The sequence below is a fragment of the Ylistrum balloti genome, unplaced genomic scaffold (genome assembly GCF_031769215.1).
Source record: "Ylistrum balloti isolate Yb309-2 unplaced genomic scaffold, AGI_CSIRO_Ybal_v1 Utg369752, whole genome shotgun sequence".
Lineage (NCBI taxonomy): Eukaryota > Metazoa > Mollusca > Bivalvia > Pectinida > Pectinidae > Ylistrum > Ylistrum balloti.
Genome location: NW_026781955.1, coordinates 190614 through 334792, shown reverse-complemented (window position 1 = coordinate 334792; position 144179 = coordinate 190614). Strand labels below are relative to the sequence as shown.

General features: G+C 34.4%; 10 protein-coding genes across 10 annotated transcripts; 7 read left to right on the top strand and 3 right to left on the bottom strand.

Moving 5' to 3' along the window:
- Positions 1-1945: 1945 nt before the first annotated feature.
- On the bottom strand, positions 1946-16274 carry LOC132543302 (cubilin-like). The gene is made up of 8 exons (XM_060206791.1): positions 16199-16274; positions 13861-13963; positions 8380-8492; positions 7913-8074; positions 7442-7532; positions 6623-6741; positions 4382-4600; positions 1946-2274 (listed from the first exon to the last, which is right to left on the bottom strand). The coding sequence occupies exons 1-8, from the start codon at positions 16272-16274 to the stop codon at positions 1946-1948; spliced, it is 1212 nt and encodes a 403-aa protein (XP_060062774.1).
- Positions 16275-26055: 9781 nt separating this feature from the next.
- Positions 26056-27363, top strand: LOC132543301 (acetylcholine receptor subunit alpha-like). Its single transcript, XM_060206789.1, has one exon. It carries the CDS (start codon positions 26056-26058, stop codon positions 27361-27363), a length of 1308 nt encoding a protein of 435 aa, XP_060062772.1.
- A 5545-nt stretch (positions 27364-32908) lies between these two features.
- On the top strand, positions 32909-34201 carry LOC132543300 (acetylcholine receptor subunit beta-type unc-29-like). The gene has a single exon (XM_060206788.1). It carries the CDS (start codon positions 32909-32911, stop codon positions 34199-34201), a length of 1293 nt encoding a protein of 430 aa, XP_060062771.1.
- A 5452-nt stretch (positions 34202-39653) lies between these two features.
- Positions 39654-40856, top strand: LOC132543299 (acetylcholine receptor subunit alpha-like). The gene has a single exon (XM_060206787.1). It carries the CDS (start codon positions 39654-39656, stop codon positions 40854-40856), a length of 1203 nt encoding a protein of 400 aa, XP_060062770.1.
- Positions 40857-44958: 4102 nt separating this feature from the next.
- On the top strand, positions 44959-46239 carry LOC132543297 (neuronal acetylcholine receptor subunit beta-4-like). Its single transcript, XM_060206786.1, has one exon. It carries the CDS (start codon positions 44959-44961, stop codon positions 46237-46239), a length of 1281 nt encoding a protein of 426 aa, XP_060062769.1.
- Positions 46240-51051: 4812 nt separating this feature from the next.
- Positions 51052-81413, bottom strand: LOC132543286 (tetratricopeptide repeat protein 37-like). Its single transcript, XM_060206769.1, has 40 exons — positions 81387-81413; positions 80928-81048; positions 80131-80366; positions 79720-79792; positions 78696-78821; positions 77984-78082; positions 77584-77695; positions 77204-77338; positions 76102-76203; positions 75239-75381; positions 74925-75002; positions 74703-74788; positions 74409-74541; positions 73601-73780; positions 71076-71128; positions 70660-70767; positions 70179-70263; positions 69550-69581; positions 69015-69115; positions 68083-68185; positions 67454-67645; positions 66377-66591; positions 65623-65684; positions 65012-65068; positions 64817-64885; positions 64380-64454; positions 63459-63600; positions 62491-62656; positions 61950-62077; positions 61623-61746; positions 61025-61199; positions 60729-60905; positions 58020-58128; positions 57503-57631; positions 56597-56694; positions 55749-55957; positions 55408-55468; positions 54155-54288; positions 53014-53149; positions 51052-51559 (listed from the first exon to the last, which is right to left on the bottom strand). The coding sequence occupies exons 2-40, from the start codon at positions 81015-81017 to the stop codon at positions 51482-51484; spliced, it is 4611 nt and encodes a 1536-aa protein (XP_060062752.1). The 5' UTR covers positions 81018-81048; positions 81387-81413; the 3' UTR covers positions 51052-51481.
- Positions 81414-95702: 14289 nt separating this feature from the next.
- LOC132543296 (advillin-like) lies at positions 95703-124195 on the top strand. Its single transcript, XM_060206785.1, has 28 exons — positions 95703-95802; positions 110590-110948; positions 112637-112714; positions 113121-113177; positions 113812-113889; positions 114075-114127; positions 114438-114537; positions 114705-114815; positions 115103-115169; positions 115501-115654; positions 116071-116149; positions 116324-116425; positions 116853-117009; positions 117440-117537; positions 117855-117995; positions 118118-118204; positions 119194-119259; positions 119492-119578; positions 119816-119899; positions 120016-120077; positions 120194-120293; positions 120891-120983; positions 121287-121331; positions 121879-121944; positions 122255-122380; positions 122926-122997; positions 123273-123368; positions 124025-124195. The coding sequence occupies exons 1-28, from the start codon at positions 95703-95705 to the stop codon at positions 124193-124195; spliced, it is 2889 nt and encodes a 962-aa protein (XP_060062768.1).
- Positions 124196-125789: 1594 nt separating this feature from the next.
- LOC132543295 (uncharacterized) lies at positions 125790-130467 on the top strand. The gene is made up of 4 exons (XM_060206784.1): positions 125790-125802; positions 127687-127816; positions 129236-129411; positions 130268-130467. The coding sequence occupies exons 1-4, from the start codon at positions 125790-125792 to the stop codon at positions 130465-130467; spliced, it is 519 nt and encodes a 172-aa protein (XP_060062767.1).
- Positions 130468-132296: 1829 nt separating this feature from the next.
- Positions 132297-134863, bottom strand: LOC132543294 (uncharacterized). The gene is made up of 4 exons (XM_060206783.1): positions 134527-134863; positions 133922-133957; positions 133267-133362; positions 132297-132304 (listed from the first exon to the last, which is right to left on the bottom strand). The coding sequence occupies exons 1-4, from the start codon at positions 134861-134863 to the stop codon at positions 132297-132299; spliced, it is 477 nt and encodes a 158-aa protein (XP_060062766.1).
- Positions 134864-137884: 3021 nt separating this feature from the next.
- Positions 137885-139438, top strand: LOC132543293 (uncharacterized). The gene is made up of 3 exons (XM_060206782.1): positions 137885-138227; positions 139085-139120; positions 139299-139438. The coding sequence occupies exons 1-3, from the start codon at positions 137885-137887 to the stop codon at positions 139436-139438; spliced, it is 519 nt and encodes a 172-aa protein (XP_060062765.1).
- The last annotated feature ends 4741 nt before the right edge of the window (positions 139439-144179 follow it).

Here is a 144179-nt window from a genome sequence, read left to right as displayed (position 1 = left end):
TGGTTACCATCAACCCCATGAACTTAATCTCAAAACTACATGGTTACCATCAACCCCATGAACTTAATCTCAAAACTACATGGTTACCATCAACCCCATGAACTTAATCTCAAAACTACATGGTTACCATCAACCCCATGAACTTAATCTCAAAACTACATGGTTACCATCAACCCCATGAACTTAATCTCAAAACTACATGGTTACCATCAACCCCATGAACTTAATCTCAAAACTACATGGTTACCATCAACCCCATGAACTTAATCTCAAAACTACATGGTTACCATCAACCCCATGAACTTAATCTCAAAACTACATGGTTACCATCAACCCCATGAACTTAATCTCAAAACTACATGGTTACCATCAACCCCACGAACTTAATCTCAAAACTACATGGTTACCATCAACCCCATGAATTTAATCTCAAAACTACATGTTTACCATCAACTTGGTGAACTTAATCCACAAACTACATGTTTACCATCAACCCCATGAACTTAATCCCAAAACTACATGTTACCATCAACCCCATGAACTTAATCCCAAAACTACATGTTTACCATCAACTTGGTGAATTTAGTCCACAAACTACATGGTTACCATCAACCCCACGAACTTAGTCTCAAAACTACATGGTTACCATCAACCCTACGAACTTAATCCCAGACTACATGGTTACCATCAACCCCACGAACTTAATCTCAAAACTACATGGTTACCATCAACCCCATGAACTTAATCTCAAAACTACATGGTTACCATCAACCCCACGAACTTAATCCCAAACTACATGGTTACCATCAACCCCATGAACTTAATCTCAAAACTACATGGTTACCATCAACCCCATGAACTTAATCTCAAAACTACATGGTTACCATCAACCCCATGAACTTAATTCCGAACTACATGGTTACCATCAAGCCCATGAACTTAATCTCAAAACTACATGTTTACCATCAACTTGGTGAATTTAGTCCACAAACTACATGTTTACCATCAGCTTGGTGAACTTAGTCCACAAACTACATGTTACCATCAACCCCATGAACTTAATCCCAAAACTACATGTTTACCATCAACTTGGTGAATTTAGTCCACAAACTACATGTTACCATCAACCCCATGAACTTAATCTCAAAACTATATGTTTACCATCAACTCGGTGAATATAGTCTTCTACTTGCGTGTCACTTGTCTTTTCGTTTTCGACAATTGATATAAGGTGATTCCAATCTCAAATACACACTTTTAGACATTAGTAATAAAGAACAAAATCACAGTATAATAACAGACATATACCTTTTCTCTGGTATCTTACAAACAACAAACTTAATTTTTTTATGTTAGAAATTTATTGGTCAGCTTACAATAATATCAACGAAATAAGCAGTATGTGCATACATCAACTTGATAAACAATAACAAACGATGAGAGTAAAGGGATTAGGTTGATAATGTAATGAACGATTGTCTTTATCATTGTCAAAACGCAATGAGAATTCGAACACGATTGGTGTTCGATGGCTTATACAACATACTACGTTCATGATACAGTTAGGAAACACTCAATATTGCAATTACCCCGATCAGATAAAAATTATCTACTCTCTTTTTTTATATTTTAATTCATACCCGAGCTCCAGATTTGGTCATTTGCAAATCTCTTGGATTCTGGTGACAACGATCATATATTTAAAAAAATCAATTGTAAAAATGATGTAAGGGCATTTAGAACCCTTGATGTTATCCAATCCGGAGAAATCTTTTGGAAACACAGTAATTCTGAATAAGAATCCATTACATTAGATTCAAGAGCTGAAATGAACTCTTCCCGCAAACGACGGATTCTTTTGTTCCAGTTTGTCGTTAGTGTCTACTTTTCTTTGATGGCAGAAAACGTCGTCAAATTCGATGAGGCAATATTCTAGAGATGGACGTTAGTGGTGCATGAATCCATTATGCATGCTAGACTTTCGTCTCTGAATGTCCAACATGAGTGAACCGACCCCTGGACTGATGGGAGTTGAACACAGAAAACTCTTCTGTCGACTCGTGCTGTCTCCAGAAGAGGAAGATGACCCGCATATGGAATTGTTTCTGGTCGACGGTGTCGATCTTATCGAAAGAGGTTCCACGTGTTTCACACTTGGCGAAACTCCCTTTTGTGACGAGCAAAAATGGCGGATTAAGGTGACAACTCCGACGAAAAGAAAGGCTCCCCCTGCCCCTGATCCGAGGCCGATGTAAAGACCAAGGTAAAAGTCACCTAAAATAAGAGCAAATTGTATAGTTTGTGATTATGACACGATTTGTATGCCCCGGATCGAAAGATAGGGAACATGATGTTTTGTGATGGCTGTCTGTATTAACTTAAACCTTGTCCATAACTATTGCACCGTAAGAAGTAGGGCTTCCATATTTGGTAGTATGTTTTTTCAATGTGACATTGACCGTGACCTTTGACCTACATTTGAAAGTAAAACAAAAATCATTACAACAATGAAGACATAAGTGCTTACAAAAAAATTAGCACTTGCCTTACACATGTCCCACTTCAGAAATTTGTTGCAATCGGGGGCATAGTGTTTCATAAACACATCTTGTTCTTTCTGAATTTTAAAACACAGCAGAACAAAATCTGTAAATCCTTATAATTCAAGTCGAATGTGAGAAATGAAAAAAAAAAAAAAATGATTGTATGAACCAGGGACGTATATGACAGATATACGTCCCTGTATGAACCAATAAAATAATTAAAGCGAGCCATGATATCTGAAAATATTCAATGATCCCCATAACAAATGCAATGTGTTCCCGAGAGTAGATTTGTTCTTTAATGAGATTCGTCAAATTTCGGATAAGTGACTTCTCCATCTAGTTTTTTTAATCTCTTACAACCAATTTTGATTTTATTTAGTCGCCTCCTTGGTTACAACAATTTCGGTCCTTAGCATCAATGGAAAGTCTGAGAACGACATAATGACCGTAGGATGCAGTATAATTCATTATTTGACTACAATACATTTACGATGTATTTAAAATTTTGACTTTCATATGTAATTTACTTGTGTGTCTTTTTTTTTCAATCTTAGAAGTTCATTTATCAATCAGATATATTTAAACCGTTGGTGTTATTCATTCATTATTGCCACTCGATAATCAGTCCGCATGCACGTAACGATCTGGGATAAATGATTTACATTGTGTACCATAAAGGCCATGGCTTACACACCCCAGTGTTCACACTATTTAGGGATAATTCTCACGATAATCCGTCACATTAGCAATCAAAGTACCGACTTTTGACAGACCTCCAACTTAGGCAGATCCTATTAACCCCGGAGTGTTATCACGCGTACAGGACGATGAGTTGAAAACACTTGATTTGTTGGTGGTATTTAAGTATAGGATTAAATCTTCCTCTGTTACGTCATGTAACGCCGTGACCAGTACTTAGATATACAAGCAACGACTAGTATATACAACACTCAGTTAACCTTTCTCCACAAATGAAGTCATCAGATTAAAAAGATTTACAATGTGTAATGTATTGTTACGAGGTGTATTCCATTAGGAACCATAACATGTACTGTAAATATAATTTTCGTGTGTCAGTAATTTTCGGGGTATTCGCTGAAACATTCAATTCGTGAAGAATAACAGTCGCGAACATGTCTGGTAGCTTTGAAACAATAAGTTCAGGACTCAGAATAGATTAAAACGCAAAAAATTGTCTGATAGACATGGAAACGATAAGTTCAAGAATTAGAATAGAATAAATCGTGAAATAAATTAGCCGCGAACTTGTCTGATAAACGGACAAACCGTTCTGGTCCCGTTTCTACTCCTCTTGCCAAAGTGGAGCTTATCTTTTTCACGATCGACTGAAAGTTAATTAGGTTATATTTCATAGGTACTGTACTGTGAAAGCTCATTGGGAACATTGTCAATTGACCAAATTAAGATTTCACGGACAATGTTGTTAACCTTTTCAGTTATTCGTGAGAACATTTTTCTGTGGATGAGATTCAAATTCTTTTATTTGAAAATTTAATTACGTGTTTCTATTTTAGTTGAATTATAAAAAAAAAAAACAGATAAATTTGGTTGATTGCATATACTCCTTAATAGCTGTAAAGTCAATTGGGATGCATTTTATACAATTTGAATTTAACAGCATTTTTTAAGTAACATAGATTTTAATCAGTGACTTTGAGTGTTTACAATGTGATTCTATTTGTCTTTCTCTGCATTAAAAAAAAATTATGAAAAATATTTGAGTTCACGAAAGAAAAATGAGATTTGTAGTTTTAAGAAAGTCATCGGAGATATTATTATCTTCACTTTTTAGGGAGATATTAAGCAAAATATACCTTCAGATGACGTGGATGCGACGACAGCAGATGATGACGTGGTGTCGATGACGGGTGCTATTTCACTGAACTTGATGACAAAACCGTGGAAGCTGAGAGAGGCGTCCGCGGCGAACTTGACGAGGAAGCTTGTTCCATTGCTGGTGTAAGAGGCTGTCACTCCATTAGGATGGGGTGTACACAGTGATACGATCTTTGTTTTTTCACATACATATGTACCTGAAACGATGAATTGAGTACATTTTGATACCAGTAGGTAGATATTATAATCAGTTTCCAACTCTTATCAAGAAATTTTAGACTGTAAAAAAAGGACACACAGGTAAATTAATTTTTAAACCGTATCATACAGTAGTTTCGTACTTCTAGAACTGTTTGCGGAATATATGGAAGCGAATTACGGAAATTCTGGAGGGAAATTAAGAAAATCGAAATCAGGAAACAGATATTAAATAATACGTGAGATTAAACACTTGTCCCGTAATATACATTTGATGTTGTGATAGTGAATACATGTTGTATTGAATCATACGATTTGTTTTTATGTGAGTTTTGTATACAAGACACACAAGTGAAACACACCATTCAATACAAATGCTAGAGTTCGATACAATTTAACTGCATCGTACAGCTGTTTCGTCCTTCTAGGACTCGTCAAGGATATTAAAAGCCTAAATTTTGAAGCATAGAAGGCGCCAGAATATATTATTTAAAATTTACAATATAATACGATATAAAAATGTAATATACAATATAATATGATATTGTGATGTTTTAAATATTACTGTTTACATACAGACTAACATAGTAAATATTTATATCAGCTGTCGATCTATTATTGGATGTAAGTCTATATTCAGCTGGCGGCCATGTTTATTTTACTCGCCCCTTTTTTACTGGTTTATACATAATAAGCTAGCAGTTTTTGTATCATATTTTGTTGAACCGTAAATTTATAAAGGTTTTAAAGGAATAGTAAATGAGATTTAGTGATTAATACATATATATATTTGTACTAATTTTGTAATGTATTATTTTTGACCGGGTCCTAGTTCTCAGCTCCAGGCCACATTTAGTATTTTGTAATTATTCTGCCATTTGAATCTCGCAGTTGATCCTATGTTAAGTTAATTAACAGCTTTATTCTAAGTATATAGTAAGATACTTAACTTTTTGCAATTGTATTCATCTGAACACATATAAAACACAAACGTCACATTTTAACACTGTTTAGATAATAATTCATATTTCAGCAATAATGCACCACTTTTTATGTTTACTATGATCGGCCTATGTCTATAAAAGTAAATTTGATTTACCTTAAAATTGACAAAAGGTCTAGTTGCAAGTCTTTTCAGTAGAATGCTTCAAATATGTTTCAATACACATTGGCTCGATTGAGTAACTTGGCGAATATTTTTGGCTACATGCAACAGTAATGAAAATCTTCACTCCTATTTGTCATGTGATTGGTAAATATATTTGATTATTCATCCATTGTTCTTTTATAATCAAGTTATACTCTATATCAGTATAATTCTTCTTGTTCACAAAAGCACCAATTTATCATATAAGACTTTAATTAATTAATTAAATTTAATTAAGATCTTTACTTTGAAAAAAAATAACACTATTGGGCATTCTTGCACTAAATGTACCAGTACTGTATGCAGTGCCTTACTGTATCTCACAACGCGAAATTCATGGCGAGTTAGTCGTCAAAGATGGTTTATAATCGGGTTCACATCCGATCAATTACTCTATATTATCTTCATATTTTAACATTTGTCCACCGATTACAACAGTACGATATTGCAACTATATAGCATTGTTAAAATGCTTTTGCCTACAGAGTTACAGTGAAGGTTCCCCAGGGTGTAATTTACAATTACATCTATATAGACTATAATTGGAGTAAGAGAACCATTTACTGTGAAATTATCTATTTTTGTGGTGGTTTAATTTTCAGTTGTCTCGTGAATTCTTTCAATTAACAAATTTATATGACCACGAACTGTTAATTTTAGTATGAAAATGAAGTGTCCGTGAGATAACTTTTTTTAAAAAAAAAAAAAAGCCAGTAGCCCCAGGAAAATATATGATTTAACAGTCCTTTATATATTATTTGACCCTGAAAATATCACGACAATGGTTAACGTCAAGTTTGATCTGTGAGAATGGACTACTGTACAAATTTTTGGCACAGACAATGAAGGAAAATAATTTAATGAAGTTACCCACCAGAATACAATTCCAGCGAATCAAATGCACAGTTGGTGGATGTTTCAATGTCACTAAATATTATGTCCAGGGATACCGTTCCTTCTGGGGCTGTTAACACCCAACGGCAGTTAGAATTCCTAAAACGAAAATATACATGAAATCCTGTGCATTCAATGGTAGTTACTAACAGATGGCAATTACAGTTACAAGCAGATGATAATTACAGTAACTAGTAGATGGCAATTACAGTTACTAGCCAATGGCAGTTACAGTTACTAGCTGGTTGCAATTACAGTTACTAGCCTATGGCAATTACAGTTACTAGCGGATGATAATTACAGTTACTAGCCTATGGCAATTACAGTTACTAGCATATGACAGTTACAGTTACTAACATATTATAATTACAGTTACTAACAGATGATAATTACAGTTACTAACATATGGCAATTATAGTTACTAATAGATGACAATTATAGTTACTGGAATTAAATATACGGGTGACAAGTTATGAACAAAAAACCCGTTTGGGAAACGTCTGAATTTTTTATTTTATTCCGTAAGGATATAATTTACATCATGCTTTTATTTGGAAATATCATTTTCTTGGAAGATATTAATGTAGAATCCGAGATTAAATAACAGACTTGGTACTAAAAAATCTCAAAAATACCTAACCATCCACATTGTTTCAAATTTACGCAATTGATAAAATAAGTATTATACTGACGTGTTCCCTTTAAGAAACAGAGCTGTTCTCAGCGAATAAAGATAACTTTTGAACCATTTTGAAGTGAAATGCAATATTGAATAAGGTGTATTTCATTTAACACTTACACAGTGTATTCCCCTGGAAAGTTTGGAGAGGTAATGTATTGAGGGGTTGAGGTAGCTGTGAGACTCTGTTCACCCGAACATCCACTTCCGGCTGAAAATACAAATGACAGACACACGAATTAAGTTTTTAAAAACTTATGTTGTTGCATTTAGAAGAAGGATATTTGCATATCAAATATTCGACTTAAAGTTATACAGTTATATCGATTCAGAAGTGTATAAAGTCAGTGATGAAAATGAAGAGACACATCAGCTCTGTGAAGTTTATCCAAAAGGTCAAGTGCAAAAGGTCAAAGGCTATACATATTCCTGAAAGTGCTTAACACTATCATGATACTAGGTTATATGTTTTCACTACAGAAAATTATCTTACAAAATGTTCCACTAGGCTACTAGCTATAAGGTATATCTACGTCATTAATCAGCTTACATCATTATAAAGTATATGTATTTACAACAAATATTACTTACACAAGTCTGCAGATTTCATAAAAGCCAGATTGAATCCTGCCCCTTGGTTGGATGAATCTGATGTAAAATCCACTCTGACGTAACGCTGTGATGACGTATACACCCCTGACTGACTTGTACCACATAAGGCTGATGCCAGTGCCGTGGATGACGTCATGTTACCTACAAAACATTTAAAACTTTTATGAAAAAATGTTGTATTTCATGTCGTGAATAAGCCAAGGAGAGCCCTTGTTATGAAGATATGATATAATGAAATATAAAGAAGAGAAGATATATACAAACAGAAGATAGAAATGCATAAACGATTAGCACACACAAGGAATATTGAAATCACTTGAATAGAAATCTTTAAAAAATCGATCATTTATTCACTTATAACTTTTTCTTGATTTTGGTTTCTTTGACACGCAAACCAGCTATTTCATACCAAACAATATATACAAAATAATTTAAGATCTACTTGCCATCATATATATCTATAAAATCCCCTGGACACGTGACGTCATAGTTCTCGATGTAGAAGAAGACAGTCCAGCTTGACGACCCACCATCGAGGATCCAGGAACACGAGAGGTCACTGAAGAGGAACGTTATTGTTAGAATATCTCGGAACACTTTTTAGACGTCTTGTATTATGTGTGAACTCGATTTGTATCTGATACCACATAAATAAAACTATAAACTGACAAAAAGTGTTAAACTTAGGGTAACACCATCAGATTATCATGTTTCAGTAACATTCGAAGTCATTATCCTATTGCACAATATTAACTTTTGTTGTGTGATAAACGGTGCTGAAGTGTCATGTATTTTCGACATTCCCCTAGTAAATCAACCTGTTGTTCATATTTCAGACATGCCTTTATTTTTTCGATTTGAAAACAATAAAAGATATTTTGTTGTGTCAGCACAATTTAAAATCAAACTCAAATTCGACGAACCTAGGGACAGTATGAAAAGAAGAAATATTTACACTGAAGAGATACAAGGAGAATAAGACCATGTGTTCCGTCGACGACACCAGCCATATAAATCAATACAATTAAGTAATGTCATGTCTCAGACATATGAACAAAAGACAGAATTATACGGAGACCCTTGAACAAGTATAAGGTGAATAAGAACAGGTGTTCCGGAATAGTAAGCGACTTTACCTGTCATGCAAATCTTGGCCAATCAAATTAAGTAATGCCACGTTCTCAAATGAGGTATACATCAACATATCAACTAGGCACACTAACGAGTACTAACCGTATCCAACTTCATACCGCACAAGGACTTTAAATAAAACCAAAATTAAACGTTTGTTGGAACAATTGTCCCTTTTGAATTCAATTAAGACATATTTTATCAAAATGCTTTTGCGCATGCTTGTCTTAACATCTAATGCATATTTAGACTCCAATACCATTTTAAGGACGCAAGAAAAACACACCTAGGTAAGCACTTAAGTAAAGTCTATTACTGTCCTCGATATGGTATAAACGACAAGCAACAAAACAAGAATTTTAAAGTCTCAGTATTGAAGATAATAAATCTACCATAATAAATGCTGATTTTAAATATCTGTTATATTCTGTAATCATTTTTCAGTGAATGTGTATAAAACCCAAGAGCTATTAAATCTGTAATCTCTCTTCGTATCAGTAGATTCCAATGCAATAACGCCCGAAGGCAACTCAAGTATAAATGTATCTATAATTATCCTAGTGTGATTTTAAAAAAAATTAATTTGATATGTAACATGAACTTCCATTTTGTTTACTATTTATAGAAAGGATAATTTTTTTAATCTTCGATATGTGATACACGTATTTCCATTACTTTAATCTGAAAACACAACGGCCTTCCAGAAATGGAAAATTCACAATAGGGAAATTACAATTCTCATGGTTTTCATATAGCTTGGTGGAAAACCAGATATGTTGATTTTGTCTCAGAGAAATTATGAAGAAAGCGGCTGATGAAAAAGAGTTTGTCGTGTCCGTGATTTCCAATTCTGTTGGTGTATATGATGGGCGTGCTCAATAATTCTCTTGTTGTTTAAAATACGCAACTACGGAGAGACATATACATTTCTTAGATCTACTATATATACTAGTTCTCATGGAAAACATGATGTTATTTATATCTACATGTATATAAAGAAAGTTATAGATGAAGCGCAGAAAACTTTACCCATCCCAAAATCTTCTCATATTTGTACCTGTTTATCTGAGTTTCCATCCCACCGCCCCCGATCGATTTTAAGTTTGAGTTAATTTTGTTACAATGTCAAGATTCCGAAGTTTGTATTAAATATCTCCATTTGAAGGGTATACATTTCATATAAATCGCATCTCGATCTACTTATGATGCATCATATAGGTTCGTGTGTATAACTGCAATGTTAACAGACAACAAAGAAAACGCGAAAGAAGGTTTTGGTGTGTTGCTGTGATTTTCTAGAAAAAAAAACTGTTTAGCTTGGAAAAATGAAAGTATTTAATCGTTTCAACATATGAATGACAATTGTAATGTGTTCTGAAATGAATTCCACCGTGGAACACTTTGAATATTTGCAGATGACAGGTATGTTTGCATATTAAGCCCACGCCGAAAAAAATCCCTCTCTATCATATATGTATTTCAAATAACAAAACCAATAAAACGCTTCAATATAAAGGCACAATTCAAAAATTGTAAAATGAAATATTTTCGTAAGGTAAGTAGCATAGAATGTTTAGATATTAAACAAAATTTCCAAAATAGAAACATGGCATTGATCTTGAAACAAATACGAATGTGTCAAAATAATATTGTTTCAATATCAAATATTATAATGCATTGCAAGAAAAGCCGATCGAAAACTTTGAAATCCTACATGTATCACCATAATACACATTACTAGATAGATAATTGACCAATTTCCGAAACACGTGCTATTGAACTTTTGACCATCAAGTGAGCACTACAGATATTTCATTGTTTGATAAGTAATATAGGAATTTTGTGTTCCATGTCATATCTTAAACTCCAATGAAAATAAACGACTGCTTTAAAATCTCGTCTCTAAACGTTTCAAGGTCAATATAAATATTGTAATTCACACTGTGAATGGGCATGTCAAGTACCTCTCTTTAACATTAATAATATTGATAGTATGGTCATGTCTGATTAAGTGGTCAATATTTATTTTAAACACTTGATCGATGTAAATAGATACAAATAAACTCGAATTGTTAAGCAACGCTTGTCATGTGTCTTAATCCCTAAGATCACCATGTTACAACACATAACAATGTCTGAGGTTGCAATAGAGCTATCCATGGCCCGAAATCTTACTTTATTGTACAAATGATAGCTGAAAACATGTACTGTATTCCACTGCGATTGACATAATGTATTTATATATCTGCCAAACAACAATTTAGGATGTCCGCTATAAGGGTATTCAGCGTCCATCGACCGAAGGGATTATCGAGACACCTCAATTCACACCATCGCTCTCGATTTTACTGTATAACTTTGTATTTGTTTTTTATGATGTATGTATGCGATGTAATAGAGGTAATATTTGTGATTTTGATAAAGGAGGCAGATTTCCTCGAAAATTTGGCAGTTCACTTGTCCATACTGTCGTTATTACTTCTTGATTGTGTGTTTCATATCCCTTAAGTAATGGATTATGTAAAGCAAAGTCTGCCTGGTCATTCCGTTCTTATTTACCTTTGTTCTCATTTGAGACCGTGATTTTACAATTTTGAATTGACTAAAAATTTACATGGCGGATGCCATTGATAAAGTAGAATTGTGTAAATATTTCTTTTGTTCCTACACTTCAGAATTTATCCTTACGGAACACCTGGTTTTATTATCATCATATCTAGCGCACTCTATATTACGTATAATTTATGTTATATATTTACTATGTAAAGTCAAGTATTTCATCTATGTAATAAATTAAATATTCCTGCGTTAATTACATGACATAACAACTACAATATCGTATCTCAGACCATTGCAATCTCTACTGTACGCCATGATATAGCTTTAAAGGATGATCTTGTGATTTGCTTTTAAATAGGAGTATGTTGGAAAATTAGAATGATACAATTTTGAAAGAAAAAGTCACGAAAAACATCAAGAAAATACCATCATGGCAACATAATGATAATTCAAATTCAAATTCCATTAAACTAGGAACGAAAACAAAAAAGATTTTCATGGAGACTCCTGAAAGTACAATGAGAATAAGACCAGGTGTTCTGGAAGTGTAAGCGCCTTTTGCTTTATCGACGACTCCCACAGTAAGGCATGTTTCCTGTGATGGCATTGTTCAGATTTAAGATTCACCAACAACAAAACAATGGTCTATACAGGGTAAAAAATAAGGATACTAGACTTTAAAATTTTGCACCTGTGCTAGTTAAGTTACAATGTATTAAGGATATCTGAACTCGCCAAATACATGATGTACAATTGAATAATAATTACCAAATAATGCACGTGTTTTATTGACTGCGTTAAAGATACATACGTATTAACAATTCAAAAATGTTTATGTCATCCATGTTACAAATAAGACGTGCGTGAATTGTAAAACGAATTGTATTAAATTCATTAAATATGTTATATGTTAAAATTCTTGGTATTACCTCGTGTAATAATTGAACCAATTTTGCATGTAAAACTGTTGAATATCATAAGAATAATAACTTTATAATTACGTGAGTCTTCACTTTAATCATAATAACTATTGGACAAATACTTTAACTTTATTACACGTTATAAGAACTTGAGTTTTAAAAGAAATATGTATGTGTCAGCTGTTATGCACTATACCCGTATTAACGAAAATTGCAACATAGATAAATGGTTTAAATTAAATCCGCGTTAATGAAGTAACATGTTATACCCTATTTAATATGTATGTAAACTATATACGTAAACGTCGAGACGCAGTATATTTTAAATTGATTCTCGGTACTGGAATACTGAACCACTGTAATTAATAAACGGAATGGAAATAGATTAAATAGAAGGTTTTTGCTTCTTTTTTTTTCTCTTTGTGTCGAATTTTAAAGTTCCTGTGTGATTAGGATCGACATTATAACAACTCTCACTCCCTTGTTCAGTTAACAGGTTACTTTCTCTCGTGATTTAATCGTTTGTTTCGAAATAGATTTTTGCTATGATTTGATTTTTTTATTTGAGTTTATAAGAAAGTGATTTTGTCAGACAGGAAATTCCTGCTAACTGAATGGCCATGATCTTCCGCCTGACTAGCAATAGATCGGTGTTGATACGTTGATAAAGTGTTAGAGCGTCCCTACTTCCGGAGCTGTCAATACAACTGTCACGCATCGGCGGCCACACACCAGAACGAAAGTGAGATGAATGAAGTTCGTGTTTTAATATATATATCCCCGGATGTAAATCATGAAGTATCGACAGCCTAGAGATTGGAGATAAGAAAACTGTTTTGTGTAGTCTACAATTACAATAAACTACATACATTATTATCCGGGTTCGTTTTCCATGTACATTTTTTTCATTTGATGTTCTAAAGAATAATGCTGACCTTTTATCTGTTTTTACCAACAAATTACATTATGTCAGGTTTAACCACGGATCGCGATGATTCAGTCGGTAAAACTATTTTAACGTCATGTTACGATCAGAGGTTTCTGCGGAATTACTCTGGATAGCAGTGGCTTTCCACCTGTCTTTCAATGAAATTACCACCAAATTCTTCAAGAAGAAACGAGCTGGCTGCTCATGGTGCGACAAACGCACCAAACAAACGAAGTCTAACAAGCATTATGATATTAACACCTATCCAAAACAACAATAGGTACACACATGCAGTGATTCATTTTGCAGCCCATTGTCAAATAATTGTTAGACGTGAAAAGAAGTCACGAGAAGTACATTTGGCTAAGAACAATAATAACTATCTTTACCTTTGATAAGTACCAGCGCCATTGTTGTAGCCTGGTGTCGTCAAGTACTGAAAGTCATTTGTACCAGTCAGGGTTAAAGTACTTCCACTGCATTGGCAGGCAGCTAGAATAAAGGTTAAACGTTAAAGTAATATAATGTTTACCAACAAGACACAATAAATCATATAGAAATAAATCAAATAGGTAGATGATCTTTTAAGAAATTTTTTGACTAAGTATGCAAGTGAATTCTTGTCCAATTCAATAACTGTAAGTTATGGAAAGCCTCCTTTGAGATAAATAAGTTAGATCTATCTTTAATTGCAACTAGTTAAAGATCACCTTCTTAAACCGTATGATAGCAATATTTGCTGTTTTTCATCATTGCCTTAGTTTGCGGATCTGGTATCAGTATCCGAACTCTGTAAAAATGAAACAGTGTACGATGGGCAATATAGAGGATGTCGTTGATGTAGGAGAGAGTGCTTAATCATTCAAGTAGTTCTGATTGTTTTTAAGGATCTCCATGTTTACCTACTGACCTGCTTTCCTCTATTTTGAGTTCCAATTAGTGTTATTTCAATACTCCCGTCTTCCTTTGTTCGATCTGACTTGAGGCCAATTATTTAATGGATTGTTTGCTTACATTAACAAAGTATAAGGATGTATTGTTTACCTGTGTAATACTTCTGTAACTAGATTAACCAGAATTCATATGATTAATTACCACACTCGGTTTCTTGTAGAAAAGGGCAATAGGAATCAAGTTAAATGTTATGTTGACGGAGTTCAAAGACACACAAATTCATTTAATCAACATAAAGTTCAAAATTTTGACAAATAAATGCAAGGCAATATGACTCGTTTAATACGACCAATTCAAGCACATTGTGGAACTCTTTTGCATTATTTAAGAAAAAAATATATTCAGGTAAGCCATATATTGGTCTTTGTTATAAAATATCCAGATCATTATTTTGTTATCTTCCGATTTATAAGGAAAACCATGAACAATAAATAAATAACTAAATAAATAAAATAAAATAAAATAATAAAAAAAATAATATAAAATTAGCGGCCTGTTTTTTTAGAGTATTTTAAAACATTCGATATTAAAAATCATTTTAAGCATAATTGTATCTCCCTTTCTGGGTTTTGGCATTCCCAAATAATTTTGGTTTACCTCAGTCGTTACCTAGGTCTCCACAATTGAGTACATTAGTAATATTGATGAGTCTCAGGACAGAGAAGCTGCATGATAAAGTTTAATTCGTTGTTAGGCTATAATGTATAGAATTTTGTATCAAAACTATTTTCACTATGATATACATATTACAAGGGAAAATTCTTAAAATAATAAAACCAGAATATGGTATTTCGTAGAACTATATTTCTGGATATAATTGGAAAATATGATATCATATTTATCTTCAAATAGCTTATGTTATTTACGGAAACTATACTGACCTATCTAAGAATGTACTACTTCAGAGAAATTAAGTCTGGAAATAGTTTATCAGTAAATTTCATTGCTAAAAAGATTTCCGCAGAAAGATGTTAATGTTCACGATTGTGGTAAGCATTCCACCAACCTGTATGAAAAACCTGATGATTTCAATTTCCCCACTGTGAATTTCCCATTTCTGAATTGCAGCATCCCTGCATCCCGAACCTTCGGTGCATAGGCAACTGCTCTTTTTTTCAAGAGTCTTCGTAGAAACATTTCTGTTCGTATTTTGCCATATTTTCATTGAATTTGATAAAATTTATTCCAACTCTTTTTTTCTCATTTTGTGTTGGTGCTCTTTCTTATTTTTATTGACACTATTGTTTATTTCATATACCGGACAATTGCGTCTTTGTGCTAAAATCATGGTAAATTTCATCTGAACTCTTTCGAAGAATTGTTTGACCTTTCCGATAAATGTCATACAAAATGCAAGTACATATTCGATATTAAAACATAATACATATCTTATTTAATCTTAATTTATCATTTTTATTATCATTTATTGAATTTAGATGAAATGCAGCTTTCAACACAAATTTACTATCGGATACAATAGAGCCAAATGACTAAAGTTGCATGAAACAGATATTTCGCCACTCTAGGATTCGCAAGTGATGCTAAGGGCCTAATATGCTCAAGGACCCAACGGAGGAAGATATTGATCGAAAATCAATACAAAAAATCACGTAAGGAGGAGCAAATTTCAAAGAACGACAAATACAAGCATGTATATATATTCTGAATCATTACTGTTCAAAGTAACCAAAACATGGCTTGGATTTCGCCTATATTGAAACAGGCCCAGGTATCGAGATGAACAACTATATGGGTAACTAAAGTGACTCTCACCTGGTGCGATGTATCCTAGGAGCAAGATGAGGTACACCTTAAGGGTGCACGTGCACAAGCCCCGGGGGTCAGGCATCAGCGACACACAGTAGGCGATCTGTAACAAGTAAAGCGATATTTATGCTGTTAAAAATCAGGAATTTATACTAGATATAGCATAACAATCCAGGTGGAAAAAAAGAAAGATTAAATCACCCCTGCCAATAAAAACATTATATGAAATATTTGTACTCTTGTCTCTGAAAATTAATGACATATCAATTATAGTTTATATGAACTGCAAATGTATTAACGTTTCATCAACTATCCAAAACATTTCACTGTATAAAATTAGAACTAGTTAACGCACCAGTATTGATATTAACAAGTAAAGTGAATGACCAAGAAACAATATTCGCATGTTTATGTGTTATTTTTCACTAAATCATAAGCATGCAACATGATGTACACTTAGCTAATTTTGAATATTGTCCAGAAAAAGAACATACTTGTAACGTGCTTATCTTCATTCCCCTACAAGTATGACAAAAGTTGTAACATTTGATCGTTGGTGAAATGAGAGTGAGGTATCGCATATATATCGCTATATATCTACACAACAAAATGGTTATACATTTTATACACAAAATACTCCCAAAGGACGAATTGTTGTTAATCTTTGATATGCTCTATATCTATTTATGTTGTACAACTATAGAAAGAGTAGAATTCCAAAAGCAAGGTACACCTGAATGACAAATTTTGTGAATTTACATACAGCATATATTTATACAATATAATAGTACAACATGTACAGCATGTTATATATTTATACATCATAATAGTACAACATGTTATATAAAAAGTAAACTTGGGGGACAAATTTACATACTGTACAGTATTTATTCATACAAAATAGTAGTACAACATTTTATTTATAAAGTTCATCCGAAGGACTAATTAATATATAAATATCTTTTTTTTACATATACGCTGTAAATTTATTTTTTACGCGAAGAAAGCTATTTTATGTCAATGTTCTTCCAAAAGAAAAAAAATCTTGAATAACAATCCGAGTCGAGACTATACATGGCGTATTTATTAAGTATCATATAATTCACAGATACACTAGGCGATGAACTCTTTTTAAATACAAAGGTTATCACTATACCACTACGATATATATATATAGTACATATGTAAAAATGTGTGATATTTTATATGTAAATTTAATTTTAAAAAATTATAACAGCTAAATACTTACCTCAAGTGAATAAGAACCAAATTAAAAACCTGCAGCTTCATTGCTCAAATAGTCTAACGATGTAAAATAATATTCACAAGAAATCACCATAACATTGTCAAACAAAACACAAAATATAAATGAATGTCTCAAAAGCCCAGCTGGTCACCTCGAAATCTTTCACATTTCAATAGTACCCGTGAGATCTTTAATCGATCATCTTAGGCCGAAAGGTAAATGCATATATAAATAGTAAGGTGTTTGTAGGGACGTTTTATCGGTATTTAGTTAAACAGGTTTTAATCCCCCAGCGATATGAGCCGTCTGTTTGAGGTGGGTGGTAATGGGTATACTCTACACTGACAACAGGTCTTTAACTCTAGTATCATTCTGATTCATCGAGTAACCAAAAGACTGGTGTTAACATAGGTATTCGGTCCATTCGTACTTAAAGTATCGTTTCTATATTGAATGACTGAATGGATTTTTAAAAAAAATCATCATGTATTTTTTATAAAACTTATTTGTAGGATGTAAACATAATCAGAAAAAAAGCAAACAGTCTCCGAATTCCATACATACCATAGTTTAAACTGAATATTAAATTCTTCTCAACGTTTCTCAACGACCAACGCCTCATTGATAAAAAACTGAAAAACCAATTTCTGTCTGCACTTCTATCTTTTATACAAAACTTTCGAAAAAAATCATTATATATCCGTTTTTGGTTTGAAATTGTACCTGATAATTGTTGTTGTTAATTTATAAGTGCGTTGTTCTAGGGGTCAAGGGTTTTCGTAACCTCGGATTATCGACGGATTAAGCTAAAACCTCACTAACTCAATCTGATATAGACAGTAAATGTAGCACGCAAGGACAATTACATACGTACCAGAGAAGATCCTATCGAATGCAGACAACAATCATGTTGTCAGTCAATTTTTATCGCTAACGCACCACTTTTTTACAGCCGGAACCACACAAAGTCGATTTTAAAGCATTGGTAGCTTCACCTGTCAGTACCACTAGGGTTAATATATAGCTTGTTGCCCAAATATAAATTAATAAGAAGAAAAAAGTTTGATACAAAGACATTGGAATCATTTCAATTTTATATTGAGATATAGGTAATGATTTGCATTTTATTTTTTGAATGCTTGTTACTCCACTAAAAATTAACCTGTATTCATAATTACAGGTAATTATTTTTAAAGTTTTGTTCTATTTTGAGAAGAATTTGTAATTGATACCCATCAGAATGTCGTCATTGACTGTACAAACGCCTGAACCAGGATGAGGTAGTCGGTATTCTTCTGTCCTGTTGTTTATATCTGTATAAATGACAGATTTATGACCGGATACGACGTAAATAGGTGATCATTTGACACATCATTATAAGTTTATAAAGATGATCCATTCAATAGTGTACCAGTAAAAAATGACAAAGAACATAATAAAATCGAACTTTAAAAATAATAACCTTTAAAAACGGGGTTTGTTCTATAGGTTCCGGTAACTATTCAATATACCTTGCTGATCATTTTATAACTTAACGACCCCGTCCCTGGAGCACTGAACACAATGTAGGTCATATTTACTTTGAAAATATCATACAAAAACGTATATTAACTTTTATCTTATTCTATTTCAGATCAGTATGGTATTTGTTTTTCTGTCTAACCGTTTTTATGAACAAAACTGGCAGATAGTTATCGCTAAAACCTTACAAGCTTCAGTTCCCACTTCCATAACTGATCCTCAGTGCAAATGTACCGTGAAAAAAACATTGATATACCTAGAAAAAATCTGACCACAACTCCGATAAAAATATTGAACATGGAGGATCAACCAGACATAGAGACGATAATCTAACATTTTGGATAACATGACTGGTTCCGGATGTGTCAGAATTTTTCCCCTGCATGTCGCACAAGCTCGGATGTCTTTTGTCAATTTTCAATTTATTTATTTCTCTTTAACCATACAGTACAGAGAAAACATATTTACAAAGCAACAAAGTTAAATAAAGTTGTTCAGCCAGATAGAAAGTATGAATACATACATTGTATACTATGTACATGCAACATAAGTTATGATATAATAAGTTTGTATACATGTTATTACTTAATGATTAATATATCGTATATATTATTTTATCTGTTAAAATATCCAAATATCCTTCAAATCCAAAATTTTCTTTAAAAATTCTGTAGTAACTAGATTTTGAAGAAGTAAATACATCATTTTCCCATTGCTGCGTGAACTGATTGTGAAGTGTTTGTTTTACATAAGATTTTAACCATGAGGTATCTAGATCTTGAATATATTGAACATTCCAAACATAGCTAATACCACAGTCATTTAATACTTGTTGGATATAACTTATATAGGAGATATTATTATTATTATATTAATTATGACATAAAAGTTTATACATTACAACATTAAGTTTGTTTTCTTTTAAATTAATCAATTGAGACCAATAAGTCAACATTCTCGTTTTAACTGTGAGCTTTTTCAATAACTTGTAGAATTTGTAAAACCCCAAATCTCACATCCATACAATAATATAGGTTTAACAATTTTATCATACAAATCATAAATACATTGAATAGAGAGGTTATACAACCTTCCCTTTTTTAAAACATCATACATTGCAATAGTTACTTTTTTAACGTTGTAATTTTTAGCTTCATTAAAGGAACAGGTACGAGAAAAAACAATGCCCAAGTATGTGAAGCTTTTGACAATTTCTATCCCTTTAAAATGAAATATGTTATTTAAACGACCTTTACTGAATATCATATATTTTGTTTTCCCATTATTGACTTTCAATTTCCAGTTTTTACAGTATTCATTAAAAATATTTAGCTGCATTTAAAGGTCTTCTGGCATGTCAGAAAATAGTATTGTATCATCAGCATATAATAAAATAAATAATTTAATATACATATGGAAATCATCTTCAAGCTGATTATTAAGGCACTGTAAACCAATGACATTGTTACTAACCATAAATTCCTCCAGGTCATTCAGATATAAACTAAATAAAAAGGGAGATAAGTTTTCCCCTTGCCTCAAGCGAAAAATGTAGAATTCTGATAGATTTAATACTTTGATACATATTGTAAATTATTGTATATATTTTACCATTTATATGATTAAGCAACATTTTATTCCATAAACCATTTCTCCAAACTTTGTCAAAGGCCTTTTCGAAGTCAATGAAAATACAGTGAAGTTTCTTTTTCATCATATTAGTAAGAGTTATTAAAGAATACAACACAAAGATATTATCTATAGTTGAATACTTCTTACGAAATCCAGCTTGGTTTTCACATATTAAGTTAACTTCGTCAGAATACTTTAAAAGTCTTTCATTTAAAATGCTGGTAAAAAGCTTGCCAAAGCAACTAACAATAGTGATTGGCCTGTAATTTTTGGGGTCTGAAGGAGACCCCTTATTTTTAAAAATAGGTACGATAGAGCCTCGAAGCCAGCTTTCAGGGATTTTTCCTGTGCTAAAAATAACATTGAACAACATAACATAGAGATCGATCATTTTAGAGGACGAGTATTTAATATATTCATTACTGATAAGATCATTAGAGCAAGCCTTATTATTTTTCAGTAGCCTAATAGCACGTTCCACCTCCTTTCTGGTTACTATTTAATACAATATTTACAGGACCCATATCAATATCATTAAAAATTTGGGTTATCATCGGCTCAGGATACAAATACATTGTTCAGTTAAATGAGATATCAACAACAAAACACTAATGTATTAACAAGTCAAATAGATAAGGAAAAGTGACAGAAAGTAGAATAAAGCACTATACAACAAAAGTGTATACTGTATAAGACTAGTGGTTACTGGCATTTACAACGTGGCTTTTTGTATAATCTTCGAGATTACAGGTGGTTGTCGCTGGGTATGAAATGGTTCCCGATTTACACATATATACAATGTCTTATAAAGTTATCAGATATGTCGTAATTACGAAATTTCTACAAATATAGGGGCTTGTGCACCTCCAAATATAGACTTTGACAATTCTTTCGGATTATTTTTCTGTATTTTCCACATAAGGCGATCCCTTAGCATCACTGACGAGTCGGAGAAGGACGAAACAAGAGTATGATGATGATTAATTCATAGTTTTGCTTTACTTAATCTAATTCTATCTAAATTTGTTTTAAAATGAGCCATTCACTTCTGTGTCGGTTGTACAATCTTTTAGCTAATTAATTTTCTTTAAAAAAGTAATTCATTTGTTTTTGGAAACTTTTAAAAAAACTTATTTTGTTTATTTATTCAAAAATTTTCTTTTACAGATTTTTTTGTTGGCTCAGATGGAAACACTCAGGAGTGAGGTTTTCGGATAAGAGACAGAAAAAAAACCAGTTGGGCGGGAAATGAACGGATATTCTTCCATTTTCTTTTCAGAGAATCAAACCCCGGCTGCATTACATATGTATTTCAATATGTTGTTTTCAAATAATGCATTCATGGTATACAATAATGTGTATGTATTATAACTGTTCACACACTGCGCAAAGTAAGTGAAAGAAAACCGACATTGAGCAGCATTTCATGCCAAATATGGCGATTTGACAGCATACAATTGTAAATTAGACCGTGTAACGCCAGGGTAAATAGGGACAAGTGGACTTAACGATAATTGGAATCAGTGGGTTAGTGGACGCTTTCTGTGGCCGTATTAAAGTATTTTACCTAAACACAGTATTTTGCAAGAAGTATCGCTAATGAAGCTAAAAAAAACTAATAGACAGGTAGATTGATTCATAAAATATTTTCTTTTACTATAAGCTATCGTAAACAAGTCGCTGTATTTGTACATTGTGCTTTCTTATTTATCAGAAATATATTGAACATATATATATATATATGTAAGTTTAAACCCTCTTCGCCAATTAGTAATATCAGTAGAAGTTTTTAAATTTCAAAGAACGTAAAACATATATCGATCCTACATGAGTCTCCTTTCCATATGTGATTTATGAAGTTTTCCTTTTTTGTGTCCATAAATTATATATCAAATATATTTATTTAGGCAAAAATGTAGAAAACTGACATTTTCAGGTAGGACTTAAGTCATATCTAAATACGTCACCGTAGGTAATATAACATAATTGCAATATGTATACACATGCTTGTAGGTATTATATAGGTAATATAACACAGGTATATAACAATGCAATCATGTCGTGCATAACTACAGACATGTACTAAAGATAGTTCCAAAAGTAAAAAAAATATCTAATTAGTGCAAATTTTGCATATTTATATATTATAAAAATTGATTGTTACAACGTCTGCGAGAAGAAAAATAGCTACAAAGGGGTTATTTGTAAATCATTACACGACTAGAATATTAAATGACCTTCCTGATGTACACAATTAAAAGCAATATGTCACTTTAACAAATTATATAACTACAAAATGTTTACATAATGATGTATAGCTGTCAGGGATCCTAACCATCATATCCTGATACAATAATGATGTATTATATCTGTCAGGAGTCCTAACCATCATATCTCGATACGATAATGGTGTATTATATCTGTCAGGAGTCCTAACCATCATATCTCGATACAATAATGATGTATTATAGCTGTCAGGAGTCCTAACCATCATATCTCGATACGATAATGATGTATTATAGCTGTCAGGAGTCCTAACCATCATATCTCGATACGATAATTGTGTATTATAGCTTCGAGGTATCCTTACCATCATATCTCGATACAGTAATGATGTATTATATCTGTCAGGAGTCCTAACCATCATATTTCGATACGATTATGTTGTATTATAGCTGTCAGGAGTCCTAACCATCATATCTCGATACGATAATGGTGTATTATAGCTGTCAGGAGTCCTAACCATCATAACTCGATACGCTGTCAGGAGTCCTAACCATCATAACTCGATACGATAATGGTGTATTATAGCTGTCAGGAGTCCTAACCATCATATCTCGATACGATAATGGTGTATTATAGCTGTCAGGAGTCCTAACCATCATATCTCGATACGATAATGGTGTATTATAGCTGTCAGGTATCCTTACCATCATATCTCGATACAATAATGTTGTACTATAGTTGTCAGGTATCCTTACCATCATATCTCGATTCAATAATGTTGTACTATAGTTGTCAGGAATCCTTACCATCATATCTCGATACAATAATGTTGTACTATAGTTGTCAGGAATCCTTACCATCATATCTCGATACAATAATGGTGTACTATAGTTGTCAGGTATCCTTACCATCATATCTCGATACAATAATGGTGTACTATAGTTGTCAGGAATCCTTACCATCATATCTCGATACAATAATGGTGTACTATAGTTGTCAGGTATCCTTACCATCATATCTCGATACAATAATGGTGTACTATAGCTGTCAGGAATCCTTACCATCATATCTCGATACAATAATGGTGTACTATAGTTGTCAGGTATCCTTACCATCATATCTCGATACAATAATGGTGTACTATAGCTGTCAGGAATCCTAACCAGTATTAATTGATACACTTATGAAACAGAATATTTGGCAGTGATCCTTTCAATCATATTTCGATTAGTAACGATATAGTATATTTGTCAGGAAATCAGAATTCACAACAGAGCTTAATAAAAACTTAATGATTATTTTTCTTAAACATTCATATTGTCGAACACAATTACTCAAAATAAATTGCTTTTTTGTTGGTGTTTTAAATCAAACGTGTCGAAAGTTCAAGTGCTGATATTGCTAAAAACAAAAAAATAATGAGATGAGATGAAACAAAAACACAGAGTTTGATTATTCAAACAGTAAGGTATACACATAAACAAAATGGTTGAATTAAAGAAAAATATATACAAATGTTTCCTTGTCTTACCTCTATTGCAACGCTAGGTGCATATGAAAAAGCTACACCATGGCTTTAGTACTGGTCGGTTTTTACCAGCTGGTCGATAGTGGCTAATTAATTAAGTTGTCTTCCATATAATAGAGCTGACCAATTTCCATCCAAATCAGAACGAAAATATTCCTAAAATGAATAGCACCGATTTGCCAGAACACTCCTAAAATGTTGTTTTCATAGCACAGAGGTAGAAGAGCTGCAATAGTGTTGATTTCAGCTGAATGTACTTGTTAATGGCGGGGCTCTATTCAACATAGATTTTACCTTAATCCTCTGAAAGAGGCTTTATTTTCTTGAATGGCAGGTTAATATCCCATTGTTGGAATGTATTCTTGTGTATTCACCTTGGTATCTGATTACACGAATTTCGATTTAATGGATAAAAGGTGATAATTAAAATGTTTGCCAAAGAATTCGTGATGATGCATAACATAAGTTCTTGTTTTATTATCAATTCAACAATATTTAATACAGAGGGTCCCAGGTCACTGACAGATCGCTCCTGTATTGAATATTCTAACGTCATTTATTAATTCATCAATTGAAATCTTTTGAAAATGTACTCAAAAAACAATCTATTTCTGATTATCTTGAATTTGATAAATACACGATCTCAGTAATGAGTAATATGCATCTTAATCACTTCCGGTGAAACAACAGGCTCCTGAATATGAGATATATTTTCATATTTGTTGGTAATATATAATTCGGTACAGGTTGGAAATACTATATACCTAAATATCACCTCTGCTACTTTAATCGTCTGGAACTGCTGCTGCTCCTAGAAGTCACAGCGACATCAATACGTAACTGAATTTCACGTTATATTTGTGTTAATGTTAATTGTTATTACAAGATTTAATGCGAGTTTGTCCTAAGATAATAAATGAATGGTTTTCTAGAGGACACTTTTTTTCGGTACGACTATCATCTAAGATTCTAAATTCTAAAACAGCTAATAATTATTATACTACTAGCGTATTTTATAATAAGTAAGAAAAAATAATTATTTATGTTTAATTAAAAAAAATAAATATATACAACGTATACCTCCAACAGTTTAGCCCTCTCGAATACAATACAATGTTCATAAAGATATATTTTCGGGATAAATCAACACAAATTTTCATATTGACAGAGAAAATAGAAAAATAAAAAGAGGTAGAAGCAAGAAAAGCAATGAAAAATAACATACTTCTGATATGAGGGTCAGGACTTTGAGTCCTAGCATGAGAGCAATCATGTTGATATGAAGCCCTCACTTCAGTTCTGCTGTGAAAAGTCCGTTTGTGACGTAAAATCGTGATGAAGCAAATGTTTTATTTGTTTTGAAAATTGTGCATGAAATGGAATGACGCTCCCTAGGCAGTCATTAATAGATGTTGTCGTCTTGATATTTATATATTGGATGCGCTGTCTCATCGAATGCAAATAGATATATTTTAGCAAGTAAAAATAATCATAGACAGTCTCTTGGGCCTGCGATTTGATATCAATGTCATTTATACAGAAAAGATACAAAAGGACATCATGTGTCCACCTGACAATGATTGTACTGTCACCGATATTGACACAGAAACGTAACATGAAAAGATGCAGACAATGATTTGAAAAATAGATTAAAACAAACCATTTTAAAATACGAACCGATTTCATACTGCCATTGTCTTCACTGTCACGATGGCACCGAGGCGGATAGTACTTGCTCTACTCACACTGATTTCTTTGGTTCAAATAGTTATTACTCAGACAGGAATTGACCTCAAGAATTTATACGATGAGTTAATGAACAAGCGCAAATACCAGAAAGTCACCCCACCTTATGAAAGCCTAAAAGAGGCCATCACTGTACGTGTTGCTTTCCATCTACACGGTATTAACAGTCTGGATGACGTGGAGGGGAAATTAGCAACGACAGCACATCTGACACTAGAGTGGCAAGACGCATTTTTAACCTGGAACAGGAAAGATTTTAGTAACATTTCCTATATTTACATGCCTCAGAACGAAGTATGGAAGCCAGACGTCTCATTGAACAATGGTTTCACCAAACTGAAGGAACTAGGCGACGACGTGATCCAAGTGACGGTAATGAACACTGGAAAAGTGATATGGAATCCAATGGAAGTGTTCGAGACCAAATGTGATATAAACATTACTAAATTCCCATTTGACACTCAAGTCTGCAAGTTGATATTTCGGTTATGGACATTGCAACCACAAGACGTGAAATTCAAGTTAAACGAACCGGTAACACTGCATCTTGACACTTACGAAGAAAATAGTGTGTGGGACCTCCACTCCGCAAATATTGTTCTAGAAAATGGCAACTTCATTGTCTTATTGTCACTAAATAGAAGGCCCGAATATTATTTGCTTACCCTTATCTGTCCTATTATCTTGCTGTCTCTTCTAGACATTTTTACATTCGTCATTCCTGTCGATAGTGGAGAGAAAATGGGGTACAGCATGACCGCGTATTTAGCCTTTGCCGTTTTCCTTACCATTATCCGTTCGTCTTTACCTATCAACTCCCGCACTACGTCCTACTTGGCTGTTTTTGTCGTAAGTTTACTGGTCAAAGGAACTGCCATTGTTGTTGTAACTGCTGTTCAAGTTCGACTGCATCATCGTCGAAATGACAAGGACCTTCCCAGGTGCTTGAGACATTTTATCAGGTTTAGTAGGTGGATACGTGCATGTTTTACGACACGTGTAAAACCACAAACGGATAACGTAAACAATCAGGAATCAAACATTGACGTCCACAACTCCCAACACCTTCCAGCATCGAAGAAAGAATCATCAAAACTACCCTTAGATGAGCGAAGTGAGGATGAAGAGGAAGAGAAAAACGATATGTATACATGGGCCAACGCTTGTGCTGCTCTAGATGGTTTCTTTTTCTGTTTCTTCTTTGTTGCAGCTTTTTTTATGACTATCATATTTTTTTGCGGTATTTCTTTGAACACTGCATCATTGTATTAACGAAACGACTGATCACGTGACTGAAAACAAGGACCGTTGTAAACTGATTAGCAGATCTGTATTATCTCAGACACTTGAAAGTTGTGATGTTTAAGAGTCGCTTTATTTTAAATGTCTACAGTTTGCGTAAACAATTTGATAACTGCATGGGCTATATTGAACTTGCCCTGTCAATAACAGCGATACAAAATAATTGTGTGATACGAGGAGTAATTCTTGTTGAGGAAATAAAACTGTTTCATTCATTACATTTCAATAGTAAGGATTATCTCCCTTAGATTGTCCTTGAATATCACAAATTAACAAAAACCAGAAAACCCAGGATTAACTGCATTATAGAACTGTTTCGTCCTTCGAGGACTTGTCTGTGATGACATGGGACTAAACTGAGAAACCTGGTTGTCGAGTGAAGAAAAACAAGATGTAAAAATCTCGATAGCACAAGCCGCATAAATCAATAGATTTCATATGATTTGTATATCTGATAAGCAAGGACCCGTCAGTGCCGCTAAACGCAGGTACCTAACGTTTACTAATTTATAAATTCGAAATTCCAATATTAGCAATAAACATATATTTCATTTTAAGTCTGAGAGAAACTAGACGCACTCAGAATCCATCGCAGTGGGGGAAGCTTGGAAATTTAAGAAATTCATGTGACGTTGTAGTAATGAAAGAGAACTAAGCCTCCTACACTAAACTAATTATTATTTCTTCTATGTATATAAATTACTATATAGATTGAAAACTATGTAGGTAATGATATACGATTTTTTGCTTCCAAATGAAACTTCTTGCTGTCATTAATAGGAGACTGGCATAAATATTGTTTGTTATCAAATGTTGTGTCCCATCTCACCGAAGTTTAGTGTAAATATTCACATATTGCTGTAGCATCAAAGTGAGGGATAGAGACACTGTTTTAGCTTGTTTTCCAAACCTAATTTCATATTATACATCTGTATTAGAACTTGTTGAGTGAAAAAAGTTGAAATAAAGAAATTGCTTAAACTGAGTTGCTCCTCTATAAGATGGCAAAGCGATCGGATATAGAAATCTAACTTCGGTATTGAGTGTTTTCCCCGTTTGGCAAGTTAAGCATGAACATACAAATATCAGTTGAGAAACAATCTTTCTTTAGAAAGTAACTAAATCTGCGGTAAGATATTCATAATTTTGATATGAACATTATTCCTGTCGTAACAAAATCACATTATATAATTTCTTGCTGATGAACATAATCCGTAGTTAAAACGTTTTCTTATACATGCATTCGTTTTAGTGTTACCTAGCAGTTTGTGACCCTTTGTGATGACGCGATGACCTGTAGACTCTAGTTTTATATTTACAATGGAAATGACGGTTTCATACATCATGCTATATTTTGATCTTCACTATTCGTTTTGCCGAAAAGTGTCGAAAGGTCTTGTCTTGTTGTCAGATGAAAGTACTCTTGAACATGAATCAATGGAATCAAGTTTCAGAAAATTGATGTAAGTGTTAATGAATTATGTTCTACTGCAGTGAACGCTCTATTTAAAAACACTTGTGGGCTGGGAAGTCTTCATAGCGAGATGGTCTGAATAGTGAGAATGCCTAAGCATGCAGACTTTGCTTACGGTTTATTTTGTCAATATTTTCAGTCACTGAATAAGGTTGTTTGTTTTATAACAATAAACCGGTGGTTATCATATCTAGAAGCTGCGCGATACGGGCGGTAATTTCGATTTCAATCTTAATAAATATTCATGATTAGATTGTGATATTTCTGTCTTTTTTTCTTTTTTTTTTTCCTTTTTTGGGTGTTGGGGTGGTTATGTACCAATTTCATTGAAAAATGAGAGACGTAAGAAAATAGAAAAAAACATTAGGGGTTTCAAGAGATGATTGCTGTGTTTATTGCCTCAGGATTTACCAAGGTAATTATGAAGTAGTGTGTTCGTGTAGCAGTGTATGGCTATATGGTACCCAACTTAATGTGGGAGCTCATTGCAATTCAATGAGAGTAACCAGGGTAAACAATTTGATAAAGGACACAAATATGTCAGCAAAGTAAAACAAAAGCCACCGGATAAGGAATCGAACCACACATAGGTCCGAAGTATAGCTTACGTTGAGAGATGCAGATTGACGAAGAAGATTGGTAAACCGTTTTATAATCGTTAGTATGATTTCAGAGGGAAAATGCTGATAAAATTATGACAATGATTTTTTTGTGTACGATGGTAATGCTGGCGTGTTTGCTATGATGATTTGACATTAGTAATTTAAATTTGCTTACGTTTACGTTACATGGTCGGTGTCGTCAACAAAGCCATTTCTGGTACATTTGGGTTTATCTTCAAGGTATTTTCGCAATTGCATCTACTTAAGTAATTCATTTTTTAATGTTTCTTTCATTCCTTCTATGTTGAGTTAGACGTACAGTTGATATTCTCGTTTTGGTATTAAGAATCTTTATTTTCAAAGTTTCATAAACTCATATGTTGTAAGGTTACTTTCCAAAACACTCATGTTTACACACTGTACATTATCAGAAACGTTTGTAAGTATCTGTATAGTAAAACACAATAACACGTCACACAGAATTTGTCGTATATTTTGAACAATTAATTCATTAGCAGAGTATATTTTCTTTTCATAACATGTTTGTACCACCTCTTAGTTTCCATTTCTTCTGGTGCAACACCGTTATTGAAAACTAAATGTCCTAGATCCAAGACATACTTTGGTGACATTTTGATTTTGTCACATTTTTATCAGAGTCGGTATGAGTAAAACATTTGTATTGCATTTATATTAAAACCACATTCAAAGCTGAGGTGACAACAAGAAAAATCAGAACACCCACGTTAATATGTAACTATATGAAATGTTTTATAACAGAAAATGGCGACAGCGTTTATCTCTTGGGTAAACGATTTGATCTCGAGCACTGAGATAAACAAATAATAATTTTCTGATAACGATGCGTATAGTGCCATGGTCTGTTGTCTGTTTGATTTGTCGCTGTTGCAAACTGATTACTTTGCACTGAAACGGATATTTAATTGGGCTGTGCCCTCATTTGTCAAGTTTCCATCTACTCTCTTTCAGTTGAAAAAACCTTATCAGCAAAAATTAACATTAACTGAATTTTAAAATTATAATTATACATAAAGACAAAAACATTAATAGAAAATTTTATGAAAACATGCATGTTTTCAATTAAATGGAATCTAATTAATCATTGTGAGCACATTACGTGACCTGGAACTGTTGCCAAGGGAGGGTACGTCGGCGTCAAATATTTCTACCATTCAAACACATATATATATATTTCTTACATTGTAAATTCATGGACACAGGGAAGATAGAATGGTGCATTCTTGGGGTGGACTTGGAGGGAGGGACTTCAGTTCTGTATTTCCAGAGCGAAGTCCCTTGCATAGAAGATATCGCTGTTTTAAGAAAAAGAAAACATGAAAGAAAATGTTAGAGACGATAAACAATTTTTGAAAAACCTAACATGGAAGATTTGGTATCTTATGAACCAAACAACGAGTAGGATCTCAAATCATAATAGGCAGAATCAAAGCAGCATCATGATCTGATGCTTAACCGAAACAAACAGAAGGATCAGGAACACAAAAGGTGTTGGTCAATGTTAACAACACATAATGAAGGTGATGACGCCTTGTCTCACCGAACGGTAAATTGGAAATACAACCATACCCGTATCTGTGTTCAAACATCTAATGTGTCATAAAGCAGTGAATTCTTTTATATTTATATTTTATATCATTTGTGTTCCTTTGTTTTGAATACATATATGTATTTTTATTATTATATATATATGTAATAATTACACATTAATTAAATGGTATCTCTCAAAACAGGTTTTTCAATTTGCTAAACATGACAAAAAACTGAAATGATTATCACCGAAAATATATCTACTGTTTCTCTATACAGCAAGTGTAGCTCTCTCAACTGATTATTCTAAGATTTACTACTACTAGCCTCGATTCATCGACACATATTACCTTTAATTTTGCATGATGTAACTGAGTCATCAATGAATCAATTACCCGTCCTAAGCATAAGTCGATCAGGGATTCCAAAAGCAACATTTCCTCAAATGCTCAGCAGGCGGACAGTATTTATGTTGTTCGTAGCTGTATATTGGACAAAGGTTAGTCTTGTCCAAAAAGGCTGGTTAGTACCCAGTTATCGTACTAGAATGTCATTTTACTCCATTTTAACAAACACATGGTACTAACGATGTATTTTTACTATTTCTGTGAAAGAATATGTCCAAACACACTTACACGTTTCGTACATAAACTGGATTTGAGCAGCTGCCAGCTTCAGACAATTAAACTTTTTTTCTCTCCTGCTTGGTAAATACTCTTACTTTAACAATCATTTAATATGTTTTATCAGAATTTTTTTTCAGCAGGTAATTTGAATTTTAGGTTTTGATATGTCAGTGTCATGGATATATCCAATGTTTATGTCGATCATCTGCCTAACAGTCAATTAAAATATTCGTTATATCACCAATAATTTTAGAAGTGTCATTAAAAGCTTTAAGTGAAGGATGGCCTCTGTGTAATAAGGCATTTACTTTTTCGCTTTTTTTCTAAATGACTATCATCAAGATTAAAAATCAAAACAGATACCTGTTCACAATTGATTAAGTACTTATAAAGACATCCAGTTTTCCATGAAAAATCATTTCGTACCTTTTTCATATTTAACGTAATCCTAATTACCGTTTGTCTTAATCGTTAATATTACGGTTAAAACACATTTGTAGCACCTAAACAAGAAAAACTAGAGCAACAAGTTTTAATTATAAGGTTTTGGGTTCCAGTACCTGAACATGCGTTAACAATTTGTTATTTTCTATTAAAAAACCAGTCATCGTTGAAATTAAAATAGGACTTCAGGCTCTGTTTAAATATGCCGAACTCATAAAATGAGGTGCCAACAATTTTCATCGGTTTTTAAAAATAATTCACATAATGGAATGACATTCCCAGTATAGCCATTAAGAGGTATAGTCATCACAATATTTATTTGTTAGACATGATTTCTGATAAATATCAACAAACAAAAAAACATTAATAATATTCGGTATCACCTTCTCTGATTATGTTACAATATTGATCTAACATTATATCAGTCAAGGGAGATTGAAGTGTTTAATCAATTCTGGTACATTTCTGTTATTATTTGAGGTTATTGTCATGTTGGTCATCAAAGCAAGCATTGAGTTTATTATTATGTTTTGCTACAGATTGATTATTTGTACATTTTTTTATATCTATTTAGAGAGCTCTGTCGTACTATGAATAATCAGAACGCTTCAGTAGGGATTTCATAGAGAAAGTAGACCTGTCAATTCGGTGATGGCTGTGTGTTCACATGACAATACATCAATAAAGCATTGGAGAGTGTCAAGATGAACAGAGAAAAATGTTTGAATAACACACTGAAACAAAACAGTTTAGAACAAGTTACTATTGTCTTCACAGACCTGTTTTAAACAGTCAGCATCATGCAGATGGCATGGAGGCAGACATTAACTGTTATATTTACACTGATTTCTGTGGTTCAAATAGGTCTTACCCAGACAGGAATGGACCTCAAGAATTTGTACGACGAGTTACTGAACAAACGTAACTACCAGAAAGTCGTCCCACCTTTTGAAAGTCTAAAACAGCCAATCAATGTACGCGTTACTGTCGATTTATACGGTATTAACAGTCTCAATGAGGTGCAAGGGAAATTAGCAACGACAGCACATCTGACCCTAGAGTGGCATGACGCGTTTTTGACCTGGAACAAGAAAGATTTCAATAACATTTCCTATATTTACATGCCTCAGAACGAAGTATGGAAGCCAGACGTCTCATTGAACAATGGGTTCAACAAACTGAGGGAACTAGGCGACGAAGTGATCCAAGTGACGATAATGCACACTGGAAACATAGTGTGGAGGCCGTTTGAAGTGTTTGAGACCAATTGTGATATAGACATTACAAAATTCCCATTTGACACTCAAGTATGCAAGTTGGTATTTCGGCTATGGGCATCACAACCACTCGACGTGAAATTCGAGTTATCTGAACCCGCGCTGAAAATGGATACTTATAAAGAAAGCAGTGTTTGGGACCTCGACTCAGCCGAGGTTATGCTACAAAATGGCAACGTCGTTGTTTTACTGACACTGGATCGAAGACCCCAGTATTATATTCTTTCTCTCCTCTGTCCCATTATCTTGCTGTCTCTTCTGGACATCTTCACATTCGTTATTCCTGCCAATAGTGGAGAAAAATTGGGATACAGCATGACCGCATATGTAGCATTCGCTGTTTTTTTTACCATTATAAATTCGTCCTTACCTATCAACTCTCGCACTACTTCCTACATGGCTGTTTTTGTTATCAGCTTGCTGATAAAAGGTACTACCATCGTTATGGTAACTGCTATCCAAGTGCGAGTTCATCAACGCACAAGTAAAACAGACCTTCCTCAATACTTGCGACGTGTTATCGAGATCAGTCGGTGGATGCGTTCTTGTTCTTCGACACGTGTAAAACCAAACACGGATAATACAAAGAAGGAGAAATTGAAGGTTGACGTCCAAGACTCTCAACACCTAACTATAGCGCAGAAACATTCTGAACCATCCAAACTACCACTTGACGGACGAAGTGACGTCAAAGAGGACGAAAATGATATTTATACCTGGGCAAATGCTTGTGATGCTCTGGATGGTTTCTTTTTCTGTTTCTTTTTTGTTGTTGCTGTTATTTTGTCGATCGTATTTTTCGCGGCACTTCCTTGAACAGTGTTTCATTATATCCATGACATAATGGATAATGTGATTTATGATCACTGACATTGATAGTAAGAACGTGATAAGCCTATAATTTGTGTCAATCCAGATACCTAAAATGTTGATGTTTTAAACTTATATGAGTAAAACTGTCTACAAATTGAGTATAACATACTGATTACAGTATGGATTGTAAGAAATATTTTGCTCTATTCATAAATAAGATCGATGACCAAAGTCTTCTATGATATGCTGATCCTTTTTTGGAGTCTTGAAGCAGAGGGAAAATGTCATTCCATATAAGAGTGCGTTCTTTTAACATTTTAACTTTAAAAGTAATCTCCCTTTGGTTGTACAAAAGACATAAAAGTAAACAGCATATTTCAATTCAAATTTAGAATCTGATATAGTAGTCCCAAATAATTAATTGATCTGCATTACAATGTTTTTACGTCCCTCTATGACTACGCAATGTTTAATATACCTGAATATTAAATATACACGTACTATTACAACGTGGCAGGTAACAACAAACATCAGACCCTTAAAATGAAAACCACCTACAGTTTTTATTGTTATACAAAAGATACACTTTTCAATACAAAGTTAGATACAGTAGAATCAAACAATGAACCAAACTGCATCATACCACTGTTTCATCCTTCTGAAACCAGTTAATGCTGTGAAGTTCCTTAATTTGGAAATCTATGAGGCAACACAAGAAAATTCGATTTGATTGAAAGAAATGTCAAATCTACAAAAAGAGGTGAACTAGTATTTTCATACATCTGAAAATCTTGAAAGGACGTCAGCAAATCAGTATTAAAGAACTATTCGAATGAATTAAAACGTGACATGCAGGTTCCAGGGAATGTCTGGTATTGAATGTACACCAGCTGTGTCAATTATTTGCAATCTCTAATACATATTTGTTGATTTTTTTTCATCCCATGCTCTGTCCATCTTATGAATATTTCGTGAAAATGTTTATATGCTTCAAGTGGAGGCGAGGAAGTATCCGGTTTATTTTCTAACCTAGTTTTTATATTCTATATCGCTTTAGAACTTGTAATGTGAAATCAAATTATTGAAAGACTACGTAGCAAATGAATGTAAGAATATTCTCTGACACTCTATCTTTCATTAAAAAATACATGAATGATATAGATGTTTTGTATCGTAACAGGCGCAATTAAACATCACATATTTTATAATATTGCCAATGAATATAGCACGATTTTTCAAAACTTGAAATACGCGTCCTTTCGCAAAGTTGGCATGTAGTAATTTGTCTTTATTTGTGATGACGCACTGTTTTTTCTGGTTCGTGACGGTTTCATTCCTTGTCTGATTCTCCCTTCAATCTTTGTTCTCTGCTATTTATTTTACCAAATATTGGTAAGGAACTCCAGACAATTCGAGGAAAGTACTATGATATGGAATTTGATAGAATCAATGAAATAATGTATTCAAGAAAATCCTATATGTGGTCTTGGTAAGAATTATATTCTGTAACAGTGAAACCTCTCTTTAATATCACCTTGGGTTTCAGACAAATCGAATCTTAATAGCAGGATGCCAGACTTGGTATACGTCTAGTTTTTTTTATAACAATTGAATAATGGTTTTGTAATGAAGTGGTCTATAAGTGAAGTTTCGCAGTAAATAAAAAAATCATTAACAGAATACTTATTGATTTCGCATTCATGATAGGTAATTAATTGCGTCCCTTCATGACCGAACATACGTTTTCACTAGAAACTGAAAGAGCTCCTCAGAAATCCTTTAAATTACTTACATGTCTATACGTAATGTTGTCTTTGAATAACAAAAAACATTTTGATCATGTAGCTCGGGAATATCTATCAGAAAAGAAATTAGTATGCTGATATTTCACAAGTGGAAATCGGAGACGTAGAATTCGAGATGTTTGGCACTGTTCAATTTCCACTCACAAAAGGCTGGATCATAGCAACGTCAGGATCTCTCTTGTGCTATATGAAATGTCCTTGTATTACAAACGTATCATTGACTGTGCTATAACTCTTCTGACTCATCTAGCAATGAGGGCTGTAAGATGTCATTTCTTAGACGTCGTTTATGCGTCTATCTCTGAAAACTTACGGAGTTCATTTCACTTGGTCGAGTACCTGATTTGCCAACTGATCAATGACACTGTCTGTCTTATGTTGATCGTTGCTAAACCTTGGCTTCATTATCGTTCGAATAACATCGAAAGAAAGAATATTCAATCACAAAGCGGAAAATCGCCTTGAAATAAGAAAATATTGTCCTATTTCGGCAAATTTGAAAACCTAATTTATCTTAAGTTATAATTCTAAATAATCATAAAATACGACACGATACATGTTGCCTTTTGAATGATAGAAGGAGGCTAAAATATTGCGATTCTAAAAATCTAAATTACGATAAAAGGCACCAGTATTGATTCACACAACAAATCTTTGTGGAACGGAGAAAACGATAACCCTGAACCACTGGGATATGAAATTACACATATTATTTTAACAGGAGGTAACTGAGCTAACAATAAATAATTGACCCATCTTGAGCATTGACTTTATCAAGGATTGCAAAAGCAGCATTTCAACAATGAAGGAACGGTTGTTTTGTTAACATTCGTATCCATGGCAAAGATCAGTCTTAAGCAAATGGGATTGGACTACAAAACGTTATATAACTACATATTTAACAAGCGTTCATATCAGAAGACCATTCTCTCCAGCGTTAACAAAGACAGGGCGTTATCTAATGTGACCCCTCTTTCATGTTCATGGTTATACAACGTTTGATTCCAGTCCTTGCACATGCGTTAACAATTGATATTTTCTATAAAACCAAAACACAGTAGTTTCCTAGTATTTCTGTCTACTATGTTCATCGTTGATATGATGTTGAGGCAAAAGGCATCAAGCCAAGAAGATAAAAAGTCAGCAAACTTTCTATTTTAGGGTCTTGGGGTACAGGCCATTCACGACCTTAAACATTTCGATATCTTATTCAAAACCAAAAGACACAGTGGTGTAAGATTGAGATAAGTCTTCACTTTATATTCAAGGTTATTTTTCTATTTGATTACGAAAGGCTCGGAAACTGGTCAACCAACAATTTTCATTACTTTTGAAATTTTGCACAAGAGATGTTGCATAAAGGGTGAAAAAGGGCCTGTAATATTTGTGAAAATATTTTTTATCTAAATTAGCCAACTGCATTAAAGCAAAAATTATAACAACAGTTAAACACATGTTGAACCATTATTCTGACTGCAGTGCCACCTACACCGATACTAGAAAAAAAGGAACCCTGTGGGCCTTTTCTCTGACTTAGGTCATAAGAAAATTTCTTTCAAATCACAATCCAGTTACGCTGATAAACAGCATATGTAATGGCCTTTAAAATGATATACGATAATCGGCTAATGTGGTATGATTTTAAAACAAATTGCATATCAAAAGCAATCATGCCCCCCATCTGCCAAGAGTTTTGGACTGCTTTTCGTCTACCCTCTAATTTTGACTGAATACCAAAGCACTGAGAGTACATGGTAGAATCATACAACAAAAAATAACTTATTAAGTGTAGGATTAATCGCTCTCCAGTTTTTACATGATTTTTTGTATTAGACCTAGATGTGCATATTTGTAACCAATCAAACAACCAAATGACAGATAAGCAGTCATATTTAATTCTGACAATTGAAGTCTCCTGCTTTTTCCAAATAATTGTTAATATATCTTTCTCAAATAAGGTGTTGCATGATAGGGTACTTTAATGAAAACAAATTATTTAAAGCAGCTCTACACTAAATACAACGAATTCCATTATCTCACGCACCGTTAACTTGTCATATGGCAACATATTGACCATTTTCAGCAGCATACATAGTTACCTTTAGATGTTCTACGTAATAATTGGTTTTCAATGTAGACGTTATATGTAAAAACACACTTGAACAGGAAAACCAGTTTCAAAAAATGACATCTTTTATTTTTTAATTGATATTTATTTTGAAGTAAGTAGGATGCCATATGAGTTTGTTGTCGTATGTACCCGTATTATTAACAGGATTTCCCATTTAAAATATAAAATTGTAAATCTTAACGAAGCAACGCAGCTTTATTTTTCATCTAACAAGACATATACATTAAAAAAAACTCGATACAGACATATTATTTTGATTGGACTAGACCAAGGAGAGCGCCTTGAGGAAACCTGTGCTGTCAGATATATCCCTATTACACGATGGGTTATTAATCTTACCATTCTAGATTAAAACAGTTAAGATTTTTTTCTATTTCAAAACCGAGTTGACATCAAACTATTTTATGTAATATCAGCTGTTTGCTTAAAATTGTTTTGGCAAACGTTAATTGCTTATGTGGGCCCGTGTTCTCTTCATCAGATCCCAAAAAGAAGTTTCCGTTGGTAGAATGAAGTTGTGGCTAAATACAGGAAATGATTTAGCAAAACGTGTACGAAACGAGTCTGAACTGTCTAAGAGGTCGAAGGACTAAGATTGAAGAATCTTCCCTTGAATTCCCTGTGTTAGCTTTCGAATATTTAGTGCAGTACGGTTATAAGAATGTCAGGAAATCTCTTGCAGGTGGCACTGCAATCGCATATGTCATCTTTTTCAAGAAAAATAAATGTTTCACTGTGTACTTTAGATTCATTATTTAATTTAAACTGAAAACCAAAAAATGGAAAATCGATCGTGTGTCGCCATGCCACAAATCCTTTAAATGGCGTTCCCTTGGTAAAAACATTTAGAGATATTGTCATAATTGTTATTTCCATGTTACGATTTCTCATCAACATCAACAAACATATAAAACAATAGCGACAGTCCCCTGGGACAATTGTTCTACATCAATGATAATATTTCCATGTAAATTCCAAAGAGCAGTACAATTTATCTGATAGCCTAACGTCACAAACGTCATGTACGTTATATACGTCACATTATTCCAGTCATGGGACATTGCAGTCCTTACTTTATTCTAGTGCACTTTCTATAATTGTTCATAGTTGTTATCATACTGATCATCAAATCGAAACTAGAGTTCAATAAATAAATAAATTGGTTTTTAATTGAAATAGAATGACTCTTGTACACTATGTTTATTACTTCAGTGCATTGTTGTATAGGTCTTCAAGTGTAACGAATAATGCAGGTTTATGAAAACAAAGTGTGTGGTGTTCACCTGACCTTGCTTTGTAATGTAATCGATACATGTAACAGCATCGGGGCGTGTGAACATAAAAATTTATGGCAAAGCATTGATGCAAAACACACTAATTTAAAAAAACAAATCTAGCTGTTATTGTCTTCACAGACCTGTTTCATACAGTCAATATCATCACGATGGCAAGGAGGAGGACAATACTTGCTCTACTTACACTGATATCTGTGGTTCAAATAGTTCTTACCCATACAAGAATGGATCTCAAGAATTTATACGATGAGTTGTTTGACAAACGTAATTACAAGAAAGTCGTCCCACCTTTCGAGAGTTCAAAAGAGCCCACCAAAATACATATTGCTTTCTTTCTGCATGGCATCAACAACCTGGACGAGGTGGAGGGAAAACTAACAACCACTGCTTATTTGAGGCTAGAATGGGAAGACGGGTTTTTGAGTTGGAACAAAAGGGATTTCAATAATATTTCCTATGTTTACATGCCTCAGAACGAAGTGTGGAAGCCAGACGTCTCATTAAACAATGGATTCACTAAACTGAAAGAACTCGGCGACGACGTGATTCTGGTGATGATATTGCACAATGGAAAAATTTTGTGGAGACCGTTTGAAGTTTTCGAGACCAAATGTGATATAAACATTACTAAATTCCCATTTGACACACAAATCTGCAGGATAGTATTTCGGATGTGGACATCACAACCAATGGACGCGAGATTCGCGTTAACAGAACCTGCACTGAATCTAACCTTTTACAAGGAAAACGGTGAGTGGGACATCAGCTCATCCAAAGCGTTGCTAGAAAATGACAACTTCATTGTCTTATTGTCACTAGAACGAAGGCCCGAATATTATTTGCTTACCCTTATCTGTCCTATTATCTTGCTGTCTCTTCTGGACATTTTCACATTCGTCATTCCTGTCGATAGTGGAGAGAAAATGGGGTACAGCATGACCGCGTATTTAGCCTTTGCCGTTTTCCTTACCATTGTAAATTCGTCTTTACCTATCAACTCCCGCACTACGTCCTACTTGGCTGTTTTTGTAATAAGCTTGCTGATTAAAGGAACTGTGATTGTTATGGTAACTGCCGCTCAAGTTCGATTGCATCATCGACCAAAGGAAAAGAGTTTGCCTTGGAGCATGCGATTTGCTATCAGAATCAGTAGGAAGATATGTGCATATTCTTCGAAACGGGTGAAACCAAAGGAGGGACATGCAAAAAAGAAATCTAACAATGACGTCCTTTCTTCCCCAAACCTCCCAGCAGTGCAAAAAAACTCATCCAAGCTACCATTAGAGGAGCTAAGTGTCGAGGAGGGGGACGAAAACGATATGTATACATGGGCCAACGCGTGTGCTGCTCTGGATGGTTTCTTTTTCTGTTTCTTCTGTGTCGTTGACATTATTTTGGCTATTGTATTTTTCGCTGCACTTCAATGATCAATTCATCAATATACGAAATTACTGACAAAATGGCTTAAAAAATCAAAAGAGTGCTTATAGCGTAGTGATAAGCTGGTGTTCTCTTTAAACTCAGACATCTGGACATCTGAAAGTAGTGACATTAGAAGTTTAAATCGAGCTTAAAACTTCATTTTGAATGTTTATAGTGTGAGTATAGCATTTGAAAACAGTATTGATTGCGTTGAATATTTTGTGTTTTTTTCTCTAAAATCTACAGATGGATACTGTAAAAGATCTTTGACATAGTGGGTAATTGAAGACCCTTACCCTGAGTCATACGACAAAGGGATAGTTTCAAGTAAACATTATATAAAATATCAAACCGTTTCGTTATTACATACCAATAGTGAAAACTATCTTAGATATTTTTGTCACACATAAGAAGAATAATCAATATCAGAAATCAAATGGCAACTATTAGAATGCAATGCGTCTTGTTGATAATGTTAAGACGACGGTTATGCAGTATTCAGTATTTTTTATTTCATTTTCATTTGATTACAGTTTTAATTTTTGATCATTTGTACACTATCAGACAATAAACCTAAAAACTGAATTAAACAGTCGTATACGGATGTTTTGTCCTTCTCGGGTTCGTCAGGATTCCGAAAAGCCGATTAGAATTTCCACTGCCCATGGAAAGGTACAATGTCTATGTATTCCTCAATTAAGTTTTATTTTTCTATCAATATGAAGAATGAGTTTTATGACTAATTCTATATAGTAAAGTATGTACGTTTTTTACTGTATATCTAATTGTTAAAATTGTCGTCTATTTCTATAAGATTTCCATTTCAATAGACTTATATATACTTATATATAGATGTAACTATCCCATTATTGAAATGATCATCAACTGTACCCAAACCATTTAGTGTTTTCCACAGGATACATAGCTTTACATTTCAACCTGGCACAGAATTTACTTGGCTCTACAATACATCTTCCGACAACGTATCTGACCCACTTTGGCTTTCTAACAAAGCTTTAATCAGATATCTCAAAAAGGATGTTAATATATTTTCAAACTTCCTTGGTTTTAACTTGTTTCAATATATTCCATAAAGCTTTGGAAAGGTGGAAAACAGATGCACCGATCTGGTATACAATATTTTTTTCATAATTGTAACATGCCCAATTAATGTTAGTTATCCAGTATTGTAAGAGTTCACGACTCTACTATAGGTTACTTCCAAAATGATATGATCCATTTTTGAAGTTTGCATTTTATCATGTTATCTTCAAATCATAGCACAATCTTTCATTTGTAATTTTTGTATTTCCCATGCAGTACAGAGTAAACTATTGTGAAACTTTACCATTAGTCCAGACACTAGGTTAAAACCTTCCAATAAATAAACTGCAGTGAGTGACTAGTTTATTTCATCAAAGTCTATTTTGAGATTGCATAGTCAATTGGATCGAATTACAGGCTGCCTACATAAATTATCTCCATCAAAAGTCAAAGTAGGACTAACAATGAAGGGTTAATGGATAATCAATTAAATTATTAATAGATAATCAGTTATATGACATGATTTCAGATAATTCTGACTAAGATTTAACAATGTTTAAAGGAAGTAACTCGTGATGATAACAGCTCATACACATTCACACACACACATGAATGTACATGTACAGGTACATTCATTATATACATACACGTAGAACAGCATTAGCACTTCTGTTACCCTCTGATTCAATAACAGAGACAACACAGTTTCACTATACATTCTATCTTTATTCAATATCTGTTAGATACTGCAGGAGGGGAATTAAGAAAATCAGAATTAACAGTGTTAGTTGTGAGACTCATTTGAGAGAAAACTGTAGAATTAATTATTGGTTGTGCATAATGGCGTATCAAAAGGCCTAGGTGATCTGAGAAAAATAGGTTATCATTTTAGTTATTGACAACGAGATTAATAACATTTTGTTAGTATTTTGGTGAAAGTCCATGCATAAGTTTGTACATTTATGAATGTTGCTATCAAGTATAAGATATTAAGCACTGTCAATATATTGACCAATTTGACAATTTTGTTATTAGATTTCAATGATAAGAATAAAAGTTTCGCTCCAATTGTAAAGATGTATGGTAGCAATGGGTCACCTTGACGACAACCTCGACCTAATTGATAAGACACCACTGCTAAGTAAACCTCTTTTGGATTTAAAACAAAACTTCAACAATTAAAAAGATGTTAAAACTTTACTAATGAAACTCCGCTCCTTTGAGTCAAATGTCAATTCATTCGAGGATAAACAATATTTTTTTTCTAATAATGTCATAATGTCCTCCAGAGGCGCCCAGTGTTAGTATTAGAAGATTGTAATAAAGACACACGAGTGAATAGCACACTTTAGTAACTTTATAACATTAACGTTAAACAATAGAGTTAACATGATACAACTGTTTTGTCCTTCTAGAACTAGTCAGTGATGCTAAGGAACCAGCCTTTTATAAAACCTGATTGTGTTCTATTTCGAATATTCGGCAGCATATTTATAATTCTGTTACTTAAACTAAAGTGGATATCTTGTAGTGGACATTTAATAAAGAAATAGGTTGCCAGTTTTGCCTTCTCCTTTGGAATACAAGAAATAATTCTTTTGAATTACAGACAAAGGACACGTGGTAGAAAAACATCCATGTCCTTTAGGAAATGTAGAATTCAGTACTGAAACAATCAGATACCAGACTTATCCTAGTATTTACGGATTTCAGTTCTTTCACTTGTTCAGTTTTAGCTTCCCTTAAAACTATTCTTGTAAGTATTATTCAGTTAAACATTATGTTGAAAAAAAATCTACTTTTCGAATTGTGTAAAGGTCTCTTGAATTCTTAAAAAATGCGCATGCTTTAATCATTCCCCCTTAGTCGTCAGAGGAATTTAAACTTATCACAGAAATTCCATGCTTATCACGTGGGATATTTTTGTGACACATACCATGTGATATGACCTAGCAGAGCTATGATTGGTTGAAGGTTGTTTCAGTTGTAACATCATTGCTTCATGGTTTTGTGACATCATTAAAGCCCGCAATACAGCGGGGGATTATCGCAAATTTAGATTTTTTTATCATTCTCATAAAAAACCGCTTTCACGAACGCTTCCAAAAGTATCTAGACAATGTGATAAACCAAATCGTACAAAATATATACCAAGACAAATGGTTATTAAGCTTGTGGTGTCCAATAATTGTTTTTATTTAAATATTTAATTTGTGATAGAGAGAGTCGAACAATACACCACGGGTCTCCACACGATGTTGCTTAGATCAACGTGCTATCGACTGAAATATGGTCCCTCGATTTGTCGGAGATTTTCATATTTACCCAGTTGATGTATTCATTGAAGCAAAGACGCCAACTCTTCCGGAACAATTGATTTGATTGTATTTGTGGTATTTTTATGTAAATATTTTTTCTCTGTATTTAGACTACGTTTCATCACTCTGGGTCGAAATTCCGATTTTATCAGACCGATGTACCCTGCTTGTTTATACAATAATCCATCATGAGAAATAAACCTGCCAATCATCTGATATCAGTTGGTTTCATAACTGATGATCAAATGTAATTTCTGATACAAAAGGTTTCAGTGAAACAGACAATCAACTGGTGATGGTCTCCTGGGTACACGATTTCATCTAAACGCACTGAGGTTCACAATAGTACATCTGTGTAATTTCAAAAGTTCTTATCACTTACGATCACTACGCAATCAAACAATTAATGAAACCGATCATATGCAAAATACAAACTCTGTCTCAACAGATATACTTCAATTTGCAAAACGAATATTAAGTCAATAGCTAAAACTCTGATCAGTGAATGTTCGTATGCATTGCTTCATTGTAGTAAAAGTGTACCTCTCTGAACAGATGATTGTAAGAAACAACGAAAATGAATTAGTTTAAAATTTATTCAGATATAAAAGGCATCAGCCTTAGTTTACATGACAACAAGAATCCTGAATAACTGGGATATCAAATTCCAACATAGGGTATTAACACATGACAGGAGGTAACAGAGTCACCACTGTACCATTGACTCGTCTTGAGCATTTCAACCATGATCAGCAAACGGACAGTGATTGTTCAGTTGGTACTTGTATCCTTGGCAGAGGTCAGTCTTGCCCAAATTGGATCGGACTACAAAAAGTTACATAACGAGATATTTAACAAGCGTTCCTACCAGAAGTCCATTCTACCCCGCGTTAACAAAAACAGGCCGCTACCTATATTTTTTTCATTCTCTCTTCATGGACTCATTAGTCTAGAAGAGATTGAGGAAAAACTAACAACTATCGCACACCTGACGTTGGAATGGAATAACACGTTTATGTCGTGGGAGGAGGCTGACTTTAGTAACATCTCTTACTTTTACATGCCCCAGAACGATGTGTGGAAACCGGACATCTCTCTTCAAAATGGCTTTACAAAATTAAAAGAACTTGGCGATGACGTCATTTTGGTGAAAATACGGTCTTCCGGTGTAACAAAATGGAAACCGTTCGAAGTACTCGAAACCATGTGCGAGATTGATATAACAAAATTCCCATTTGATACACAAGTTTGCAAACTGGTATTCAGAATGTGGACAACAGAATCACAAGACTTGAAATTCGTATTAAGGGACCCCGCCATAAATCTGTTGTCTTACGAAGCCAATGGTGTGTGGGAACTCCGCTCCGCCACAATAGAACTCGTATTAGGACACGCGATCATCCTCTTAACACTGGACCGACGCCCCCAACATTACATGCTTACCCTAATATGTCCAATCATCTTACTTTCTGTCTTGAGTATATTTACTTTCATCATTCCTGTTAATAGTGGAGAGAAAATGGGATACAGTATGACAGTTTATCTGGCGTTTGCCGTTTTGCTGACCATATTCAGTTCTTCTTTACCCGTCAACTCTCGCACCACATCCTATTTGGCCGTGTATCTCATTATCCTAGTCATCAAGGGGACTTCAATCGTCATACTGACCGCTGTCCAGGTCCGAATTCATGATCGGCCCCAAAACATGGACGTGTCTCCGCGCATCCAACGATTCATCAGAATCACTAAGAGAGTAAGTTTCTGTTGTGGAAGCAATGCGGCAAAAAACAGGGTTAAAGATACACAGAAAATAACCCCCATGAGCAGGAAGTCGGATAACAATGCTCAATTACCACCAGTCTACATAGCGAAGGAGAAGTTTACGGAAAGTTGTGAATATGAAGCCAAGGTTGATGAAATATTTACCTGGGTCGACTTTTCTTCGGCTCTGGACAGATTCTGTTTCTGCTTCTTCTCTACAGTCGCTGTAGTTTTGGCAATGTGGTTTTTTATCTCTATTACATAAACGATTACAAAATAAATCCGCGATCTATTAAGTCATTTAGTGTTGTAAAGAGGCTGTGCATCAGAATACTTCATATAGATACACTTTTGAACAGTTGTTCCAATATTTAGAGATATCTAGACACTTGTATTCTGTGAGATACAAACGAAGAACGGTAACAAGAATATTACGGTAGTTTACAAGCGTAAATATTTGTTAAAAACGATATTATCTTTTAACAGAGACTAAGGATGTTTTAATGATAGTTAATTTATCAACTGCCCTGTTATCACGTTGTGTTTTTCTTCCTTTAGTGCTCTTCCACTTCCGGCAGTCCGGGAGACGGTTGATAGCTCATCCATTCCGCTCCTTATTGGATGTTACTTCCAAGCATTGTTAGAAAGTTTTTAAATAATACCTGACAAGCAAGAGAAGACGTTTATGAAAAATTTCGTGAATTGATAGCATTTCTATTCTGGACGATAACAAATTAAGGTTAAAACTTTTTTCCAACTTTATTTTTATATAAAAATATCAAAACAGAAAACCAATGAACTGACTGAAACACAATGGATCCGTCGTTGAGCAATACTTGTGCGGAAGTTTGCAAGGTTTATAGATGATATGACCGTAACGAATTTCAAAATCGACACATATTCTCAATAACAATTTAATTTTACATCTCTCATTATTAATTTCGTGCTTGTCATTCAACCGTGAAACTATCTAACGTTGTGTTCTTTGGATCTCTTGATTGATAACAAAATGAATTAAATAAATTCCTGTGATATTGATTGATAAAAAAGATATTACTTTTTTTCTGTATACCCGACAGGATCGACGCAACATTGGCAAAGCTACATGCATGCAGACCACACGGTTGCTTTTACTGATGAATTATTTTATACTAAATGTGACAAGTAAAAGTTAAAAATAAGCTATTTGAACAGATTTGTATCCAATAATTATTGATAATCTTTATAGTAAATAACAGACTGGTTCTTAAAAAAAATAAAATGGATTTCTGATATTCTCTCTTGAAAGACTTTTAGGTAGCTTTATACGAATCTTTCTCTTCCTTAAAAATCAGCAGAACAAACATAGTCTTCTTCTCTTCAGAAATAGCTATATATAGCTACATTATAACGATTGTATATTTATCACGGAGATTATATTTCGCGTTTGTCCAGGTCGTATAATTTCACGGGGAGTAAATTCGCATTTTTCAAGGACCTGTATATTTATGACGGGAATATTTCGCGTTTGTCCAGGTCGTGTATAATTTCATGGGGAGTAAATTTATGACGGGGATAATATTTCGCGTTTGTCCAGGTCGTGTATAATTTCACGGGGAGTAAATTCGCGTTTTTCAAGGTCCTGTATATTTATAACGGGAATAATATTTCGCGTTTGTCCAGGTCGTGTATAATTTCACGAGGATTATATTTCGAACAAGGTCACTCTTCCACTCACACCAAGCAGGAAATAAAGAGGTTGTGCTCTGCGGACATGGAGAATGGAAATAGAAGTCATCACGCTTATACAGCTTAGTAAAAACTGTTCCTGCTGATTTCATTTTAGGAAAAGATCAAGTTAAGCGGCTTATGTAGAAGAGTCTATCGTGTCCTTGATCTCAAATTCAGGTGAGTTTATAAGTTGGAAATAGTAATTATTAAATATCTTATTTATCACAGACAAGACATCATCAAAATATCTGAAAATGAAATAAAGGGATTCCTCAGGGTCTTTGTGACCTGTTTTGACATGAACTTCGAGCAAGTCAGCCAAACGAGGAGTACAGCTTGTTCCCACATGTAAATAGTCTGTTGGAAGATCTTTCTTCTTTCGTATATTTTCTTTGATTTGTACACATTTTCCACAAAAAATCCTTCATATTTCACACCTTTATATCTGTATACCCGTTCATCTTTCTTTGAAAAGAATGCTCTCATATCAAGAACACAAATGCATTCCTCGGTTTGGAAAGGAGTGTGGTAGTGTACAGAGTGGACAAATCAAACGTTCTTAATGACAATTTACACCCGTTTTCTTCAATATTGAGACTGAATAAAAATTATGTTGATATTTAGAAAATGTAATTATTGAGACTTACAGACAACTATTCAATATTTCCTAACTTATTAACTTTAGCTATTGTATATATGTATTTAAAATCTATTTGTTGTAATATTCTGTTATCGTGTGTATTAATTATTACTTTTTAAATAAAAGAAATTAGAAAAATATAGAAGATTTCAAAACATGCACATTGTACAATTCTTTGATTAGTCTCAGACTAAATGTCCCAAACATTGTATACACATATATTTTCAGAAGATGCTTTTCTACCCATGGAAAAAAACGAGTTTCGTTGTATGAAAAGTTTCTGATTTAAAAGAGTCTACCGCGTTCTCAATTTCCAATATCGGATGACATAAACGATGGAAAATGGTCAATAAATTACATCATCAACTTAACACAAAATTGAATGACTTTGTACTCTTGGTTTTATTAACCTTTTACTTAAATTATATCAGGTTAAGACGATAAAGAAATTGACACTGTTGATTTCCAGAGGTATGCAAATAACTTGAGAATTGTTAAAAATATCTGATAATGTCTCTATTTGTTCAGTTGTATATTTCCACGGCCATTTATAACATAGATAATCCTTTGTAATAAAAACATTTTATACCGTTCATGTCGAACTCGCGGAAACGCAAATATATTAGACTAATTAAACAGCGTCTACCCTGAATTAAAACAATCCAAAATTTAACAGCGATTTAAAACTTTCTGAGGTAAACTTTATATATGAAATTATTTAATCGTGGACATTTATTTTATATGTAAAACCTAGCCTACTTTTAGTTGCTTATATAAGCATGAATGACTGTTGAAAAGAAGTTGTTAACGTAACATTTTATTCAGGCAATGACTATTCTTTGTTAGAAATTTTATTGTAGAATATTTGATGATCAAATGTTGAGATAACCAAACAAGCATGGGTAAATATTTGACGCTCGCACTTTCAAAAGTTCCTTTCCCAAATATGAAATTTATGTTAGTTATCAGTTTACGGCAGATAGCTTTTGTTTTTTACATCTATGCACGATATCCATCTTCTTTCATTTCTCATATTGTTTGATTCACGACTTTTGTGAAAAAAAGGAACGAGGTAGGTAGTCTGAAGTGCAAAAAACCAAACGCATCTATGGAAGACAGATTTTTAGAAGCAAATTATCAAGATTGATGGTAAAAACAGGCTATTGGTATTGGGAACCAGCTGTGTCCCTATCTTGGCCTACATACTTTGGTTTTCATAAGAGGCTGAATTTATCTAAGAGCTTATCAAAGCAGGTCGCAAAGACCTTGCCAATTCGTTTAATCTCACTTTAACTTTTAGATATATTTATGATGTCTTTTCTTTATACATCATTTATATCCACCAGTAAAAACGACAAGTTAATAGCAACATTATCATAATCCTACCTCAAATTCAATAAAACGTGGGCAAAATATGAACAAAAGAAAGATTTAAACAGAAACTCCTGAAAAAGTACAAGAATAAGGTCTGGTGTTCCAGAAGAGTAAGCGTATTCTGCTTAATCGACTATTCCCACCATGTTTACTTGGATATCAGAAATGACAGACACTTCCAACCAACAAGGACAGCTTTCCACCAAGCTGCATTAGAGAGGTAATTTCAATTATACATGTTGTTTTCATGTCGCATTGGTTCGATTTTTAAGGGCTTGTTTCCAATATCACGATTTTTGAGTAAGCTGTTCACAGCTGACTTTAACTCACGACACAGCACTTTAAAGTATTCAAAATCTCATTAGGAAGTTTCCTAATGCAATAAGAAGATGTATGTAAGCATATATAATGTGGTTCCTCAGATTTGGATGGGACATTTCTTACTTTGATTTACTGGGATCAATGAAGATTTACAGTGTACATGGAGGTTGTTGTTTGTTGTTGATAAAGCAGTAGACGCTCACCCATCTGGAACACCTGGTCGTATTCTTGTATTTTTTTTTCTCTGTGAACATCTTTCTAGTGTTCATATTTTGCTCTAGTTTAATCAAATTTGAGTTAGAATAAAAGATTTTGTCAACATGTTGGTATTTCTTTCTTGTAATTTAAGCTCTTCTCGGTTCTTCAAAATGTACAGTACATCAATTCCACTCCTGGAATATTCAGTATCGTAAACAGGTTGTAACCTTGATTTCGTAATAATAAGAATGGAAGAAGGAAACTTTCACAAAGGTTTGGTTGAAAAACCAAAAGTCAAGCCAGCAACAAAACATTGTTTATAGATTCTTTTCCAGTTGGTTAATCTGATATAAACAAGGGAAAACCCATATCCTCAGATATAACAGTGATTTTATGAATTTTGGTAAATTAACTGTTAATTACAACATATAAAATCGCTTCTTTTCACAGTTATATTGTTAAATGTAATTTCCAAGTAAATTCAGAAAGTAATTCTGTCAAATTAATGCACATGCTTTAATACAGTTGTTTTCTGTCCCTGCCGAATACAGTAAAATATATGTGTAAGGTGTATTCTGACAATGGCAGTGCTAGTTGCAGGATAAAGTTATTTTCTTTAGATTGTGCTCCAGCAATAATGAATAAGTGAGGCTGGCTTCATTACTAAGTAATAAAGGTCATTGTAAATTACATTTATAGAACACAAAATTGACGCACACACTAATTTTCTAAAAATAATTAAAGTTTCAGAAAAAAAAAATATGGAAATGGAGAAAATTGGCAATTTTCCAAATTTTATGGGTGGAGGGTAAAAATAAAATGTTACCATTCTTAAATATGCAAATTTTAATGTGTCCATGACAACATCATTATAACAATAGAAACAGCAACATTGACATTACCTATCAATAAACACAAACACAGACATCATTACTCATCTGGGATTAAACACTTATCATATAAAGAATCTGTAACAGGAGGTTTTTAGCACTGCTCAATAACTGCACTGTGCAATCATATCTTAAGTAACAATGTCCTTGTAAATTGTCATAAAATTTTATCAATGAAAAAATACCATTAAACTTTACTCAACCGATAAGTATTCCAAGTATTCATGCATTACTGTAGTTTGTATAACAACTGCAACAACTATCAGAAGGTCTATTATATATACAATCTGTACTCTAACAATGTACTCTTTGTTTTTTAGGATTATCAGAAAAATCATCCAGCATTATTAACACATTCGGTCCATAGAGACTCGTCACTTGCTGCTAGAGAGAAAACGGTAGAAATTGAGAGCAGCAACATCTCCTTCCACTTCTGCTTCTGTCAAAAGTTTCTACAAAAAAACAAATAAAACAATGCAGTATGCATAAAGAATCATGTATTTTAAGTACTGTTGTCCACTTATTAAATATACTGATGTTAATAACTGTTTGTTCACCATTTATCAGACATGAGGTAAAATGAGATTCTTTTCAAATAAATACTAATTAATATAATTTTTCTTCTACGAAAATTTCATGTCCAAACACATTTTATAGGAGAAATTTTATTGAGCAATTTCTGAGTTGTGTCAAAAACATGTCTTGCCTTTCAAGCAAATATGTAAATCTGCTGGTAGCTGCTTTAGTAGTAGGATGGGTTTGGCAAAAAAATTACTATTAATGTTATCAATTTTATTTGACATTGCGTTACTGTTAATGATGTTGGTAACTTTGGTAGGTACAGTACAGACAAGTGTATATACTAAACATAGCAAGTATTACACATATAATGATAGTATGGTTCTTCATCAGAACTGGTTAAAAATATTGAAAAACAAGACTAAGAGCTAGCAGAATGTCAAATATTCATTACAATTTGTACATATTTGAGGAACAGGTGTTGTGACTTGTCCACCATCACCAAGTGTATATATCTATTTATATGTAATAAGATTACTGGTTAAAATGTCATTAAATACATACAGAATGTAAAAAAGTACTAATCAATCATTTTTATCAAAAATATTGGTCTGATAATGTAGATGCATCTTAAAGAAAAACAATATTTGTTATATATTTGTGGTGGACTTTTTTAATTAAATGATTGTGTAGCAAACAAGGACTTTTTAATTACATTGCTTACCAACAACATAATGTAAATCGTGTAGCAGTTACATAAAGCATTGTGTATCTACATTGCAAAGCAAGTAAAATTCCTAAAAAGAATATAATATTTCGGCTGGAGTTAGACAGGGCTTTAAGTTGGGTCATTTCCTGTATAAATAAGATCTCAGTGGCCTAGCAATAGTGTACTGCACTTTAGTTTTAGGTGATACAGGCAAACACCATCTTTTATTAAGATATCTTTAAATGGGTAGAAATTCATTGCCTCCACAAGAAATTATTGGAAGAGCCAGAGGAAGACCAGAAGAAGTTGTATTAAAACACCATGTCTCCTCCCTTTTGAAGAGGAGACATAATAACAGACACTTAGGATTTAAAGTCCAGTATTCTAATAATCAAAATTCTTTATTTCAATGCATTTCTGACATGTAAGGTAAAATATGATCATAATCTATTCTAAATATCGCTCCAGACTTCCCATTATAAATTTACCAATTAAAAATATTTTAATTAAGTAACTACAGTTCTCTCTATTTGTTAATACAATTTACATACATTTGTCAAGGTTATCTGACTGATATCAGGGTATAGCAACATATGACTGCAGATGGAATTCAATTGTTGTTATTTACTGCTTTTTCAAGGGCTTACTTCAATATACACATCAATATACTGTACCTACCTTGAGTGCTTCTGACTCTTTGCTAGGGTTGTATATGAGTTTGATGAGAAGACATCTTGCTATGGAGACTTCATCACCTTTATCTATTTGTAGATGTCTTCCCTCGCTTACTTTCACTACACAGTGCTTGGTAAGCCTAAAATCACAAAGTCTTCTTACTTAGGGATGATTTTTAAACATTCAAAATGCAACACAAAAATATATTGGTATTAAACACTCTGGTGGTAGAACATCAGTCAGTGTCATGTTGGGAGTCTTTACATTTTTGTCATGAAGTCAGAGTTTTCATACTACCGTAATGTATCTTTAAAAAATCATGTAGTGCAAAGGTCTATCTATAAAACTCTTTTATTTCAATATCAGACAAGAACCAGAGAGTTGGGTCATACACCATTTACTATACTTAGACTGTTCAATCTATTGTCTTTACATATGCCGACAAAGACCGACCAATCACTGCCATGTTTTAAAGTAATATGCATGTACAGATGTTAAACACTAACCAATCACTGCTCTGTTTTAGAATAATGATAATGCATGAAGAGGTTAAACATCAACCAATCACTGCTCTGTTTTAGAATAATGATAATGCATGAAGAGGTTAAACATCAACCAATCATTGCTCTGTTTTAGAATAATGATAATGCATGAAGAGGTTAAACATCAACCAATCATTGCTCTGTTTTAGAATAATGATAATGCATGAAGAGGTTAAACATCAACCAATCACTGCTCTGTTTTAGAATAATGATAATGCATGAAGAGGTTAAACATCAACCAATCATTGCTCTGTTTTAGAATAATGATAATGCATGAAGAGGTTAAACATCAACCAATCATTGCTCTGTTTCAGAATAATGATAATGCATCAAGAGGTTAAACATCAACCAATCATTGCTCTGTTTTAGAATAATGATAATGCATTTAGAGGTTAAACATCAACCAAAGTAGACCATTTTATTGAACTATCGCTGTCTAGACAAAGCTTCTGGTTTCACTTAATATGTTCACTAGAAGCTACCAAAGTGAGTTGGCTTTTACTACAGCAGAACAAAAGTAACCATTAAATGGTGTCAACTGTCCAAACCAGCCCTTTATGTGGAGCCTGGACAGCTGTGTAGTCATGGAAACATTTATGTACCTGGGATTGATTGTCAAATTGGCTGCTGCAAGGATCAACATTACTGGGAGACAGTGGGAGTCTAACATTTGTACTTCTGTCACGGCCTTCTTCAATGTCTCCTCAAAATCTTTGTTATCCTGTAGACCAGTCCTCTATTTGAAGATAAAAGTTGTGATATCAGTTGTGGACAAAGTTACAGAGAACCATAACACAGAAACATCCTCATTCTTATGATGACAAAATCAAGGACAAGACATTGTGATTGTGAATGAAGTTTTGACAATAATACACCAAAATTTCCTCAAAACAACTAATTTACATCTTACACACACTTGTGACAATGATTGTCTGATAATCTCCTCTAATTGTGAGAATATAGACACCTATATACACACTGTCTTCCCTTGATAAAACAAATTAGTGTTTCTGAAATGGATTATGGTATTTTCATTATCTTCCACCATAAGACAATAAAATAAAGATGTATCCAGGAGAGGATGTGGGTCATGAGGAGGGTATAATGGAGAGAGGGTATAATGGGGAGGGTATAATTGGGAGGGTATAATGGAGAGAGGGTATAATGAGGAGAGAGGGTATAATGGGGAGGGTATAATGGGGAGGGTATAATGGGGAGGGTATAATGGGGAGGGTATAATGGAGAGAGGGTATAATGAGGAGAGGGTATAATGGGGAGGGTATAATGGGGAAGGTATAATGGGGAGGGTATAATGGAGAGGGTATAATGGGGAGGGTATAATGGAGAGGGTATAATGGGGAGGGAATAATTGAGAGGGTATAATGAGGAGAGGGTATAATGAGGAGAGGGTATAATGGGGAGGGTATATTGGGGAGGGTATAATGGAGAAGGTATAATGGAGAGAGGGTATAATGAGGAGAGGGTATAATGGGGAGGGTATAATGGAGAGGGTATAATGGAGAGGGTATAATGGGGAGGGTATAATGGAGAGGGTATAATGGAGAGGGTATAATGGGGAGGGTATAATGGGGAGGGTATAATGGGGAGGGTATAATGGAGAGGGTATAATGGAGAGAGGGTATAATGAGGAGAGGGTATAATGGGGAGGGTATAATGGAGAGGGTATGAAGGTGTACAGTGTGAGACAATACCATCTGTAAGTATGTAAGAGAGAGCAGTGTATACATATTAAGGACATTAAATCATGTATATCAGCCTTTCTCCAGAATAGTGATAAATTTATTGTAGGCACTCTTAATCACTTACTGATGGTTACAATAATAGACATAGTTACCTTTGCCTGCTTGTACATGTAATATACATGTAGTACTTTACACACAAAGTCAATTCTCCTTCTGAAAATAGGAAGTCAGAAATGTCTGTGAAATATATAATAAACAAAGAAACAAAAACAACTTTACATATGGTCAGAAAATTCAAAATCTTAATTATTCTTTATCACAACAGAGACAATACCAGTAAATAAAAAATCAAGTGTCACGGTTTAGTGTTAAGATCAGCTTGTCACTTTAATGTGTGCTCCTAGTGGTGTTTTCCGTTGACACTACTCCATGTGTATGTTTCTGTCAATTAAAGTGACAGATATATATTATCTACACCATTGTCTTTCCTCACCCGCTGTCCTTCTGATCCTCCTCGCCCAAGATATCATTCAGGTTTACTGTGACTCCTTCCTGTTCACACGTCTCCAACAAAGCCTCAAGAAGAAAGGTGTTATCTCGTGACTGCAGCAGATGTTCTGACATGGCCCCTATGTCTCCATTTATTACCGTTTCCATGATCAAAGCAAAATCCACCAGATCCTGATCTTCACAATTCTTTAACTGAATATCAATTGATTTCCTGTTACACCATAATTCACCAATAACTTTTTTAATTTCTTAAAAATTGTGACTCAGAGTTCAATTCTTCATCTCCTTCATATTACATAAAATTTTGTATGTAAAATTTCAGCGGACTACTTTTCCTACATAATGTACATACAATACACATACTTTATGTACCAATCAGATTTGATGGGAAGTATCTCAGTTTTCATACTTTTACAAAAACTTCAGTTTCCAAAAAAAAAAAAAAAAAACATTTAGAAAATACTGTATCACACAAATGCTCCTCCTTTTGTGCATATAAGCAGTGTTGCATTTAAAGAAGATTTCAAACTAGCTTAATACGGTAAGGTATAGAAGGAGATGTTATGATAAAACGGGGGAAATATTAACCAAATTTGTTGAAATTTTCTCAAAATATGACATTGATTCTGAATGAGACAGGACAGACATAGGTAACACTGTTCGGCTCCCCCTTACTTTATAATGTTGTGCACAAAATGACTGTCGATAATAAGTGTGATTGTGTATTCATTGGCCATTAATTTACATAAGCAGTGCTTGCCTTACACAACATAAACCAGATCCAGATATGAAATACACATATACATATCATATAGATATCACAGAACTCACCTGGCAAAGTAAGTCTGCTGCTTCATCAACTCTTCCAGACCCAACAAGGGAAACAACTTTCTGTCTTTTACACCAACAAGTCAATGAGCTTGGAGCTTCTGATGAAAACAAAAAAAAAATTCCAAGTGCTATTTTAAGAAACATTTTTTTTTCAATCTTTAAAGACGTATTTTGATATCATGATTTTTTATCAATAATACCTTTCCATAAGTAAAGGTAATCTTTGTTTTGAAATCTAATCTTCAAGCTTGTAAGTATCAGGTTTTTTAACATACAACACAGTTTAATGTTCAATCAAGTAAAAAAAGACTTTGTGCATTATCTAAATATGTAGAAATATAAAATCCTAACAGCAAATACATTTAGTTCAGCTATCACTTTCAAGCCGAGTTGCAACTGTTTTTAATGTTTTGGGTACAACAATATGACATAACAAAGTGAGGAACATAAAGGGAGATAACAACGTTAATAATGGTAAAGAGACATAAATTATTTTGAGTTAACTGGTATTTTGAAAAGTTTAGAAAAAAAAAAAAAATAAAAAAACTTCCTCTTTGCATAAACTTATCATATGCTAGAAAATGTTATTGATAGTTAAATGTAATTATAATGTTGATTATATATATATCATTCAGTCAATAATACATAAAACTAGAAAATGTCTATAAGACATAATTGTTCCCAATTCTATAAAGAAGCCAAGAATATGATTATAAGGGGTAAACCTTGATGTTATTATTCTGTAGGGTAAATATGAACCGAATTTTGCTGGAGGTTTTCAAGATATAACATTAACTCGGAACATGGGATGCAGCAGGGAATGATGGACTGATATAGGTAACACTATAAATCCCCTCCATAAAAACAGTGGTACATAAATCAAGTTTCATGTTAGAACTTTTATACCTGTGAATGTTGACGAGATCCAGTTGAGGTAAAGGAGGGTAAGTTTACTGAGTTTGTCAACCTTGTCATCGTGGAACACAGAGTGACTATGGAGAGCTGCTGTCAAGTTACACCAGTTCTCCATCTGGGCTGTAATGAGAAATCCATATTGTTGTAATAATTTTCAATTACTTATTTAACCAATTTTTAAAGGTCAGATATATGAATTTAAGCAAGATCCTATTAACTGGTAGAAAGATCTCACATTTTATCATCTATTAATAACGGTGACACTGATCATAACCTTTAATGTTACTTTATCCTATACTAGTTAGTCAAAATTTCCATCAGAATGTGAAAGCTGGGTGACAAAAACTACTTCAAAATGTTCTTAATTATAATCAAATGCAACCTATTTGAACAAGTATCAATTTCTATTGCCAGTCATATAAAACTTCAAACCAAATTGGCCTCTACTTGAGCCAACTCAAACTGGTAGTAATAGGAATAAGATATACCCCTGTTTTTACAACTGTACCTGGATTCAGATGTACTGCTCTCTGGGCACTGGACAATATCCCATTTCTTTTGGTCCGACTGTGCTGTCCACCAGCTAACTGACCACTGGTCACCAGCTTCATTATATCCTGAAAACAGAATAAAAAATCTGTTCAAAATTTAAAACTTAACAAAATTTGGCAAAAAAATATAGGGTATGATTAAAAAGAAACATTACAACAACATGGCAAATTACATCATGTCAGGAACATAGAGTGATCAAATTTACAAAGAAGTTGTGTTATTTAGATGGTAATTATCATCACTTACATAACCATATAATCATATCCTAAACAACAGCAAAATTACAGTGGACTAAATTAAATTGAAGTTGAGTGAAGGGTGAGGTCTTGACTTACACGTAAAGAGTTAAGAGAATGGTGACTTTGTCTTATAGGTAAAGTTGAGTTAAGGGAGTGGTGACCTTTACATACAGGAATGGTTGAGTTAAGATTGAGTTAACGGAGTGGTGACCTTAACATACAGGAATTGTTGAGTTAAGGATGTGGTGACATTAATGTACAGTAATTGTTGAGTTAAGGGAGTGGTGACCTTAACAGACAAGAATTGTTGAGTTAAGGGAGTGGTATCCTTAACGTACAGGAATTGTTGAGTTAAGGGAAGGGTGACCTTAATGTATAAGAATTGTTGAGTTAAGGGAAGGGTGACCTTAATGTATAGGAATTGTTGAGTTTAGGGAAGGGTGACCTTAATGTATAGGAATTGTTGAGTTAAGGGAAGGGTGACCTTAATGTATAAGAATTGTTGAGTTAAGGGAAGGGTGACCTTAATGTATAGGAATTGTTGAGTTAAGGGAAGGGTGACCTTAATGTATAAGAATTGTTGAGTTAAGGGAAGTGTGACCTTAATGTATAGAAATTGTTGAGTTTAGGGAAGGGTGACCTTAATGTATAAGAATTGTTGAGTTAAGGGAAGTGTGACCTTAATGTATAGAAATTGTTGAGTTTAGGGAAGGGTGACCTTAATGTATAGGAATTGTTGAGTTAAGGGAAGGGTGACCTTAATGTATAAGAATTGTTGAGTTAAGGGAAGGGTGACCTTAATGTATAGAAATTGTTGAGTTAAGGGAAGGGTGACCTTAATGTATAAAAATTGTTGAGTTAAGGGAAGGGTGACCTTAATGTATAAGAATTGTTGAGTTAAGGGAAGGGTGACCTTAATGTATAGAAATTGTTGAAGGGAAGTGTGACCTGTACCTTAATGTATAGAAATTGTTGAATTGTTGTAGTTGTTGAGTTTAGGGAAGGGTGACCTTAATGTATAAGAATTGTTGAGTTAAGGGAAGTGTGACCTTAATGTATAGAAATTGTTGAGTTTAGTGACCTTAATGTATAGGAATTGTTGAGTTAAGGGAAGGGTGACCTTAATGTATAAGAATTGTTGAGTTAAGGGAAGGGTGACCTTAATGTATAGAAATTGTTGAGTTTAGGGAAGGTTGACCTTAATGTATAAGAATTGTTGAGTTAAGGGAAGTGTGACCTTAATGTATAGAAATTGTTGAGTTTAGGGAAGTGTGACCTTAATGTATAGAAATTGTTGAGTTTAGGGAAGGGTGACCTTAATGTATAAGAATTGTTGAGTTAAGGGAAGTGTGACCTTAATGTATAGAAATTGTTGAGTTTAGGGAAGGGAAGGGTGACCTTAATGTATAAGAATTGTTGAGTTAAGGGAAGTGTGACCTTAATGTATAGAAATTGTTGAGTTTAGGGAAGGGTGACCTTAATGTATAGGAATTGTTGAGTTAAGGGAAGGGTGACCTTAATGTATAAGAATTGTTGAGTTAAGGGAAGGGTGACCTTAATGTATAGAAATTGTTGAGTTTAGGGAAGGGTGACCTTAATGTATAAGAATTGTTGAGTTAAGGGAAGTGTGACCTTAATGTATAGAAATTGTTGAGTTTAGGGATTGTTGAGTTGAAGGGAAGTGTGACCTTAATGTATAGAAATTGTTGAGTATAGGGAAGGGTGAAATTGTTGAGTTAAGGGAAGGGTGACCTTAATGTATAGAAATTGTTGAGTTTAGGGAAGGGTGACCTTAATGTATAAGAATTGTTGAGTTAAGGGAAGTGTGACCTTAATGTATAGAAATTGTTGAGTTTAGGGAAGGGTGACCTTAATGTATAGGAATTGTTGAGTTAAGGGAAGGGTGACCTTAATGTATAAGAATTGTTGAGTTAAGGGAAGGGTGACCTTAATGTATAGAAATTGTTGAGTTTAGGGAAGGGTGACCTTAATGTATAAGAATTGTTGAGTTAAGGGAAGTGTGACCTTAATGTATAGAAATTGTTGAGTTTAGGGAAGGGTGACCTTAATGTATAGGAATTGTTGAGTTAAGGGAAGGGTGACCTTAATGTATAAGAATTGTTGAGTTAAGGGAAGGGTGACCTTAATGTATAAGAATTGTTGAGTTAAGGGAAGGGTGACCTTAATGTATAGAAATTGTTGAGTTTAGGGAAGGGTGACCTTAATGTATAAGAATTGTTGAGTTAAGGGAAGTGTGACCTTAATGTATAGAAATTGTTGAGTTAAGGGAAGGGTGACCTTAATGTATAAGAATGGTTGAGTTAAGGGAAGGGTTACCTTAATGTATAGGAATTGTTGAGTTAAGGGACTGGTGATCTTTATGTACAGGGATTGTTGAGTTAAGGGGTGTGGTGACATTGACTTACAGGTGATGTTGGATCTAATGAGTTGACTATCTGTACACAGTTGGTAGCAGCAGACACTGCTGTGGTGTTCCGACAATGAGTGATAAGGACAGACCCAAGAAGGCGCCACAGATCCACTTGGTCAGGATACTTATGAACACACTGCTGGACAAAGTTTTTAGCTGCTTGTGGATTACCCTACAGATAAATAATTACATCATGTAAATCAAATTGTGATGATACCAAACTAAAATATTTGTTCCAGTCTGATTTACACACATTTTATCATATTACTAGTCAAACACTAACAGTTTTACCTCAATAACAGCATTAGCTGTAGACATCAGGTGAGCAATGTCAGACTGACTAGTTGATCCTGTTCCTGCCAAAAGTTCCTGAAGGACTGCCAAGGTCAAGGTTATGTCTGTCTGTAAAATCCCCAGGGCGCACAGAGCCAGAAGGCCCATTCTGGAGGGTGGAGTCATCTGGGAACTGTGAAATCATACAGTAGATGAATTTCTACATTATCATCCATATTCATGAAGTTGTAATGTCAGACATATAACAAAATTGCATAACAAAAACATCCAAAGGCAGAGTGACTGAACAGCAGCCTTACACATCCACTCCTCCTCTGATGAAAATGAAGTTGATCATGCAGTCCATATCATATAAAAATATAGAAAATATAGGTCACTGTGACCTTCATACCAAGGCATAAACAATTTGTCGACATCATCAATGTTGTTGGATGAAACAGTAACAGAATAAATATAAAATGGAATCAAAAAGATAAATACAGAATAGACAGAATAGACAGAATAGGTAACACTAATATTCTCTCCCAAATTTTGAGAGATATCAAAACAATTATCTCCGCTGAATCCTTTTTCCTCAATAAGAACATTGACAAACCTTTGGAAGAGGATTGACTTTGTTGTTTCAAGGTCTCCAGCTGTGTAGTGGACCATTCCCATAGCAACAGACACCTGTGATTGTTCTTCCTCTGTTTCAGCAAGGGTGTGGGCAGTGGAGTACACTTCAGGCCAAAAAGAAGTTTCATCACTTAATACATGCATGCAACTTATCTCTATCTTTCAATATAATATATTTTGAGGGTCATAAGGATTCAAATAATATCACTTTTTTCAATGTGACAAATTAACTTTGAATGTAAAAAGAAAGTAAATGATAAAATATTTCCCATCAGAATTAAAGTCAGGTTTCTAATAAAACATCTACCTAGGATACTGTCTGCATACCGCCCAGCCTTGTGCAATGCTAAACCTTTGTTACACAAGTCCTCCAAGGTTACAAGGTCATCCACAAGGTCATACTGTGCTACAGCTTCCTGATACTGTTGATTTTTGCTGAAAATACAAAGTTATGTGTTGGCGTTTACGACTTATTACAGAATAACTTATTACAAAATAAATAGTCTTGTGGATTTTCTGAGTTCTATTTATCTAATGAAATTAAGCGACAACAATATAATGAAAAAACTAGAAAATGTCTGTAAGACATGAATGCCCCCGCCCCCCCCATGTGAAATAATAGTGAAAGGTCCGAATGAAGTTGTTAGGTGGTATATACTGATTTGGGAGGGGACGGACGGACATGGGCAACGCTATATGCCCCCGGCCATAAATGGCGGGGGCATAAAAAGAAATAGGAAGTTAAACCCCCCAAAATATATTATTTTACAGTAATCAACAAAGACACTTTTGTCATGCATTCACTTTTATTCTGATGCTTTCTGATCTCTAAGACTACAGACACCCACCAGAGAATGCGAGCATAGTTGGTCCTGATTTCCTGTCTGTGGGATGTGCTGTCATCACACAGCTCTAGAGCAGAACAAAGAGAATGAGCAGCTAACTTGTATAATCCTTGATGCTCCAATAGCAAGCCATACATGTTGTATGCAGTAGGGTTGGTTTTCTCAACATCTAAATATCACAAGAAAAAAATAATAATATCTGAATATAAAATGTACTGTCTACAGACTTTAATTTAAACAGACTTCGTTAGATTGCGCAGACTTCTGAGGTGCCATGATCTTTACATCAAACAAATTTTATTGCCATTATTTAATTCCTCTCAGTTTACCATCGAATATATATTTTGTTACTATAGAATTATCACTTGTGACTTCCAGCAAGTTTTCAAACAACTTTCAAAGTATTTTTTTTGTATCTAAGATAGGTGTAAATACAAACATATATATATAACAAATGTTGTTATTCATTTGCCTCTGCTTGGGATCGAACCCAGGACCCATGGGTTCTAGCTAGTCTGACACTGAACCAACTGAGCTACAGTTGAGAAAAGTCCTTTCTAGCTGTGTGGTATATTGTAGCTAGTATTTACCAGAGTTACACACTCTCATTCCAGGAAAGAAATTGTCCTCAAGTTTCCAGGGATTACAAGAGAAGATGCTTGTGAAAGTAACACCACATATTATTCCTGAGTTTCTACATGTGCACAAATGTAACAGAGGTCATTATCTATTTCAATCTCTGCTAGGATTCAAACCCAGGTCCAGTGGCTTCTATTAGATGTTTAACTGATCGAGCTACAGAGAAGTTCTCCCTAGTCGAACGGTATATTGTGACTAGTATTTACCAGGGTTACATATGGATTTATTCTTTCCCAGATAAGAATTTAAGAATATCTCAAACAGGTCTAAATAGTCTATTTCTACTTTCACATTCCAACAGTATTTTGGAATCATTATAAATATTTCAGTACCTAGATATTTGGCCAAAGCATCTGAGGCTGCAGGTATGGCGGCCATTTGCTTGATGGAGTAGCGGAACAGTTCTGTATTATGTTTACTCTTGTCCTTGAGCATGGTACATACCCAGCTGGCATACCCTGTGGCTCCCTCTACCTGATAACAAAATTACATAAAGGGAAATGAGCATTATGTATTTATATGCTACAAAATGCGTAAACATTTAGGTCAGTTTTGCTAAAGCAGTTGAAAGGGTTGGACGAGCTGAACCTGAAAGAACATGATAGGTACTGACAGACTGAGGCACAAGATATTTGAGAGGGCCAGTCTTGCCTGTATGAAAGTAACGGTCACAAACACCTTAGAAACATTATGATATTCAGTACAGGTTAAAATGGAACATATTTTATTGTTGAATCATTGTTTGATATTTGACAGATAATGATACATTTTTAGCTCTGCCCATAACATTTCTGGTACATGTGTATTTGTTTAGGGTGGAATTTATTCGTGTCATCTCGACCGTTTCAACCTAAAAATGCAAAAGTGGCTTTACAGATCAAATTATCTTCAATCTACTTTATGAAACAAGTGTTAGTTTGTAATATATAAGTTATATATAAGTTTTATTGCTCTTGTATTGAGTGATGTTTTTGGTGACAAGCTTGATAAAAACACTGCCCACTTTACCAGTCAGTTATGACTAGTAAACTGTGAGTACACTAATGTAAGGTGTAGCCAGAGGACTATCAACAGAAATATGAATCAGGATACACATCAACAACATGTGTATGTGTAAAATTTGAAGCGATGATATCTCACTAATTGTATATTAATGGAACCTGTATCTATTGTGTAAAAATAAAGTAAATCTTATCACCTACATCAAGAGAAACAAAAATTTATTTTCAATCTCTGGTCAAGTAAGATCTTACGTGATTGGCCAGTTCATTGGTGTGTCTGAACAAGTCCATTGCATCTTCATGTCCAACTGTCTCTGCAATCAGGGCCTAAAAATTGATTTGGAGAAATTTCATCTCAATATCAAATAAAATTTCCATAAAATAATTTAGAATTTGAATCCTTAGACCCCTGTTTCACGAATCTTCCTTAACATAGGGAACTCTTGATTACCATAGAAAAGCATGATGTAAGTTAAGTAAAAACTGAAATTTTTGGAAATTTTCCTATGTAATGCTTTCCTTAGTGAAATTTGAAGTTAATGAAAATCATAAAAATGTGGCCCTGCTCAAATGTCAAAAAATAGGTACAAATAAATGTGATTGCTAATGGCTTATTAGCCCTGTGTTATAATTCTGCAAAACTATTCACTATCTCGGTAAGAACCGAAGGGTAGTTTATAAGTACTTACCTGGCCAATCCAGCAGGCAACATAGGATGGCTCTAGACTCTGGGCAGTCTTGAAGGCATCATGAGCAAGCTGTGGTAAAAACCATTACACAGTAAATAACACTACATATGTACCAATGAAAAAAACAAAACATACAACAATTACCCACAGAAATTATCTGTTTAGGAAAGATGGAGGGACTATCAAAGATCTTACCTCTATGTTGCTATTCTTAAAATAAAGAGTCGCCAGGTTAGACCAAGCAACGACATTCTGAAAATAGATATAAGGTCTTAATACAAAAATGTTCATCAAAGATTATGATTATGTTTATGTAACAATATTATTATTTGAGGTAAAATATAATCCCCAAGGGCTTCAATTTCACTATTGTGAAACTTCATCATCTTTTCATCACAGAGTATATCAGGTTTATAAACAATAGCTGTTTAGGTTTTGTAGATAAATAGTGAGTTTTCTGGAACAGACTATTGTTAGGATTTTAGTGGTACTAAATCTCTGTTTAGGTTTTGTAGATCAATAGTGAGTTTTCTGAAACAGACCATTGGTTAGGATTTCAGTGGTACTAAATCTCATGATGAATGCATCAGCTTAAACCTGAGCTAGACAATATCACAACCATACTACAATGTGTCCATCAGGTATTTTGGATATCCCTATCTTACAATCCGACACATGAAAGAGTCTGTGATTTATAAATTATGACAATAAACTACTTGAGAAAATAAACAACAGTTTGGTAGAAATATCATTCAACTATGAGTGCCTAAATCATAAAAACGTGTAAAGATTTCAATTTATCTTACATTTGGTTCAGTCTGTATTGACTTGATAAAACAGTGCTGGGCCTTATCTGGGGTGTAAAATCCTGCAATCAAACATACATATATATTAGGCAACCTACAAACAATGACTTGAGAAATTTTTTAATGTGTTAGCAGGTCTCCCCTGATACAATGCTTATTTACAGCTCATAATAAAAAAAATAACATCCCTGTTTACATCAATACATCTGTTATGTTGATGACTGAAACAGTTTTGGATATATATGTCGAGAAATGAAATTATTTCATCTCTGAACATATCTGGAATTCACCATCTTTCTCTTACTGAGAGTATACCAGTTCTTTTACTTGTGTATCTAATACCTTCATACCAAATAAGGCCTACATGCAATTTATATGTATGCAGAAGTGTACATTTTCAGATTTTGAGTACCTTCTATTGACAAGTACTTGTGAAACTTCACAAACCAAATTTTGATAATTACACATAATTTTCAATAGTTCTTTTTCTTTTGAAGCCAGACTAGTTGAACCATACACACATTTAAACAAAATCTAAAAGTTTATGTTATAGTTAATTTGTACATTTACAGTAATTTGAGACCCCCAGTGCTTGAATCTGTTTGTGTTCATTTCAACAAAAATCTTTAACAGTACAGAATAAAATAATAAAGATATTTTGTATTTTGTCAAATTTACCACTTACAAGCCGACTATAGCAAAATTTTTTCACCTGCTAAGAAGTAACACCACAGTACCACATCAACAAAATTACCATTTGAACAGAATACCCTTCCAAGAGCATTCCAGTGTAAATGATTTTTAGGATCAATTGTCAATGCTTTCTTCAGAGCATTTACAGATTTTGTGGACAGAGTGGCAATCACATCCGACTGTGTTGACTGCTGTGATTGGTAGAAAAAATTGAGTCCAAGGTCATGCCATAATGAGGCACATTCTGGAAGGACCTTCAACGCTCTGCCATAGCACCTGGAAAGAAAGAAATGGTTACGTTTTTTTTGTTTTTCATTCTAGTGACGGAACAACAGACAAACAACATAAGAAATCGATACAATAAAGATTTCAATTTTAAAGAATTTTTTTCCTGTAACTACCACATATCAAAATTTGATTAGTTTTTACTATTCTGAACAATAAAGCATACCTTGCCTGTTTGCCAGAACAAGGGTCTTGTCCAATCCTTTACTACATACAGTCCCTTTACAACTTCTACTTCACCTTCAACCCCAGGTCTGTGTTGGCTGTGATCTACCTCATCTACCTAGCCCCTATCTATAGGGCCTATGTTCGTTCTGATCTACCTAACCCCTATCCCCAGGGTCTGCTGGCTCTGATCTACCTAGCCCCCATCCCCAGGGGATGTGTTGGCTCTGATCTACCTAGCCCCCATCCCCAGGGACTGATGGCTGTGATCTACCTAGCCTCCATCCCCAGGGGATGTGTTGGCTCTGATCTACCTAGCCCCCATCCCCAGGGGATGTGTTGGCTCTGATCTACCTAGCCCCCATCCCCAGGGGATGTGTTGGCTGTGATCTACCTTGCCTCCAGCCTTCGGGTCTGTGTTAATTGGCTCAGTATTACAAATCTATATCTGACCTCTCTACTGGCCCCAAGGTCTGTGTCTGCTCTATATCACGTACACCATACAGTACCTTTATTTCACCTACCTAATCCTGCAGCTGTAGGCTTTGTGCCAGCCCTATGAAATTTACTTCACGACCTAGCTGCCTCATTCTGTGGGGGGTGTTATTCTTTTACTATACCTATGTGACTTACCTATCTGAAGTTTTTTTCTCAGTCCTGTGTGCCAACAGTACTCCAATCTACCTACCTAGCCCCCAACTCCAGGGTCTGAGTGAGGCCTATCTTAGATGTTCCTGAGGTACACGTCTCTCCTGCCCTTGCCACCAGTTTATTATCCACAGTGAAGCTGAAGTTTTTGGGTGCCAGGCCATGGATCAGTGTACAGGCATCTCCCATTAACTTCCACAGACAGGACATGTCAGACCGATGACCTGCTGCTCTGTTTAAAAGTTACAGATATCATACTATAGAACAAATAAAATCATAAAGCATTTTCTATCACACATAATCAACAGACAGAATTAAACAAAAGAAAAATTCTTTTGCCTTTATATTTGGCACTCTTTTTCATTAAATAGCGTTAGGTAAAATTTTTGCACATTTTTTGTTGGTACAAAAATAATGTACCAAGATACTAGATTTGATGCCTAACAAGATCCTCTCCTTCCACTCACCAAAATATATATGTAATGCTTCATGTATCTTCATTTATTGTAAAAGAGCATAATACAGTATTGTCAATCAATTCTGTTAACATCTTCTGTACAATGTCCGCATTCCATTTACACAATAGTTACATTTAAATAGCACATGGGTTTGATTTTTTTTTTGCTTTGTCCCAAATGTTTATCATTCCTTGTTCCTCTGGTTCCTTACCTGGTCAGGAATAGTAGCGCATCCTCACAATTTTCTCGGGCACGACCATAGAAACTTTGAGAAAGGTGATTTCTAGCCAGTAATAAGTATGTCTCCCCAACACCTGTGTACCAGGTAAACATTACAAAATTGTTATTGAAAAAAGATTTCATGAAAAAAAATGAGGAAATTACATAAACTTCTAAACGTCTACCTTTTCATAATTTCTTCAATTCAAACTGTTGAAACAGAACCTTTACTATGCAATTAAGTTGTAATTTTGAGTATGTCAATTAAGTTGTAATTTTGAGTATGTCAATTAAGTTGTAATTTTGAGTATGTCAATTAAGTTGTAATTTTGAGTATGTCAATTAAGTTGTAATTTTGAGTATGTCAATTAAGGTGTAATTTTGTGGATGTCAGTAAAAGAAATGTTGGTGTGAGATGTAAACAAGAAAGAGCTTAATCAAGTGTAAAATATTTATTCTGGAACTGGCCCCTGGGATCCTTCACATGTTTATGATTCAAAGTAAGGAGGTAGTCTGATTGCAAGGCAATGATACAGTAACTGTAAGTGTACTTAATTCTATGCTATCAAATGTAAGCACATTGTCAAGTTTTGGTAAAGCAAGAAATTCATTTATCACAGGACAATGATATAATGATTAATGTACTTAATTTAGTGCAGTCCAATTCTTGCCCATTATTGATTCTGGGAAAACTAGCGCAATGAGGAATTTGCACGTCAACAATTATAATATACAACATACAGACACTGCAATTACTGTAATTCTACTTAAGTGCAACATGTGCACCATAAAACCACTAAAATGACAGTTAATATATATGTTTACAGTACATAACATCTGTGGTATTTCTACTGTTACTGCAATGAATATCTGTAGGCTTATAACAAACAGGGACTTAATACAGTGTAACTAAATGATAATCACCTTTTAAAGCAGGTACATAGTTGGGCGAACGTTCTAGGATAACCTTGTACTCCACAATGGCCTCCGTATATATACATAGAGTCTGTTTGATAGCTGCAATCCTGGGGAAAAGACGAAAACTTAAAACTGTACTACAGATTGACAACAGCACAGAATTTAAACTGTTACTGATTATGACAAGTAACAGTTCAAGATTGCAAATACTTTTCAATAATCAAAATCAAAATTTATTTTCTTTGGCCATTTCTTATTCTAAGAAATAAATAATCTTTGTCCTAGTTTTTCATCGCAAATGATTTTTTTCTCAAGGTAGCAACACTCAAAGGTTGTAATGCTTACTTATAACTTGATCCTCAAAGGACCAAATTAAAGTCCAGTTCTCAATGATAAATAACCCTGAGGAATTTATCCATAACAATAATGTAGATCTTGTTGATATGGTTTACAGAAATATATAAATACTAACTGGCCCTAAATAACATAGATTGTTGATAGTCCAAAAAACACAACACAGAATACACTCATTAGTACTTACTGATATAGACAATACAAGGAACTAGGATCCAGCTGAAATAAAAAGGAAATGAAAGATACCTCTTACTCATATATCAATAAACATGAAGTAACAAAGATTTTGGTGAATCAAATTTAGAGTCAGAGCTAGCCCTGCTTCTGAATTGACTCTTTGACCCCAGTGCATATATCTAACATTAGAAAATATAAAAGTGTTTCCATGCTTCTTTTCATAATATTTTTGTTGTTTTTAAAACTGATTTTATTCTATCATTAAGGTCACCAATGATAAGGATTTATACAGGCTTTCCTGAAGATCAATGAACTCAAGTTCATGTACAATACATTTTCGGGAAAGAAAGGAATTGAAAGTTTTTGCTTTTAACAATATGTAGACCAGTATCAGAATATACACTATTTCTCTTACCACTGAGGCCTTGAAGAAGGCCTTCAGGGCATCAGTAAGACTGCCTCTGTATAAGTAGGACTCATCCACAAACTCCAACACATGACTCTATATAAATGATCACATGACTAACCTCTGAGGCTTTGGTGAAAGCCTTTAGGGCAGCAGTAAGACTGCCTCTGTGTAAGTAGGCCTCAGCTAAACACTCCCACACATGACTCTATAAAAATTATCAAATGACTAACCTCTGAGGCTTTGGTGAAAGCCTTTAGGGCAGCAGTAAGACTGCCTCTGTGTAAGTAGGCCTCAGCTAAACACTCCCACACATGACTGTAACAAACACAAAGCACTTTAATTCACTTCAAACAGCTAATGTATTTGTATTTTTTTTTCATTTATTGAAGTAAAGTGACCATAATTTTTTTAATAAAAAAATTTCAAATAAGAAAAATTAGATGATCATTATGTGAGTTTCAAATATAAAACCAAATGACAGTGTTATGTTCATATTATCAAAGTTGTAACTTAAACTTTGATGTCTTTCTAGATTTAGGTCAGCTACAAAGTGACAACTGGATCAATTCAAGGGTTGAATATTGGTAAGCAAGGATACAATTTCTAGAGGGTGATAAAAAAGTGGTAGTCCTGGGTATTATATATAACTGTCAAACAAAAAAATTAGACAATCTGCATAGGAACTAAGCAGTCAATCACTTTAGTACTTACTTGTCTTTGGGGTCAGCCCTCAGTGCTGACTGGAAACTGGTGATTGCCACAGATGGACTGTCGCGGTTGACTTGGTACAGCCCCAGTCGTAACCATGCCCACTTAGCACTATCAATGACAAACAACACAGTTTCATGAAGCTTTCAACTTTAGCACAAACCTACATCCTTGTAATGCAGTGAACTTATCAACTACTGAAGAAAAAAAACAGGTTTTCATCATCATACTGTGTTTCTATTTAATATCATAACTTCTTTACTTTAATCAGAGTATAGTGAAAATCGTAGACCAATATCATATTAGCAAAATCTATTCTTACACTTGTAACATCTATTGAGCCAGTGGATCACTCACTATAGCCTCTATCATTACTCACTGAGAATTGGACTACACTCTGTGACGATGTTAATACTTACCTTCCAGCACTAGCTTTAGATGTAACAGAGACAATGATATTATGGGCATCCTCCTGAAAGAGATTAATACACAAAAATACACTATCAAAATATTCTACTTTCTTCTGATGTCATGTTTCATGTTACTCAATTTTTTTAATTCGATAAAACACCCAATTTCTCATGGGGACTTGCCCCTAAAGCTTGCCACTATAAGAAATCTAAAAAAGAGTCTGCTTTAAAGCAAACCTCCAAAATAACTTGTCCCACAGGAAACCTTCCAAAAAAGGCTGTCCCACAGGAAACCTTCCAAAACAGACTGTCCCACAGGAAACCTTCCAAAACAGACTGTCCCACAGGAAACCTTCCAAAACAGACTGTCCCACAGGAAACCTTCCAAAATGGACTTTCCCACAGGAAACCTTCCAAAATATCCTGTCCCTATGGAAACCTGCCAAAATATCCTGTCCCTATGGAAACCTCCAAAACAGCCTGTCCCTAAGGAAACCTTCCAAAACAGACTGTCCCACAGGAAACCTTCCAAAAAAGGCTGTCCCACAGGAAACCTTCCAAAACAGACTGTCCCACAGGAAACCTTCCAAAACGGACTTTCCCACAGGAAACCTTCCAAAATATCCTGTCCCTATGGAAACCTGCCAAAATATCCTGTCCCTATGGAAACCTCCAAAACAGCCTGTCCCTAAGGAAACCTCCAAAACAGCCTGTCCCAAACGGAAACCATCCAAAATAATCTGTCCCAAAGGAAACCTCCAAAACAGCCTGTCCCTCAGGAAACCTAAAACAGACTGTCCCTAATGAAATCTCCCAAACTATCCTGTCCCTAAGGAAACCTAAAACAGACTGTCCCTAAGGAAACCTTCCAAAATATCCTGTCCCTTAGGAAACCTCCCAAAATAATCTGTCCCACTTGAAACCTCCCAAAACAGACTGTTCTTAAGGAAACCTCAAAAAACAGCCTGTCCCAAAGGAAAAATCTAAAAGAGCCTGCCCCCACAGAACACACATACCCCACAGCAAATATCTCAAAAGAGCACACTCAATAAGGATTCTTAAAAAAGTGCCTGCCAAACAAGAAAATTCAAAAGTGTGTCTGCCCTCACAGGAAACCCTATCTGTAAACTCAATAATACCATCTCTCATGGGAACCTCTCAGCAAAGCTTGTCCCTTATGGGAAATTTCTTTACAATTCCACCCCTAGAGTAAAAATCTCAACAATGATTGTTTAAAAGGGAAAACCAAAAACCCCAGAAAACGTTTTGATATTTCCTTGCATTGACCCAGGAGGAATCTCTAACTTATATACTTTTTCTACATAGTATTAGCCGGTGAATGCTGAGTAAACCTTTGAAGATTATTGTGGATATCTATCACATTAACTTATTCATTCATAAAAATGAATTAACTGTGTTTGACAGAGACTGAACTTTTAGTTTTGAACATATATTGCAATTTCCCAAAAACAATTTTTCTAAAAACCAATCACCTCTTGAAAGGGAATGAAATGATGATGTACAGAACAATATTCTCTTTATTATAGTGATAAAAATCTTCTCAATACTGATCTTTCTATATTCCAAATATTGAACTGATTTTGTGATCAGCAGATCATATGCATGAAATCAACCCCTGTGATGACAGTTGTAAACTTTGTGTTCCCTGTGCGTACCTGTCATGTATAGGCCTTGTACACAATACCTCCACAAAACAGGAGGATTATATTAAACAATATAACAAATCGTTATCCCCAATGACAAATTGAAACCATATCTAATGAATGCATCAATTGGCTTAGCGAAAACTATAAAGAAATGTCTACAGACAGAGTGAAACTATAAAGTACTGAGTTAGAAAGCCGCAGTTTAGCATCTAACTTGTGAGTGATGGAATAATGCTTTTTTAACATATACAAAATGGAAACATCAATGGAGCTCTGTTTTAAAAGATATCTTTTGCAGAGATCAACAAAAACAGCTTTTCATCAAAGAAATCAGTAGAAAACACTTTCATGCTAGCCTACCATCCAACCGGTGGTAGGTCCAGATGTATGTAATGTTAGATAAGATTGCGAGACAATGCACACAGATTTCTTTTTGAGTAAAGTCACTTACATACAAGTATCTTACTTTACTGAAATAGTTTTACTTTGTTAAGTTTTTTTTCTGTATTCAGTTGCACCTGTGCACCGAATGCTAACAGAATGGATAACCTGATGTACATAACAGAATCGGTTCAATTGTATCCAAGTACTGACAAGTTACTTTGGTTCATCTCTATAAACTGAACCCTCCCTAAACCAGCCAAATATTTATTTTCCATGCATGGTCAGTTTTAAGAAGTTCCACTGTACATCAATAAGGAAGTTAAACTACATCTGTTTTTATTCACCTAATAAAAGTATGTATCACACTGTGCGAAATTTTAGGAATTTGAGATTTTTGTATCCAAAATACCCTGTAATCTTCAAAAAAACAGAGAGGAGGTAATAAACAGGTAAAGAGAAGACAGACACATTACATTAACTGACCTCTTGATCAGTACTGGCTAAAAGATCACAGAGGGCTACTCCAGCATCATCATTGTCATTGTCAAGGTCAAATGCCTTCTGGTAACACTTGGTGGCTTTGACCTTGTCATGCTGGACTTCCAAGGAAAAGTGGCCCAGATACAGGAATGCCTCGCTGTTATAGGTGTCCAACTTTGCTGCCTGTAAAATGCACAGGAATATGTAATAGCACAATCAGTAAAACTTGTGTCATTTTAATCTCTCTATATCCCCTCCAACATTCCCCATGAGGGTAAAATAACAAATACATATACAAAAAGATAATCATGTGGGTATTAAACTCAATACTGAACTCAAAGAATCAGGAAAATGAGAATTTTATGTATTCTTGGTGTAATACAAGCAAAGAATTTTATATTATGGAGCAGAGACGTATCTACTTTCAAATCTAAACAAACATCTGTTATATCAGTTTGATAATTTCAAAATTCACGATCATATTTGTCTACTGTTACCCATTGGACTTTTATAGAACTGCATTAGTGTTTAATTATACAGGACTGATATTTCGCAGTTGTCACAATTTAGTCACGTAAACCGGAATCAAATTTAATGCACACATGTATCCATTTATATTCATGTATACACTACAGGTATTTGAAATCATTATGTATTTCCTGAAGTTTTGAGTTGCTGTAAAATGTTTATTCAAAATTTAATTTCTTGTTATCATTTATGATTGCCAATATCAGGAAATTAAATTTTCCATCAACCTTACTAACTATGTAGTAAAAACTAGCTTCTGCAACTCTGTTTGACCTTGACCAACCTTTAGAAAAGACATGTAGCTTTTCTCTGCCGATTCCTTTGACTTCTCCTCTTTCCACATTTCCCACAATGCTTTGCCAAGCATGAGGTGATTATCACTGACATCTGGAGCAGACTCTACAGCTAATGTTAACCTGTGAAAGAAAACACTGAACACATGAAATTCTCTGATGTTGTCATAGTTTTTACATGTAATTTGTGTGCTAGTTTTAGATGATGCAGGATATTCTTTTTCCAATTCCAATTTTCTGTGCTTCTGTATTATTGACAAAAAAAATCAATGTACATTAAGTACCTGTGAATAGCGCCAGAGTAGTCTCCCTTGAGGAAGTGAATCCATCCATCTAGACCAGCTGTATTCTTGGTGCCCATCACCATTTTCTATCAAAGATAAAATTTTCACCACAATTGTCTTCACAATAAAACAATTTAACTTTGCCTAGAATAAACATGAAATGAATTGCATTTTTAATTTTCTACAAAAAAAAAAACAAAAACAAAACAAAAAATTACTCACCTCAGCATCTTCAACTCGTCCTGCCTTCAGGTAAACAAATCCAAGTAGTAACTTCAGGTCAATGGGAAGATCTTGTCTCTATTTGATTTTAGAAAATTGTAATTAACTGAATTCAAGGTGTCATATTGGTATCAGTAGAATGATATACAGTGATTTTTGGGACTTAAATATTTATTGGATTCATTAAACTTTTGGAATCGGTGATCTGCATTTACCAAAAAAAATTCTTCAAAAATTTCTAATACAGATAGATCAGAAGTGGTAAAGTGGCTATTACTTAATAAATATGAGATTGTTGGAGACACTCTTTTTACCTGAGAAAGTGTTTGGATAGCTCTGTCCACTGAAGATGGTGAACCTATCCTGTAGTCTATGTGAGACTGTAGGACAGAGAGACGTGCATCAAGTTCACCACCTGATATCATCACACGGTCCTTCTTCTGCATAACATTAAAGCCTGCATGTCAAGAAAAACTTGTGTAAGTTCACTTAAAAACATAATATTGATATATCAAAGTACAATCTTCCTAACTGAATATGATAACTACCTACAGGCATCACACATATTAAACAGCAAATAACATGTCAACAGAATTTGAATTCAAACTCGACTTTGCTGAAAGTGAACTAAAACATGAACAAACGACTCCTGAGAAAGTAGGAGGAGAATAAAACCTGTCATGTAAATCTTGGTCAATCCGAATAAGAAATGTCATGTTCCCAAATGAGAACAAAGGAAAAAACAACAGGACCACCAGGCATTCTAAAGACCATCAAGCACATCCAACTCCATATAGCACAAGGAAAACAGAACATTTCTCAATGAGATCACTACAAATACAGAAAATGTTTTCAAATGATCTTCATCAGTCTGCATTTCTGAAAACCATGTTTTGTGAGTTTGTCTCAAAAAATCCAATTGCAGGTTTCAGGTGTCACATGCTCCAGATACTTTATTGTTGTTTTGAGGTAACAATGACATTGGTCTTACATCCTCATGTAAATTTTTAAGAGCATATATAATTGTCGACAAAATATTTACACCCAATGCACTAAATCAGCAAATGACCTTTTATAAGTTTTAAATTTAGGTCTACGGTCAATTTCAGTATCAGTGACTCAAGCATTATTTTACTAGTTTTAATATAATACCTTGGCACTGTTGAATTTTACTTACAGTTATTACAAGTCTTCAGTGCCTCTTTATAAAGGTGCAGTGCTGACAATACCTTAGCTAGGAAGTAATGTACTACAGCCACCTTCTTCAGGTTCTCAGCAGCTTCAGAAATAGAAAGAGTATATATTACTATACATCTGTAAACCTCAATTTCATTGTAAAAGAAAATGTATTCATCACCGCATTAGATAGGCTGATTAGGGTTAAATTTATGAATACCTATACATGAAGGGAAATGAACTTTTAGATAGAAATCACATCATATTAAAATGAAATCACATCATACACTGTAAAATGTTCGAAGGGAAATGGTAGAAATCACATCATACACTGTAAAATGTTCGCTTTTAGATAGAAATCACATCATACACTGTAAAATGTTCGAAGGGAAATGAACTTTTAGATAGAAATCACATCATACACTGTAAAATGTTCGAAGGGAAATGAACTTTTAGATAGAAATCACATCATACACTGTAAAATGTTCGAAGGGAAATGAACTTTTAGGTAGAAATCACATCATACACTGTAAAATGTTCGAAGGGAAATGAACTTTTAGGTAGAAATCACATCATACACTGTAAAATGTTCGAAGGGAAATGAACTTTTAGATAGAAATCACATCATACACTGTAAAATGTTCGAAGGGAAATGAACTTTTAGGTAGAAATCACATCATACACTGTAAAATGTTCGAAGGGAAATGAACTTTTAGGTAGAAATCACATCATACACTGTAAAATGTTATCATCTTGATCTTCCTACAAACAATCAATGTATACAGTTTTAAACTCTTAATATCACAAAGAGAAAAGGGAACATTTGGAGTGAAAATCAATGAAATTTAAATGTGAAGGGATGATAACATTTAAACAAGAAAAACTCTAACAGAAAATAGAACAGGCCACATTAACAACTATCCTTTCTCTCATAACTGTGACCTCATACATAATTCTCATCTAACACTTGTGATATCTTAACCCAGACTTTACAACCCTCATCATTCACCTCTGACCTCATACCCTTGACCTTTCAATCTTGACCCCACAACCCTGACCTTACATATGACCCAAGAAAACTGCTATTAAATTTTAAAACCTACCTGAAGCAAGCAGTGGTCGAGCTTGTACATAGATTTTCTGACGCAGCAACTGGTAGCCCTGGGCGGCAACAAGATATGGGCTCTTTGGATCTAAATCATTTAGCTTAGTCACAGTGTTCTCAAGTTGTGACACATCTGCATTTACACATACACACAGGTTTAGTTCACATATAAACACAAACACTTGTATGGTCATTGGTAAAAAATATTGAAGGCCAGAAACTGATATTCATTGTCACATACTGAACACAAGTGTTGAAATGAACACCTTCATAATATGTTAAATAATCCATAAAAAAGCATAAAAAAAAATCCCTTTTTTGAAAAAAGTTGGTTGCAAGAAGTATGAATATTTTGTTGCATAAGAAGAAATACAATACCTGAATCTGTCTCCATGAAGTGGATAATTAAAAGTTCCAGTGGATAGGAAAGAGCTGGAAACATGAGTTGAAGGCGACCACACTGGTCAGGCAAGCTGGTCACCTTACGGTGCTGTGTAGTATACAAATGAATTTCATTAACAATTTTCTATAATTTTATTAACAATTTTCTATAATTTTATTAACAATTTTCTGTAATTTTATTAACAATTTTCTATAATTCTAAAGTCTTTCTCTATGTAAAGTCTCACCACATACAAGTCTTTCCTTGTTTTTTTTATTTTTTGTTTTGTTTTGTTTTTTGCTAGCCCAAACATATCATGCTGGACAATACATAGACAACTGAATATCATGATTTACTTGTCTACCCAATGATTTGCTTTGTTTAGATTTGGCCTACCTTGATGAGAAGGTCCAGGTACCTGGTAACTAACTGATCTGGGTTTGCGAAGGTCACTGTGGTCTCCTTTTCAGTGAGTGTTGTAACCAGCTCCATCAACTGTGAAGCATATTCTAACAGTAATCAGTATCAATTGAAAACTTTTCATATTTTTAATTAAGTTTTCTTCTTGTCCTGAAGTAATACAAACCATCCTTTGAGTTTATTTTAAGAATTGCTTGATCATAGTATTTATAAGTATATGAATCATAAAATCATTTCGAGGAGAAAGGAATTTTGTGTAAGAACTTGCTGTTAATAACTGCATTATCTCAAAGCCTAACAGGTGAACCCTTTATAACATTTCTTGTGTACATTTTTTCTCAAAAACATGACCAAAAAGAATTAGAAGTAGTCGTCTCCTACACTCATTAAAATAAGTGTGATTCTTTCCATTTCTTCAATGCCCTCTTTGGAAGATATTGATGTTCATTTTAGCAAGAAGTCTTTTCTTCTTTTTGACCTAGACAAACCAAAGTACAAACCTTGATACTTACCTATCACTTCCTGCTTGAGGTTGAGATTTAAAAGTAAACAGAGCTTTGTACGTTTTATAGTGTTAGGTATAATGAGGATTTCTCAGTGCAGTGACTCATTAAAGAAGCTGTGAGCAAAGACTGTCTGTATACAAATGTAGTTATTACAAAGTCATATCAACCCAAACCAAACTCACCATGTGTTCCTGTGGAGTTGTCAACTTTTTCTCTGTCATCAGAACATCCACCAGGTCAGTTTGAAGTTGGATTTTTCTGGCTGAATCTTGTTCTCCTTTTATCAAATCTTCATAAATTTGTTGTCCCTTGAAGTATTACAACAAAAAACGAGGTTAAACCACAAAATGACCTGAGAATGGTTTGTAGATCTTTACTCTACAATAAACTATACATAAGACAAGACACTGTGAAAAACACTGGTGTTATATCATCGTGATCTTTGACCCCATACTAACTGCTTTTGGAACTTTTCTGTGGCAGTTGCTCAGTGTTTGTTGTAAGTCCAGTGGCCTCATGTCCAAATTCCATTGTTGCTTATTATCAAGTACAGAAACTTTTCTTCAACGCCAACAATACTACTATATACTCAACAATTTTTGTGGCGAATTTATGTTTGTTCATTTTGTTAGTATACTTCATCCAGGAATTAAAATGTCCATGAACCTTAAAAATTTGTACAAGGGAATTCATCAAGCTAGTTACCTGTGAAATAAAAAAATCCAGGAAATCTATATATATATTTATATATTGTGAAGTCAATGATAACTGAGCCCTATAAGATACATAATTTTCCAGTATACAAGACTTTGTGGAAAGAATGAGGAACGTAGCAGAATTAATTGGACTTGATAAAAACTGTGGGTGACAGATCAACCTCTTATACAATGTTAGAGAAATACTTTAAACTCCTTGAAATCATAAGTTGCACAATTTGTGTCTACTCCTGTTGTTAATGAAAGGCAATGGCTACATGTGTATATTCAAATGAAGACCAGCAGCCTCTAATACCATGGGAATAGTCGAATAGGTAGATCAGTTGCTTAAAACTTCAGTCTGGAGTGTTTTGAGGCTCAAGATTTAAATTAAAACCAACCTCTGTACCTTTCTATCCGTATAAAAAATGAATATGAAATATTTTAAAAGAGTGAAAATTTTGTTATTCATCACACTTTGACAATGCAAACTCTTACATAAAGTTCTCACCTTTTCTAGGTCCTCAAGTCTGATATACAACTTAGCAAGTTTCACTTGGATATCTCGCTGCTTCTCCTTGTCACTGGAAAGTAACGAAAATATCAGAATCTGGAAATATACATACTCATTCTAATACCAGAGTTTTAAGTTGGTTTAATCTCTATGGTCATCAATATACATAAAGGACAGTTTTTCAAAATACAATTTGAAATTAAAAAGAGATAAGTTGTGGCAGTTAAAACTGATATCATGATATATTTACCTAGAAAGACAACATCTGGCTTTTGATCAATCTTTTGGAACATCTAATTCATGTAAAGTTTACCAAACCATCAATTTCATATGATATGTTTATTGGTTGTCTAAATTGAACTCTATCAATAGAGAAATCTGTACATTCCTCACTTGAGTTCTCCATACCTGCCATGTAGTTCCTGCAGCTTCTGGTAAACACTGATCAAGTCAGTGTCATGTTCAGCTGAAGGTCGTTTCTCATACAGACCACCTAGGCCCTGCCATGCCAAGGGTTGACCAGGAGAAGATTCTATGGCTCTTTTATAAGCTTTAACTGCCTGCTCAATCTGGTCCAGTCCTTCGGCAGCGACACCCACAAATACCAATGCATTGTAGTTGTTCTTATCACAGGCCAAAACAGACTGCAAATATTAAGGTGGACACTTAACACTTTGTTTATGTGCTGGGTTTATCTCCCAGAAATATTCCAGGTTATTTTGAGATAGGTATCCTTATAGTATCTTTGGTCTACCTCACTGAACATTATATGGGAGGCCTGTCTCGTGGCATCCAGAGCAATTAGGGTAAAGTGTCTTGCCCAAGGATACATCAATGTCAGCACAGTCTAGTCTGTTTCCCAGCAGCTTCCTGAGAAATACAAACCACCACCAGTAGGGAGAATGGAACCAAACTCATCTCATCTTCACCTGAGGTTTCATAGACCAACATTCTACCACTTCACAGTCTCCTCACAGAGGCCAAAGGTCATTGTTATCAATATAATTTCTAAAATAATCTAACATAAAACAGTTTTGACATGTTGGCAGATTAGATACAAACTTAAGTTATGCCGAGTCATATCATAAGGATTTATCATTTCAATGTAAATCTCAATATACAGCAGATTATGAATGGTGTCTTTTGTCTCCTACACTCCGAGATATATGCTTGTTTACAATGTATTACAATATTGTGTGACAAACCTTGCAGTGTTTAAGTGCTTCTTTGAACTCTTTATTTCTTATTGATTCTCTGGCATTTTTCAAAGTTGCCTTGACTTCTTTGGGGTCCATGATGCAATATGAATGGTTTCCTGAAGTTTACCTAAAACAAAGTTCATCAGATAGTTTGATTTCTTTTAACTACTTGACCAATATACACTGTATATAAGAAAACATATTTGAATCTGAAGGTATGGATTAGAACTGTGACACATTCTCCTAACCTGTACACATTGGTGTACAAGTAAATTATAAAACTTTTTTTAACCAGTCATTATAACATTTTTCCTCATTCAACTAATCCAGATATAATTATTTTATATAATTGTTACATGCTGTCAACTGACAATAGTTTTTTTTATACAAATTGATAAACCTCCTACCACCTATCAATCTTGCCATTGATTACAAGTTTAACTTTGAGGTCAAGAAAATACATACAAGTACACAGTTATAAAAGCAGATTTGCTCATCAATTAATCCCTTCTGGGCGAGTTATCTCTGGATAATTCGACGGAGAGCTGTGGTTTATAGAGCTGAACACCTAATTCATGTACAATCATAAATATTCCAATTTGATAACATTCCTATTAGTTGTAATCTTGTGTAAAAATGGTTTAACGTCACGATTTATGTGACGGAATCAAACTCCACATGTAAAATACGACATAACATGATGGCAATACAAGAAGAAAAAACAGTCACAATTAGCCTTTGGAGAACATTTTCATTGAAGGGATTATTAATATATATTACGGAGACTCGCTTTCATGTTATGTCCTAAACAAGTACTACAACGAATCACAAATCGAGAAATAGGTTACACTCGTACTTATTTTGTGTAAGCCACCATTTTTTCCAAAGGGCGATCACTCCATCACGTTTCCTGTTACTTTTGCTACTTTCGATTTAGACCACATGCAAATTTGTCACAGAGATAGCATTTTTTTTACCGCAAACACTTTGTTTTATTCTGTTGGGGCTGAATTTTCAAATATAAACTAAATTACCAAATGAAAACTTAAAACCGCTCAGTATTCTATCTTCTGGACAGAAGAGTTCTGCTATTTAATTATGTCCACGCACGTGCACGTGCACTGTTATACTCAAACGAAACGTTTTCAACAACATTATTTGACAAAACTCGTTATCTCAAGTTTCAGTCAAACTGCAAATACCAAAATGACGAGTTGCACTAAGCAATAAATTATTTGGCAAATTAGCGCTGACACATGCTTTCCTTATTGAACGATGAACTTTCATAAATACGATTACTAATGTGGCGATAGATGGGCGGATGGATAAATGGAAGTGATAAGCATTACACGTGCGCCCACTTTCATGTAACTGATCAAGTTGAGTATATAATTATCTACATATACAATGTACACCGCGACTGGTCTGATTTCTCGTGTTTTCGGTAGTCTTTCGTTAGTCCAAAAGAGTTTACAGTTCCATTTTAGGTCACAAAATTTACGGTAGTCCACAGAGGGTTACGATAGCCTACAAAAGTTCTGACTTTCGTATCCTGGTATCCTGAAAGGGCAGTCACTTGTCATTATGACCGTAAATATGCTGATAGTTAATTAATGATTTATATAATTCAAAGCGTCTGATTACTTAGATAAATAACTCCATCTGAGCCTGACAATGGACATCATCCACCGCTATGTCCACCTGCAATATGTGATGTTTTGTCACTTTGGTGCCAACCTATGGCAAGATATCAATTTCCTGCTGTGCCTCAAAAAGCTCTGTGATGTTTAGGCGTAGATACAGCTCGCCTCTAGACCCATTCCTTCCGTACTGGGACTGCAAAGCAGCTTTTAAAGCATGCCATTCAGCTGAGACTAAAAGCAGCAGGTCGATGGAATTATACATGTAGTGTATACAATAATAACATTCGTACTCCAGTAATCACTCTTCTAGATGTCTCTGGTTAAAGAATGTCACTTGCTATGTTTTCTAACACAGTATCGAAGGCATTACAGAACTGGAAGTGTGATTTGTATACAATGACTTGGGTATCAATCAACTGGTCAGGGAGATCTCTTTACTGAAGTACTGTTGATCCATAATGGAGGAAATGACGTGGAGAAAGTGCCTATAGCCAATTTCCGTAGATCTTTTATAAGCGTGTTACGGTTGTTGTTCATCTCTTTGCCTGGTGTCAAGATATATTTTTTTCAGAAATACTGCCCGGCTGAATTATTGATGCTCGGATAATATAACTGCCATGGAGAAATATTGGCGTAGGTTAAACAGTGCTGTAGTGAAGGAAGTTATAACACTAGGGGTTACTATAGTAAATACCCCGACATAGGGGAATCACCTACCTTCTTCACTGATGATAAAGTTCACCTGTCAGACCGGTGGGCAATAGTGTGTTTTTAAATAGGTTGCAGGGAGCTCTCGAATATCTCTTGAAAGGGGAGGGGATCCAGTATTTTCCATGTTGGTAATATTTCATCACAAAGGTAGGATAAGGTTACGACTAGTTATAATTGTGCGGCTCCCTCCACACTACGGGGTGGCGGTGACCAAAGCATATTCATGACATGTCTTGGCTATTTGGCGTTTGCGCAGAGTACAACCATAGCACAGTTTTTTAGACTACTTGTCGCCTACTTGTCCGCTGTTCCCAGCGACAAATAGTTTATGAAAGCAATTGATGAACTTCAACTGTTGACACTCCCTGAGTACCCAGGGTCAAATTATACAGTTGTTTTAGCCTTGAACTATTGAACTTTGACTTGTGTGAATCTGAAATCTTGAACTTGTGAACTTGATTTGATGTTCTTGAACTTGATGCTTGTGTTGTGAGGGCTGACCAAACACTTGTCGGCAGCTCGAGTAAAGATTGTCGTGACAAAAAATGAAAGGTTTATTAAGTGGAAGGGAGGTAACTTGTAATACATCACCATTAATACAACATCTACAACGCCACACGTCTTCCCTCAATTACGTCACCTATTTATTATTAAAACAAATGTTAATACAGTGAATACAGTGATTCTATTGTCTCTTCATGTACTTATACTTAGCACATCAATGTCCACCAAATATCCAACGTTTGTTGTAGAGCTACATACTTCTGTATCATAGACAGATAAACAAAACTGTAAAACGTAATTAAAATCGTTGTAATAGGACAAAAGAAAAATTAAGAGGGGACGATTAAATCAAATTCACTAGGATATACACCATGTATTTCAAAATAGTTTTATCCACTGTTGTAAAATTTCAAATTATAAAGTTTGATAAATGAGTCCCGACCGACAACTGGTTAGGCTTGTATCAATGTAAAGGTACCAGGGAAGCTCACAGAGCACTTAAAGCGAGAAAAAAGAATGCGGTGTTCTGTTGATGGGGTCAAGAAAAAAGGCAGGTTGAAAGGAACTCACCAGTGATACTCAGGAAGATTGAATAAACTGACTTTTTTTATATTAGTTAGAGAAACGAACACAGGGTGACATTTATCATAATCGGATCCCGATAACATCGGATGATTAGTGTGTGTACATACAAGACATAATTCCTTTTAACAATAGCATCCATGCATCAAAGATGCCGAGATCTAATTCTTTATATTGTATGGTCGGAGGACAGGATGAAGGCTGTAGGCAGATTGGAGGAGAAACACGGGAACAACAGAGGAGTGAAGCAAAAGGTATGTACATCTGTACATTGCACGACAGTTCATGTGTATGAAAGGAATGGTTGGTTTGAGGCGCACACTTGGTTATTAAAGACAGGGAAGATAAAAAGGGACATCACTCTGTCTGTGGAGACAGATAAGAAATCGAAACTCTACAAGTGGGATACACCGAATTTCGGAAACGTTCAAGTTATATTGAACCTTACAAAATGTGTATAGTCTACAAAATGAGTAGATAGAAGACGAACGTTCTTGAATCTGAGAGAGAAGGACCGTTGTCCAGCACAGGATTCATCAGACCTCGGCACTTGGTATTACTTACAATGTTTTAACGGTAAGTTATCGTGCTATTTTGTTGATAAAGTTGAAATTGTGAATAAGTTGTAAGCGATATAAAGTTGGACGTGTTTGACGCTAGTTAGAATATCTGCTTGTTCCGTTGATATTTATCATGTTCTCATTTGGGAACTTGCCATTACTTTCGTAAATCGATCAAGATTTACAATGCGGATGGTTTCGACAAAGCAGAAGACTCTTACCCTTCCGGAACACATGTCCTTATTCCCAATGTACTTTTTTTCAGTAAATCTTTGTTTTATTGAATTTAAGTTTGGATTATGATTCTGTTGACATGTTGGTATTTTCTTTGTTTTATGAGATAATTTTCATGGATTTTATGATCGACCATGCTCTCAAGAAAAATGTTTCTTTGATCATTTATTTTATTCTATTTATGAACTAAATCACGTTCATTGAAGTATTGTATGAAATATTTATGTAGTTTTTATTATCAAACGTTGGTTGTATAGAAAATACGACTTTTATCTCGATCATTATATATCCTGTGGGGCACTTGGTTAGTCCCTAGAAACACGCAAGCTTCTGTGATAACAGGCAACTGAATGATTTGAAAAACTGACGGTTAAAGGTAGTAAATAGTTGCTGACAGCACCAAGGAACGCTCGAACATCGATCTATCCCGAAAGTTTTGAAGCCAACACAATAGTATCAGTGAATATTCTGACCGGTTCGTCAATCACGCCGGTACCTATGCTTAGATAACCCTGGTGTTATCACAATATGTCTGGCGCTAAGTCAGGGGAGGGTGAAACGGATATCTCCCGGATATATGTATTACTTGCTTCAAAACCTCACTGGGGAATTAAGATTAAAACAGATTAACATTACATACTGAATGTGTTGTAGAATACAGATGGAAGATGGCCGCGACAATTGGGGAATTTACACAGGATGTCGTGAAGATCCAGGACAGTGGCAAGATGACTTTTTTCTCAATGTTACTTCATGATGGAGGTAAGTATATGGTTTGTTGTCTATGGTCAGGCGTGCTTATAAATAATGCTTCCAATGGTTTTATTTGTGCCTCAAGTTATCAACCTTTGTGTCTCAAGTTCTCAGCTGCTTCGATAGTTTGTGTTTAGCTGACAATCAGACGCGCTTTTGTTGTGAAACCAATTCCAGAAAACTGTTTATAGGGTCTATCATGAGATCGTAAATTTCAAACATACATATTCAATTGACGCCATAGGGATTCTTGCACTTCAACTCATCATATACAGAGAAAACAGCAAGGACTGTTAGTTTTCTGTGAACGTCACCGTAACAATATGGTCTAATATTAGTGCTTCTGAGCTAACTGTCGAAAGGAAAGAGTTGATAGGGTGAAGGAGAATGAACAAGGTCATCAACTTTTTTGATTGGATGAGCTGATCAAATTGCATTTTTATTGTACCATATTTTTGTTCAAGATTAAAAAGTGTACGCATCTACAGGAGACGCCATAAAGTCATTCTTGCGGGATGGAACAAACTTATTGCTTTAAATGCATTTCCACAGACGTCATCTGACTTAAGAAGAAAACCACACATAGACGAATCTTTCTTTTGCCTTTCGACTTAACGAAAACCGGTAATTTGAAGTGACAAGGCCTCTTACTTGCTAGTTTTTCATTTTCCCCAAACAATTGTCAGATTTATCGTGCTGTTACAATTAGAAATTATATTTGATAATACAATTCACTATTGACAGAAAATATAGACATGTTAGCAAGTTGTTTAGTGAGGAAAAATCCAACGATATCGCAAGATGTGATTTGACGTAGAACTTTTAAGTCGACCCATCATATACTGTGAGATCTTTTTTGTTTGTTGTTTTGCTTGTTTGATGTTTGTTTGTTTTCTCCCACTTACACTATACATAATTGATAGGCCATAGAGTAAAACTCTACTTTTTCATAGACGTATTGAATGATACTGTTTCATTGAATATTAGGACATTTCATGGATGTCAGTTATTAATATTTATGTAATGACGATGATTCAAGAATCATTTCAGATACTGGGTGTGTGTATTATTTCTATCGTATACAGAACAATTGATTATCGTATGTAAGTATGTGGACAATTGACAGTATCTCTGTACATCTATATATCCGTGACCATTTGATATTGACAACCGTAATAAGTCAACGCGATCCTTCGGAAGAATTATATTTTATTTATTTTTTATTTTTTTAATCTGTTGTATGTGTGCTATAATTGTTTATCTTTATAAGGAAAGGGTACGTGATTAACACTTTGTGTACGTGTAGCCATGACTACTATTTAGTAATAAGATACATCTGTACCTGACAACATCACGTTTTCTCGTGTTCTCACCGCTAAAACAAGGAAGTATGCTAAACTCGATATGAACAAATATATTTAATAATTTACAACACGCAGCGGTTATCTCCCTTTGAAGCGACAACCTATATTATACAGCATCAATTCGTCACCATCTTCTTTCTTTCGTTTCGTTCTATCTCCTTGCCAGTTCTATCACTGATTTTACGCTGACTTTACGTTGACATGGTGCCGAAAGTTTCGTCATATAATGCTAATTATATCAAGATCATAAATATATTGTTTTTTACTTTATTGCACATTAAAATGGAGTTATTTGGTTTAAAATGAAATAGTTTAGATAATTTCGTTAGATTAATCACAAGCCAAAATAAATTATTTTCAGTATCTAGTAATGAACAATATTTAACTGCTGGGCTAACAGCGATCCAATACATGTATATTAATATTTGAGCCTACTTCCGAGTAAAAGAGAAACTTATCATAATACTATGTATTAAACAGATTGAACGGTGGACTATCAATGTTGTTCAAACGGATAGTCTTAACAAGTTTGAACTAAAACGTTCCGACAAAGATATTCAAAGCGATGTTTAGATTTTTTGAACGACAGCGAAGTGAGTAGTGGTTTTGACAGGACTAGCCAGTAATGCTAGGGGCCAAAACTTTTAAGCATATGAGGCGAAGAAATCTGAAAAAATAGAAGGATAGATGCACTTATCTCACAATTCAATAATTTGTAAAACAGAAGAGCGAATGAGACCAGTTGATCTGCTTTCTAAGTTTTAGCCAAGGCTTCGGTTTACTTACGATGCGCCGTTGAAGTGTGGTGTCCCTGAAACAATAGGAAAATATGAGGTGTTAACAAATTTTTCAATGAAATTCAAAATGAATGAAACATGGTGAAAACATGAATCATGTAAATATTGACAAGGTGGCTTTTGGAAAAGTTGGAAATGATAAGACCAGGTGTTCCCGAAGGGTAAGCGCTTTTTGCTTCGTAGACAACACCCGCCTTATAAAGCTTTGTCAATCCAAGTAAGTAATGTCATGTTTCAAAATGATAACCAGGTTTACAACACCGAACCTCCAGAATACTAATTGGTATCGATCACTTCCTACCTTATAAGGCAATGCCACAAAGACAATGTTGCCAGACACTCAGTCCAGCCACATTACGCTCTCTGTCTTTACCGCTACCCGCTTCAAGACGTGCGCCAGAGACACGTAAACGACATTTATTTGCCTGGTTATGACAGTGAACACAGATTGAATCAAATGTAACTCGTTTGGAGAAATACTCAGAAACAGGTATTACTTACCGTTATAACTATTATAGGGCATTGCTATGACGTAACCTTACCAAAGTTGGATTATCTCATAAACTGCCAATTGCACCGAAATGTTAAAAAAAAGGCGCCATCTCCTTATAACAGGATTGAATTTGAAAATGATGTCATTATAGAGAATTATGAATTACAACAAGTTAAAAGCAAGTTGAACACTTTCCCTATATATAGTTGTCCTTCATAATGCAAATAAAACAAGCTGAAAGTAAGGCGTCAAGAACAACATGAAAATACCGACGTGTGAACATCATGATGATCTGAATTAAAATTAAATAAACCTAGAACAAAAATGAACAAAAGAAAGATTTACACCGAGACTAACGAAAAAGTAAAAGGAGAGGAAGACCAGGTGTTCCGTAAGTTGAGCGTCTTTTGCTTAACCGACTACACCTGCCATGTGAAAATTGGTCAATCCAAGTAAGTAATATCAAGGTCTCAAGTTAGAACAAGGTTTACAACAACGGAACCAACAGGCAAACTAACATCAAACTCATCCAGCTTCATATCGCACAAAGAAAAATAATGTTTTCAATGAGATCATTTAGACGCCGTTGAAATTCCCCGTTATTTTTCATCAACATCCATTTTTTGAATTCCAGTGTTATTATTTTGTCTGTCAGTTGACGATATCTTGCACTAAAATAGTAAAATTGGGAACAAGCCCTTCAATATCGAATCAACTGCGATATGCTAACCGTTGGGGATGCAGGGTTTTGCTATCCAGAAATGCAAAATTCACGGAAGGGAAATTGAAATCATCACGCTTATCAAACAGTGTTTTACAAACCCAAAAAGGAAAGATAATGCCACAGAAAGATAAAATTGTAATACATTCAACAAACTTCTTTTAAATGTTTTTCAAAGAAATATTTTATTACGAAGCATTTGGTAATTTTGTCCTTTTTGTTGTTAAATACCTTTGTGTTCTGCTTGTTACTTACCGTATATACCGTAGATAGCATCAATTGTAATATCGCTGTTTTATTAAAATGTTGACCCAAGACACCCAGCCGGCATGGCAAAAATCCATATGTGTCAATCATCTTCCCTGTAAATTCTTATATCAAAGGTTCGGATGGAAAGGTAATATAGACGACCTGTATTATCTGTTAGATAAAGACATTTGATAGGATGATCGTTGAACATCTTTACTTGACCATGATAAAGACACTATGTAATACTTAGTCATGGTAGGACATGGGTATCGTACGTTTGTATATATATGTGTGTGTAACCTACCCGTGGTATTATATTTGATATCACGGTACGTATAGATGTAGCGATAAGATGGCCACCTCACTGGTCCGCGACAGCCCCACACTGGTGTTAGGTGTCGGTATAGCTGACGAGATTTATATATAACTACTAGTATATACCTGTACAATTGCAGGGGACACATCTCAATATTCGGCGTTATATTAGTGATACAGACGATAGAACGGATTACGGGAGATTTTAAAATGTCGGTGTCTAGTCTGACATCAGGACATCGGACCTCAGACATGGCTAAGAGGGAAGCACATTTCTGTCCATCTACAGGTAGGATTGTTTTAAACTTTAATTTAAAAAAATGATATTTAAATTTCTGTATCAACATAGCAATCTTCCATCAATATTCTGTTTTCGTATAAGTGCAGTGTATATACATGTATATGCTTATTCTTAATTAATGTTCTTTATATTAAGTAATAAACGCGGTATAAGTTAACAGGATCAGTAACAAAGAAACCAACTCATACATTTTTCCTTGGGAAAATGATTTTCACTCCTTGTTCAAGAGATAAATGATATTATGTGTGTGTAGTGATTGACAAAGAATACATTAATCGACTTATGGCTGCTTTGTGATCTCTTAAAAGTCACTCACAATATCACAAAACCATTGTGCAAACGCTATTGTAAATATTTGCTCGAGCTGTCAGTAAGGTAAATTTATCGGAGAGCAACGCCATTTGAGCATTTTTCATAAGATTAAATCTCTGATTACAATACTTACATTTCTATATATCAGATATATTATCTAGGCCTATCTTTGATCAAACACCGTTACACATACAATTGGCGACACCTTACGTAAGGCTGCCAACTACTTCTCATGTCACGTAGTAAAAAATGTATTGTTATACACTTTTGATGTAAAGATATAAAGTCTTGTCATATAACGTTAAGGACATGTATATCCGGTACCTGACTCGGACGTAAAGAATTTGATATATGTTTGTTCCAAACAAACTGAATACTTGGAGATGACAGTTGAGGAAAATACAATTTGGTTCCAGGTATATTATGTATTCTTGTCAGTGTTGTATAATCTGCTGTTATATCTCTATCGGAAACATACATACCGACCCAGGCCACATTGTGTAGCATAGGTAACATCAGACAAGCTAGACGAACAGTGGTCGAGAAAAAACGCACTCCAAAATATTCGGTATAATTAAAAATTCATATTTTGTGTATTAAGAGGAATAGAAAGATAATGAATGTTAACATTCGTATGTTGTTGTTGCGACAAAAGTTGGAAATGCAAGATTCGATTCGAAGTCACGATGAAGTACGAGATTTATGTACCTCTGAGATTTTAGATCTGTCCAACCCAGGAGGAGCTGCTATAGCGTACACAGGTTTAACTAAACAGAGAGCATTATTATAATGACGAATCATTAAGGTGCATGGCGTAGGAAGGATGGCATAGACTTATCAGTGTCGGTCGACTTTCGAGCTTTCACGACAAGCGTCAATAATTGTAATGCTTAAGTACATAGGCAAAAATCAAGACCGTGTCGTATGCCACGGGTAAGAACTGAAATTTAGCTACATAACCTTAGTGGTATAATACAGTATCTTTATGGGTTTGGTCCTTGGCGGTTAATTTTCTTTAATCCTGTTTCAGAAACTCTTTCAGGTTATTATAAAAAACCGAAGTCTGATTTTCAATATTTTGTATGAATCTAGGTTCTGTAGGTGAATTGTGACTAGGTTGTAATATTACTATGAAGTGCATGCACCTGCTTCAAGACTCTAAATTCATTGTTCGTTCGTCAGTGACACAAACGAGGTCCGATTTCGATGCCGTTCATGTGCATTAATAGGAACCAATATATGATTAGTTCGCTTCATTTGATATTGGACATCACAGAAAGGCCTTTCTTATGATCTATATGTTGGGGTAGATTGAGTGTGAGTACTGACTATTCATCAAGTCATTCTTTTGAACTAGCTTGGATACGCATTATTTGTACCACAATGTAATGACAAAAATAAAATGCTCGGACCATTTTCTGACACTAAACTCTATAATCCATCATTGGTACACCTTTACAATGTATCACACCCGCCTGTATGTACCTGTCATGTGCGCTGTTTACCTGGATTCGTCTTACCTGACTTAGGCCAGAGTGAAAACATGCAAGGCCTTTACTGTCAAGTTTAATATTATAGGATAAATTGGATTTACAACGAAAAGGCCAGTACTTAAATATCGATCGCATTAGGCTTGGATCGTAACACCGGGACTTTAAATTTTAGATGTAGCTATAACGAACAACACCCACACACCTGTAAATTATTTAAAATGCCAATTTAATATCTTTTTAATTTCTATATAATATCCAATATCCCGACGACATCTTGGTATATCTTTTCAAACTGCTGGAAAGTATATTTAAAACGATCTATGAAAGTGAATGGACTTCGTTTAAATTAAAACATCATATCTCTGTTGTTGAATATCTAAGCGCCTGTCAGTGACAGTGTTTCCATAGCTTATAATATTGTTCCACTCTACATCACCAATATCACTCGTGATTATATTCGAAAGTGGCAAACAGATTTTACGTAAATAGTTCATAAATAATAAATTACTTTGGATAGATGTAATTACGAAGTACATGAATGTACTTCATTTACATTCAGTTTTTCTGTTCATTTTTCTTTCTTTTGTTTTTGTGTGTGTTTGTTTGTGGTTTTTTGTTTGTTTGTTTTGTTGCTGAAGTTATTGATACGAGGACGTTGACATGAATAATGATTTTATTTGCCTGCCAAGGTACTTACCGTAACGGCGAATAAATTGCATGCAGGTGTCGATGAAGCATTTCAGCAAATTACCTACATCAGTGTTGTGCTGTAAGATAATTCTTGGTTTAGTCCCCGATAGAATGTTTGTCTAGTAAGGTAATATACTACTTACAGGGCCATCTAGGCCCTGTATAAACTTTATGTGTGAGCATGCATGCAGAAATGTACCTCTCAAATGTCCAGATGTAAATTTTCATCAAGTTATAGCTTTCGAATGGCATTCCGATTTAAGCACATCTCACATGATGAATCGTATAAGATACAATGAAGACAGATATTTATTTTAAATACACATGTACATTAAATTCCTTTACAATACCAATTAATTGGAAAACTTGCAAGCAAATCAGCAAATATCTTTCATGCCAATTGTCGTTTTGACAATGTTCTTTAATGTAAATACCGGATTAATTACATAATGGTTTCATACATGTTAGTTTCGTACAGTTCTCCAAGGCCGTCGTGAGACACGCAAATCTTGATTAGACTACATATTTTAGAGATGAACCATTTCATTATATTGATCCAAGAAATATGACTGGTTATAACTTGTTTTTCTTTTCATGTCTTCTCCATGGGGAATCGGATGCAATTATTTAAAACTTAATTTTCTCTTAAACCTTTTTATCCTTTTAGCATTTCTATTGATGAAGCCTAATGTGTTGACAGTTCTCATTGGTCATTCCAATATTAATGGAGAAAGCAAGTCGACGAATCAAATCATCAGCAATAGATTCATCAATTCTTGTCGACCAATCAAATATCGGGAATTTTATGCAATCTCTCTTTTTTCGTCAGTGCTTATTTGATGACTGGCTTCGGCAATAAGTATTATTGCTTCTCCACCAATCATCATATTTGTGGCAAATGTCAGCTTTTTTCGTAGTTGCTGTATGAAATAAAGGACATTAGTACCCATTGTTGTTCAGACTCCATGATGTTGGAAAAGTCTTCGACTTAAGATCTAACAGTAATTTGTTGATTTAGGCAGGTACAGTGTCCAATCAGAATTTAAAATGTAAGGTCACTTAATGAAAAATTGAAAAAAAAAAAAAAATGTAAAAAATATCTTGATCAAACAAACATTGTCATTCGAGACAGCAACTCTTCGACCGAGTCAACACTTTCAATGGAATCGATATCTCCTTGAACTCACAAGTGATGTGCCAATGGAAACAGCAACTGCTCGACCAAATCTAAGAAGATCCTCCTGAACCAATTAAAGTTTGACACCATCATGGAGTTGCGACAGCAACTGTCACTGAATAAGTGTTCATTGCCAACTGAGACATTTAATCTAATGGCATGTCAATGTATGAATAGAAAACAATTTCTTTAATTGAGCTGCATGTAGGTAATCTTGCCCGAAATGCCCAACTCTTAAAATTATTTAAAATGATTCCTGTGACGAATGTAATTGAGAAACAGGCGGAGTACTCTATAGATCTTATGCCTCAACCATTGAGACTACACAATATCAGTAGTTATTCTAATGAGTTTGGGAAATATATCTCTATTCAATTTATGTTGTGATTTGGTTGAAAATTTTAATTTGAAAATATAATTTTACACTGATATGAACGTGTCAACCTTGTGTGATGTGTCACACTTATATTTTTTAACACGAAAATCAGCAACGTCTTTATGACTTTAAAACCCTATTGTGCTTCCACGCTGAAAACCATGAATAATGGCGCATGTTTACACTTGGTACTTGAATTTCAATAAGGCGTTGTGTAGCCGGATTTTAATTAAAACCAATCTTCATACTTAGTGCTAGACTTTCTATGTGTCTGTCTATCCGCTCTGTTGGTCTCAAACACAAAATACTTACATACTTACAATAGTATTACAATCACAGCAATATCGTCACATCTGGATACTCATTTTCTAACGTGAATGAACTTAAAACATTCAGTATACTGTTTTTACCGTAATTAAGTAGGGTATATATATTGTTCTGTGTTATCGGTGTAACAAGGCATGGTCTGTTATTACATACAGATGTCTGTAGGTAATGGCTTTAACGAGGGTTAGATATACAGCATACCGGGGTAGCCAGGTTTGTAACCTTTCGGGCAATGTTTGGGTGGAAGTGTCTAACTCATATATAATTCACACAACAACTCCCCCTTATTAACAAACATTAGGCGTATTAGCAGCACTCCCACTGCCTAGTGCCGCTGGAACACTGACAGTATCGAGCAAACATATATTTTTAAAGTCCGAAAGTTGACCTTGGAACTTCAGACAATGTCTCTGTAAGAACATTATTGATATGAATAAGAGTGCTGAGTTGTGTTGAACTCATTGACTTATAGCGAACATTACATGATATTATTGACCGGTCCTAGTCTCGGGGGATCACGTGTTCAATTGATCCCGACACTTGATCTGCTCCGCCAAGGCAACGTCTCGACGTATACTCGCCTCTACGGTTGAACCGGAATCGATCAGGTAGTTCGGAAACGTCTTTCGCATGAGTGATATTGCGTTTATCTGATCGGTTCTTACCAATCATTATTTTTCTTTCATTGAAATATGTCTTGTTATTTTACGGTATAGACGCTTATAATGCTCTAGTATCTAGGTATGTGAGTAAGGTAATACACCTGTAAACGTGTTCTGTTTACAACTACACTACCCTTGTACCGGGGATCTTCGTCCCTTCAAGGATACCAACGTAACTTTTAATGGCCTTTCCTTTGTGGGCTTCGGACTAGCCATTATGTGCTAATCGTCTAGTGTATATTTCTATATAATTGATGTATTGGTCGAGTGATCGATAACGTTAACCAGGAGCGGTATATATGTGTTTGAAGTGTAATATTCATTTTCCATAGATTTACCTGTTTATATTTAGTCCAGGTATGAAATATAACACGGTTCTGGACAGGATCGATGTTTAAAGCTTTACACCGTACGTCAAACTGTCACGGCGTGAAATGAACGCTTTTTTCGCCTTTTGTCGGATACTGGTGGACGGCGATGTGATGAATTAAAGTGTGATGAGTATATGCGAGTTAATATGATTCGAGGAAGTGAAGGAATAACGAATAATTCCATGAACAGAGTAATAATGGAGGATTTCGTTGTGATCAAAGTGTCCCAGAATGGACATATCACAAGTAAGTCTATTTTTACCATATATAATACTTTGGAACTGTTCTCACAAACAGGTTTGTATGGTTAAGATAATGTACATATACATGTATGTTAAGATTAAGACAATACGTTAATATGAAGATAAGGCGTGTGCATATTAAGATAAAGTGCGTGAAGATTCAGACAGAGTGTTATGATGAAGACGAAATGAGTTAAAATCCAGACAGTATGTTATGATTAAGACAAAAATTGTAGAGATAAACACAAAGTGAGTAAAGATTAAGACGAAACCAGTTAAGATTAAGAAATAGTGTACAGGGTAAGATACTGTACGTTTGTATGTTTAGGTCACTGTTTCTTTATTAGAACTAAGTTTGTTTTTGTTTAAGTAGGACACAACATTCTAAAGCAGTGCCGTATATTATATATGTAGGACACAGTAAATTTTATACGGGTATATTTGTGATCAGGATGTGATGTGTTTGTATGGTGATGACAAAGTGTCTTATAAAGACATCCTGTATTTGTATGAGTAGGACAATTGTTCTCATTAGGACTAAATTGGACGTTCCTTGTTTATATGACAACAACACAGTATCTTATTAGAACACACTCTGTTTGTGTGGTAAGGACGCAGTTTCTAATCAGGATATTCTGTCCTTGTTTCGTTTGGACAGTTTCTTATTAGGACACACACCCTGTAGTTGTATGGTTAGGACATCTTCTTATTAGGAGACACTGTGGTTGTCTGGTTAGGACAGCTTCTTATTAGGACACTCTGTGGTTGTATGGTAAGGACAGTCTCTTATTAGGAGACACTGTGGTTGTCTGGTTAGGACGTCGTATTAGGACACCCTGTAGTTGTCTGGTTAGGACGTCGTATCAGGAGACCCTGTAGTTGTCTGGTTAGTACGTCGTATTAGGAGACCCTGTAGTTGTCTGGTTAGGACGTCGTATTAGGAGACCCTGTAGTTGTCTGGTTAGGAAAGCTTCTTATTAAGACAACATGTGGTTGTATGAATAGGACAGCTTCTTATTAGGAGACCCTGTGCTTGTCTGGTTAGGAAAGCTTCTTTTTAGGAGATCCTGTGGTTGTATGGTTAGGACGTCGTATTAGGAGACCCTGTAGTTGTCTGGTTAGGACGTCGTATTAGGAGACCCTGTAGTTGTCTGGTTAGTACGTCGTATTAGGAGACCCTGTAGTTGTCTGGTTAGGACGTCGTATTAGGAGTCCCTGTAGTTGTCTGGTTAGGAAAGCTTCTTATTAAGACACCCTGTGGTTGTATGAATAGGACAGCTTCTTATTAGGAGACCCTGTGCTTGTCTGGTTAGGAAAGCTTCTTTTTAGGAGATCCTGTAGATGTATGAATAGGACAGCTTCTTATTAGGACACACTGAGGTTGTATAGTAAGGACAGTCTCTTATTAGGACACCCTGTGGTAAGCAATACCATTTCTGCTTATGACGCCTAGTTTTTTATGATTAGATCAGTGTGTCTATGTGAAGAACTTGGTGTTTTTTTTATCTGAGTAGGACAAATTGTAATTGTTGATGTGTCTAATGAGGACGCTCTCACTGTTTTTGGCTTGGACACAGTGTGTGTGTATTGAGTTGGTTTCACAAATATGCTTTCTACCAGTCAATTTTGATTTCTTTTTTCCCGGTCAGTGTTGAATTGTTGATCATAAGCCCATTTTGGCCAGATTAAGCAGTAATCCACGTTCGCGTGTTCATTGTGTCTAGAACTAAAATCCTTTGGTTATATTGACTTAAGAAACTAAGACCTCACCATATCATTTGTACTTTGTGACACTAGATATAAGTAACGCTAACTAAACGGAATACAATATACACGGATGTTACACGAGAGGCAAAATGCAATTTTAGTAGAGCGTACAGTAACGCTAGATAAAATATACATGAACCACAACAGCAATATATATAAAATAAGATATTTGTCCTGTTACAGCAAAAACAATGCCAGCATGTGCAATCAAAACATACAACAATGTAAACGATTGTATTATTTAAGAGTCACACCATTACAACTTATCAGGACAGAACACATCAAATATCTCAACACAGAAAAGGAAACAAGGATTGATTTAATATCTATTTGATGCTCTTCAGGGACTAAGGAACAGAATATACATGTTTTGTTTATATTTATATGATTTCCTTGACACTACACAATACCTATTGTCATCTGGCGTACGTTTTACAATTGGACTGTTTTCCTAATTTCCTTTTCTAATTTCTGTTTAATGAAACGGAAAGTGTCTGTATCTATTGTTGTATACCTGGAACTGTTCTCACAAACAGGTTTGTATGGTTAAGATAATGTACATATACAAGTATGTTAAGATTAAGAAAATACGTTAACTTGAAGATAAGGCATGTTCATATCAAGATAAAATGCCTTAAGATTCAGACAGTGCGTTATGATTAAGACAAAAAGTGTTTAATGAAACGGAAAGTGTTTGTATCTATTTGTATAAGACTTTTGCTTCAGTTATTCAATCTGGCATAAAGACTATTATAGGTACCAATTAAATATATGTTATATCAGGTTGTTTTTGTTGCTAATACCGAAATGTTATTTATAATGTTAAAGTTGTTTCCAAACTGTCTATCTCTCCCATCAATCACAGTACAAATTGTTATGTAAAGTCAAAGTGTGTGTAACTGTCTACGTGATATTGAATAAATATAAGCATTATCATTATTACTGGATAAACATATACAAATATTTTCATATCTATTATACGGAAATATTATGACATGTAACCGATGGTGAACATTGTTATCATATAGATCAGTCTCCAAAATGAATAATGGTAGAAAAGAAAGCCATGTCTCGACATGTTTAAATGCCTCGAAGGTTTCATTCTTACAAGTAGCGCTACATGTTGTGCATGGCTTTGTTGTCCTGTCGATACCAGCATAAACAACATGCGACAATATGTCAATACACCATGTTTAAAGTGACGAGATCGATGATATATCTCGATACAAAGTCTGCATTCTAGGAGCGAGAGTCTCCAGGGGCCTTGGTAATGAATACATATGAGTGTTAGGTCATGTGTTACGACCATTGTCGCCGTGTACGACCTAATGAATGTGTGTAATAGATTTTTCTTTTAGATTTTCCCCAGTCGCATCGGAGGATTCAAAATTAAGGCATGTAACACATGCATGATGTATTTTAATGCTTGATTCATTTTAATGCATGGTTTGGCTATACACTTACTAATTTGTATCAAATGGTGCTTTTAAATTGTGTGTCTTTTCCACCCGATGGAAGTTGCATCATTATTAATTCTTTCAAGAACTTTCACAAAGATAAAAGATAGTTCTTCAGAAACGTGCAACGTAAATTGGTTCTCGAACAATATAGAGTAAACTATACTCATACAAAAGAACTGGTCTCATCCTTATAATGTAGATTTTTATGATCATACATTCTGATTTCGCAAGATGACTGCAGTTTTCTGGCTGCAAATTGGCTATTATCTTTTCGTCTTTGACATTTATTTCTTATATTCACCGCATCGAGATGAGAATGGCCTCTAAATAAAGGTTTTCTGATTGGTCGAAAGTTTGGACAAAATTTGAACATCTGATTGCATTAAGGACATATCTTGGTAATAGAAACATGAATATGAAGGTTTGTTCAATAACAATATATATTATTGATTGCGTGGTTGTTTCGTTGTTGTAAAGCTTGTATCCATTCGATGAAAATTATGGTGGAGTTTCATATGTCGCCATAATGATCTCATTGAGAAATAATCTATCATTTGATGCTCGTTAGTTTATCCTGTGATTCCCTCGTTGTATACCTTGTTCTCATTTCTGGTATTGACGGATATTTGCTCGACAGGTGGTGCAGATGGAGTTGAAGACGTCAACCTTTCTCGAAAACGCGGTCTTCGTTTTAATTATCCCTTTCTTAAGGGTCTACGTGTTAAATTGTTATTTTAACGAATTTTATGTCAGTGTATTTGTCTATAATGTTGAAAACTTTCACCATCCTTCTTCCATCGTTAGCATTATACTTGTTCGATAGTACTTGTTGCAGAGGCCGTTTCCACCAGGGCTCTGTTTTTCGGTTCCGGTTATAGTACAGCTTCCTTTCTGGCTCTTCCCCTGTCCTTCATGACCATTTTCTTACAGAGTTTCGATCTGTATATATGACAGTCACAAATTCGATGTAACAATCAACGACATTGTTCTCGAATTTATGTTCATTGGAAAAATACGTTTCTACTAACCTAAATGGTGATTAAAATTTGTTTTCACTGTAGAGTACACTTACTTTTCAAGTAATTTGTCAAGAAAGATCTAGGTGTTATTTCTAAAGGAACATATATAAATATAATCAGTAAAGGTTACGTGACCACAATGTCGTCACACTTGTACCTTAAAAGGGTGAAATAATTTAAGTAAAGAGATGTTTGGGGTAAGGATATCAGTGACATTTAGCAAGGGAGTGCTTGGTGAAAGGGCAGGTCTTTTAATTCGTAACGCCCGTTTTGTGAAGGTAGTCCTGTTCTACACAGTGTATTGTAAATGAGCATTCTTGGTCACTTCACTACGACTGGACAGTAGTACCTGTGATTAAGGAGGCGTAGGAAATACACATAAACCAAATCCCCGATTACTACCTGATCTTCAAGCTAATCAACTCTACTGACCAAGAGTGACCACTATCAATAGGTTTTAGCTCTCCAACGTAAACATTCAACCTGCTATAATCCCGTTATATCGGTGTTGGTACCGCAAGTAGTCGTCAACACGCGGGCCATATTTATTACCATATAGACACCTTTAGAGATGTACGGACATGGATATAGTAGCAGTACTTCTACCGCAGGTAGGTGGCTTCAGAGCATCCACATTTTTATCATTGTTTTGTGTATAAAGTAAGGCGATTACTCTGTATTAGTGTACGTAATGTAATTGGTTGTCTCCTGCTTATCCATCCATCCTGCTCGTTCTAGTGTCGTCGATGAAACATAAGACGGTTGCTCTTCAGGAACACGTGGTCATATCATCCCAGTCTCCATTGACACCTTTCTTTTGATCATATTTTGCCGAAGTTTTATTGAATTTTGGTCGGGATTATAATTCTGTCTCTTTTGCTTTTTTGTTTGGTCGTTTTTGCGTGGCAATAATGTCGGTGTTTGATATATGAAATATCGGTTTTTTTACTTCCTGAAAATATATATGCGAATATGGATTGGAGCAATAACAATTTCAAAAAATGTAAACGTGGTCAAGAATAATTTTTGTTTATCGCGACAAATTACAAAAAAATAAGAGTATCTGCTTTTGCATATTAGAATAAATATGTAGACTTAGGTCCAGGAAATATACATTGCAATGATAATATAAAATATCGTTCGACGAAACCGACTGGCTAGAAAGGAATATATATGAATTAGCTTATGATCCTACTTGAATAGTTGCGAATGCCAAATTATTTTTTATTGGATGAAATAATTGACCACCGAGAGTAATTCAAGCAGTAATGATTTTTTTTTTCAATTTCAATACTTAACGTTTTAGAATTTAAATTCATATCTTGCCTTTATTGAATGAAATTTTAACTTGAAATAAGATTTTAATGACACATCGGTACTAACATTTGATCAACTCTTGTATTTTTCTCTGAGAAAATAGTTGTATTATAAAGTGTATTTTCAAGTATTGATTACATCGAGTTGACGTGTATAGGTGAAGTGTACTATTAATGCTATTGTCGTACTATTTAATTAACCTCTCTTTACTTTCAAAAAGTTAAATGTATATTAATTTCTGATTTACTGAATTTAAATTACTAATACCAGCAAGTGAACAACTTTTACACTTTACAGTTTAACACCTGTATATATAAATGTACAATTGTGGACCAAAAATGTTTTTATGGTTCTTAATACATTTACAATTTCTAAAAGAGAACTTTATAGAATCGAAGCATAAAGAGAAATGTAATTGATGTTTGTATTGCTATACTGTAGTACTATGTATGACAACAACAGCTGTATTTTGTTTTCACTGACTGAATTGGATACCACTAAAGGTCGTTGCCATGCATCGTCCTCTAACAGTTGATCTTTTTCGTCTGTATTGGCCTGTTTGATTTCAATATCGGATTCCGCGTTTTTATTGACACATACAAGTTAATGCTATTAATACCTGTATCGATATCAATCAACAGGGGGTGCTAAAAACAGTATAAAACTATTTAAAATCTCATCGACTAGCGGGACGACATATATAAAAATTCCATTCAGATTAAAGAAGTTGGCGATATAGACAATGTCAAAAGTACTGCTCTCTAGGGTTAAAGGGCGACATTATTTTTACCCCCTCCCAATACACATACGAGTTTGATAAAGGTAGCTGGTTTCTATCTTCAGACCTATGTCGTAAAGAGTTTAACTTCGTGTTAATGTTTGTGCTATGAATACAAAACAAATATTGTCTGTTTGTTGAACCTCTTCAAACCTTCTCCCTAGGAGTGATTTCAATTTTTAATCAAACAGTGTATATAGTAGCATGCTTACTATATAGATACCCCTTGCTATGTTTACCTACTTCAGAATCTCGCTGTCATGTACGTGACGTCATCAGCCAGTCAACTGACAGAAGATGGTTTATTTCCTAAGCATATCTATCCAAAGGATCCTGTCTGGGGATGAAGACTTGTATAGTTTACTCTGAATAGTGGCTATATCATACTATACAATCCATCTCCTCCTGACTCATTGCTACAGGCCCCGGTGTTCCTATACATCTGAACACCTGATAACGGAGGGACACTACACGTTACAACCAATAGACGTCTGGAAATTTCAGATTTGGATTAAAGCGTACCTGTGGTTGATTACTTTTAAAAAAAATAAGCATATGTGTATTGCGAACTGATTCACTTACCATATTTCATGAAAAAAAAATCACACATTATGTCCACAGTTACTTGTGAGGCGGATATTAAGCTGAGATTGTAAGGCTTGTGTTACAAAATGACTGTAAGATATTGTATTTGAGTTCTTAAATACCCACTTTCTTGTCAAATCAAAGCAATTTTAAATGCAAGGTAACGAGCAGTAGAAACATGACCTCTCTGGTTCCCTGAAAAAACACTTTAACATTCATCTTTTAAGTAAGGACGATTTTATCTCCTCTCTTATAATAGCCCCTAGAAGATTATATAGGTGATTAGTGGTGTACTTTGATCTTATTCCCACTTCATATTTTCTTTTCCTCAACCTTGACTTCTGTCTATTCTAAGTTACACTTAATTATAAAGAAATCCTGTTACTACGTTGTCACGAAAGAAGAATTCTACAAGTAAAAAACGTCATATCTGATTTTTGTTTCACTGAGGCTTATACGATAGGCACAGCTGTGGATATCATTTATCAATATAAATAAAGAATCGGATGCGGTACAACCAAGTAATGAATTAAACTGTACATACATCATACAGATATACCTCGTTAGTGATGCCAAGGGCCTAAATTGTGGAAACCTAGTGGGCGACGAAGCAAAAACCAAATTTGTCGAAAAAGAAAACAAAGACTATAGTGATATTTAAACAAAGGCTATAGTGATATTTAAACAAAGACTATTGTGATTTTTAAACAAAGACTATTGTGTTATTTAAACAAAGACTATTGTGATATCTAAATTAAAAAACAAAGTCGATGAAACTATGGCAGTACAATTGTAATAACAAAACAAAGATTTACACAGGGATTCCCGAAAAATTACAGGAAGAATGAGACCAGATGTTCCGCTAGGGTAAGCGTTTTCTGCTTCATCGACAACGCCCGCCACTTAAATCGTGTTCAATCCATGTAAGTAATGTCACGTTCTCAAATGACAACAATATAAACATCAACAGAACCACAGACGTTCTTACTTACATAAATTGTGATTGAGTTGACATGTTGGTATTTTTTTTTACCAAGATTAACATGCTGTTGACGTTGATGAAGCAGAAGAGGCTTAGACTTCGAGAGCGCCGGGTCGTATCCTCCTTTTTCTTTTAAAGGAGTATGTGTATATCCTTCTGTAGTTCATATTTTGCCCAGGCTATATTTACGTTGAGCTTGGATTATAATTCATATGGTGGTGTTTCCTATTGTTTTTTATGACTGTATGTCTCAGCCGTATCAAATACATGGCCTGGTAGATTTTATAGTACGATACTGATATTTTTGCTTGTCTCCTTTTAATGTGTGTATAACTACTGTTAGACTGTAGTGCCAAAGGAAAGGTTTTATATAGAAAACGGTTGTCATTCTGAAGCGATAAACACATTGGAATAAGTTTTTAATAATTATCGTTTACCGGCATGTATTCGCCGATGTTATGTTTCACACTCGTACAGTATGGGGCACTTTTATATTCTGTCATGTCGTTAGAACTGGAACGAAAGCGCTTGTCCGGGCAGGGCAGGTCATCTATCATACTGTTTATGCTGTAATTGACGCCACACACTGGGAACAAAGACGTATTCATAAACAGTCTTTGAACTGGTTAACAAGTGCAATGGATATTGAATTTTAGTCAAGTGCACAATTTAAAATACAAATATTACTTATTCTGGTATACAAGGTTATGTATCATTAAAATGAATTTGAGGTACTTCTATACCTAATGTGTTTTTATAAACAGAAAGCTCAGTGAGCGGGGTCAACTCTATGTACAAACACTCAAGTTTCATGTTCCTGTCACCATATAGGGTAAGGTGATTGTTGATGTGGGCACCCCAGACAAAGCCCACCCTACCTCTTCAAGTGACTAGGGTGTGATTTGTTGGCCGAGTCAACAGTTGCGGGAACTGTTGGGAACACGCATATATACATGTTTGGTCATTTGGGTAGGACGATTGCTGAAGACCTATTGGATTCTACTGACGTCTTAGGGAATCTTCGTCGATGACATTTCAGTAAGGTTTCGTTTTGATTGAAGACTTTTCGTTCTGTTTTTACTTGTTTATGCTGATACATTTACCCTATACATTCTCTGAATTCGAAATAAAAATTTACGTTAATAGAGTTAAACAAATAAAATTTAATTGGTTTTTCATACTAAGTACTTAACAGGCCATACTTTTTTCATGTTAGGATTTTGTCTCATTCACAAATGATATCTTAATAATCTCAGTCTAAACGTCATCTAATATTGTTATAATTATAATAATTTGTAATAATTATAATGATTTGTAATATATGTAATGATTTGTAATAATTGTGATAATTTCAATAGCATTAGTGTTAAAATCTTTGTAACAGTTAAATTCCTATGGAAACTGTGTTTTACCACAATTGTAAAGAGGGCTCAGATTCCAAACGAGTACTGATTTTATTGTCTATAAACCTTGCATTGTGATAACCTAGGTTTTTTTTTTCGGCAAGGAATATTCTTTAAAATCAGAATAGGTGACTGTCACATCCAAATTTACGAAATATTTTTAGCACCTTCAATAGATTTTTATCGATGGTTGTTTCAATTATCTATATTTTTGACCTATTTGATCTATAATTTTTAAACAATTTTCCTGAAGAAAAATGCGCCTTTTACAAATATCTACTGTATTATTCGAACAGGGAACTAATTATCAATCCTTCAAATGTCAGTGTACAATACAATCGACTACATCCAGCGCTGTATTAAATGAATTATAAACCATACAACGGAAAGGCAATTACAAATACTGACCGAGAAATCTCGACCGAGGTCAAACGACCATATATCAAATGCATACTGTATAGTCATTGCTTGGCGATGTATATATCAATTTGGGATTGAGTTACCGTTATAATTCTAGTTAGTTAACTAGAGGAGAATTATTCAGTTTCTAGTCATTGGCTAAGTGAGGGAGAAATCATTAGTTTCTAGTCGTTGGCTAACTGAAGGACAAATGATTAGTTTCTAGTCGTTGGCTAACTGAAGGATAAATCATTAAGTTTCTACTCGTTGGCTAACTGAGGGAGAAATCATTACGTTAGACAGAAATAGATAACACAGTCGGCAAGACCCTTTGTTCAGTTGTTAAGCATACATTCACAAAACAAAATCATACTAATGTTTAATATTTAGAATAAATAAATTTACTAGCATATTATTTCCGTCGGCACCTTTTTAAAATGTATCATTCAAGGTTAGAAACACACAAAATGTACGCCCAAACAGTGTTATTGAACACAGAATATCAGTTGAAATATAAGACTGTTTTTACATGTATCGATTACACGAAGTTATCTTTTCGCATAAAAAACAGATAACTTGCATTTAATGTGGGATTCAGAGGTTAACAATCTTCTGCAGTATTGATATATCATAAATGTTTACTGTTGTATAGAATGGCTGGATTTTCTATACACTAATAATAGAGTGACAAAAAACTCCGATAATGCCCAGTATATAGGACTATAAAGTGTGTTGGTATGTTCTTAATGCGGAAATGTTCATATAACCCTACATGCATCAGTAAGCATGTCCAAACAAATATCGATTATTGGTGAGAGTTTTGTTTGTTCTATCAAATAATTTTTTGTTTTAATTAATTTTAAGACCATTTCCCAACCATTGCTACAGATGTTAGGAACTTGTATGTTTCTAGTCGAACAAAGATTTGTCCTTTCTTACTGTCTGGCACAAGTCTATGGGCAGGGCCTAATGTATTTATTGATTATAATGTATATAACCGGAACTACCCAATCTTCAAAGTGGTTTGATGTAATAGAGTTTATGTATTGTGTACTGATGTATGTGAAAGCCTTTAAACACACATTATCTGCTTGTTCTTGTGAGAGTAGTTACAACAGATTATGTATGATTCAGAGATAAAAGAGAACCACGGCACTCATCTTTAAATCTTTGACAACAAAGGTCAACAGATTAAACTGGTCTGTTCGCTATATCTGACAAGGAGGGACGACGCATTCACAAGTTAACGCAGGCTTTTTTGAGTACCGCCTCGCAAGCTATTTGTACAATGTTGTCTACCAGTTGTATTCGTCATGAATAACTTATTACTGTCGTATTTACAAGACTATATCTGACGCCATCAAGGATGCAGATGTACACAAAAAAATCTCCCTATTATTTATAAAGCAATTCTCCTTTGTGACGAAAAGAGAATTTCAAAGACGGGAAGACATGCATTCTCTTTACAACACTCATGTCAAAAATCATAATCTGAAAGACATATATGTCTTTCTCCTGATTGCGGAACACGTTTTAAACAAAAATGAATGATAGTCAAGTGCCCAACAACTGAAATAATTGTATGCACGGGAATCAGTTAATGTGAGGGTCTGTATAAGAGGAACAATCACATATGTAGTTCTTGGATCATGATTTGATGTAATGAGGTACATATATAATAGAACGAGGTGTGTCGACGATGCAGTATCATGCTCCTACATCGCTCGGCGTGGTTATCAATGTTATATGAGGCTTGGGAATTCACTATTGTAGTCAACCTTGATTGCATTCCTCGAACGACGACGAACAAACAATATCAATCTATAAAATGAAATACGCACTGAATGGGATCATTTCCGGAACGGAAAAAGGTTCTCTGTGCAGCCTTGATTAATTCTGTTTTACTATCCATTGGAATGGCACTGTACTTGTGAGGGATAGACTGTGCAGTAGTTGGTTGCTGTACGACCTGGTGTGGTCTGTGGCATGTCCACCATTATTGGCAGGATACCTGTCGACACCTGGCACAGGAAGAGAGATTAGCTGGATGACACGTCACCATTGATTTGTTTACAACACTCTCGACTTCGTTGTTTTCACACAAGGTATACTCTGAGTGATGTTAATGCTTTGGAACTATTACAATGTATACTTCGCCTAAGCACCAAGAGTTTTCAGGAAGTTTTTAGTGAAGGAAATTAGTTATTTTAGAACATCGAAGAATCCGTCTTCTAGGCAGTGATAAAGGTAATTTGGACCCTTTTTGTTGTAAGTATTGCATCAAATCGTGACAAAACATTTACTAGCTTTTATGGTGATGTACTAAAAGACCACCCGGGTATAAAGTTTATAGCAATAAAAGTTAATTGTCAACTATGATATTGGAGATATCAATATATGTTATATATTGTTTTGTGTTTTGAAATTAATGATATTACAAGGAATTTACCGATGTCTTTAATATACCACATAACTTACATCAAATACCTTTCAACCAACTGGGATGTATTTTAGAATAACTCATTAAAACGTCCTACTGTTATAAAGGCCACAATACGATAACCAGGTGTGGTTTTCTTCATTATATGTGTGAAACTTGTAACGAATAGAAGCGAATGTAGATCTAATTTCCGGAATGAATAAACACATCATTTAGTTTTCCAATGTCGTTTATATTGCACTGGTGTATTTATGTAAACTTTGAGTCCTGTTTTGTTGACTGTTGTCAAGGAGCTTAATTAGATATCCACCGAAATGTACTACAGTGACAGATGTATACATGTATATATTGGTTATGCATGCTTAAGCTGCCTGAATATAACTTGTCAGTGGTTATTTTACACTATTTAAAATACCGAGATAAAGTATACGGAGTTTTGTGTTCTTAATGTTCGAGGAAGTGATAGATTTGAAATGTATGCATCACATGTTAGTATCAATTTTAATTTATTCTCATTTCATTCTTAATTATGCAACTGCATTGGCAAATTTTAGGGTTTTATTGAAAATTGTATGATTGTTGAACACTCGTTTTTAAATACCTGTACACAATATACGATGATTGTTATTGATTTATAAGAGATCCCCCGAGACAGATCATAGTATGGTATAAAGGCATTATAAACGAGTATTTAAGTACGGTTATACCTAGGAGATTTCATGCTACACTTACGTCTACTGGGGTGGATTTTTATCTTACAAATGGTCCCATAGCCTATCACATTAACATCAAGGACCTTGCCCATTATATCCTTTTGATATATCGGTAAATAACTCTCGATCCGGACATGAAAGCTCGCCTCACCACCTTCCATTAGTATGATCCCGGGCATTCTTATGATAAGTTGTCTTATGTGGTGTAAGGATGATATCACAACCTGCACCATCCACTAACAGGTCTTCTTCATGAATATGTATACAACAATCAAAACACAATTTGCATTTCTCAATATTGTTTACGTCTGTCTGTTGATGGCAAAGCCCCAGACATTGCCACGTTAGGTGGTTTGATAGATTAGTGAAGACTGACGGAGGCTACGTTTGTGCAGAGAGATTGGACTACTCTGTACATATTCCATAAAGAACACAGAGGTATGAGATAAGTTACCAGACTACATGTAATTAGTGTATGAAATAATCTACATTTCTCATTCGGAGACACGTTATATATTTCTTTCAAGCAGGAAGTTAAGGTATCGATGATGATAGCAAGGCATTCTAAGTTCCACGTACCCAGTTGTTTGTACTACTGACCATTCCTATAAGGACGAAACTACTATGATACAGCTTAATCCATTGCTTGGCTCTACCATATCTAATTTCATTTTTAAAGACGCTGTCCTCTTTTATATAATCTTGTTGTGTTTGTTTTTTAATCTTGTATAGAGTACACATTATATTGTAGATATTTATATCATGAATGTGTTTGTATCATAATGATCAATAGTAACTGCTGAAGAAACTCTCTCTGTGTATATAGTCTTACTTCCAGAATGTGATCTGTCTTAGGGATTTTAAAACTTGTTGAGGGTGAAATATCGGCACTAACAAAAAGTATGTTGTTTGTTTTATCTTTAGTTTATATATCAAATATCTATACTAAGGGATGAAAGAGTTTTCGTAGCTAATAGGAGATTTTCACCAGCCATTACTTCGTGGAGATGTCTCATGTGTATCCACTTTTGATGATAAATTGTCAAGTGTTATTGCTTTACTATTTTGACATCCCGATTGATGAGAGAGATAGTCTATTCCAAAACAGGGACTTGCATTCATGAAATTGAATCATAAAATGAAGTTAACAATCTTATAGCCAAGGGACCGTGGCCATCTATGACCATGAACCTGGAGACCACCATGCCTTAGGAACTCCCTACAAGCTTGTTGTACCAGCTTTCGGACTTAACAATTACCACTTACACACTTCTTTAACTTAAGTTAACTGAGAGTATTGCCGTTAGATTAGTTGTGAAAAGATAGATGAATTCAGCGAAAAAAATGTGAACGTTTGAACACGCAGTAGGAAGTAACTTTTACGTGTCTTATCTACAAAATGGCTTTCTTAAAGTAGTATGACCGTGATTTTTATACATAAAGGCAGGCAATTAATTTCATCTACTCTTTATATATTAGTATGTGATATGCGAAAGAGCATGCTCTATTAATTATCTGTAAATATATGGTATATTAGATCAATTGGTTTATATATCCCCTTCGCAAAGACGGCTCTCATGTGTCGGCACCCATTGCCAAGAGGTGAAGGTCCGCAAGTTATGCACTAGGACTTGGCTCAACTAGAGCCCTCTGCTGTGTTTGGAGGCGTTTTTGTGTTCAAACAATAACGATAATATTGTTAGAGCAACGATAGAGACAGGCCGTCAACGATCTCGACTTTGTCATACAAAGTCATAACAGATTTATGCGAAGTAGTTACAAACATAAATCGAACCAGCAATGATGCAAGGTAGAGATGATCTAAGTCGGTTGTACAATAATCAAAATCATAAACTAAATGTTCTTCAATTCTAGTGATATAAAGTATATCTTCGCTTATTCTCAATTTTATTTTTTAATCTTTTCAGCGACACGACCGAGGAGCGGGAAGAAGAAAACTTGCGACCGTCCAGCAAGTCGGACGACGCCCCGTGTTCCTGTCTTCTCAGGAAATCAGGTGCACGGAGACAGACCGTACAGTCGAACTACGGGCCGTTCATCTCCCATCCGTTTGTATGCTAAAAGTCCAACCATCATTAGCGAACGGGTATATAGTGCCTACGCCAGGAGTCGCCCGTCAACTGGGAAAACTATGCAATCAAAGAGCCACACCATGACGTCAGCAGCCAGATCGGAGCGGGAAACCAGCTCCAGCTTCCGTTCCATTGATCCCGCTTTCATTGAGGTCAGCAAGGACGTCATGGGAGTCAGTATTTGGAGAATTGAGGTAATGTTTCTACATCGAAGGTTAAGTTATCAAATTTCTGGACATTAAGAATCATAAGTATAACTTTATAGGGTTGCGTCATTAGTATTCTTCTTTATAGCGCAGTATTCTATATTTAGGTGTTGATATAGATAAAAATTGTTATCAACAGCAGCTGTTTATGTAACAATTTAACTATATATTTAGATATTTGGTTTTGATGGCTGTGACTTTACAGATGTAATTGGATTCATTGTTTTTCTTTTGTGTAGAATTAATTACTTTTTACGATTCACGAACATTCGTCAATTGTTAGAGATCACTAATGGAGAAGGAAACATGTCTTCCATTCTATTGCATCATATACGGTCGATACGAGATATTAAGTTTCTGATCATCAAGTGTGAAATACACTGCCATGACAGACGCTGTATATAGCGAGTAAATAATTAAAAACACCGACCTGTGGAATGATTTATCACAGTTTAAATATCACTGTTGCTATGCTGTCCTGAAACATTTCATGTCATATGCGTGTGAACAATTTTGGCGTCTACAAGCTGCGATCTATATAACATTATTATATATGTTTTCTTGTCATGAGAAATAATTGAATTTATTACTATTAATATATCACACAAGGAGGTAATCGTAAAATCCGTAACACTACATAAGGATAGTTAGGTCTGATTGCGAACAATCCCATGCTTCAGTAGTTCTGTATAAGGACAAGTGTAACGTGATCTACAGACGAGAATTATCCGGGTCAGTGACACGCTTTGTAGGCCCTGGGATCTTCACAACTGTACATTTAAACCTCACAGTGACACAGATGACAAGATTGCAGTGTTTAATTAGGATGTTTGGGACGATTAGCGACAATGGCGATCATGTTGATACAATAAAGAGACGATAAGACTTAAACCCTTGAGAACTATTTCATAACTCTCTTGTGGGGCTATGAATTCCCGGTTGGAGTAGTTTATTATAACTTAATTCGTCACCCGATTTCAGCACTTGATAAAGCGTACGAAAATAGATTTCAGAGCGCTAAAGTGTGCTCTTTCTATGAGAACTAGGTCTGTAATGACAGAGATATACAATTGAATATCTGATGAATCAGCTGTAGTTGTACTGCACATGTGTTTTTGTGTATTGACATGCCTGACATTGTGCTGTTGTGTCTTGAGAAGATTTCTTAATGGATATAAACTTTGAAACCAGTTTAAAATTAACGTATTTCCCATTAACTTTATATAGGCATGAAAGAACACACCTTCGGTAAAATATTGAACAATTCAAATTAACATTACATGTGCTTGCCATTTCCATAGCATACTGTTTGCATATTTGGTAATGCTTTTTGTTAAAAAAGAAACTACTTGTGTTGATTTTTAATCAGGCAAGAAACAAGCATGCACTCGCTTGCGATGATAGAATGCTTGTGTTTGAGATACTTATGGCCATCCACATCTTACTCGTAATATTGAAGCAGCTTCGAAAGCGACACATAAGATTGGAAACAATTGTGAAGTGAATCGTATTGGTCAACAAGTAGAAGTAGGGGGAAAAGATAATTCAGCATCTGGAACATTATACACAGGCATGCTGGCGGTTTTTTCTCCTATGATTACTATTGAGTGGCATAAAACAGCAAAAGAGTTCTTTACCTTCTCAGCACAAAGCTTGATATCTTGTCTTTTTTACAGAATAAGATAAAAGTGGTTAAGATAGATGAAAATGAGCACGGCTTTTTCCACGAGGGAGCAGCATATGTCGTGTTAAAGGTAAGCGGATCAGGTTACCAGAAGTTTGTCGATGAGACAACCTATTGCCCAGAACGTTTTTTCATTAGTCGGCTTTGTCGACACCAAAACGTAACCCCCACCCCACCCCAACTCCTCTCCATCACTCTGCCTCGAATTAACACGAATTGTCACCAAATCAAAACCAGAAAGCTTTTTGCTGATGTATCCTACTTTCTGATTAATACATGGCTATAGATCTACCTTCTTACAGAAATATATTATCACAGGTTGAATATAATACAGAAACAAAAACAAAAAAATAAATAAACAGCATGGTACGAATGGATAGATATAGATCCAAAACTGATATATATGTATACACATACATTAACGCATTGCATAGAACACTTATCACAAAATTGTATATAGAAATTGTGTGCTACAGATTGATGCCGAAGAGATAACTTCCTTACACTACTGGTGCGGGCTGGCGTGTCCAGAGGTATGTTATCAATATCAGATCTTTTCACAGGTAAACACATTCACATTCCCCCAGTCTACTCTTTAAAGTTATAAGAACAATAGTTTTCACCAGAGGAAATGAAAAGAAGAAATTTTAAAAGAATAGTATTTTTGATGAATATGTGTCAGATCCTTACTTTTCCAATCTTTGATACTCTATGTAACGATAAGAATTTAAAAAATGTTTTTGTGATATTTTCCAATTAGTGATCTTACCTGAGTGTCGATGCAAAGGCGAGTGAAATATCAATTTATTGAAATCGTTTAATGAATTCCATAGACCATCGGCACCAGTGTAAGAATTTGTTTATTATATACCATGTTTTTCTTGAAAAATAAACGAAAACTTTTTATTAATTGCCATACAAAGACATTTCGGCGCAGACGGTACATTTTTCATCACCGAGACAATCATATGACGTCATTGACACGTGACTTGCTTATGTCGTCACAATATGATATGATATTCATGACATGGCTGTATAACATGGCACGAAAAATCGATTATGTGATATACGTTTTTACCATATTTTGGCAACAATGTTTCGAAAGAAAGAAAACAACAAAAATAGTTAAACGTTTGTTATCCTGCAATTTACTTGTAACTGTTACAGGCGGAAGCTAAATTAATAGAACAAAAGGCACATGAACTCGACAGAATCCTTAACTATTCTACACTGTTCTCTAAAGAGGTAAGTACTACTTTTGGAGATTTTGTTTTGTCTTAAATAATGACCTTGGCGTGTGAAGGTAACCTGTAATTACCGTCATATTGTTTTAAGAAGATGATAAACTGTAGTTTATAGTTTATTTCAACCTATGAACAATCCTTGAATGTATTGCATTTCAATAGACGTAATAAATCTTAACATTTCAGACCCAGAATCATGAGTCAACATGTTTCCTCCGACTTTTCCCAGAAGGCGTGATGTAAGTGGGTTTTTTTTTATGTATTATTAACTTTCAGTACGTAACAGTGAGTGAAAATACATTTATCGCAGACCATCTGTTAAACAGGATCAATTCTAGGCGTTATCTTTTCAAACATTTTACAAGAAATGAAGAGTGTTAATGACTATACAAATCCTTTTTTTCAAATGTGACGTGTTGTGCTATTGTTTTGTATGCAGATACAAAGCTGTCGTTTTTGTAAATGTTCTTGCAGGCTTGCTGAATTATGGTTTACCTTGTGCCCTGAAAAACTGCTAAAATCACATGAAATGATATTTTTCTCGTTTAGATACATTGAGAATAAACCAAAGACAACGGTCAGCAGAGCGGCAGCATATATCAAAAGGATGTACCGAGTGATGGGCCGGAAGTACATCCGAGCTGTTTGTGTAAGTAGTCCTACATATCATTGGAAATAAACATAATCTATTATTCAGCAATGTATTATTGTTTTGTTAAACTAGTGTATCATATATTTATTTAAAAGAGACATTTGATATAAAACTAAATTGATATAGATATGAACGTGGTTGTAATGTCCATTGTACCAAACCAGATGGAACCCTCTCTCAACGCTCTGGATTCTACCACTGCCTGTATACTGGATGGACATCCAAGGATGTATGTGTGGGTGGGAATGGACTGTCCCTACAGTACTAGGTTAAGGGTATGTCATTTCTGGCTATTTTACTTAATGCTGTAACAATCTTTGATTTCTTACAATGTACTTCCGTAACTCTGTGAATGAACAAATACTCATTATTCTTTATCTATCTTTTTACTTTTTATACTTTTGTTCGTCTTCGCATTTGTAATTGTCAAATGAATTGTCGAAGAGTTTATTTACTGTTCGTATGATGTTGCTTTTATTTTGAAATTCATATTAAAGTTACACTTTCTGGAGGCGATTGATTCTTCTTCTGGAATTTTTACAAGGAACAATTTTCTGTTTAGGCGATCAATTTAGCGAAGAAATTCCGGAACATGCAAAGGAAGGGAATCGCACATATAATAGTAATAGGTGAGTTGACAAGGATTTTTGAGAAATGTTGAACTATTTAAACAAAATGTAGGGCGATAGATAAGGTTTGCAGCTATAATTACAGATTTATATATATATATATACATAATTATTCCCACTGACGAGTGTGGAATTGATGAAAAGCATTCCTGTGTTTGACTCCTTGTATTGACAAAATTACATTCAATAAACACTGATAGCTATGTATTTATTGTTTCCTGATAATACTAATAATCAGGTTCCATCATGGATGAATTGATTATGCTAGCTTTTTTACAAAATAATTTAATGGTTATAATGTCAATTGATATTATCTGTAATTATATTAAAGATGAGAAAGACGAAAGTATGAATATGGCCTTCCGAAAAAAGCTTCCTAATGGTCACACTTCATTGACCAACGGTGATACCCCATTAGTGGATGATGACCACACAGAACCCGGAACTGTTTCAGCAAAGGGGACAAGGAATACTGTACTTCATAGGTTAGTCTGCTATTGGATTGTAAAAATCACAAGTGAATAGAATTTGATAAAGTAGAACCAAATGATGAATCAAATTGAATAATACAGCTATTTCATCAGTGATGCAAAGGGCCTAAATTATTGAATCCGAAGAGGGGATTCATGATAATCCAAATAAATGGAAATTAATGCTAAATACGAGATGGGGAGGAGATGCATTAGCCCATTAATTCAGTAGATTTTGTAACTTTTGATATTTAATCATTTGATATTAGTAATATTAGTATATTAGTAATTCAGATAAAAATGGAGGTTTACATTATTCTAATAGCCAACATGCCCCTTAAACCAAAGTGAAATATTCTTATTATACCATATATATATTGGTGTCTCTCAAACGGCAATTGCGGTACAAACTAAATCCTTATTTTTGACAGAGTGAGTGGAGGAAAGGTCATGTATGACATGCCAGAGGCTTCACGCTGTCCTCTATACCACAAATACCTCGTCCGAAGGGTAAGTAGCAAATTAATGATGCTCTTAAAATCAATTTATTCTTCCGTGCAAATTATATAATAAATTTGTTGGTACATTTTTAGAACTACCCATATCTTTAGCACAGTTGATTATTGGTAATGATTTAAGCTGACTATGCATTACTAGCAACATTCCTGGATTTTCTATGTTTAGGATAGCTACCTATTAGATCGAGGTCCAAACGCTCCAATGTATGTATGGGTTGGACATGAAGCGACTGAAGGAGCAATTAGTCATGCTTTATTACGTGGCAAGGTATGTTCGATCCATTGTTGTGCACATTGTAATTGTAGGATCGGTCTCGATTGTAAATTTGTATACAATGTGAGTGCCAGTTGATTATCATGATCAATCCTGATAATTTGATTACAAGAAAGAAAAGCATTTTTTGTTATAGTGTTTAGTATTTATCTACTTCACTGTTTTCAAGGTCAAACAATGATAGCGTTGACTTCAAGGAATACATTGTTCAGAGTGTAATTATAATTAGTAATTTTTTATATCATGATATCCGCACGAAAGCGAATTTATATATATATATACAAAATTTATTCATATGTTTCCAGTTTGTCACTTAATCGATAAAATCAACACGATAATAAATGTATATATTTTAATCTGCCAATACCGTAGATTGACTAGAAAAAATATCATTGGGAATCTATTTATGCTGTTGCAACAGGCATTCTGTGAGCATCGGAACTATCCATCAACAATAACGGTGTGTCGACTGAGGGAGGATCACGAACCGACAGAATTTAAGAAAAACTTCTTTGATTGGCGTGAAACAGATACCAAACGTCGACAACTGACGAAAAAATACAGTATTGGAAATATAGGTATATGAGTATCTAGTATCTAATAGTCAAAGGGTGGTCTAAAGACGTAAATCACGACATATTAACGTATATCATATTGTTCCTTTTTATTTTATGTTAATATTTGTCAATTTTTGACAACTAATAAGCTCGGAAAAAAGGGAGAAATTTACTACAGAAAAGTTTTCTATGTACTTTTTAAATTACAACGTTGTACAAGACACACAAGTGAATAACATCTTTCGATATAAGTTGAGAAAAAGATAAAGTAGAGTCAAACAATCAGTTGAACTGAAATTGTGATAACCATCCTACCTTTTCCTACCTTTACACAGGTTAATAAGTGTATGCTCTTTCTTTCTACTCAGTATATAAACACAGTGTCTACGTATGTGTGTACTCTCAATCCCTATATTATCACTTCAGATGTCAATGATTTTCGTTTTCGCAGAACGAGCTTTGTTCTCCACGAAAGATAACAGGACAGTGGCTAAGATGAACGAGCATTGGTCAGATGATGTGTTTCCGGACGGTGACCCAGAAACGGAGGTGACTGATTACAACATTTTCTTTTCATTGTGATAAGTTAAAACAAATAGTTTAATCAAGGGATGTATGGGAAAACAGGACTTTTCATCGATACAAGGCAAAATGATAAATATCGAATATCGCCAATCTAATAGGAGCCATTCTACAAATATAATTAATAAAACAAGTGATCACTTAGTCAAGAAATTGATATAAAAGATACGAAGATGATAACTACCCGAATATGTTTTTCTTACTGGTGTTTCATTTTCTTATTTTCTTAATTATCAATACTCTCATTTAAACATCAACTAATCCTGTATGTAATACTGTATTAGGTCTGGCGCGTGGATGGGGACAAATTGGAACAGGTGCCGTGGGACCAACATGGGGTGTTTGTGAATGGACAGTGTTACGTGATCAGACATCGGATTACAGAGGCGGAGGACAGTGTACATACCCTTCTGTACTACTGGCTGGTAAGTAAATAAGTTTTTGTTTAGGTAAAACGACAAGGGAGGGAACTCTCGGGGAGATAATGATACAGACGTTGACATGGATTTTAGGGGCACTCTCAATGCGCTCTAACTTTTTATTCCAGGGATCAAAAAGTCCAGAGAGTGTTCAACAAACAACTACAGATCTGGTATTGGACATGAACAGAACAGTAGGATACAAGTGTGTTTTAGTAAGTACCCTTGTACGCTAGTTATGATAGATTATACAGTTGATGTGATCGTACTGACACGTAAATGAGTATGCAGATGTTGGATTAATAGAACAGTGCAGTGTTTTATTGATTTATATGTTTATCTAAATATTATTAAAGGAAATGAGTGAAATCTATCGGTGACTATTGCCCATTACCTCCGATAAATTTGCTGAACACCCACATGTGACAAGAGTAACATACTGTCGATTCCGTTCGTTTGTTTGGTATATTGTAGTAAATCTTTGTGATTGACGTCTGATGTATATGTATGATGGATTGAAGGTATTCTTCCACATGATCAGTCGTAATATCAGAAATTGGCATCACTATTCAAACATCTGATAGCATACTAAAGATACTTTACTGTAAAACATTAATGTTAGTGGGTACATTATTTCATGGTTTGAGCCTAATAATCCTTTAAATATTTCATGCTATTACATCGTCTGAAGTCTCTACTGCGTGTCATTTTCGCGGTTAATCTATAATCCTAAAATCGTGCTACACCATTACCATTTATATTCAGATATACCTTTAGATATTTAGGCTCACTGATAACTAAACACCGTTACATTATCAATCCAATAGTGTTTTTTTATTATGATCTTTACAGATCCCTTAATGTTCACAAACGACCTCTGATTTCTAAAACATTATGCAATAGACTCACACGCGAATAACATCTTTGAATACATGTTTATATTTAGATACACTAGAACCAAACAATGAATCTGCATCATAAAGCTGTTTTATCCTCCTAGAACTCGTCATTGATGCTACACCATAAAGCTGTTTTGTCCTCCTAGGACTCGTCATTGATGCTACATCATAAAGCTGTTTTGTCCTCATAGGACTTGCCATTGATGCTACATCATACAGCTGTTTTTCCTCCTAGAACTCGTCATTGATGCCAACGGCCTAAATGTTAAACCCAACACTTCTCACCTTACTTTCTTTTTTTAAAGATACGAGTTTTGGATGAAAAAGAACCTCCTCACTTTATGTCCACTATACAGAATAGTATTCTAGTGGTAAGTATCTTTTTGTGACTATAATCAATTATCGTCAACAACACCAATCGTAGGTGTATGGCATTTGACAATGCGGCGGCGCCGACGACGATGGAAATAACGATGATGATTGTAATCATTATTTCTTATTAACAAAGAGATCAGAAAATAAACAATAATGACAAAAATTTTGACGTTTTCGATTTCATTATCACTGAAGACATTTATTCATGTAATTGTTCTCTTCTGACAGTATGATCAGGATGTCCAGGACAACCCTACAGATCGACAAATGTTCTGTGTCAGAGAGTTAGAAAACGGCAGTATGAGGGTACAACAGGTACATACAAGTTGGAGAAAATAGTCTTCGGTCTTTGTTATATGAGCGCTTAACTGTTTCTTAATGATATTTTTTTTCTTTAATTAGTGTGAAATAAGATCTTACTTCGTACTCAAATAATTGATACAAAGACAAATACAGATATAAATATTCGCAAAGAGGCATTCAAAACATTGATTATGAAAAATGAAATCATAATGAATTTTGTTATGTTAATGTTCAGAATTTCATGTGTAGGTGCCGGCTTCATCTGAATGGCTTAATACATCGGCGTCTTTCGTTGTGATGACGTCATCCGGGTGCTATTTATGGTTTGGAAAGGTAAGAAAATATAAAATTCGTACTGGAAATATAAAGTATTGAAAAAAGAATGTAAAAAGAAATAGAGTCATTCACTGAGATGAAATTACTTAATCATTTTTTTTATGTTCGTCCAGAAATCAGGAGGTCCTGAACGAGAATATGCCAAGAACTTATTGGGATTCCTCAATCCGTCAAGGTAAGTATGCACTTTACAAATTTACAACTTTTTATTCATCTTTTTCAAAATGGTAGCGTCGATATTTTTCTTTACTTTAATTTATTTCATTAGATACCGTTATTTATATTTTTTAGAATGTACACTTTTGAAATTGCGACCGAAGGTAAAGAGGGTAATGCGTTCTGGCATATGATGGGACCAGAGGCAGATCATCCCAAGGACTTCACAGAAGATGTAAGTATAACTTATATATATCTAGTAGGCTTGTACAAAAGATACAAAGATTCAACACGAATTAATAATCAGAGGTAATATATGATATATATATAGACTGTTAAACTGCACCATTAAGTCGTTTTACTAGGACTCGTCAGTGATACTTACACTAGGCCCAAAAATGTGGTATGAGATAGGAGGAAATCAGAGTTAATCACATTCAGTGTCAAAAATCGTACAACAGGCACACACGTAAATAGCAAATACAAATTTAGAATAAGATCTAGTAGAGCCAAACAATGAATTAAACATACAGCTGTTTCAAACTTCTAGGAGTGATCGGTGATGCTAAAGGCATAAATTTCGAAGCCTAGGAGGCGACTAAGGAAAATCCAAAATGATCGAAAGAAAAGTAAACATTTTGACGTGGAGGAGCACAAGTCCATAATAAATATATTTCGTAATTTTCTTGTTCGATAGTTTAAGAGAACTACGTACATGTGTATATACAAAACGTGTGGGTGGGGGCATAAAATCAAGAAGATAGGTATATATCATTCCATTGTTTTTTAACAACGGTAGATATGTGTAAGTATCATGTATTATTTTTTACAGAAAATGGAACGCCGGCCTCCCCGAATGACTATCTGTCATGTTGGCCAAGACTCCCAAAATAGATTTCATGACATCGACAACTTTACACAACAGGTAAAGCAATGTTACTTTCTAACTACTATAAAATGTGGTTTTCAAAGAATAATTGATATTGCAATGCAAGCTGAAATATCTAGTCTTATGTTTAAACTAGTTAGAATGTCTTTATTAACGCTATCCGAGTACTAATCTCGTAAAGTCATACGAAGAAACCTTTACTCTGTTAGGCAATATAATTTCGAGCTTAAAAATTCCAGTTTCAATACATTTTCTTTCAATATTTCAAGATGGGAGATTGCAGATTATTATTGTAATAGAGTGATTACTACTAAGTTTTAACTTTGTTATCCCTCACAGGATCTAACGGACTCGGAAATGTTCATTCTCGATACCTTTGATCTGGTAAGTGTAATTACTCTTCGTACTGCAATGCATTTACTGAAGACATACAAGTAAACAGGTCATTTTATTACAAACCTAGATTCGATTGAGTAAAATAACGAATTGAACTGTGTAATAGAGTTACTTAGTATGGCGTTTCTATTGATTTCATGTGATGACGTCAATGACTGCGTGGAATTCACTTCCTCTTGTTCACTTTGCAATAATTTTAAATTGTTTGTGTTAAATATGTAGAAACACGACGCAACGTTGAATTCACTTTTATAATATTTCCTGAAATCGCAGAAATTTGTTTTCATTTTTATTTCCCATTATTTTTTCAAGTAATGTTGACAATATAAATATATATATTTAGAGATAATTTGATTCCGAAAAGACAAGATTGTTCAATCCAGGCATAAACAAGTCTACGAGATATGTTAGGGAAATGTGGAAAGTCACGTTTAGAAATTTGATATGTACTGTTTTGCCTACAATGATGATTTCTGTGTATTTGGGTACGATTACCAGATGAAAATTTTGAGTGTCTGGCTTATACATCTTACAGGTGTACTTATGGATAGGATCCTCGATGGACGATGTTGTCAGATCTCAAGCATACAATATCATTAAGGTAGGTCAAACCGAAAGTCAGCAAAAGACGTGAAAATCTAAATCAAAATTTCTCTGAACCGATAAGTTGGTTATCTAAAACTCTATACAATTTGGCCAGAACAATTGTTCTCAATATAATTTTTCTTATCCGAATTCCAGACCTTTATCGAATATGGTCAAGATTTACGTTTGCTTTGATAACATTCAAAATCATGATAAATTAAAATAAATGTCCATAGTACATTTTGTTACATGAAATCATATTATTCACATACATAAAGATTGTACCTGTTTTTCTATCGCCTTCCTATCTACTTCTTTCAAAATAGGCCTACATGCGTAAGGATCCTGCAGGACGTACCTTCGATTCGGTACGTGTGTGGATGACGTCACAATACCACGAGTCTGAAACATTTACGAAGTATTTTAGGCGTTGGTCGAGTAATGGATACTGTGTAAGTATAATTAAGTCTTCCTATCTAGACCTCCAGAAATAGAATTTCCTATCTAATAATTTTATAGCTTTCACTTTTTATAACACGTAATTCACGTTTATTTTCATTATAGAACAATGCCGTTGGCCATTTGGTTTTGTTAAAATCATAACCAATAATTTTCCTTGCATTCCCTCCAAATAATTAGATTTGTTTAGGAGACCCAAAATTATATTTAACATTTAAAGAAAATAATTTCAATTTATTCCTTTGATTATAACGTTGAAATTTAATTAACACAGTGATATGATATGTACGTGAACAAGAAAATGTGGACTCATAATTTAAACGTTAATAATACTATCTTGAAATGGAAATTGAAATAGCAGACATTAGAGTTAATTAAACAAAATCTTTGTTAACGTACAAAAGTGTTTTTAATTACTTAGCACTTCAACAAATGACAAAAACGAATAATGCGTCATAAATTGTTTTTTGTTTAGCTTTGCATCATTAACCAATATTCCCGATTTCTGAATGCTAAAAGAATGTATCTTGAATTTCAGGGGAAAGACAAATATGAATCCTCTCGGAAAAGGATCAGACAGGAAAACGCACAAATAGATGTAGATCAACAGGTAAGGGGAGACAACCTTCAGTTATTATTGCTAGTATGTATGCGTCAATAAAATATTATTACCTCTGCAAATAAATGTGGATCTTTTTCATGAAACATATTGCAATTGTTTAAAATATTCTACTTCAACACATATTACTTGTCATTCAGTAGTCCAGAATGATGGTTATTACAAGAGAGATTAATATGCCTGCCTCTGAATATACTTCACGAATAAATACAGAGAGATACATTTTGCTACATACATATATAAAAAATATGTATGCTTCATTGCAGATGGTAGACAAGTCACACATGAACTATCCGAAACATGATTACCGACTTCTCCTACGGGAAGAACAGCCAGAAGACATCATAGACCAGCACAGAGAGGTGACTACACGTTCTTACTACTGATTGTAACCCTTACGATAATACCTACACTATCTAAAGTCGGATGTTGCCCACTCTTAATGTTTGTTGTAGTCCAATTTTGTATTTAGTATTTCGCCAGATGTAAAAAGACAGGCAACAACATTTTTCATGACGTGACGAGTAATGAATAAAACCGCATTTGTATAGTGTAATACTAGTATTGATTATCATAAACATCATATGTAACATCATCGAGGAACTGTCCAATCAAAATTAAGAATTATTTTACTTCTGATGAACAGAAATTATCACAATGTTATTGTCCTTTATCTCAAGGAAGGTAGCATTTCTTACGTATTATCTGAAGATAACAGTATGGACGTTCATTATCTCGAATCGATCCATTATAATAACATTAGTGACCATTATATCATGATATAATTATATAACACGTGGCCAGCTATATATTGTCATCACGTGACGTAGACTATCTAGTTCTATTGGTAGATTATAATTGTTGAAATGATATCACATAAACATACTAGTAGTGGCTTTGCATGTTGTATCCGCCTTCGGCATTATCTCCGTTTCTACTGATAATTATTACCGTGTTGAGGTTTTTATTGCCATTTACAAAAATATGATCAATTCATGGTTTTTTTAATATCTTTTAGTTCCATCTGACCGACAAACAGTTCTGTGACGTCATGCGACATAGCCGGCCTGAGTTTTACCGACTCCCTGAATGGAAACAACAGCAAATCCTACGATCAACTCGTCTCGCATATATACCCCCTACACCAACACCTCTCGCCATCAGCACCCCGACCCCTCGTGAAGCGTGACAGGACATTTAATTAATAAAATCATTTTAGCACTTGCGTTACTCATCCTGATTACAAGGAGAGAGCATCGGCTAAAGGACGCTGGTGACAATGTCGTTTAGAGAATATCGTTGAGTAAAACGAAAATGAGAAAAATGCTTTCTATAAACCATTATTTATTCATATGAAAAATGAGCTGAAAAATCATTTCAGGCGTAAATAAGAGTCAGAAACATGTCTAATCGTACTGATTAGTATCTGGTAACGCTTGCAGTGAATCAAACTGCATCTCTCTACATCAATGAATGAAACTGACGATTTTGGTGCGTAACTGCTATCAGAATTCGTGTTTGTTGGTGTAGACACAATAGATTTGGTATACCGATACTAAAATAGGTCTAGGTCTTATTTTGACCTAATTGGTAATTGGACAGAGAACATTTATCATTATTTATATATACAATTACTCAGGGTATATCTAACTGAGGGAAATTGAATTGGTTATACCCTTTTTGGAGGTAAGTTGACGGTATCGTCTAATTCGTATGATAAGTTTTTAAGTATGTATATCCTAATTGTCTGTATGCTCTGGTCTCATTTGAATGCAAATGTAGCGTGGAATATGTGAGAATGCATAGAAATAAAGATAGTGTGAATTATTGACACTGAAATGGCAGTAAAAGTAGGTGTGAATAGAAGTTGAATGATAATTCGAACAGTTTTGGTTGATTGTTATCATTGAGATGTTATATCATTGCGTCATCACTGTAATTGGTTGTGCTAGATAAATGCCTCTGTAATCATGCCTCATGTATGATGAATGTCATGCATGCTAGATGTGTAGCACATTATTGCAATATCTTCTGTGAATAAAGATTTAATTTAGTTTCATTCCGTCCTTTTTAGTATATTATATCTGTATCATTAATATATAACTATGTAATAATTGTCCGAACTAATTATGACATACTTTAAATTATGTATTCATTGTTATATACATTCATATAACTAATTGTGATATGATTATTTAATTATTTATCCATTGTTATGTATAATTATAACTTACCACGCAACATTGTTATCGTTACCGTTATTTTGGACATTATTGCAAATTAAAAATATTCAACATGATTTTATAGTTGTTTTTCTTTATTTCTAAAGTTCCGTAAGTTGAGATTATTTAATATGATATAGAATGATTTTGATTTTGACGACGAAACTTTAACACTATAATAAAATATATCTAATTTTACCTTTTTCATGTCATGTGTGAAATAACAAGCAATGTCTGCTATTATTCTTAATTGCTGAAGAAATCTTACTTCACTTACTACACTTATGCAAAACAATATTCAACAAGTTATTGGTTGTTGTTTTTTCGTACAAAGAGACGTAAATAAACTTGAACTTCCTTCCTTGATATGATGTCAAGGAAACACCAATGCCTTGTAACTGTTACGGCGATAATTTCAGGTATTGGCTTAAAAGGAAAATTTGCACACACAACAAGGAAAATGCTGATATTGTCCATGTTCCTCATGAATTCGACATTCTTATTGTGCTTGGTCTTGAATCTGGTCTGTAAAATGCATTTGTCTATAAACATCTTATGGTCATGGAACGTGAAGGTAAAATATCACAAATCGTCACGCTAAAGGAAAATAAAATTCATTAACATTGTCTGTGTAGAGCAGATATTGATAAATGCTGTGAGAAAGAACAGTGACAATATTCATAAAAAAATCTCTCAGATGGGTATTCTTAAGGAATATATCGAAAGCCAAACATTGAGCTGTACATATGAAGTAGATGATAATTCATATTCTCAAGAAATAGTAGTGGATAGATAGTAAGAAAAACAAGAAGAAAAACATTGAGCAGTTAATTGTTACACTACAAAATCGAAAAAAAAAATTAGAAAGCTTTCCCACATGGCCATTTTGTTTTGTTCATTAAATGAAGCCGCTTTTGAAAAATGGTCTCTGATCACATGTAGAAATGAAATGGCAACTACAACGTTTCTCCTGCTGCTTCCTAGATTTCTAAATCACTGACGAGTCATTGAAGGACGAAACAACTGAATGATGCAATTTAATACATTGTTGGCTTTGTTGTATATAATTGGTATAATTGGTATTTTGTACAATTCTTCAAGAAACATCACATAATGCTAGTGCATATGTGAAATTTTTGAAAAATATATATTTAAAATATATATAAACTATATATAACATATATTTAAAGCTTGTTTATTTCACTTCAGAAATTGTTTACAGGCATATTGAAAAAGTACCTTTGAATATACGACATTAATTATAATTTCTGATGAAAAGAGGTGTTTTAAGGGACAAAATGCTTCATTTGAATCTATTTAAAGAATCATTGAATTTATTGAATTTGCATTAATGTTCACCTGTAATACAATGTAGTTGATATAAGTACACGACGTCAGTGATTTTGACGTGCAATAAACTTAAGAAAACGTACTTGATTGTTTCTTTCCTTTTGTAAGAAAAAATACATGAATATTCAAGTACCCTACATCTTGCTTTTAAAGTACCATACTGACTTAGCGTAACAGGTAAGACATATGATTACGTTTATTGTTGTTACATACATTAATTAGCACAAACTGAACATAAACTTATGTGTGTTGAATATTACCTGTCTTAAACCTGTTCACGAAGTCTTCCTGTAGAGACAGATGATTAAACACGTTAAGCTAACTTAACCCGGATGAATGTATATGCATCCACCCGTAGTAGCCAAAACGTATATTGGATATCGACTTTGAACAACTACGACAGTCACTAGACCAATTTAAAACATATCGTCATTAGTGTAGTACAGACAGTATAGATAAAATGTTACATCAGCTGTTAGTTGTATTTCTGGGATTATTGTATCTCAAAGGTAAGAATTTTTCGTTTTTGTTGTTTACGTATTGTTTGGGAGTTAGTAGTAAAATATGTAAATTTCAAAAATGCGCAAAAAATTACAGGGTTTATGTCAGTGGTTACCTTATGTATGTTACAAAATGTCAACACTGTGATATGGTAGGTTATTGTTGAAATTATGACAGTAGTAACGCCAAATGTCTTCAATTTATCACATAAGAAATTGTTTCATTGTGGCCTTATGTTTCAATACATATGGCGGGTGTTACCATTTATGACATGTCTTGGTTGCCTGTCTCTAAGAGAAGTTTTTTTGATCGATATGATAGTAATCATGCAATCTACATTGTACAGTAGTTAGACGTAGATTAACGTTTTGTTATAAGGTGTATAAACATTTAACAGATTTTATCAAATGCTGTTTTGAAACATCTTTTATTGTCCGTCAATGGAATGGTTATTTAAAGCTAACCAATGTCATTTACATATGACCCTGTATATAGTCTATTTTTAAATATATGAACTCTTACATATATGAATTAACTATAGTGAAAAAGACGACCGATTGCAGATTATGGAAATATGCTTTCACTGGACATATTAATTGTAACACAGGGAGCCTTGCCACCATCTGTTATGAGACAAATTACAACTATGGGTTCGAACGGACAGAACTTTTCATGTGTGGAGAAGATGAATACTGCTGTGGGACACAGAGAAACAGAGAGTGCTGCGAAGAAGAAGAGTATTTATCTAAATACATCTACAATAATAGATTATTCATATAAAGCTTTTAACTTAAAGATATTATAATAACTAAGGCTATTGAATCTATACTACAAAGCTTTACAAAAGTACCTTCTTTCAAAACTATTTTGAAATTACATACAGCAGAGCCGATTATTCAATTGAACATAAACCTACCGCTGTTTCGTCCTACTAGGACTCGATAGCCATGAAAAGTGCCTAAAAATTGAATATTGAATTTAATCCTACAACTTTTTCGTCCTACTAGGACTCGACAGTGATGCTAAAAGCCTAAAAATAGCTCCACAAACGCGGGCAATACCCCACGGCCTTATTATAAAGTTGGGTGCAGGGCTGAGATTGTGAAGAACCTTAAAAGGCTGTGTAGGTCCATAGACCCAACATGTCCAGCGAAAATGGTGATCGCTGGTGATGTCGTTCTTGAGATAATTAGTGGAATGCAAATTCAAGAGGGCGGCCGTAACCGCCATATTGGATATCGGGCGGCGACAAAAAAATTGGGTTGTATAGGTCTATAGGCCCAACATCCTCAGTAAAAATGGTGACCACCGGTGTTGTCGTTCTTGAGATAATGAGCGGAATGCAAATTCAAGATGGCGCAGTCTGTGGGGTAAAAGTGAATATTGAATTTAATCCTACAACTGTTTTGTCCAGTAAGGACTCGACAGTGATGCTAAGGGCCTAAATGATGAATTGAACTTAATTCTGCACCTGTTTCGTACTACTAGGACTCGTCAGAGATGCATAGGGCCTAAATGATTGAATTTAATCCTACAACTGTTTCGTACACGTAGGACTCAACAGTGAAATTCGAAATTGGTCGAATCCAAGACAAATACAGTGATGGCAAGATTTCCTCGCTGTATTATGAACTATCTTCTCGGAGCGCTGATACAAATTATTGAGCGAACGGCACTAAGCTTACATATCGGAAGTCCCTCTTATTTTATCGATTGAGCGTCTTAACCTTAGACAATTAGTTTACTGTATCCTTTATATATGAATAGTAATGTCTTGTTATATCTTTAATCACTGTTATACAGGTAAAGTGTGATACCATATACATGTACATTTAAAAGAAACGCACACATATTCACAAGATACCTTGACCAGTCATGTGATCAAAACGGACACCACTTAATCTATACTACTATCATGTTAAAATTACACCATTTATTCCTATATTCGAAAAGGTGATATATCACATTCATATATCGGTATGAGATTTTGTTGATTTAAAAAAATCATATCATTTTAATACTTAATCATTTAAAATGTACTTTTTTACAAGCGAGATATATCATTATTGAGATCAACATCTGTATATTATAAATCGCTGATGAATTCTATGAATATGTATGTTTTATAAACAGTGGGTTATTTTCTTTTGTTCAAGTGTGACTGGTATCATCATAGGATGTGTGGTAGGATTGGTGATCCTTATTATAGTGGTGATAGTCGTTATATGCTTGTTGAAGAATTGTAATGGGGTACAGAAAGGCGTGACTATCAATCCATATCCAAATGGAATGACCGGGGGAGTTGTTATGCAGCCACAACAATACCAGACTAGTAAGTCACAGTTGTAAGACTGTCTGTTTTCTTTATCGCCTCCTATTTTCCTTCGGTCTTATCGTTAACATCTGCCATTGTTTGTGATTTAACATTCACATCAACGTAAAATTTGACTGTCCTCAAGTTCAATACAGATTCTGCTTCGATGTACAGTCAAATCTGTCTTCAAATGCCACTCAACTGACTGGTGGCCATTACCACAAGTTTGACTGTAGATCAATATTAAGTTGTCCACGTTTAAAATTGGTTTGATAAATGTTAGTAAGCGTACCGTTAAAACATCTTTCACGTACCAGTCAAAATATTACTTGCAGGGTTACTTCATACGATATAAAGTTTCGAGCATCTGAGGCCTAAAGTTTGATGTTTATAATGGAAAGCAAGATACTATGAAATCATATATATATATTCGTGGAGCTGAAATTTAGGGTTTTTTTTCAAAAACATACAGTTTTGTGCGCACTTGCTTTCGTAGTTAAAGTATCGCCACCAAATCTGTATCATAACCCATGGCAAGTTTCATTTTTTATTTTTAGTGGACAGATAATTAAGAGTGCTCACAAAATCAGCTTCGATATGAATTCACCACAGTTTATTAACAAAACAAAGTTGAAATTCAAAAAGAAAATTGAAATCATAATTATTAATTGGCATGCAGCACAATGAAATCTACTTCCAGTATTTGGTAGATATCGACGGATATGGTGACATTACAGATAGATCCTGATACATTATCGGTCCAGATACATATATTGGAATTTAGAGATCCGAAATCTTTGCTACCAAATCAGGTTTTCTTTTCAACGGTTCAATGCCCTTCATGTATGAATAATGAAACACGAGTAATAACTAGTCTGTTTTCACATTTTCATCTTTTTTTCAGCTCCTGTGACCAGAATGCAGCCTCTCACCGGCAACTACATTATGCCTCCAGCACAAAATAACACAGCTTACACAGTACAATCTCATATAGCGCCTCCCATTAACGCGGAATCAAACGATGTCCCACCTCCATTTAATTACATCCCTCCACAACATGTCATGTGGCATTGATTATATCAAACTACCAATATGGATATCCACATACATAAGTCAACGATATTATTTTACCTTTGATCAGTATTACGGATGTCCTATCATTATTCTTTAACCCGTTTATATGCATATGGAACTGTTCCTCACCCTTACAGGTAAAGCTATAGGTATGGAACGGTTGCCAAGCATAAATTGGTATGTTTGTAATTGATATTTATATTCTATGCATGTGTGTATGTCATTTTTGTATGTAACGGGTACCTGTGTATTTTTATGTATGAAATGAGTACTTGTTTATTTATGTATGGAACAGGCACCTGCATGGTCTTTGTATTAAAGGGGTGCTTATCATTTTATGGTGATATTGAAAGTGTCGCTGCCCCTTCAATGTAGTCAACTGAAAAAGATTTTTATACTCGCTTTGTTATTTAGATTATAATTAAATTATTTCTATGATAACGTGTCCTTTGTAGCATTTGTGCTGTGGTTTTAGTATCTAAAACAATCATTTGTTAGAAATAACAAATGTACACTGAGCTGGTATTCAACTCATGTAGGTAATTGTTCAAACTAACAAGTCTAATTATAATAAATGTTTCCAATGTCAGTTTATCGAGCAACACATATATCGTACATTTCTTAACTTTGTTAAGTGACTTTGATATTTTCAATTATCTGCTGCAGAATATTTCCTTAGGAATAAATGGAAACTGCTATGTAAGATTTATATGTAAACTATTAACAGATGATGCTGAAGCTCGACTAATAGTGTGTGTTGTACCACTCCTATTATATCGTCATTATGTCATTGAATCGATTAAATAATATATCAATAAATCAATACGAAAACATATTGTTTATGTATGCTGGGTTATCATTTTGACCATCAGACATACAAACAAATTAGACAAGTCAGAGATTAATTTCTACTGGTCAAAGATGTTGTGTAATAGCATGGAAAGGAAACAAATTCTACAAGGAAATATAGAAATGACGTATCTACAAGCAGTAGTTTATAATACTGTTTCATTCATGTGTGTGTGTGTGTGTGTGTGTGTGTGTGTGTGTAAACGATCCTAGCAAAACATAATTATGCTACGTCATACTTTCATGTGAATTGTATATATGTGATATTGTCGAATAGGCTTGAATATGGGATAAAGAGTTTTTGACTAAGAGTAAGTGAATAGCACCTTTCAACAGAAGTTTAGAATTAGATTCAGTAGAGCCTAGTAATGAATTCTGCCCCTTAAGAACACATCGTTGATGCTAAGGGCCTACATTTTGAAGCTTAGGACGAGATTGAGGAAATCTAAAAAAATCGAACGATATGAATATTTCGTAATGATAATATATTTTATTATTACAAAAGAACGTCAGGTACATTTGTATATTCTGAACCGTTTCACTGTTCAAGTGAATTAACATTTGGCATAAAGGTTATGAAAAATGTCGAAGACTGTAATCCACCAACAGTGCCTTCCGCATGCAATCTCGTTTATTGTGCTAAAGACAAACAACTAAATGACACCTTTCTATATAAATTCCTTATTAGAAACAGCTGACCCAAACAATGAATTAAGCTGCACCATACAGTTGAAGGTCTCACTAAAGACACTCTCGACGAGAAAAAGTCTAATAAAATAAAGGCAGTCAAACTCGTTAATACAATTTTGTAAAAAAGTACTTTATTATGTAAAATTATTCAAACAAATTTCACAAAATCGATGAGATCACAAAAGTTAGGTATCACATGCATTATACCGACGAGGTAAGCTATGGATTTGATTTGAGTCTACCACGAATTGTCTCTCAACACTTCGTCTTTATCTTGTCAATCACGGCAGTTAATAACCTGTAGAAGAGTAAAATTGCATTAATGGTCAATATTATTCATACAAATGGTTACTTTTTCTGCTTGATACGAAATAGGAATGGTTACAAGGGACATACAGAAATACAGAAATATCTAGCATTTTCAAATAAAAAGTATTATAAACAGATAAATCCAACCAAAATGTTCCTTCGCTCTAAAATAATGCTGTAAACGTTCATATTTCAGTGGGAAATTAAATCTAGTACATTTTGTACTAAATGCATTGCGTTAAAATTTGATTGCGTTTAATGAACTTTCTGTCGTTGATAAAGCAAGTATTGATAATGCGCGAATTCATTACTGAACTAATTTGTTCAAAACTGATACTGCGCTAAAATTTGACGGCAACAAAATATGTATGTTAACAGCATATGATCAATATTATGATCATCGCAATCATAATTCCCATTACGTATATAACTACTCTGTGGTACCAATAAAACGGATCCTTACTAAACAGTTGATGAATAGACCAAGATTTGGGTAAACAGGAATACTAAAGTAATTATCCAATAAAAGCGGTTTGTATCACTACAGAAATCTCTGAACGAATTCCATATATATATATTGGTGTTTTAAGCAAGATTAGAAAAAGCAATGTAAAAAGGTTTGGACGGTAGGTGGAATAGCATCACTATGGGCAGAAACAAGAGAATTTGTATCTGATTACTACAAAGATGAAACAGGGTGAATAAGTGAACCTTATCCTCTTCAGGAAACTCACATAAACAGGCAGAGTTATCTGTAAGATGGTAATCTATTAATTAAATCTTAAACTAAGATAGTGAACTGTCACCAAGACTCAGTCTTTGTTTGATAAAGAAAACAGGCGTTTCCGAAGGTTCGCAAATGCAATTTTAATCACTGTTTGTGTTTAAGTCTTTTTAGATCTCTACCTAAGTGATGAGAGTGACCGAATCGTCATTTTTCGAAATACTCACCTCCATGTGTGGGAAATGTGGGGTAAGAAGGGTATCTTCGGGGATATTGGCGATAGCGGGGGAAAAGTCCTGGGTATTGTAGTCCACTGTCATATCCTGTTAGAAATGGAGACATGTGTTTTACAAATCATATGATGAAGCTTGTCATACAACAATTTATGGTGGTATACAACATAATCAATAGTGAGGAAATTTGCATAGTGATAAAGGTAAGTTAATTGAAATTATAAAGTCTTCATGTTAATTCGTAATATGGTTCACTAAGGAACAATGTGAAAGTCTGCAGATCAAAATGTATTACCATATTTGAAATTTAAAGAGACACTTTACGCAACTATATCCTTCTAGTTTATAAATATATATCTATATTTATATTTCATTCTTTCAAAATAACAACTTTCAATTTGGTATCACATCTAAATCACTAATTCAGTAGATATACACCCCAACGGTTACCATTGCCAAAACCCATTTACCATTGTCAGCAGGTGAAAACCATCTGTTTTATATAAGGCTTATAATTTCAAAAAGAATACTTATGAAAATATGATCAACTTGATAGAAAAAAGGCAATCGTTCAACGCTACAAATACGATAAAAGATTTTCAGGTGCATATTGATAAATTTTACAAAGCTGAGCTGATAACACACTTACTGTTTGATCTGTAAGTGCCGGTTGATCTCTTGTAACCTACAACATCAAAAATGACAAAAAATATTATGATCCACCCCTCAAAGTGTCTCAGAAAGCAAAACGTAAATTTCTGAGATGACAATTAAGCTTGATCTATGCCGCTGATTAGAACTAGAAAACTAGATAATATTCGGAATTCATGCTCAGAAACGGAATTTCGCTGTTTTTGATAATTCCCTGGTTGGCGAAAGAAAAATTGACTTATATGTAAATCTATAATCATTGTGGAGAATGAGGAAGTGGATGATCTTTACAGGTAACAAGTGGGATTGAAACAAAATAAAAAACAGATAAGTTACGTTACCTATAATCACAGAAAAAAATAGAAGGGATATTGTCAAAAACCAATACAAAATTTGCTCGAACACAAGTGACATGAATATAATTTCCAGGTGTCTACTCGGAGAAGTCCTTTAATATATAGGCGCATTCCTATCGCTTAAAGAAGTCTGTCCACAGTGAGATATCGTGTATGTTTATATCTACTATTAAGACAGCAATACTGTTGTAGTATGATTTTTCTACAAATCGATTAGGCTAGAACATAATTATTAAAAAATACTCACGTCTGCCTGCTGTTGGGTACACAACTTTCTGATGGATTGTTGGGTACAAGGCGGTGCCCTGATGTCTCAAAACCCTAGAGAGTCCTGATCTGACGAAAGGGTTTCCAACTGGTGTCACTCCGACGAAACCATTCCGGAGATATCCAGGGTTAATAGTGGCCACGAAGCCTTTACTGACGGGTGCCCTGTAGCCCGTGACCATCTGGTGGGTCCTTATTGGCTGCATGGGATATCCGTCCCAATCATCATCCTGTGCATCGTAGCTGGGAGGAAAGGTGTTGGCAAAAGTTGCCCCAACACAAACCGCCATAATAACTGCTAAGGTGAGACCGTTCATTCTGTATAATAATAAAACATGTAAACTCGAGTGAAAATGTTTGAATTTTAGCAGACATTAGATTTGATTTAAATTATGACAAAAGATATTATCAGAAAAGAGGAATTAGATATATCTAATTAATGCTTAATTCCTATAAGCAATGACATTAATTATGTTACGTTATACCAGCCTCCTTTAAAAAAGAGTTCCTCAGCAAGCAAGGGCGAAAAATTCTTTTTACTATTTGTCCATCCACAGACTTGTCCAATGAATAACGATCAATATTTCTAATGTTGAGGTAAGTTTATATCTTTTTTACATTTACTAGGTGAAATTTAATCCTCAAAAGTATAATGAACATGTTATCTCAAGGAGTTACATACCTGGTTATCTAGTGGATGGTTGATCTGAAAAGTGATACTTCAGCAGAACCTGTGATGTGTTTTTACAGCAAGAAACCAAGTCTTTATATACATGTCGATATCAGGAAATACGAGGATGACTAAGAATTGGGCTGCACTAAAACTACGTTTTTTCATATCTAACAAACGCAATGAATGAGTTATTTATTGGTGGTGTATAATTCATTCCTTCTTATGACGTCACGGAGTATGATCGAAGCTAATTATAATTAATTCATATAGTACTAACCTATGGGTCTCCTTGTGATAACATATGTACATTTTCTGAATGTTAATGATAAGGTGTTACGCTACGACACCAACAGGTGACACCACAACTCGACATTAAATTGATGTGTGGTCATAATAAGTTTTATTTATACAAGATTACATGGATGTATCAAATCGTTTACTTAAATACCCTAAAGTACTTAAAAACCTTACTTTAACAATGCTTGTCTTCAATGTCACTAAAAACAATTACTCATTATTAGTCTTCAAGAATGTTTTTCTAAAATAACAACGAAATACGTTAAAAAATGCTCGGTTTTTTTTTCGTGATTTCGCCCTGAAAAGAAAAAAAACTAACAAACCTTAATTCTCGTCCTTTCATATTTTCGTTCCGAAAATCATCACTTATATTAAATACGTTTTTTATTATAACCATGGGTTTGAGGTGAATTGTGTGTTTTTTCTTGTACCAAATGAGAAAGCTGTATATCAAATGTTTAAAAAGGTAAAGACGTGTTACTATTTCTTAGACTAATTGATATTTTCATGGCCTTGTTCAGATGGTTACCCTCTGATTGTAAAATTATCAGTTTGTGAAGTACAAATATCAGATTTCAAGTAGGTTGTTCTGGTGTTAATTATAAATCATTAATTACGATATGTTAATATAGAAATAACCTGTGGTGCAATGGTACAGAAATGGTATCACAAGTGTTCCGGACGAGTAAGCGCCTTTTGCATCATCGACGACATCCACAATAAAAGTTACATTTTCTTATTATTAAAGAAAATAAGTCGCGTCTAAATTTCGAGTTTTTAGTGTACTGAACTCATCGGATGATGAACATAATGACGACATATTTTTTATATCAACAATGCTGAGTTACAGGTTACAACTAAGGTGGCTGATTTATGTCGTTTCGTTATTTCGTCTTTTTCGCCTCGAAAAGACGAGAGTTAGCAAACTTTAATTCTCGTCACTTCGCCCAGAAATAAAACAAAATCAGAACAAGCAAAAATAAGACAACAAATGTACGCTGATAGGCAGCCTTGATATACGTCTTTCCGGGTTCATAAATCTTCAAAAGTCTTTTCATTTTTTTCATGTTTTCGCCCCGAAAATACGAAAATCAACAAATTTTGATTCTTGTAATTTCTTCTTTGCGTCCCGGAATGACGAGGATTAACAATCTTTTATTCTCATGTTTTCACCCCGAAAAAGACGAAAAATCAACAATACTTTACTTTTCGTTAATTCGTTTTTCGTCCCGAATGTCGTGAATTAACCAGTCTGAATGCTAGTCGAGAATTAACAAATCTTACTCTTTGGTTGAGTGAAAAGACGAAGTATCGAGAATTTAGGTTTTTGTTCTCTTTTCGAAATAACGAAAAATCGGCCAGTGCATACAGCATCTGTACATGATCAGACAAGGCAACAACAGGGAGAAGTTGATTTAATTGATTTGATCTGATTTGTCAGATTTCTGGGAAATATTCTTGATGATTTTTTCTTCTCATGTCTGGCTTGTTTATAACGACTGTATTAAAGGTAGTTTTATCAGAGGAATAGAAGTACGTAACTATTTCTATTTTATTCAGTAGTATAATCCTTTTGACGTTTTCTGATAACAAGCGTCATATTACACAGAAGACTGACGTCTATTTGTGATCACTGTTGTACAATCATAGTGACGACAACGAGAAAATACTATACAACGAAAATGACCTAGGTAAATTATGTGAGGTCGGACAGGTGTGAAACAATGTGATGTGACATGTTCTGATAGACAACAAAGGATGACGACTTACCTGTGTATAATTTATAAAGTGGGCGGTAAACCGATGCTTGTCTAATGTAACTGTGACGTAACAATATGATTAATTCAAAGCTTCAATCTGTATCGTACATGTCTTTTTCCTCTTCCTTATTTAGGTTACTATAAATACACATTAAATACCAACTCAAGCACATCTCCTGATTACAGTGTTCTCACTCGTAACAAACAAGGTATGTTTAAGCATTATACACAGAAAAGAAAATATAAGCCTTTTGTTATGTCTGATTTTAACTAAAGAATGGTTTTTGTAATATTTTTCTCCGTACTGTTGTCAACACTGTTCTACTTAGCTGTGATATCTGTCGGACGTAGTAACTGTTTCTATAATAGTACTCATCATTATTTCATTAAGTTGTAAAGTTTATTGTTGAATCTGTAGTATACGCAAACATTCTAAGAATTCGGATAATGGAAGATTTAATTAATTGCAATCCAAAAGATGAAAAAGTGTGTGTTCAAAATCTTATTGTACAAAAGTTGGATAAGAAAGGAGGTATTATGACATGTCCTTTTCACGCACGCTCACAATTCAGTGGTACTAAAATCCGCAAATGCTTTGTTTTAGGACAATGAACGGACTAACCTTCGCTTTAGTTGTCACGGTTTGCGTCGGGGTGACCTTGGCTACCACCTATCGTCCCACTTACCCGACACATGACGATGACTGGACCCTGTACCCAAGGGAACCAATAAGGAATGGTCAGTTAGTAAAGGGTTACAAGGGACCAGCTAGGGCTGGATACATTGGTTCCGGTTCTGTATATCCCGGATATGTAAGGACAGGGTTTCTCGGAATGGGACAAGGCGGAAACACTTACGTCGGATCAGGACTTTCAAGGGTTTTAGGACACCAGGACACCATAATGTATCCTACCCATCACCAACAAGACGCATTCAAGCATGCGGGGAGACGTGAGTTATTTTTCTTACTAAATAAAATATCGTCAATGATAAAAATGTCGACCAACTTTGACATTTTCGCAGCTTGGTCTTGTTTCATGCATTTACACCAATGACGTGTTTTTGGAGGAGGAAATAGATGTAGGATACAAATAAATTAATTATTTGGCATCTCTATACGAATAGTGGCACTTATCAGGAGATAAATGAAAATTACGATTTTTTGAAATTATTTCGCAAGTGCACGTTCCCATTTTAAGTTTTATATATCTTTTAATAAATTTTTGTTTTTCTCATTTGAATTTTAGGCTTCAAAATTACGGCCCTCTATTTAATATGTATTACTGATGAGTCGTCAAAAGACGAAACAGATGTACAACGCAGTTTATTTTATAAACAGACTTAGTTAGATCAAATTCTAAGTTTATATTGAAAGATGCTGTTCAGGTGTCGGACTTTTTTTAAAAAAAAATATAACGATAACAGTACGATAACTGCATGTTCTATTGAGATATAAAGGCATACAGTTTTCTGAAGAGTTATTGACTGACGTAAATCAAATTCGAGCAAACCTTGAATTCAGTACCTAAAATGAGAACAATTCTATTATCTGTAACATGGGCGAATAATTTCACATGTACACTGAAAAATATGAGGCGCCATTTTGAATTGGAGTAAGGACACAGGTTACATTCACTTTATTACTTGGGGTAGTTAGAAGTATTGACTATAAATGATTTAATGCTGACGGCAGATTTACAAAAGGTAAAAAATAAGGCACTTTATATGGAGCTCGTTATGGTCGATAACAGTATTGACAAATAAATGGTTTGGTGATTGTTATTGATAACTATTATTTTACTTTCAAGGTTATCGACGTTCAACTGGAGATTACCCTACAAATTGTAAGTTGGATCATATTTCTAAAATAAAGCTACTTATCAATATTTTAATCTTTGTATTTTATAAACAAATTTCATTTTAACGTTCAAAAACCAATGAACTGTCTATAGAAGCATGATAGTTCACGAATCTGTCTGACTTGGAATTTGCAAGTAACTCATCGTTTTCTATGCATTACAGCATTCGACGTATACAGACGATACCCGGATGAACACCGTAGATACCCGGGTGTCTTTCCACAGTACACAAACAGATACCCGACAAGGACAGCGTATAGGCGTAAGTATTCTGTCAAATCCTTTCAAAAGCATGAGAGTTGATTCTGACACGAGTTTGACGGGTAATCCTTGGTATTCTCTTTTATCTGTTTCCTGAAGTTTTAGCATGCAATCTGGAATGTAGTCGCGTCGGTTTCTACATACAGTCTCTGATTACATATGATCATTTCCCAGGTAATTTCTGATTACATGTGATCATTTCCAGGTAATTTCTGATTACATATGATCATTTCCCATGTAATCTCTGATTATATATGATCATTTCCCAGGTAATCTCTGATTACATGTGATCATTTCCCAGGTAATTTCTGATTACATATGATCATTTCCAGGTAATCTCTGATTACATGTGATCATTTCCCAGGTAATTTCTGATTACATGTGATCATTTCCCAGGTAATCTCTGATTATATATGATCATTTCCCAGGTAATCTCTGATTACATGTGATCATTTCCCAGGTAATCTCTGTTTACATGTGATTATTTCCCAGGTAATCTCTGTTTACATGTGATCATTTCCAGGTAATCTCTGATTACATGTGATCATTTCCCAGGTAATTTCTGATTACATGTGATCATTTCCCAGGTAATTTCTGATTACATGTGATCATTTCCCAGGTAATTTCTGATTACATGTGATCATTTCCCAGGTAATTTCTGATTACATGTGATCATTTCCCAGGTAATTTCTGATTACATATGATCATTTCCAGGTAATCATTACATCATGTGATCATTTCCAGCTAATCTCTGATTACATGTGATCATTTCATTTCCCAGGTAATTTCTGTGATCATTTCCCAGGTAATTTCTGATTACATGTGATCATTTCCCAGGAAATTTCTTTTTCAATGGCTCCATTTCCAGCTAATCTCTGATTACATGTGATCATTTCCCAGGTAATCTCTGATTATATATGATCATTTCCCAGGTAATCTCTGATTACATGTGATCATTTCCCAGGTAATCTCTGACTACATGGGATCATTTCCAGGTAATCTCTGATTACATATGATCATTTCCCAGGTAATCTCTGATTACATGTGATAATTTCCCAGGTAATCTCTGACTACATGGGATCATTTCCCAGGTAATCTCTGATTACATGTGATCATTTCCCATATAATCTCTGTTTACATGTGATCATTTCCCAGGTAATCTCTGATTACACATGATCATTTCCCAGGTAATCTCTGATTACACATGATCATTTCCCAGGTAATCTCTGACTACATGTGATCATTTCCCAGGTAATCTCTGATTACATGTGATCATTTCCCAGGTAATCTCTGTTTACATGTGATCATTTCCCATGTAATCTCTGATTACATGTGATCATTTCCCAGGTAATCTCTGTTTACATGTGATCATTTCCCAGGTAATTTCTGTTTACATGTGATCATTTCCCAGGTAATCTCTGTTTACATGTGATCATTTCCCAGGTAATCTCTGATTACATGTGATCATTTCCCAGGTAATCTCTGTTTACATGTGATCATTTCCCAGGTAATCTCTGATTACATGTGATCATTTCCCAGGTAATCTCTGACTACATGGGATCATTTCCCAGGTAATCTCTGATTACATGTGATCATTTCCCAGGTAATCTCTGATTACATGTGATCATTTCCCATGTAATCTCTGATTACATGTGATTATTTCCCAGGTAATCTCTGTTTACATGTGGTCATTTCCCAGGTAATCTCTGATTACATGTGAATATTTCCCAGGTAATCTCTGATTACATGTGATCATTTCTTATAAAATGTAAACATGAAGATTAAAGTGAATATGTTTGCACTAATATTGATTGATATTGTGCCCAATGGGCATTTCTTTCGATAACGTTGGATTTTATAGATTAGGCCCCTAGCATCACTGAACTAGTCCTAGAAAGATGAAACAGCTGTAAAATGTAGTTTAATTCATTATTTAGTACTACTGTACCTGATTCTAGATTTATATTCAAAGCTGCTGTTTGTATGTGTAGATTTGGTACTATCCTCAAATTTATATTCAAAGCTGCTGTATGTATATGTGCATTTGATACTATCCTCAAATTTATATTCAAAGGTACTGTTTGTATGTGTGCATTTGATACTATCCTCAAATTTATATTCAAAGGTACTGTTTGTATGTGTGCATTTGATACTATCCTCAAATTTATATTCAAAGGTACTGTTTGTATGTGTGCATTTGATACTCTCCTCAAATTTATATTCAAAGGTACTGTTTGTATGTGTGCATTTGACACTATCCTCAAATTTATATTCAAAGGTGCTGTTTGTATGTGTGCATTTGATACTCTCCTCAAATTTATATTCAAAGGTACTGTTTGTATGTGTGCATTTGTACCAAATTAAAATTTGTTCCGTCTCTTTTATAATTGTAGAACGATTTGTGTACTAGGAGGATGTCATGGCTGAAATACGGAAAATGAAATCTTCATAACTACATCCACTCTACAAAATCCAAACCTTTTTTGTGATACTATTGTGATGTGATATTTTGATAATAAAGCATGAAATAACTTCCTTGTTATTTGTGTACTTTTTTTATAAATAAACCCCGAAATAAATAAATAAAAACCATGGAGGATTCAGAAAATCAAGTCTATAATCAATCACCAGTAATTCTAAACAGTTAAGCCCCCACCCCCACCCCAAAAAACAGAAAAAAAAACAAATAAATATATTGACATGTAAATATCTAACAAATGTTTATGATAAAAAAAGTTACAGTAAAATACGGGTACTGCCAATATCAGCAAAACATAGAAAGTACTAAATACTTTTATGGAAAACAAACGTGATTTATCAAATTATATCATTGACAAAAGAAAAACTAAATAGAATCAATTTTTTAACGAAATAAATCTCTTGATACATTGTATGTATGTATGTATGTATGTATGTATGTATGTATGTGTGTATGTATGTGTGTGTATGTGTGTGTGTGTGTGTGTGTTTGTGTGTGTGTGTGTGTGTGTGTGTGTGTGTGTGTGTGTGTGTGGGTGGGTGGGTGTGTATGTGTGTCGATGTATTATGTATGTATGTATAACAAACATATTTTATGATAGAGTTACAAATAGCAATATGATAAAGATATCGTACAGTGTATACGAGTAAATCTATAGTATAACTACACTACACCAGTGTTTCAGCCTGAAGCGCTGAAGGCAGTGTTATCACGAAACTTCGGCCACGTGTACCATACTATAACATAAATCACAACAATATCTATGTTATTTCAGCATGCAACGTTGTGATGTAAAAGATTGAAATCTAAACTGTAACAAAAAAGGAAAGATCTATTGCTCCCTACCATAAGAAGGGAACATAGATACATCTCCTGGGAGTATGTTTTAGGTATGATTTGTGTTTACATCAGTCATTTGGATCATTTTCTCAACGTTCAGTAACATGCTTGGATTTTGTTGACATTGTCATGCTAATAATGTATTATATGCACGGTTACGTATAACACAAAGCCTACCCATTACTTCTTTGACTGTGAGGTAGAAAATGTGATCTTAAACCAAAACGTCCCGACTTGAAATATGGTTCTCCATCTTGGCATGATAATTTGGTAGGGGGGAAAACGTGATTAGGATCAATTTCACATTGTTTCAATTTGTTTAGTGAGAAAAAAATAACATGATAGGATTGAAAATTATACCTATGGGGATTGGAAACGACTTATGGGTATCCCTCAAGACAATATGACCTTTGAACTTCGATGATTTAATTGTCTGAGGAAAATAATCTCAAGCATAGATTCATTATCTGTGAGGTTTCTCTGATCGATTGGGTCAGTGTTTTGAATGGGTTTGATATTGTGTCGTACGTGTTATAGGAAAACATTAGCTACATTCGGGGACCTGTCCAGCAACATGGACTGCTTCAGTCCTAGGAGACGAGGGTTTCAGCAGGTGTATGATACAGGTAAGCAGTAGGACGATAGTCAACACACTGCATGATATAAAAACAAATGTGAACTGTACAACGTGATTACTTAATGATATTGAAATAGCATAGTTAAAATAAAAAAATATTTATGTCACAGCAAACATAAAAAGTTTTATTGATGAATGTTCAAGTATTTACATATAATATCATTTTTCTATCTTTTCACCCATTGAAAGTCTATACTGTATAACATCAGAAATGAACGATCACATCATTAATTCATAAAATACATCTACCTGTAACCCAAGTGCATGCAATTAGCCGAACTATTGTTTGTATACAGCACTACTAAAGGTCATACGTATTGGCGCGTTATTTCAAAATGCAACAAAGAGAAATAGATTGATTTTATGAGCACATCAACTAAATGTGCAATAAGAAAATACATATTGTTGGTCTCCTTTTCAAATAAACAGATGTATCTGCGCCACCGCTCAAACTGTGACGCGCCAAGGTTTACGCCTTTTACTTTGTCTGTTGAGACAATCTCATATATAACTTAACAGGTGCCTCAGATAGTAGTCAGTGTAGGTCGCCTAATGGCTGCTCAGATAGTAAATACATGTCGCCTAACGACTGCTCAGATGGTAAACAGTGCAGATTGCCTAATGGCTGTTCAGATGGTAAACAGTGCAGATTGCCCTATGACTGCTCAGATGGTAAACAATACAGAATGCCCAATGGCTGCTCAGATGGTAAACAATACAGGTCGCCTAATGGCTGCTCAGATACTAAACAGTGCAGATTGCCTAATGGCTGCTCAGATCGTAAATTGTGCAGGTCGCATAATGGCTGCTCAGATAGTAAACAATAC

What these genes read in the sequence shown, in the direction of transcription:
- LOC132543302 (XM_060206791.1), bottom strand. Translation starts at nt 16,274, where the DNA reads ATGCCTGACCCCCGGGGCTTGTGCACGTGCACCCTTAAGGTGTACCTC. An exon ending in TTTCCAGGGGAATACACTGT is followed by an intron (nt 6,742 to 7,441) that starts GTAAGTGTTAAA and finishes TTTTCGTTTTAG; the next exon opens with GAATTCTAACTGCCGTTGGG. An exon ending in CGCATCCACGTCATCTGAAG is followed by an intron (nt 2,275 to 4,381) that starts GTATATTTTGCT and finishes CTCTTATTTTAG; the next exon opens with GTGACTTTTACCTTGGTCTT.
- LOC132543301 (XM_060206789.1), top strand. Translation starts at nt 26,056, where the DNA reads ATGGCACCGAGGCGGATAGTACTTGCTCTACTCACACTGATTTCTTTG.
- LOC132543300 (XM_060206788.1), top strand. Translation starts at nt 32,909, where the DNA reads ATGCAGATGGCATGGAGGCAGACATTAACTGTTATATTTACACTGATT.
- LOC132543299 (XM_060206787.1), top strand. Translation starts at nt 39,654, where the DNA reads ATGGATCTCAAGAATTTATACGATGAGTTGTTTGACAAACGTAATTAC.
- LOC132543297 (XM_060206786.1), top strand. Translation starts at nt 44,959, where the DNA reads ATGATCAGCAAACGGACAGTGATTGTTCAGTTGGTACTTGTATCCTTG.
- LOC132543286 (XM_060206769.1), bottom strand. Translation starts at nt 81,017, where the DNA reads ATGGACCCCAAAGAAGTCAAGGCAACTTTGAAAAATGCCAGAGAATCA. An exon ending in CAATACAGACTGAACCAAAT is followed by an intron (nt 65,069 to 65,622) that starts GTAAGATAAATT and finishes ATCTATTTTCAG; the next exon opens with AATGTCGTTGCTTGGTCTAA. An exon ending in CAGCTAATGCTGTTATTGAG is followed by an intron (nt 60,906 to 61,024) that starts GTAAAACTGTTA and finishes ATTTATCTGTAG; the next exon opens with GGTAATCCACAAGCAGCTAA.
- LOC132543296 (XM_060206785.1), top strand. Translation starts at nt 95,703, where the DNA reads ATGATTCGAGGAAGTGAAGGAATAACGAATAATTCCATGAACAGAGTA. An exon ending in CCAGAATGGACATATCACAA is followed by an intron (nt 95,803 to 110,589) that starts GTAAGTCTATTT and finishes TAATCTTTTCAG; the next exon opens with CGACACGACCGAGGAGCGGG. An exon ending in GGATTCCTCAATCCGTCAAG is followed by an intron (nt 120,078 to 120,193) that starts GTAAGTATGCAC and finishes TATATTTTTTAG; the next exon opens with AATGTACACTTTTGAAATTG.
- LOC132543295 (XM_060206784.1), top strand. An exon ending in GAGTGCTGCGAAGAAGAAGA is followed by an intron (nt 127,817 to 129,235) that starts GTATTTATCTAA and finishes CTTTTGTTCAAG; the next exon opens with TGTGACTGGTATCATCATAG. An exon ending in GCCACAACAATACCAGACTA is followed by an intron (nt 129,412 to 130,267) that starts GTAAGTCACAGT and finishes AGTAATAACTAG; the next exon opens with TCTGTTTTCACATTTTCATC.
- LOC132543294 (XM_060206783.1), bottom strand. Translation starts at nt 134,863, where the DNA reads ATGAACGGTCTCACCTTAGCAGTTATTATGGCGGTTTGTGTTGGGGCA. An exon ending in GTACCCAACAGCAGGCAGAC is followed by an intron (nt 133,958 to 134,526) that starts GTGAGTATTTTT and finishes TTGATGTTGTAG; the next exon opens with GTTACAAGAGATCAACCGGC. An exon ending in CGGCACTTACAGATCAAACA is followed by an intron (nt 133,363 to 133,921) that starts GTAAGTGTGTTA and finishes CATTTCTAACAG; the next exon opens with GATATGACAGTGGACTACAA.
- LOC132543293 (XM_060206782.1), top strand. Translation starts at nt 137,885, where the DNA reads ATGAACGGACTAACCTTCGCTTTAGTTGTCACGGTTTGCGTCGGGGTG. An exon ending in ATTCAAGCATGCGGGGAGAC is followed by an intron (nt 138,228 to 139,084) that starts GTGAGTTATTTT and finishes TTTACTTTCAAG; the next exon opens with GTTATCGACGTTCAACTGGA. An exon ending in TGGAGATTACCCTACAAATT is followed by an intron (nt 139,121 to 139,298) that starts GTAAGTTGGATC and finishes TATGCATTACAG; the next exon opens with CATTCGACGTATACAGACGA.